This window comes from Crotalus tigris, unplaced genomic scaffold (genome assembly GCF_016545835.1).
Source record: "Crotalus tigris isolate CLP2741 ecotype Arizona unplaced genomic scaffold, ASM1654583v1 scf7180000017623.1712378, whole genome shotgun sequence".
NCBI lineage: Eukaryota > Metazoa > Chordata > Lepidosauria > Squamata > Viperidae > Crotalus > Crotalus tigris.
Window position 1 is genome coordinate 883,476 of NW_024096518.1, and position 144,179 is coordinate 1,027,654.

Here is a 144,179-nt window from a genome sequence, read left to right on the forward strand (position 1 = left end):
TGAATCCCACCACTGAAGATGTCCTATACCAGCTCTTCCTCTGGGGGTGAGACAATTTCTCTGCTGTTGCGTATTAGGCATAATAGATTGATGCTATAAATCTTTAAACCCAACAAGAGCAAGGCCAGGGTTTTTTTTTCCTTATGATCCTCACTGTCGCCCAGCCTTTCTCAGATTCCTGCTGACTTCTCCCTCCCCTCCCTCCCGCAGAAGCATGTTTCTCAGGCTTACTTTGTAGGGAGAAGCTGCAGACAAAGGATCAGCTATTTCATGGAGCTCTCTGGCTGATATCCCAAACAGTCACCCTAGAATGGTAGCAGCAGGGCCACAATCTGGACATGGATGGAGGCTTGTTGTGGCATGCAGTCTGTGTTCGCCAGACTGTGCTTCTCATCTTGGGAGGCAAGAAGGCATCTGCCAGGACAGGCCAGACCTAATTATCAGCTCCGCTGCTCCACTGTGCCTTGGGCCCAGAACGGGACAATGTTTCTTCTGGTGGAGGAAAGTGCCTCTTCTGTCCCCACTTGATCCAAATTGTCTCATGATGGGGATTCCCCTCATCACAATTTGTCCCCATCCCTGCATCCCTTTGGCCGGCACATTAGGGGTTATAGGCTGGGGTCACTTGTTCCATGCCAAAGCAGCCATGCCCACCCAGTTGTGCCAATCTAGCTGCACTGAGTCATCCTTGCCAAGTTATCCATGCTGACTTGGCCATGCCCAGCCAGCCATATCCACCTGGCCATAGTGAGTCATCCCATTCCAATTTTTTAAATTGATTACTTTTGGGGATTCCTCAATATTATTTCAACATATCAAATGTGCATAACTGATACCTGTGAAATCACAGTTCAATTAAATTCAAATTTAGAAATTCAATTCCTTACTAAACTTTGTGGAAGTAAATATTTGTCTCTGTTGACTGACAGTGAACAAAGTAGTTCAATACAGTACACTGAATTTAATGTAGAAATCACTTGTTCCTTAATCTTGAGTGGGAACCTTATGCAGGTTATATGTGTGTCCGATTATTGCATATGCATCAAATAAAAAGGAATTTTAAAGTACTTATAAGGTTAATCTGATAAATAAATTAAAAGTGTTGGGTGGATGGCCAGATTTTTATCACCAATTTATATTCAGTATATAGAGACAACGAACTATGAGTTGAATAATATCACAGCAAATTCTGTATTCAAATACTGATCAAATGATGAAAATCTGAGCAGCAGCATCTTAAATTGCTTGCAGAAAAATAAACAAAAAGATTGTTATAACCATCAAAGATGGAAACAAGCTATAGACCAGGGCTTTTCAACCTTTTCACCCATTATATCACTTTTAGCTTATGGCAACATCTGAGTACCACCAGTTGCCTAGCAAGGTGTCAAAAACTTGATGATCAAAAAAAAAAAAAAAAGGAAAAAAGTGATAAAGTACAGGTAGTCCTCGACTTACAACAGTTTGCTTAATGACTGTTCAAAGTTACAATGGCACTGAAAAAAGTGCCCCCCCCCAAGCCTGCCCGCCTGGTGCCGCTCTTCCCCCTTTCCGAGGTTTTCATCATTGTGAGCATTTCTGTTGAGGACTGGCCGTGGGGGTAGGATGGGGGTGTTTGTTTTTTATTCTCTCCATCTGCTGGGTGGTTGCAGCAGGTTTTGGTCACTTACATGACCCTGGGACACTGTGACCGTCATAAATATGAATCAGTTGTCAAGCATCTGAATGTAAATCACAAGACCCTGGAGATGCTGCAACATTCCAGCTGATTGGTGCTTCTTCTGGGCTCAGCAGAAATGCCAGGATCAGTGCCGAGCTCCAGCTGGAGCCTGGCACTGATCCTGGTGCTTCCACTGAGCCCTGACAGCTCCGAAGAAGTGCTGAACAGCTGGAAAGCGGCACTGATCCTGGTGCTTCCGCTCAGCCCTGACAGCCCTGCAGCTGCAGCCATCTCTTGCACAGGCTTGTGCGGTGCTGCCACCGGTTCAGCTCATTCCCCTCCCCTGCTACCACTTTTCTAGGATGGTCGCGTACTATCTGCCAGGTGCCAATGTACCACAGGTGGTACCCGTATCTCTGGTTGGAAAACCCTGCTATAGACTTCTAAAAGTTCTGTATTTAAAAAAGAAATTACTCAAACTGTTAGTAAATCTAACATTTATTTGATGGAGATATTGTCATTTTTAAGCTAAAATTACCTTTCCAATGACAATTCACTATGGAAGAGATAAAAAAGTGGAGTATGAGTAATGAAAAAGCATCAAGAAGTCTGGATGGATTTCCTGTAGAATGGCATAAAAGATATACTTTGTAAGTTTTATCAACTACATAGTTGACATTTCTGAAAATGGTATTTAATCATCTTAATTTAATGAAGTATATATTACAGTTATACCAAAACTTGGTAAGGTTGTGTGCTCTCTTCCCTATTTCATTTATTAATGTGAAAATTAAATTAAAACCTTTAAGCTTTATTTTTTCTATACAGGTAGCAAGTATTATAAATTATTAGTTTTTCACATTCCATTTTAAAATGAAGTTTTATGTGTATAAATTTGCTGTTTCTTAAAGAGGGTTGTAGAAAGAATCCCATGTACTATGTGACAAAATGAATGAATGTGATGAAAATGAAACAAGTGAGATTTAGACATTTTAGGTTAACGGACCCCATTATCAAATTGTCTCTGAAACTAATTTATTCATTAAATATTCATTTACTGCCAGTTTAATCCAGCTAAGCCCCAAACCTTCATTCCTACTATTGGGTCAATATAATTTAGAGATGTTTATAAAAAGCATTAAGTCTCATCCTTTCTTACTGAGCATCACCCAATAATCTTTAGGAGTGTGCTCATGACATCATGCAGGAGGAAAGAAGGAAGATATTCATTGTGTAAAAAGAACACATTTACTTAGAAAACTCATGATGTTGAATTTAATGGGGCATCTTTTCCCAGGATTATACATTGGTAGGCATTCACTGATATTTGCTAATGAATGTCTGCATCAAATAAACAGTTATTAAATGCAAGGCTACAAAATGCACAACTTCAGTAAACTTCAGTGGGTTTGAAAACTCTGATTTCTGTGAGGCAATAGATTTAGATTTACAACAGATGTCTAAGCTAATAGCTAATTTATGAATCTAAGGAAACTAAAGTTAATGTAAGTTTCCAATATAGTATGCAGGTCACAATTGTGGCATATGTTAGGTGCAGGAAATAAAAGTAAATAGGTTTCTATTTAAGACTACAAAATAGTTCTAACTGGTAAACATTGTTTTTAATGTTGATCTGCCTTTAGAAAAAAAAGAGCATACTTCAATGCATATTAAAAAGCTACTGCTGGCACAGTACTGGCTCAAATAAAAAATTTTTTTGTTTCCATAAGAGCTATAATAGATTTTATAAAAATATTTTTACAACAGATGGTTTTAACATCCACAAGACTTCATACATGTACATACATATGTATGAAAAATGTTAGTATGTGATAAAAGAACAATATAATAATTAGAAAATTAATTCCTCTTCTCAGGCACTTACAATATTGTTCCTTTTGCTCTCCAGTCTTGAGACAGCAAGTCCTGCAATTCACCTTCATCATTACTACCAATATCATCCTCTTCTTTAGTCTGTGTGACTCTTCGAGTCATGGCTTCCTTTAATTTATCTTTCCTTATTTCCTGGCGGTCACGCAGTTGTTCAACCCGACGGAAACATTCTCTAAGATAAAATAAAATAAACAGTTTGTCCTCTTTTTCTGATTAAATGAAAATCTAAAAACATAAACCTTATACATTCATGCAATGCAATTTCATGTAAAGAACATTTTGTTAAAACCCTGATATAGTTACAATGGACCCAGTTAATAACTATATTTTCTGGCTTAGATTTGGAAACCTGTAACTACATTTTCATTACAGAACTACAGATTGGCTAAGAACATTAGCTTTTTTCACAGCAGATAAAAAGCATCAATCTTGCACAAGCATGCTGAAAATGTAAAAAAAACAACAACCGCCCTTATTCTACATGTTCTGTTTCCAAAATATAATTTTTCAGAAAATTAGTTGTCCAGCAGCTGCATAGTCACGGGGTAAAAAGCATTCATGCAGTCTGTGACTGCTTTTTCTCTCTTCTAATTTGAATAAAAGACAGGAAATCCTATAATTCCTTTAATTATTTTTAAAACAATTAAAATTAGTTCAGAATTTTCTCTTGAACTGTAGCCAAAAAACTCAAAATACATTATTACAATATGTTGCTCACTATTTCTATGTGATCTATCTGAATTTCTTTCCAATTCTTTCCAGTAGAAGATATCTGATTAATAGCTGGTGATAAATAGATTTCAATATCTGGCTTTAAGTCTTAAGTCAACCCAATACGGAATGTAAAAGAAAAGGGTCAGGCAATAGGGGATTTGGCCATATTAATCAAGGAAGTACTCAAAATGAATAGGGCATAAAAATAATTGTAGGTGCCTCTTCACCATTTTTCTTAGCTGTTATATTCCAGTTTAAGGATGTTAAATGTTTATATATCTCCACAAATGTCTATGTATTATTTCCCTGATATATGGGACAATTTAGAACAAACCTTGATAGTGAATTTAGAACAATATACATGTTTAAAATTAAAAGCAAAGATGTAAACATTTTGCTTTATGCATATGACATGGTACCAATGTCATATACCCAGATAGAATTAAAAAACTGCTGCACAGGTTTAATTCACATTGTGAACTCAATTACTGAACATCAATATCAAAGAAGTTGAGAAAAGGTGGACTATGTATAGTTGAAGACTGGATAGGGAACATATGAATTAGTTAAGTCCTATCTATACTTAAAATTTGTTTTTACAGAAACAGATTCCTGGTTCCCACGTTTTAAAAAGAGTACTTTAAAGACTTTAGTCAGTGTCAATACTATAAAGAAGCACATCAACCATAGCATATATTTCTGAAATGTATCTTGGAGGTGGATAGGTTTACATCAGACCCAGCCGTAAGGGCAGAGTTGGGCATACTAGTAAAGTATTTAATTACTGACTGCAGATCCTATCCATACCCTCAGACAGACTACCCAAATTATACTTCAAAGACCAATTACACAACAAGAAACCTTGTGGTTGGGTCATCCAACTTTCAAATGTCATCTCACAATATGGACTCTCTATCCCATTCCCAATCCAATCATATCTAAAAGGTAAGGTAGCTTTCAAATGAAGTTTTTGATGTTGCTGCCCAAGACGATAATTGCCACACTTAAATTTTAAGTCTTTGAAGTGGGTAGTTTAACACAAATCAGCTTCCCAGTTAGAAAAATATTTAATAAAGTATATGCCTCCATATCTTTGAAGTTTTTTTTTAACAACTAGACTAAATGGTAACATATGGGAGATTTCATGGAGTTCCATTTAAAGGAAGAATTGTGTATTTGTATGGTACTAGTCCTTGAAGACATACACCTTGACTGCAAACTGCACACTGTAGAATGGGCTGTTATTTAGATTCTTATTTTTTAAATAAGAATCTAAATAACAGCCCATTCTACAGTGTGCAGTTTGCAGTCAAGAAATTAAAAATACCAGAGCATTGGGTTTTTTTCAGGGAACAAGCCTGCATATTATTAATTAGACTGGACTCTATATCAAAGGCCATTTTCAAAGAGCTTGGAACCTCAGATGAAGGTTAACTGTAGGGTTAATGACTTAGAAAGAAAACAATAGGGCATGTTTTTAGTAGCTATTTGTATATGTTTTATATATGATCAAATGATAAATCAATAAAGTTTCTATTCTATTTCTATTTTATTTCTCACTACTAGCAACTATGGAACAACTTTCTATCCAAAGCCCAGATAATTCAATCATTCTTGACCTTTAGAAAAATCTTTAAATATTGTTCAGAAAAAAACATAAATAAGATATTTTATCTTGTTATTATTAATGTAATTCCAATAATTTGTGAAAAGTTTTGAGAGCGCTAAAATTATTATTTATATACTACTATTATTTAGTTTATATTCTACATTTTCATGAGTCTAGCATGGAATATGATAGTACATAAAACAAAAAAGCTACCAGAATCTTTCTCCTCAAAATATAAGATATATGTTACAAGAATAGAATAGAATAGAATAGAATAGAATAGAATAGAATAGAATAGAATAGAATATGGAAGGGACCTTGGAGGTCTTCTAGTCCAGCCCCCTATTCAACCAGGAGAACCTATACCATCTCAGACAAGTAACTGTCTAGCCTCTTTTTAAAAATCTCCAGTGATGGAGTGCCCACGATTTCTGGGGGCAAACTAGTCCACTGGTTAATTGTCCCCACTGTCAGGAAGTTTCTCCTTAATTCCAGGTTGCTTCTTTCTTTGATCAGTTTCCAACCACTGTTTCTTGTCCTGCCCTCTGGTGCTTTGGTGAATAATGTGACCCCCTCTTCTGCAGTAAGTTCAAAATATGCATATGTGAAACTGCATACAGGTAGTCTATGACTTATGACAGTAATGGAGCCTGCCTATTAGTCGAAAATCATGGACAGTAAGTAAGGCACCCATATAATCACAAGGCTTAATGACTCCCACTCCTGATCATTAACTGGAACACCAGATGCCTCAGTGGTGGGGGAGGCCTACCACAAACCCAGGCCTGTCTGCCCCAGGCCTCCACTACCCTGAGACATCCCATACTCTATTTCTCACCTCTTGAGTTCCTTGCAAGACTTGGGCCTGCTTTCCTCTCCCATAGGGTCGCACAGCCTCCTCTCCAATCCCTGTCCCCTATCTTCTGTAGATTTCCTTCTGGAAGCTCCAGAGATGGTTTTGGAGAGCAGGCCGTTTCACCCCTCAGCCTCCCTGCATCCCAGCCTCCCTCCATCCCAGAAGTAGGCACCATTTTGAATTGTGGCTGCTTCCAAAATGCAGCCTACAGGTAGGGGTGGAGTAGTGGTCTGATCTCCTTCCCTATACAATCTCTGGAGCTTCCAGAAGGAAATCTCCAGTAAAAGGTAAGTGATCAATTGGTGACGGGATTGGGAGGAGGATATGGAATCTATTCAGATGGGAAAGCAGGCCAAACGTCAGCAGGGATCTGGCAGCACAGAATGGGGAAGATCAGTAGGAGGGTCCTTCAGTGGCCATAACTTCAAACCTGGGTTGTAAGTTGCTTGGGGAGGTGTCTGTCTTAACTTTGAATGGTCACTAATGGACTAGTCATAGGTCAAGGACTACCTGTAATAGGGGTATACACAAAATAGAGAAGCTGAAATCTGAAAAACTGTTTCAGAGCTCTGCTGAACCAGTGTGGTTTGATAGAAACAAAACTTAAAATTCTTAACTTAAAAATCTAGGGAAAATGCTAATGCTAATCTGATGATATATGTGCCAGAAATGTTATCTATAAACTTATTTTATGCTGTGTCTATTTGATGAATGTGTTAGATATAAAAAGAACCAAAAATTGCAAAGCATTAATAGTAACAATCTACATAACAATTAAATATGATTTAGAGCAGGGGTTCCCAACCAGGGAACGAGGCAATATTCCAGGGAGTGCAAAAACGTGGGTTTTCAAAATTACAATATATATGCATAATTTGTTGCTGTGTGAGAATATATCAGAAGTGTTCTAGGAGTGCGGGGTATAGAAAAGTTCGGAAGCCGCTGATTTAGAGAAATGAGTCAACAAAATTGTCAGCAAACTGTTACTCTGGTTTGTTCTAATTTAAAATTCCAGTCTAGGAATTGTATTGAATTGTTTCATGTAACAAATACTAATATTTAAAAAAATACATTTTTCATACATCATTCAGTAACATTGCCTTGAACTATTATTCCAAATCTGTAAATACTAATGGAATTGGATAAAGGAAAGATATCACATCAGACTACATCACTTTTAATAATAACAGAGTTGCAAGGGACCATGGAGGTCTTCTAGTCTAACCCTCTGCTCAAGCCTATACCATTCCAAACAAATGGCTGTCCAATCTTCTTGAAAACCTCCAGTGATGGAACACCCACAATTCTAGAGATAAATGGGAGGGAACCTCAGTACTAGATTCGGCCGAACAACCATTTAATAAATAAATAAAAACCTCCAGTAATCGAGCACCTACAGTTTCTGAATGCAAACTGCACCACTGATTGTTTTTCCTTTTAGGAAATTTTTCCTTAGTTCTAGGTTGGATCTCTTCTTGATAAGTTTTCATCTGTTTCTCCTTGTCTTGCTCTCAGTTCTTTGGAGAATAGGTTGATCCTTCCCTTCTCTGTGGTAGCTCCTCAAATATTGAAAGACCACTATTTTGTCTCCCCTAATCCTTCTTTTCTTAGACCAGACATACCAAGTTCCTGAAATCATTCATCATAAACCTTTGTTGTTCTTCTCTGCACGCTAAAATCTCAACATTTTTTTATTTTGTTGACCAAAACTGGCTGCAGTATTTCAAGTATAGTCTTATTAAAGCAATATAAAAAAATTACTTAAATGGTTTTTGAGAAACACTGTTCATAAATAGCATTTGAAGACAATATTTGAACTACGTACATCTGTTCATCAATTTCTCCAATTTGACGGTCAAGTCGCCCTTCTTCATCTTCTTCAGCCACTATAGCTTCTGAAATCTAACTCAGAAATTAAAAAAATATATATATAGCAGTTTTAGGCTCAATTTTCTGGGGGTGTTTCTTTGACTTTCATGGAACATGGAGAAATACAACAATGTAGTTTCCTTTCTTTTTACTGTAATTAAAACTCTGGAATTGCCAGTCCATATACATTTCCCCTGGCAGCCAAACCTTCCTTCCTAAGCCTTAACTCTTAAAAGAGATATGGCAAAAAGAAAAAAGGGACTGCACCCTCCTTCTCCCCTAAAAAGAGAAGAGCAATGTCTCAAGTGCCAGTGGGAAAATACTTTAAAAAATCAATATGTTTCAGAATTTCCTTTGACACAGGCCTATAAAAGAAAGAGATAAAAACAATTTATCAATTGAAAACCATTTGTGTAACATGTATATTATTATTAATCTCAAAGGATTGATCTAATTTAGCAACTTCATAAAGGAATGACTTAGAGCCATCAGAAAAGAAAATCATGTATGCTGGATATTGTATATGGGACAACCCATCTAATTCCTGCCTTGTCAAGGACTGTGGTGGCGCAGTGGTTAGAATGCAGTACTGCAGGCTACTTCTGCCGACTGCTGGCTGCCTGCAGTTTGGAAGTTCGATTCTCACCGGCTCAAGGTTGACTTAGCCTTTCATCCTTCTGAGGTCAGTAAAATAAAGACCCAGATACTGTAAACAATATCTAAGCGCTATTGCTCTTGTCCACTCATCTACTATGTAAATGGCATTGATACTAGCAGATAAGATCACTTCTGCCAAGTTTCATTTCTGTATAAGCATTAATTTCAAAACAGGGAACAGTAACTTACTGTATTGATTTGTCTCATAGCTTTCTGGAATTCCTCCCATTCTTTGTCCATCTGGTCCTTTGGAGTGTCAACCTTGCGTACCTAGAACATATATACACATACAAAGCAAATTTAAAACTGAAGAAGCATTATTATCCTTGCCACATACTTTTTTCAGTGGTAGACTGCCCTTAAATGTGGAGTCTCCTTACCTCAATTTTGCCCAATAATCATTATCATAACTGTTTTCCTCCATGAATTAAGTTTCACTGGGAATACTTTTTTTTCACTTCAGTGGCAGATTTATTTTTTTGTATGCACGAAGTCCAAAGGTCAATTCTACAATTTGCTATATGGCCAGCAAATGATGGGAGAGGTAGGAATGAGCACCAGAGAAAGATTTATTTCCAGAAAAGACTCCTGCACCAACCGTTTTTTAACATGCAAAAATTTAATAGGCAGAATATAGGGGAATTAGGCAGAATTGAAAGGGCAAATATTGCTGACAATTTGATTACAGCTGAAGATACACTCAATACACACACACATCACTGCACTATATATCATGTATACACATACACAAATACGCACATTGTACTATATATCGTGTACACAAACACACACCTTATTTTTCCTTATTTTCCTAATTCTTATCAAAAATTAAAGAACTTAGATTGTTTCAAATCTATCACATCACAGGCAAAGGAGAGTCTGCTTATAGAGCTCAATTCAATAATTCACAGCTAGTGGGGATAATCTCACTCAAGAACATGTATAGCAAATCTCACTCAAGATCATGTATAACAAATCCGCTTGATAATAAACGAAAGTATGTTTAATAAGGGAAATATTAGAATAAACAGCTAGATGTTCAAAATGCTAACACAGAACCTAATCTCCAGCAGGTTTCTTGCTTGCTTACTTTAAATATCAAGCAATATAAATTACATGATTCATCAGCATTCTGGCATCACAAAAATCTGATGGGTCAATTCTGTCAAATACTTGGCTTTATCTTGTGTATTATTTTTGCCTTTATTATGCATCCATTTAAAGTATTAGTAAATTGTATATTTGCAAGATCTGATTAAATCTTGTATATACTGATTAATTCCTTTCAAAGAATAGCATGTAAATAGCACATTAAGAATAATAAATAAGAAGTAATGAAATTAGGTTTTGTATGTTAGGCAGAAGTAAAAAACTTATTTTTATTCGCATTGTAAATATTGTAATTTATTTTTATATAATAAAATAAAATATGTGGATAATTTATTGCATTTATCTATCATTTCTGCAACATAGTTTAAGGTATCATCTATTCAGCTTTAACTGTCTTAACATTTTCAGGAGAATGAAGATGCTAATTTTGGACTTTGGCTTCTATGTGGAATGTCTCCTTTCTCTTCTTTACAGTTACTTTTCATTAGAAGGATGAACTGATCTTTTAAGGAGAAGTTTTTGACACCTTGCTAGGTGACTGGTGGTACTTGGTTATTGCTATATCCCAAAAGTGGTACTCCCCACCCGGAGCCGGAGCTGCGCGGGGGAAGAGGAGATAGGCCTCGGAGCCAGCTCGCCTGCCAGTAGCATTAGCAGCCGCCGCCGCTGCCCCAGTCTGCTGCCGCCGCCCCAGCCCACCGCCCCGCCCTGGCCTCCTCCTTGGCCTCCTCGACTTCTTCGTTCGCCGCCTCGGCCGCTTCGTTGTGCCTGGAGGCTGCTGCCGCCTCGTCCCCGCTGCCCGGCATGTCCCGTGTCCCGGCGACCCACAGCCCGACTTTCTGCCACTGGAGAGTGCCGGCCTGCCCCACCAGCAGCCACAGCCTCCCCCGCGGCGGCAGGCCTCACCGCAGCCACCAGCCTGGGCAATCCAGCCCGGCGCTCAGCCAACCCTCGCTGCCCCGTATGTGGCTTCCTTTTTCTTCTTCTCCGCTATCATCGCCGCCGCTGCCTCGTCGTTTTCCTCGGGCTCCGTGGCGGGGCCTTCTCCAGTGACCTGGGCTCCCCGCGTGACTTCGCCCGCTGCCTTGGCGGCAACCACCGCCGCTGCGGTGAAGGCCAGCAACAAGAGGAAGCGCGACAACAAGGCCAGCACCTTCAGCTTCAATTGTACGCTGTTGCTGGGTCCCGCCGCATTGGGGAACGGGCCCTTGGGGAGGCTGTCGAGCAGGCCGGAGGAGCCGGCCTACACTGCCACCCCGTGGAAGAAGACAAATTACAGTCCCGCCATGGCTGGGTTGACTTTACACAATTTTTGGATATCCGGAGAAGCCATTGATGAGCTGTACGAGAGGTACTTGGAGAAGTTGACCCAGCTCTTTGAGGAGCATAAGGCCAAGTATGGGCTGCTCCAAGACAAGTACCTAATGATCACCTAGCCGGCCACATTGGACCAGCCTGGGACACAGAGGGGCAATATTTTTTAGAGAATGTTTGTTGTGAGTATGCGTATGTATGTAGATGAATGGTGGCAGTTATGTATAAATTTTATTATTGTATTTAGGGTGTATGAATGTGAATATTTTTATTTTTATGTATATAAATTGAGTGTGAATGTGTATTGAGTGTTTGGGGTATGAGAATGGTGGAATCGGGGGCGGAGCCTGGTACCCCCTCTGCTGAGTGCAATAGCAAAAGTGGGGGGGGCAGGACTTACCCTTGGGCTTGGTCTGTATGGAAAGCTAGTCCGGTCAGGAAGGGAGAAGGCTGGTGAGGGTGGGGGTACTCCGGGGAGGGGAGAAGGTCGGAGCATCCCGGTTATGACTGGGATGGGCAGATATGGCAGGAGCCGAGGGGCAGGCCATCTTTGGGGAATGAGGACTCGCTATATTAGAACGATTCCTTGTTCCGGCCCCTCAAAAGGCTCATCCTGTAGTACTGGTGACAGGGGATTACAGGGCCCTAGTTGTAGGCTGCTGTTGCTTAATGCCAGGTCCGTTGTCAACAAAGCCCCCCTTGTCCGTGATTTAATATTGGACAGCGGGGCGGACCTGGCATGTATAACCGAAACCTGGCTGGGCCCTGAGGGGGGTGTTTCCCTCTCGGAGATGTGCCCGGACGGGTTTGTGGTGCTTCATCAGCCTCGACATCAGGGCAGGGGTGGGGGAGTGGCAGTCATCGCTCGGAAGTCCTTGAGTCCTCGTGGGATTCCTGCCCCAGAGGTTGTTGGGTGTGAGTCCCTCCTATTGAAGTTGGGTTCACGGGTTCAGTTGGGCTTGCTGCTGACGTACCTACCTCCCAGCTCTGTTGCAACAGCCCTGCCTGCGTTGCTGGAGTCAGTAGCCAGGTTGGCGGTGGAATTCCCCAGACTTATGGTACTGGGGGACTTTAACCTACCATCACTCGGCGATCGCTCAGAGGCGGCGCAGGAGTTCATGGCTTCCATGGCAACCATGGACCTGACCCAGGTAATCCAGGATCCGACTCATAGGGGTGGTCACACACTCGACCTTGTGTTTCTCTCGGGGCAATGGAGACATGATCTGGAATTAAGGGGAATAGAGATCTCTCCCTTGTCATAGACAGATCATTTCCTATTGAGGCTGGACTTCAGAGCATCACTCCCCCATCGCAGGGAGAGGGAGCCGACTAGGTGGTTCCGCCCCAGGCGCCTAATGGACCCAGATCGGTTCCAGGAGGAGCTTGGGGAAATACCTGACTCCCTTGTCCACAACTCGTCCGGGTCCCTGGTTGCGGCCTGGAATGAGGCGGCGTCCGGGGCCCTGGATCGAATTGCGCCTTTGCGACCTCTCTGTGGTGGTGGTCCCCGGAGGGCGCCTTGGTTTACTGAGGAGCTCCGGGAGATGAAGCGCCACAAGAGACGTCTAGAGCGACGTTGAAGGGCCAGTAACTCTGAATCTGACCGATCACTATTAAGAGCCTATCTTAGGACTTATTTAGTGGCGAGAAGGGCGGCAAAGCGTGTTCACTTTTCCGCACTTATTGCGTCCACAGAATCTCGCCCGGCCGCCTTGTTTAGGGTGACCCGCTCCCTTCTTAAAGTGGAGGAGGCGGAGGAACCCTTGCAGGGGAGAGCTGAGGAGTTTGTTCAGTTTCTTTCGGACAAAATCGCTCAGATTCAGAGAGACCTGGACTCCGACTGGGCAGTGCCAGCCGAGTTGCCGGGGGCTGGTCTTAGTCATGTTATCTGGAGCGAGTTTGAGCCTGTGACCCCTGATGAAGTGGACAAGGCCGTGAGGGCAATGAATGCCGCCACCTGTTTATTGGACCCGTGCCCCTCCTGGCTGGTTTCTGCCAGTAGGGAGGTGACACGAGGCTGGCTCCAGGCAATAATCAATGCCTCCTTGATGGAGGGGTCTTTCCCGCAACCTTTAAAGGAAGCGGTGGTGAGGCTCCTCCTCAAGAAGCCTTCCCTGGACCCAGTTGTTTTGAAGAACTTTCGTCCTGTCTCCAACCTCCCCTTTGTGGAGAAGGTTGTAGAGAAGGTGGTGGCGTCCCAACTCTTGCGATCCTTGGATGAAACTAATTATCTGGACCCTTTTCAATCTGGTTTCAGGCCCGGCTACAGCACTGAGACTGCTTTGGTCGCACTGACCGATGACCTCTGGCGAGCCCGAGATAGGGGTCATTCCTCTATCCTGGTGTTTCTTCACCTCTCAGCAGCATTCGATACCATCGACCATGGTATCCTTCTGCGTCGTCTCGGAGAGGTGGGGGTGGGCGGCACCGTATTGCGGTGGTTCTCCTCCTACCTCTTTGACAGGTCGCAGTCAGTTTTGGCGGGCCGACAGAGATCGACCCCTAGGCGCCTCGATCATGGAGTGCCTCAGGGCTCGGTCTTGTCCCCCCTCCTTTTTAACATCTACATGAAACCGCTGGGTGAGATCATTCGGCGACATGGGGTGAGGTATCATCAGTACGCGGATGATACCCAATTATATATCTCCACCCCGTGTCCTTTCAGTGAAGCAGTCGACGTGATGTGCCGGTGCCTGGAAGATGTGAGGGTCTGGATTGGGGTGAACAGGCTTAGACTCAACTCTGACAAGACCGAGTGGCTCTGGGTCTTGCCTCCCAAAGGTCAACTGGATGGTCCATCATTAGTCCCGGGGGAGGCAAATTTACTTCCCTCAGTGCAGGCACGCAACTTGGGTGTCCTCCTGGACTCACAGCTAAATTTGGAACAACATCTATCGGCTGTGGCCAGGGGGACCTTTGCCCAGGTTCGCCTGGTGCACCAGTTGCGGCCTTATTTGGACCGAGAGGCTTTACTCACAGTCACTCATGCCCTTGTCACCTCAAGACTGGATTACTGTAACGCGCTCTACATGGGGCTACCCTTGAAGAGCGTTCGGAGGCTGCAGTTGGTTCAGAATGCAGCTGCGAGAGCGATTGTGGGCGCGCCAAGGTACGCCCATGTGTCACCTATCCTCCACGAGCTGCACTGGCTTCCTGTGGGTCTCCGGACGCAATTCAAGGTGTTGGTTATCACCTTTAAAGCCCTTCATGGCATAGGGCCAGGTTACTTACAGGACCGCATACTGCCGCACAGTTCCCAGAGACTGGTGTGGTCCCATAGATTGGGCCTCCTTCAGGTCCCGTCGGCCAGACAATGTCGGCTGGTGGGCCCTCGGAGAAGGGCCTTTTCTGTGGTGGCTCCGACCTGGTGGAATCAATTTCCCCCCGAGGTTCGAACTACTCCCACCCTGCCGACCTTTAAGAAAGCCGTTAAAACTCTCCTGTTCCGGCAGGCCTGGGGCTGATGTCCCCGGGGGGGGGGGGATATGATCGGACTCGCGGTATGATTGTATTATTTTATTGTTTTATTGTTAGATGATTGTTTTAATTTTGTACGCCGCCCTGAGTCCTTTGGGATTGGGCGGCATATAAATATAAATAAATAAATAAATAAATAAATAAATTTGCAAACTCAACTCTTACTCTTTATCCTTTTTTATCTAGAGCAGGGGTGTCAAACTGGCAGCCCATGGGCCAGTTTCATCATACCAAAACCGCGCCCACCCCATTGCCGGCAATGCAAAAAGAGTTGTGATACATTATGACATGTCACATGACGTGGCAAGTTTGACACCTGTGATCTAGAGGGATCGTTACTTGAGTCTCCCATGTTTTTATTAGTCCTCTCCACCAGTCCTCTCCAATATATTTACACTCATGCATAGTTCAAGAAAGAGAAAAGGCTTCATCCATTTCTTGATTCTTATACATTGCTGAGCACTAGAGGAAGCTTTCTGATAATATTTCAAAAACGGATGCTTTGTTTTTCTCATTATGAGCCCATACACATCAGCTATGACATTGGTTTGAATAAATTCCTCACATTCATTCTTGTAGTATGATAACAATTACTAGCAAATTTCAACTCTTGTCTTCACCTCTCATTAGCATGTGGAGAGCCCACTTTTCACAATCTTCCTATACAGAAGAATATCAATAATATGACCACATATTCCTGAAATCGAAATTGGGAAATTTCAGCTTGAGGGGCACCAACAAGAGAGGAACGGGCAGAGGATAACTTGTACAACTTACAACTGTGAAGATCAACACAAGGAGGAATTCACTGAGGAAGTTTTACAGGTATCGGTCCCTGAGACTTGTGCAACATATAAATGTAAAGAAAAAGTAACATATAAATGTAAAGAGAAAGACCAACAGAAGAAGGAGGTTGAGGAAGTTTCACAGGTACTGATTCCTGAGCTGGTGGGTCAACCAGGACTTACAAACTCTTTGGAGCGATCTTCAAGGGCAGAATTCCACGCATTTTTTTCGATGTTTGCGGGCAAGAGAGACCAATATGGATTGTGCTTATAGTAGATACAACTGGCTATTAGACAGAAGATTATTTCAGTGAGGGGATTCTAATAAATTTGTGTTTCGAAGGGAGTATAATTTGTTTAAGTTTCAAGTAATGCTTAAATTTGGTTTTTAAATATTATTATTAATATTTCTAAGAGAAAATAATTTGCTTAATTAAATGTCTAGATTTGTTTAGGAAAGAAAGTAATGCTTAAATCTGTGTTTTTGGAGAAAGTTTATATAGAATGATGATTGTATTTAGATTTGTTTAGGATTTAAAAGTGTTTCAAGCTTTTAAATATTATTATTAATATTTTTAAGAGAAAATAATTTGTTTAACTAAATGTGTCTAGATTTGTTTAGGATTTTTAAGTTTTTTTTTTTTTTTTTTGGATAGGTGAGAAGATGATGAAGATTGAAGGAAATATGTATTTACTTTAAGTTTTCTAAGAGTATTTAGTTTTAATGGTACAACAAAGGTTTATATGTTTATCTTTTTGTATTAGGATAAAGAAAGAGGGAGAAATTAGATTTTATATTATAGCTATAGATATTCAAAGAAAGTAATGTTTAAATTTGCGTTTTTGGAGGGAGTTTATATAGAATGATGATTGTATTTAAATTTGTTTAGGTTTTAAAAGTGTTTTAAGTTTTTTTCTTAATTAAGCCTGTACTCAGCTCTGGGAAGTCTAGGGGAGGGTTTGGGAGGTTGGGGAGGAGGGGGGTGAGGTAGGGTTGGGGGGGGGGGTATGGGAAGGGGATTTGTTTTTGTAAAAATTTAAAAATTTTCAATAAAAAAAAAAAAAATATGACCACATATTCCTGTAAAATTGCCACCTTGACAGCAATTTCTCTTTGAGTGAGCCATCAAAGTGTCTTTAACTGGTTTATCAAAGTTTGTCATATGAACTTGTCAATTACTGTGACAGATGGTCCATTTTCTTCTTGAGCATAGAGATCAGTACTTTTTGGTTCACTATTTTACATTTTTGGTCCAGTGATGCAGAGTACTCACATCTACACAGTGTATCATCATAATCAATCTGCATACAGTGGTGAATTTTAATTGAAGGCATTCATTTGGCAGTGAAAAATGTATCATAGTGTATTGCTTAGAAAGCATTGACAAGTACTAACTGCAACGTCCCTATTTTTCATCCAACTGCCATTCAACTGGAGTGAAAAACCAAGTATTAAAGAGCATATGAAAAACTTTTAGCATGCCAGTACTTCCATACTATGAAAATGTATACATAATACTGGAGGCATAAATTTTCATTTGACCATAATTTTTTTAAACAGTGATTTTTTATTTATTAAAATAGGATATGGCAAGGAGTTCACCCCAGGGGTCATGGCAACATGGATGAAAGAAATCAGAACTCCAGTTTCCTAGTCTGATTTCACTTTATTTGGAGATCCAGAGAGGTCAGAAAGTTGCCCTGGAGAGGCAACGAGGAGGAAGGGAAAACTTGGGAGTTTGGAGACAATGGTAGTTAGCCCAAACGGACTGAGTAAACTCTTTAAACAGGCGGGAGAAAGGCTGCCAGCAAATACGCAGACAGCCCAAGCCATAGATAGCTGGGGAAGAGGGGAAGAAGCGAAGAGTCGTGGCAGCACCACCGAACAGCTGACTATCAACAACGTGTTTGATTTGGGTGAGATTGTTCTTTATTTCTCTTCCCTATGGACTTTTAAAATATAAATCCCTGAACTGGATAATTTTTAAAAGTAAAAACCCCAGGAAGACTTGGGAAGAAGAGAGTTAAAAGCGGCAAGAAATCTGAAATGGGGGAACAAAATTAAGGAATATAAAATACACAGAAAAGATCTGAGATTGATTGAAAAAAGTGATAATCTTTTGTTGGCTAATTTTTTTGATTTGGGAAGATATTTTTACTTTGTTGTGAAAGAGGATTTTAAATAAAAGTTTTATTACTGGATAGAGACACTACAATTAATGAGGACATCTAGTGGTGAAGGAAGATACTACAATAATATAGAAAGAATCAGAAGAGTGATGACCTTGAAACAACACCTGTGCTAAACAAAGGACATTCTGTGACTCTAGAAAAGAAAATACAAATATTTTAACTACATCTTTTAACTCTAGATATAACTATTATAGAAACTATTTAGAGAGAAGGATTTTTTAAAATATCTTTGAACTGACAGAAATATCTGGATTAGATTTATGCAGTTGGCTTGGTTTTTTTGTTGGATTAGTTTAAAGCAGTTGGCTCTTTTTAAAACTTGGATTACAGTCTAAAGCAGTTGGCTCCCTTTTAAGCTTGGATTATAGCCTAAAGCAATTGGCTCCTTTTAAAATTTGGATTATAGCCTAAAACAGTTGGCTATTTTTAAAGTTGGATTGTAGCCTAAAGTACTGAGATTTTCTTTTTCTAAAGTTGGATTATAGCCTAAAGCAGTTGGCTTGTTTCTTTTCTTTTTTTCTTCTTCTTTTTCTCTTCTCCCTGTGGATTTATAAAATATGCCTGATTGAACAATGAGTGCACCAAACCTCATTAAAATTACAAAAAAAACCTGCTTCTGCATCCTCTTCTGGAACATCTAGTCCAGCAAGTCAGGGATCTATTGAAGCAATGTTACAACGAGAGAAGGCAAACAATCTCCAAAAAGAGATGCACACGACTTTGCAACTAATGCAAGAAATGATGCAGAAGTACCACCAAGAAACAAAAAGCAATCTTGATAAGCTAAACGAACAAATGCTTGACATAAAGACACAATTTGAGGTTCACTAACAAATGATTCTTTAAAATGAATAAAGAATTCAGAAGGTGGAAGATCAATCAGAAAATACTGAGGTGGGGGAAATTGAAGCACTAATGACAGAGAATGAAACATTAGAACAAGCAAATCAAAACTTAAAAGGAGCGGTTGCTGCTTTGGAAATGGAGAAATCTGTACACTATCTGAGATTCCAGAATATACCTGAAGATAAAGAGGAAGATATAGCATAAGTGATTATTAATCTACTAGCAAAGGCCCTAAAAACTGAAAGATCAGAGATGCAGCAAGAAGTGGATGAAATATTTAGAATGAATTCAAGTTACGCAAGGAAACACAAATTGTCCAGAGAAGTCCATGTAAGATTTATGAAGAAAACAAGGGATGAGGTATTAAGAAGAGTTAGAGATGACCCATTATAATATAAAGAAATAGTAGTGTTGAAATAGATTCCCAAGAGAATAAGGGATACTCGAAAGCAATATCATTTCTTGACTACAAAGCTGATTGCAAAAGGAGTAAATTTTAGATGCCAGAAGGAATTTTAATCAATTGGAATAATACAAGATATCAATTGGATTCAGTGTGGAAGGCAGAAGATTTTGATGAAAGATATACAGCAATTCTGGGAGAAAGAACACAATATCAACAAGAGGATGGGAAAAGCCAGAAACAGACAGAACAAACAATAGAGGAAACAATTACACTGGTGGAAGAAAAAAAAAAGAAGATGAATCAAGAAGATGAGGGGACAGTAAGAGAGCAGAGGATTACGAGATCAACAAGACCAAAATATAAGTAAATCAAAATGGAGAAGGAAAATGGATTTCTTAGTGAATATAAATGGATTGAATTCCCCATCAAAAAGAAAAAGAATTTTTAAACAACTACAGAAATTAAACATTGATATAATTTGTTTGCAAAAGACACACATAAATAAATAACATCATAAATTTTTGGAAAATCCAAAACTTGGAAAATTTTATTACACACCAGCTCAATAAAAAAGAGTAGTTGTCAATGCTGCAAATACTGTATATTCTTGCTTTGACAATATGCAAAACTGTCTGGTATTTACTGGGTTAATACATAGCTTAGAGTGGGGGGGGGGGAAAGCCCGGGAAAGAAAGAGGAAGTAAACTTTTGACCTTCACACTAATTGGATAATGTGACTTGTGACTGCAAGATAAGGGAGGGGTTTAGCAAGAAAAGTTTGATGCCAGCAAGAGGAAGTCAGATTCTGGCATCAAAACATCCATGATGGTGACCGGCAATTTGTAGCTCTATAATAAAGACTTTAGGAAACATGCCTGAAAGTTCTTTGAAGTGCTTCATTAGTCGGAACCCTGACATCATGCCAGAATCCAACATTCTTTTCAAACGACCTGCGGTCCCGAACTCCATCAGCTGCCTCTATGCTTGAGAGGAGCTGGCAAAGATTCGGGGAAGATCTCATTATGGAGAAAGAAAGATTGCCTGAGCCCAGCCCCGTGGCTGCAACAGTTTCCCCGGTGGGGGAAGCGACAGCCAACAAGCCGGGGGAGGGAGGAATTTGGCAGATTTCCCAGCTGAAAGCAAAGACTTCAAAAGCAGAATGGACAGATAACACAGTTATGGGTGAGTCGTTGGAAAGATTTCAAAACTTACAAATGAAAACCAGAAATCAGTTCCTACAATGTGAAACCTACAGCCCTTCTATGGCAAATGTTCCTGCCATGGACTCCAGCCCTGAGAGAGAGAATCCCAGTCTGAATCCTCTGCAGCAAGGGGGAAATTGGGTTTCCCAGCAGGTGGCTGATCCATGTCCTCTGAACATACCACAGCTAATAGGGGCCTTGCAATGCCTTGGGGTGGTACAGAAGCCAGGAGATCAGCAGCTGTTGGGAGAACAGCCACAGCAAGGAGGTTGGCCACAGCCCCCAAATGTGCAACCCCTGGGCATAAATCTGCAGCCAGGTTGGGGCCTACAGCAACTGGGGGGGGGGGGGCACAAGAGCAGTGGGGAGCCCAGCAGGCAGTCTGTCAGACCCTGCCTTCACCGGCCAGAGACCCCAACCCCGAAGAGAGGGTGAGTTCCAGTATGAGGCATCTGCAGCAATGGGTAGATGGGTTTCCCCAGCTGATGAATGATCATCAGCAGCAGAGGGCGTCACCACCCTCTGAAGTCCAACAACAGAGAAGACTACTACAACCCCCACTTGCGCAGCCACCATTGGGAGGCCTACAGCAGCAGGGGGCACCATCCAACCCCGCCGGCCAGCAGCAGAGGGCCCAGAAGCCATGGAACCAGCCCCAGTGGGGGCCACAGCAGCTTGTGTTCGCACCACCTTTCAATGCAACCTTTGATGGGGACCCAGAGAAGCTGATTTTTTTCCTCAACCAAGTGCGTTCTCACTTGAAACGCTGGGCCTAACTGTACCCGGAACCAGGGGCCATGGTCGATGTTATTGCGTCCAACCTAGAGGGAGAAGCATCTGAATGGCCGAACAATTTATATAGCGAGCAAGCCCCCGAATGGGAAGATCCCCACTGCTTTCTTTTATGTCTGAGAGAACAATTTGAGGACTCATCCATTGGCCTCAAAGCAGCAGGACAAATTCACAAAATAAAACAAGCTGGGAGGCCTGCCCTGGAGTACGTGCAAGAATTCCGCAAGATAGCAGGTCTAATAGAGGGGTGGCCTGAGCAGTCCCTCATCCATTACTTCATCGAGGGATTAGACGATCACCTCTCTCAGACCTGTATCTATCGAGAAATACCTGACCGGCTGCAGGAGTGGTACCAGACAGCCGTGAAGCTAGATGTTAAGTTCTCTCGCTATAAGAAGCCCCCCCCCACATGAACCCGAGCAGCAACCAGAGCTACCTGGACAGCAATCACCCCCACGAAAGCCTTCAACTACTGCAAGGGCTGAGAGACCCAGGCCACCTACCCGCCCTTCCTTCGAGTGTTTCTGGTGTGTACAAGGAGGACACCGAGCGGCCACCTGTCCAGTCCCCTACCCTCGACTGCAGAGCAAGCCAGGACCGGCAATGCAAAAGAAACCTGCTCAGCGGCTAACGAGAGAAAAATCCAATCGACTCACGCAAGAACCGGTTGCCCAGATTACATCCCCCACACAGGAAGATGCCGGGACTCTGAGTGGACCTGCTCCTGCTCTACCCTCCTTTGACAGCGACGATGAAGGAGAAAACGACCCAATGGTGAGTCGACAAATCCTGCCTTTTTCACTGGCCACCAAACTTATAATCCCTAAGTCTGGGGCACAAATAGACTTGAACATACTAATTGATTCAGGATGCACCCGCTGCATTATTAGTCTGGCGTTTGCCATGAAAATGGGTATAATAGCAAAACAGTTTTCCAAACCCGTGAGATTTGAGCAAGCCAATGGCTCCCTGATGGGAGGGACTCTTATCACACAATTAACCGAGCCTTTACACCTAGAAATAGGTGCCCACTGGGAGTTTATTCGTTTCTTGGTGGCTCCAAAAATGACTGAGGCAGTGATCCTAGGACTAGCCTGGTTAGACAAATGGAAGCCATTTATCTGGTGGGAGAAAGGAATGAGAATTGTGAGACTACCTATAGGGCCTGATCCTATCCTTTATTCAACAGATGTTACTGGGCAATGTAGGCCACCCAATGAGCGAGCGCACATGGCCGCCTCACTGCCTCCAGGCGAACCAGTCATCCCCATGGAATACTTGGACCTGGCGGAGGTGTTCAGTGAAAAAGAATGTGATGCCCTACCCCCTCACAGACCCAATGACTCCTCCATCAAACTGGTGCCCGGAGCCAAACTCCCACATCCGAGGATGTATGCTATGTCCCCCCTCGAAATGGAGGAGATGCAGCGATATGTGAACAAAAACCTAGCGAGGGGGTTTATCGAACAGGCCAAATCTTCCGTGGGAGCCCCTGTGTTGTTCAAAGAGAAAAAAGATGGGTCTCTTCGTCTCTGCATAGACTATAAGGGACTCAATGCTGTAAGTGTGGAAAATAAATACCCCCTCCCCCTCCTAAAGGATTTATTGACCCACCTGGCTAAGGGGAGTGTCTTCACTAAGTTAGACCTAAGAGAGGCATACTACCGGGTGAGAATAAAAGAGGGAGATTAGTGGAAAACTGCCTTCAACTGTCCTATGGGGAGCTATCAGTTCAAAGTCATGCCATTTGGACTACAGGGGGCCCTAGCTGTATTTATGAGGTTCTACATGATCACTTGTACAAAGGGGTTTTGCTGTATCTTGATGATATCCTGATATACAGCACAAATATGACTGATCACATAAAGCTAGTGAGAGAAGTGTTAAAGAAACTATTGAATGCCAAGCTTTATGTCAAATTGTCAAAATGTGAATTTCACCAAACCTGATTAGACTATCTTGGCTACCGAATTTCCAATGAGGGTATTGAAATGGATCCAGCCAAGGTGAAAACTATAATCGAATGGCAGCCCCCAAGGACTCGCAAACAGCTCCAGAGCTTTCTGGGTTTTGCCAACTTTTATCATCAATTCATCCCTTCTTTTGCCGAGATTGCCCTACCTCTTACAGAACTACTCAAAACAGGCAAAGGAGGAGGGAAGCCACGACCGGGCCAACCACTAGCATAGACAATGAGCTGTCAAACAGCTTTTGAGAATTTAAAGAGACTATTTGCCGCTGAACTGGTTCTAAAATACCCTTGCCCAGGGGAACCCTTTGTGATTCAAGCCGATGCCAGTGATATGGCGGTTGGAGCGGTGTTACTACAAAAGAACAAAAATGGGATCCTGCAACCCTGCGCCTACACCTCTAAGAAATTCACTGAGAGCGAGCAAAGATGGGCAATCTGGGAGAAAGAGGCCTTCGCAATTAGGTGGGCGCTATTGAACTGGCGACATTATCTAGAAGGGAGCAAGGTACCATTTGAGGTATGGACAGATCACAAAAACCTAGAGGCACTGAAAACTCCTTGCAAATTGTCACCAAAGCAAGTATGGTGGGCACAGTACTTTAACCGTTTCAACTTCACTCTAAAGTACATACCAGGAGGAAAGAACTTTCTAACTGATGAGCTATCCCGATTACCCCAGTACAAAAGCAAACGAGAGCAGGTTAACGAGGCAATTATTCCCAATCCACAAACTGTTGCTCAACTTACACCTCGCAGGGTCCCCAATCCTGATGACCCTGGAGTGAAAAAAATAAAACAAGAGCTCCTCACTGACCAATGGTTCAAAGATAACCAAGCGTCCCTAACATGCAGGGATGGCTTGGCTTACAAAGGGGGGAAGTTATATTTGCCAGAAGTGCTCCGTCTTAATGCTCTCAAATACAGCCATGATGTAAAACAGGCTGGACACTTTGGATATTTGAAAACCCTAACCTCACCCGCCGGCAAGTCTGGTGGCCGTGGCTGAAAAAGGATGTGGAAAACTATGTAAAAAGTTGTACTGTATGTGCCACAATGAAAAGAATCCTGGGGGAAACTCCTGGGTTACTGCAACCCGTGGCAGACCCTTCTCAAGCCTGGGAAGAAATAGCTATGGACTTTACAGTGGACCTACCTGAAAGTAGGGGAAATACTGTCATCTGGACTGTAATAGACCTGTTCTCGAAACAGGCTCATTTCATCGCCTGCAAAGGACTCCCATCTGCCCAACGACTGGCCAAATTGTTCCTGAAACATATCTACCGGCTGCATGGTGCCCCTAAGCGAATAATTTCAGACAGGGGGTGCAATTCACAGCAAAGTTTTGGAGAAATTTCCTTACATTGATTGGATCATCTCAAGGGTTATCATCTGCTTTTCATCCAGCCACCAATGGGGCCGCCGAAGCCGCTAACAAAATGGTGGAGCAATATCTTAGATGTTACGTTTCTTACCAACAGACGAACTGGACTGATCTCCTCTCTTTTGCAGAGGTGGCGTACAATAATTCTGTGCACAGCAGCACCAGCTACATGTCTTTCAAAATAGCCACAGGGAAAGAATTTAACCCAATACCCGAATATCCTCAGTTGCCCTCCGCTTCACAGACACTTGATCAGTGGGTGAGAGGGTGGGAAGAAGTTTGGAAAAACACAAAAACTGCTTTAAAAAAGACTTTTGAAACCTATAAAAAGCAGGCTGTTATAAAGAGGGCTCCCCAAAGAACATTCCAAGTTGGGAAAAAGGTCTATCTGTCAACTAAATATCTACGCCTCAAATTGCCCAGCAAGAAAATGGGACCAAAATTCTTGGGGCCTTTCCCCATAGTAAAGATCATCAACCCGGTCACAGTAAAACTAAAATTCCCTAAACTGTTAGGGAAAATTCACCCAGTTTTCCATTGTAGTTTGTTGAAGCCTTATCGGGGCTCCACTTTAAGACATCCTCCAAAGAAGGCACCTGGGCCCCTCGTAGTGGCAGGGCAGACCCACTATGAAGTGAAACGTATTCTTGACTCCAGAATCTTTAGAGGGAAATTACAGTACTTAGTACAATGGAAGGGATACCCGTTATCTGAAGCCACCTGGGTGAAATCTAGTGAAGTGAAAGCTGACAGATTGATCAAAAGGTTTCATGTGAAACACCCCAGCAAACCGAAAGATAACCCTTAACACATGCTTTTGTTTACTTTACAGGATCTGTCCTTCTTGTAAGGGGGGGCCGGATGTCAATGCTGCAAATACTGTATATTCTTGCTTTGACAATATGCAAAGCTGTCTAGTATTTACTGAGTTAATACATAGCTTAGAGTGGGGGGGGGGGGGTAAAAAGCCCGGGAAAGAAAGAGGAAGTAAACTTTTGACCTTCACACTAATTGGATAATGTGACTTGTGACTGCAAGATAAAGGAGGGGTTTAGCAAGAAAAGTTTGATGCCAGCAAGAGGAAGTCAGATTCTGGCATCAAAACGTCCATGATGGTGACCGGCAATTTGTAGCTCTGTAATAAAGACTTTAGGAAACATGCCTGAAAGTTCTTTGAAGTGCTTCATTAGTCGGAACCCTGACAGTAGTTATATATGTTAAAGAGACATAGATTCCAAAATGATTTATGCAGATGAAGAAGGAAGAATACTAATGGTAGAAATATTTTTAAATCAAAAACAGATACTTTTGATAGCAATATATGCACCAAATAACAAAAAAGAATTTTATCAAAACCTCACAGAAAAATAGTAGAAATGGAATATCAAAATATATGTTTAATTGGGGATTTCAATTCAATAGTAGAATGGACATTATAAAAGATTATAAAAGCAGTAAATCAGGGAAACAAGGAAGAAAAAGATTACCTAAGACTTTTTTCAACATGATATAGAGGAAATTGGTGTACAAGATATTTGGAGAGAAACTAGCCCAGGAAAATCACAATGTACATTTATTCCAATAGTCATAAATCTTGGTCCAGAATTGATACGATTTGGATGATGCCTGAATTAAGGATTAATATGCAGGAAATTGAAATAGAATTAGGTACTTGGACAGATCATAATCCTTTAAAAATGGTGTGGAAAGGAATGCAGAAAAAATTAAGATAGACTTTGAATCAATCTATATTAAAAGAGAAAGAATTTATAGACTTAGCAACAAAAAAATGGAATTTTTCTTCAAAGAAAATAAAAAAGATACAACATCACAAAATGTATGGGATACAGACAAAGCATATTTTCGAAGTGTAGCGATAACATATATGGTGAAAAAAATAAAGAAAAGAGACAATAATGTCAGTTGTTAAGAGAAGAATTAAAAAAATTAGAACTTGAGGAACTTCCAGTTTGCCATCGCTGTGCGTGGACGCTGGAAGATGAACTCCGTCTTTTGCATCCAGTTTTGTCCCACTGGGGCATCCTGGAAAGAGTTGAAAGTCGCCCTGTAGGGGTGACGAACAAGGAGGGGACCCCCGCTTGATCGTGGGAGGGCAGGGGTCCTTCTGTTGGATCCGGGGAAGCCCTCCAAACTGGCGGGGGAAAGACCGGCCATAGCAATATGGCTTTTCTCTAAGCTGCTGACAGCCAAAGTCAAAATCACCACCAAGCACCTTTAAAGCAATACGGATGAAACTGGGTGAGATCTGATCTTCTCTTTAAGATTTTAAGTATTTTTTCCTGTAACAGCTGCCCAAAGTATTTTTCCCCGTGAGAGAGGGAAGAGAATTTCTATCCCACCCTCCAAGAACAGCGGTGACTAACTACCCAGGGGAAACAGAGCAACTATAAGAACAATTTTAATCTAACTGGATTATATACTTTTGAAATCTGGGGACTAAAAGTCTTCCTATTCTTACTGGAGACATTTGTTTTTATCTTTAAAAAGAAATGAGACTTGAAAAACTATCATAAAAACTTTGGACTTAAAAAACCTTAAATGGCATTGGTGACATCTTTTGGTGAAATATGGTATTACAACTTGTTATTGCTTAAGAGAGACTTGACTTGAAGCCCAGACTCCAGAAAAAAACTTCTCTGACCTTGACAACTACCACCTGTGAAAAACTCAGCTGCAAAGAAGGAATTTTTGGGTGGCATATCTGACCTGTTTGAACTATGAATGTAAACTATTACTGGCTTTCAGAGCTATACATGGGGAATTGCTTTCCTATTTCTTTACATGAGAAGCGTATATTATCACATGAGATGATGGAATACCTTGGACTATAAACTCTTATTTGACAAACGATTTCTGCTATAAAGACCACCTAAAGCATGTGAAATAGATGTCCCAAACCTAGCTATAAAAAACAAAAAACTATTCTTAATGTTTGATTCTAAAGTCTTCAACTTAATATACCATCAAGAGAATATGGATGAAGATCAGGAAAAATTCTTTTCCATGTTGAAATCAATACATGAAACCATTTTTTCATCTTGTGACAAAATAAGATGCAACATAAAGGAACAAGATGCCAGCTTAAATATACAAACCCAGATTTTGATTACAACCAAAGAACTAACAATGCAAAAAATAACAGGAGAAGTGGAATAACTAAATACTAAGACAGAGGAATCAATTGACCAACAGATCCAGCCAATGGAAAAATCAGAAAAAGGAGTGACAACACTGAAAATGGAAAAGACTTTTTATAAAAATCAGAAGAAATTTGAGGAAAAGGAAGAAGAACAACTTGAATGGAAGATAAACCTCTCAGGACAATTGTGGCAAATTGGAGTAATAGGGAGGCAATCTAATGAATACAAATGGGCTAGTTCTTCCCAAAAAACCCTGCAACCAACTGGTCTTTCTTATTCCAAATAATATATATAATAATAAAGGGAGAACTATTTGATGACTCAAAAGCATTGACATAGAAGGTTAGTTGGCAAAGAAAGAAAGCCAGAGCAAGGCTGAAGAAAATAAGGGTTTTGATTTATTAGAGGGGATTTCATATTACTAATTAAAGGGTTGAATATAGTGGAAAATAGATATTTTTTAGAAAATAAAGTAATATTATAATTGAATAGATAAGATGTGTAACAAGACTAATAGACTTTAGCATGAAAAGGGAAAAAGGGAGAAGTTGAGATAAGGGCAATTTTGGTCACCTAATATAAAATATTTGGAAATCAGTTGAAAATAAGAATTCTGTTTGCCCAATATGAGATAATAGATATTACCAGAAAAAGAGAGGGAGTATTTGAGCTTTTAAAAATTAGACCTAAACAGAAAAAATTATGTATATTACTGATTTATTGGTTAACCCAGACAATACATATAATGGTTTTGATCTATTAGAGAGCATACTGTATTATTAATTAGATAGTTTAATATGGTGGAAAATAGATAACTTTTAGAAAACAGAATAAGACTATATTCAAATAGATAAGATGGGTATTTAGAATATTAAATTTTGTTACGAAAAGGGAAAAAGGAAGAAGTTGAGATAAGGGAAACTTTGGTTACCTAAAGCTTGGAAATTATAAATACCAAATGTTAATTTGAATATTGACGGGAAATTAATGCTTGGGAAGAAAGCAATAACAGGACATTGATTGTATATAAGGATTGAATACAAACACAATTAAGATATGTATAAGGTAAAAATTAACAAAGATGTTTTACTTAGTTGATAACAATAAGAGAGGAAATATCTGATGTTGTAACTTGAGATTTATACTAAAGATTTATGTATGTTATTGAACTATTAACCCAGTCACCATATTGCTTTTTAAATACTTAATTGTAAAATTAGAAAACTAATAAAATATTATAAAATAAATAAAAAATTAGAACTTGAACTATAAATAAACCCACAAAAGAAAACATTGAAAAGACAAATTGAAATAATAAAACATAAATTAAATTTAATAGAATCAGAAAAATTGCAACAGCAAATTAAAAGGGCAAAGCAAAACTTTTTTGAAAATGCAAACAAACCAGGAACACAGTTAGCTTATAAACTTAAAAAACAGAAGGAGAAAAAATTGATAAACAACTTGGTAGATGAAAAAGGCTGCTTACAAATTAAAAATGAAGCAATAAAAAAAGATAATTAAAGAATACTATGAGAAATTGTATGTTAAGGAAGAAACTACATGGACAAAAGATTCAATATATGGAAGAAAATAATTTACCAAAAATTCCAGAAAACTTCAAGACTATGTTAAAGGAAAAAATAACGATGGAATTGACAGAGGCAATAAAAAGAAAAAAAAATGAAAAAACACCGGGATCAGATGGACTCCCGGCAGAGTTTTATAAATGTTTACAAGATACATTAAGTTTACCATTGAAAGATGTATGTAATGAACTTTTATTGAAGGCAAAACTCCCAAATACAGGGACAGAAGCAAATGTTACTTTGATACCAAAAGAGGACTCAGATGTGACCCAGATCAAAAACTATAGACCGATATCACTACTGAATATGGACTACAAAATCTTCACTTCAATTATAGCTCAAAATCCAGCTCAAAATGGATTTTTGCCAAAGAGACAAATAAAAAATAATTTGAGGGTAATATATTAGATTTAGAATACTAGATATATTGGAATATTATGAACTTCATCCAGGGAAACAACTGGCATTAGTATTTTTAGACACCCAAAAAGAATTCGATAATGTTTCTTGGCAATTTATGATTCAACAACTAAAAACAATGGACTTTGGTCAAAACTTTATAAATTTGATTCAGACAATATATCAGAAACAATCAGCAAAAGTGATTGTAAATGGGGATTATCAGGGCTTTTTTTCCTCATAGAACACCCAGAATGGAGTTCCGGCACCTTTTTGGGATGGAACCTTGTAGGGTAGGCAAGGCGGGTTGTATGACGTGTGTGAGTTCCGGCACCTTTTTTTTTTTTTTCAAAAAATGCACTGGGGATTATACAGAGAATTTTGATATACAAAAAGGCACAAGACAAGAATGTCCATTATCCCCACTGCTACTTATCTTAACTTTGGAAGTTTAAACAGAAACATTAGAAAAGAACCAGAAATTAAAGAATTGAAAATAAAAGGTGAAACCTACAAACTGGAAGCATTTGCAGATGATTTGGTATTCATTCTAGAGGAACCTTTAGAGTTGATTCCTAAACTGTTGGAAAAGATAGAACAATTTGGAGAGATAGCAGGATTAAAGATAAATAGAGAAAAAACTAAAGTGATAGTTAAAAATCTTACAGATAAACAAAAAAAGCAATTATCAGAAAAAATAGAATTGCAAATAGTCAAAAAGGTCAAATACTTGGGAATATATTTGACAGCAAGATGTTCAACAATAAAAGAAAATAACTACATTAAATTGTTAAATCAAATAAAACTTGATTTGGAAAAATGGGAGAATCTTCAAATGTCAATGTTAGGAAGAATTGCTACAGTGAAAATGAATATATTACCCAAAATACTATTTTTATTTCAAACTGGAAAAAAAATTCTTTGAAGATTTAAATTCTCTAATTCAAAAATGTATCTGGCAAGGAAAGAAAGCTAGAATTAAATTGAAAATGTTACAAGAAGCCAAGGGAAATAGAGGTTTTGGCTTGCCAGATTGGGTTTTATATTATCAAGCATTAGTGTTAACATGGATAAAAGAATGGATAATTCTTAGAAATAAAAGACTGCTGTATTTGGAGGGACATGATCTGTAACTTAGTTGGCATGTTTTTTTATGGTATGGAAAAAATAAAATACATAAATACTTCCAAAATCACTACATTAGAAATGTACTATTATTAACTTGAAAAAAATTAAATGTAAATTTATTTGAAAATCCCAGGATGGCTTTCAACAATGGAAGCTTTTGTACATCCAAATCTAGTCAGTCTCAATAAAATATGGACATACAAAGATATTCTAATTTCTGAAGGGAACTTAAAATCCAGGCAAGAGATGGAAAATCAGGGTGCTGATTTAACATCCTGGTCACATTTACAAATGCAAGACAGATATGACAAAGATATTAAACAGTATGGATTTTGTAAAGAACAGAGTATGTTTGATCAGACATTACTAATTTCTGATGAAAAGTTAATTTAAAAAATGTACAATTTCTTATTAAACTTCAAGATGGAAAATGAACAAGTAAAAGAGAATGATAGCATGGGCAAAGAATTTTGGATATAATATAGACTTAGAGAAGTGGCAAAGTTTGTGGGAAAGAAACTATAAATTGACAATGTCAGCTTCATATAAAGAAAACTTATATAAAATGTTCTATATTTAAAACTATGTCAGGGAAATGTTGGAAATGTAAACAGAAACCAGGTACTTATTATCATATGTGATGGACATACCGTATATTCTGGCGTATAAGACGACTGGGCGTATAAGATGACCCCCAACTTTTCCAGTTAAAATATAGAGTTTGGGCTATACTCACCGTATAAGACTACCCCTCTTCCAACGCACACCAAATAAAAATTAAAAAACATCAGATTTGATTTCAATATGGTAATTTTAATTCAAATGCTTATGACATACAGGTACTTAGCAGGAAAACTGTCATTTATAAACATATAAACATGTTTATATGTTTATAAATAAATATTTTATATTTATATAAATAAACATTTATATAAACATATCTGGCTCAGGAATTCTGGGAGTTGAAGTCCATGAGTCATAAAAGAGCCAAGTTTGCCTACCCCTGTATAGGCCCTAGGGAAAAAATGGACAAGCTAATTCCATGAGGGAGGAGGGAAAGGGAGCGCAGTTTCTGAGTTCTCATTGGCCACCTGTAAGCCCAAATGAGTAGCTCAGGGTGTGTGCGTGCGTGTGTAGGCATGCGTGTGACTCCCCGGGTCCCTTCCATTGCCCCCCCCCCAGTAGCAAGCTTTGGCTTGGAGCAAGCAGGCTGCACACAGGGATCTCCTCCTCTCAGTCTTCCACCCTGTGAATCCTCCACAGCCTCCCCGAGCCGAGTGAGCAGAAAGCCTGCCTGTTTGTCAAAGGCTCTGCCTTGTCAATCACATACACACCTTGATGAAAATTGCCCTGCCTGCAAAAGGACTTCTCAGCAGTTTTTTAAAGCAACACTACCAAGAATGAAATTGGCGACAGCCAGAATGTTTAGGGAAGAAGGAAAGGAAGCAGTTAATAAACCGAGTAAGAAAGGCATTCGCCCTTCGAAAACTTGCATTTCCACAAATGTGATAAGTTGCCCCTTTTCAGATAATGGGGGGGAGTAAATGCTTTCCTTTTAATTTGTTATTAAAACTCAGTGCACTACAGTACTTATAGATGGGAGCCAGATTGACCAACCAGGATCTGTCATAAATAACACTACAAATTTAGGCTGGGGGAGAACTGCTTGCATAAGCTCGGTGGAAGTCGACATGCGAAAGGATTGTGTAGCTGTTTTCTGTCCCCACTCCATTCCTGCTTCGTAAATCTGAGAGGAATTTAGCTGACACCCCTCCCCTTCCAGACCCATAAGCTCCGCCTCCCCCAAGCTACTCTCACTGGCAGTGAGAAGTAAATGCTGAAAAGCCTGCACGAAGAAGCGCTGAGAAGTGCCTCGAATGGACGCAGATGCTTAGGTTTGTTTTCATTATATATAAAAAAAACACCCTACAACTCTTTCCCCCCCTTCCCCATTACATGGGCCATCCCTTTCTACTTCCTTTGAATGAATTAATCATGGGACGGCCACTACCAATCCGCAGTTCTGGAGGGGTGGGCAAGGAATTGGGATGGCAAAAGGGAGGGAAGAAGAGAGGAGACGGTTTGCAATGTAGCATTATAGAATGGGGAATAAACCTCCAGGAAATCTTACTGTCACGACAGCCAGATAATGCCTATCGTACTCCCAGTATAGAGGCTGGAAAGAGATATCTTTAGTTGATCGGCTGGTTTTAATAATAATAACCCTAGGACTCTTTTTGAGTGAGAGGGGGGGGGGGAGAGAAAAAAAGGAGATATTGGACAATAATCCACACGTGGCTAGAAAAAATGTTAGAGAAACACATAGACTATAAACCTGAACTTTTTTACTAGATATAATGCCATAAAAATTTGATAAGCAAAGTACATATTTGATTCTACATGTGATAACAGCGGCAAGAATTATATTTGCACAATATTGGAAAAACAAAGAAATACCACCAGAATAATAATTAAAAAAAATACTAGACTGCGGAAATGGACATACTTACTTTAAGGTTGAAAGAAAAAGAAGAAACAGAATATTTTCAAACTTGGAACCTATTTTATCAATGGTTAGAGAAAAGATTTAGGGATTAGGAACTGAATTTGTATTAGTGAATAAGATACCCAGACAACACGTTTTTGTTGAATGATTATTATTGAATTCTGTTAAAAACAATAATAAAACTTAAAAAAAATAAAAAATAAAATAGGATATGGCAATTCATTTTTCTAAACTACCTGTAAATTATCCAGGGACTAGTCCAAATAGTTGCCCACATTCAATATTAGCTCAAAGACAATCAGTAACTACATAAATTTTAATTGGAGGCATTCATTTGGCAGTAAAAAATACATCATAGTGTATAGTGAAAAGTACTCACTGCAATAATATTATTATTTATTCAACCCAACAAATCTGGGCAATTCGTAAATAAAACGCAGGGGAAAATCAGTACAACTATACAACAGTAAAAGACAAGATGGCAAAAAAACTAAGCAGCAATAAAATACACTCCTTAAAAATGAGTACATCCTCCTAGCCAAAGGCCTGGACAAAGAGACGTATCTTCCAGACCCTCTAAAACAGGGGTGTCAAACTTGCCACGTCACGTGATGTGTTGTGATGTATTGTGACTATTTTCCATTGCCAGCAATGGGGTGGGTGCTGCTTCCATATGATGAAACCAACCTGTGGGCCGGAAGTTTGACACTCCTGCTCTAAAACATCAGCAGGAAGGAGGTCACCCAGATCTCAAGAACTTATTTCCTGCGACAGAGAAGGCAAGCTTTCAGAATCCCAACAAGTGGCATTGTTTAATTTAATAATAATAAAGTTGGAAGGGACCTTGGAGGTCATCTAGTCCAACCTCCTACTCAGGCAGGAAACCCTATACCATTTCGGACAAATGGCTGTCCAGTCTCTTCTTAAAAATTTCCAGTGTTGAGCATTCACAGCTTCTGGAGGCAGATTGTTCCACTGGTTAATTGTTCTAATTGTCAGGAAGTTTCTCCTTAGTTCTAGGTTGCTTCTCTCCTTGATTAGTTTCCATCCATTAGTTTCCATTTAAACAATTCAGAGATTATTAACCCTGATGGATCAAACTGAACAGGCAGAAACTATGAAAGGTAGGTAGTTCTTTAAGTAACTAAACTCTAAATCATGTAGAAATTTATAGGTACAGATCAGAACTTTAAACCACATCCAAAAGCAAACTGACAGCCATAGCTTGCAAAATAGGAGTGTTACATAAGAAATATATCCTCCACTGCCTATACTGCTGCATTCCAAACCATTCTTGGTGGTTTTCAAAAAAAGTCTCATGTGGAACATGTTGCAGTAGTCAAGCCACCAGCGACCAGGGCTTTAGTGACTGTCTGAATGGACTCCTGATATAGGAAATGAAAATGGAAAACTAGAAAAGCAGATGGAATGGTGCAAACAACTTTCTAGTCATAGCAGCCAGGAAGCCACTTATTTATTGAGAAGGAGCTGTTTTGGAAGACCCCCAAATTGCACACCCCTCTTACATGATGGAATGAATATCCCCAGATTTTGGTGGCCCAACACTCACAATCCCTCCATCTTTGCAGGATTTAGTCAGAAACAGATTCTTCCTATCTAGACCTGCACAGCCTTCAAGCATTGGTGAAGAAAAGGTCAAAAAGTCTCCTCCCTAAAAAGCTAGACTTCGTAGGGAATTATTATTTGCAGACATTTTCCAAATGGTTACCAGTGCATAAGAAGTAGTAGAAACAGATTAGTAAAACCCTCAGAATATGCTTGCTCTTAATTTAGTCAGGGAACAGGGTGACTGCATGAACAGGGAATCTAGAGGTCACAAATACAGGGAATACATGTCACAAATACAGGGAGCGACGTTTCGACGAAGTCCCATTCGTCATCTTCAGGCTGGTGTTTTCAGCTTCGTGCTTTGAGCAGCAATGCGTGGTCTTAGCTGTTTCTTCCTTTTAACTGCCAATGGGGGTATGAACTGATTGGGTGGGAGCTTGGCTGTGTTCTGATTGGGTGGAGGTGTGTTCTGAATGGTTAGGGGCTTGGCTGTGCTCTGATTGGCTGGGGGAGTGTTCTGTTGGGTTGTGCTCAGGTTAGTCTGAGTTGCAGAGGGGTTTAAGATTTTGGGCTGCCTTGCTATTTTCTGGCTTCGCGTTCGTGGTCGTGCCTCCTCTTCATGGAGGGTGTCAGTTTGCTTCATGTATGGATTGGAGGGGTTTAAAGTGGCTAATGATGCAGCTGTGGTCTGGCTTCTGGTTTGTGGTCGTGCCTCGTCATCGGTGTGGGCTTTGGGTTTGTTTTTTGCGTGGATGTGTGGTGGTGACCTAATCAGAAATGAACTTCACACAAAAAGATTCCTCCTAGACCGAATTAACAAAGATCTCCTCACACTCCACCTCAAACTCAGCAACAAGATCCACCCCGCACTTTGGGACAAATCCAAACAACTCGCCGTCTGGAGAGCCGAAACACAGACCACCCTCAAGACAGATACACACACCAACAAACTCCAAAGACTACAAGAACGCCAGAAACAAACCCCTCCTCCCTCACAGCCACACATGAAACAAACAGTGCATAACATCTCAGATAGGATCCTCACCAAAGCCGAAACCAATGTCCTTTCCAAAGGATTCAACTTTGCAGTCGCTCCCAAACACATCCCCACTGAAACTATTATATTATATGAAACCAGCCTGACCAAAATCAACCCTGACAACGCTAACAGAATCAGACTCGAAATCACCAACATCCTCTGCACCAGCAAGCCACCCAAAAGCAACTTACCCAAAGAGGAACATACAGCACTACGTAACCTGAAAGAAGACACCAGCATAATAATCCTACCAGCAGACAAGGGCAACGCCACGGTGGTTATGAACACATCTGACTACCAAACCAAATTAACCAACCTACTCCAAGACTCCACATACAAACCCCTAAATACAGATCCCACCACCTACCTGGAAAAAACCACCAGATCCAAAATAAAAGCCTCCCCCATTAGCGAAGAGATCCAGCAAAGAATCATTCCCAGAGAGAAATCATCCAGATGCCCCAAACTCTATGGTCTCCCCAAGATACACAAAGAAGGAACCCCACTCAGACCTATAGTCAGCTCCATAGGCTCACCTCTACAAAACCTAGCCAAATTTCTCGCCAAACAACTACAGCCCTATGCAGAATCCATCACCTCACACGTAAAAAACTCATTCCAGTTTATAGAGATCATAAAGAAACAAAACTTACAGCCCAGCGACCTACTAGTGAGCTTCGATGTCATATCCCTCTTCACCCAAGTGCCTATCAAAGAAGCCTTGACAGCTATTCAAAACAAATATAAACCCCCCCAAACACATCTTAGATCTGACCAACCACTGCCTATCCAACACATACTTCATCTATAATGGACAAAAATACAAACAAACAGAAGGAGCACCCATGGGATCACCCCTCTCACCTGTCATTGCCAACCTCTACATGGAACACTTTGAAACCCAAGCTCTAGAAAAATCGGATCACAAACCCAAACTCTGGCTCAGATACGTAGACGACACCTTCATAATCTGGCCACATGGGAAAGAAAAACTGGACAACTTCCTCACACACCTCAACAGCCTACACCCCAAAATACAGTTCACCATGGAAACAGAAGCTAACAACCAACTTCCCTTCCTGGATGTCTTAGTCTACAAGAAATCCAATGGCTCCCTAGGACACACCATCTACCAGAAGAAAACACACACAAACCGCTATCTGCACGCTCTCTCACACCACCACCCAGCACAGATCAACTCTGTAGCCAAGACACTCATCTCCAGAACAAAACGCTTAGCTGATGAACAACACCTAAAACCCGAACTACACACTCTCACCAATGTACTAACATCCAATGGATTATCCATAGAAATAAGATTACAAACCTAATCCAAAAAGAAACCCCCACTAAAATCCAAGACAAAGAACAAGAAAACGGCAAAGCCCTCCTCCCATACATAAAAGGCACCACAGACAGAATCAGTAAGATCCTCCATAAACACAACATCAAAACAGCATTCTGCATAAACAGAAAAATATCCACCATCCTTAGAAACCCCAAAGATAAAATTGAATTAGAAAATCAAGGAGTTTACAAAATCCCATGCACCACTTGTCCCACCACATACATCGGACAAACCAACAGAAGAATAAGTGCACGCATTGAAGAACATAAGAACTCAGTCAAAAAAGAGGAACCAACATCTTCCCTGGTCCAACACCTTAAAGCCACAGGACATGAAATTGACTTTAAAAATACCAGAACCATTGCCAAAAGTGAACATTTTAATAACAGAATAATCAGAGAAGCCATCGAGATAGAAAAACGCCCACACAGCATGAACAAGCGAGATGATACCTCCCGCCTACCAGCCATTTGGAAACCCGCCCTTATTGACAAACGACTCCCTAACACAAAAAATGATACCAGACCCACACTCACAAAAACCACACAGGATGTCACCACCACACATCCACGCAAAAAACAAACCCAAAGCCACACCGATGACGAGGCACGACCACAAACCAGAAGCCAGACCACAGCTGCATCATTAGCCACTTTAAACCCCTCCAATCCATACATGAAGCAAACTGACACCCTCCATGAAGAGGAGGCACGACCACGAACGCGAAGCCAAAAAATAGCAAGGCAGCCCAAAATCTTAAACCCCTCTGCAACTCAGACTAACCTGAGCACAACCAAACAGAACACTCCCCCAGCCAATCAGAGCACAGCCAACCCCCCAGCCAATCAGAGCACAGCCACGCCCCTAACCAATCAGAACACACCTCCACCCAATCAGAACACAGCCAAGCTCCCACCCAATCAGTTCATACCCCCACTGGCAGTTAAAAGGAAGAAACAGCTAAGACCACACATTGCTGCTCAAAGCACGAAGCTGAAAACACCAGCCTGAAGATGACGAATGGGACTTTGTCGAAACGTCGCCAAGACACTTCCAATTTTACGCGGGAGAAAACCTGAACAACCAAAGACCTACATACAAACACCCGCGAAAACCTCAGAAAACAAATATATATATATATGTTTTCTGAGGTTTTCGCGGGTATTTGTATGTAGATATGACAAAGGCAATAGCTTGGAAAAAGAGGAACTGGGGAGGCAATGTACTAATTATGGCATAGTGTATTACGTTACTGGAAATTAGGGGCAAATGTTCTGATTGCTATTATGCAATGCAAATGTAAGCTAAACAATATTAATAAATATTGATAAGGTCATAAGATGACTTAATAGGGGTTAGTTTAAAATGGTTGGCTTAAGATGGGCTTATGGAAAAGTATATATAAAAACTGTATTAGTGAAGGTGTGGCCTTTGCAGAGGCCTATTGGGAATAATCCCCCCTTGTCCTTTTTTCTGCATAGAATAAAGCTTTTGCAAATCTCCACCTTGGTGTGTTGGTTTCATTGGGCATTACACACCAGGCAAAACCAGTTTGGGACAAAACTTCAACACTTGGCTGGCTTAGGATGAAAAAGATATAACTTGGTACTATCAGGAAAATGATGTTGTACTTAAGATAACACAACTTTAGAATTGTACACAAAAAATAACTTTAGGTTTGGGAATCTCAACCTCCTTCTATAATATTAATAGTTTAAGAACATCACAATTAATTATCAATATTGTCCATACTATTTTTGCAAAACAGCATGAAAAATTCACTAGCAATAGGAAATAAATTAAGCTAATAATGTTCTTTTGTGTTCATGAAGTTCAAAAGAATGATTTGCCAGCAATCTTAAGGATTGTAAGAGTTTGTATATATATATATATTTTTGGCAGCACGTTCCAAATGTGGGAAAAGCAACAAATTGTATTAAAAACAGGAGTCATGGGATATTCAGTACGCTAAATAGCTCTCTGCTTTTCAATATCTACTTTAAACCAATGGAAGAGATCATCAAGAAATTTGGAGTTTTTTTTAGATAGATAACCTTTATTGTCATTTTTTACTATGGGCACAATGGCACACATTAAAAATGAAATTTAGTTGCTTCTCAAAGTGTACACATACGTAACAAACATTTAAAGATACTATATACAACATATGTATAGACCTACACCCTTACATATAAGTAACATATAAATATTAATCACTGAGTTGAGTATTATTAGTATGAGATTGGTACTGGATTGGCCTTGTCTATTCAGATATTGTTGGTTTGGGTTAATTTTGAACAGCAGACTGGCTTTTGTGCTTTCTTCTAAATTTAACATTGGAAGTCTCTCTTACTTCTGGCAATCATGATACCATCAGTATATCTGAGGTTACTTTCAATAATTTTCAATTTCTGTTCTATTCTACTCTATTTCTTTTCCAGCACTTCTCATTACAGGCAGTTGTCAACTTATGACAGGTCACTTACTGAGTGTTTGAACTCACAATGGATCTCACTGTGGCTATATAATAATAATAACAACAACAACAACAACAACAACAAATCCAGTCTGAACATCTGGCTGACTGTGCGATGATCCATAATAATAATAATAATAATAATAATAATAATAATAATAATAATAATAATAGGTGGATGCAAATAAAACAGAAGTTGAAATGAAAGAACTAGTAATAACAAAAATGGTAGAAAAAAGAGCAAGGAAAATCAAAAATTGGTCAGCACCAGGTGAAGATGAACTGCATAGGTTTTGGTTGAAACATCTAACTGTTATACACCCACTCATTGCCAAGCAGTTCAACAATATACTACAAGGAGGAGAAATTGAAAAATGGCTAACAACTAGGAAAACCTACCTAATAATGAAAAATCCAGCAAAAGGGGCAACACCAGACAACTACAGGCCAATTACTTGCTTACCAATAACTTTCAAATTACTAACTGGTGTAGTAGCTGATGCAGTACAACAGCATCTAGTTGAAAACAATCTCTTTCCACCTGAGCAGAAAGGAAACCGCCCCAATAGCAGAGGAACAAAAGATCAACTCCTAATAGACAAAATGATCTTGGAAAACTGCAAGAGAAGGAAGACCAACCTGAATGTGGCATGGATTGACTACAAAAAGGCATTTGACTCTCTGCCACATGATTGGATAATAAAGTGCCTAGAAATAACAGGAGTCAGTAGAAACATCAGAAAATTTGTGCAAAGATCGATGGCACAATGGAAGACACAGTTGCAGATCAATGGTGAGAGACTGGGAGAGGTTAATATCAAGAGAGGAATATTTCAAGGAGATTCATTATCACCATTACTATTTGTTATTGCACTGTTTCCTCTGTCAACAATACTGAATAACTCAGGACATGGCTATCAAACATCAAAAACATCTGCCAGACTATCCCACCTCCTTTACATGGATGATCTGAAGCTGTATGGAAAAACATCATCTGAAATAGAATCGCTGCTCAACACTGTCCGTATATATAGCCAAGATATTGTTATGGAGTTTGGCTTGGACAAATGTGCCACACTTACTATCAAACAAGGAAAAGTAGTGAAAACTGAAGGAATCAAGATGCCCCACGAAAATAACATTAAGAGTCTGGATGAGGAAGATTACTACAAATATTTGGGTATTGTTGGAATATTCATGAACAGGAAGAGTCATGTGGTAACTCAATCAGCCAATGAGAAGAAAGGGCTACTGAGTCTGTGAAAAAAGAGTATTGAGTTAGGAGCTGGATTTCCAGTCTCAAGGTTTGTCTCTGGTCTGTCTCTGTAAGAAGTCTTCAATTAAGCTATGTTGCTGTAAAGAAGAATGGTATTGTAAATATTTTTATATAAATATACAGTTATTTTGAATCAGCTAAATGCAGTCAACTGTGAGAGCTTCTGATTTATTTTTTTATCAATAGAGAAATTAAAATTCTCTAACAGGTTATGGGCCCAGAGCTTACTAAGGACTGCGTTGTAATTTAAAGCTGGAAGAAATTGCCTGTGTTTAGAAAGTTTAAGAACAAGGCAGAATTAGCAAAATGGCTGCAATGGAATTTAAAGTGTGCCTCGTTTGGGCCAGAAGAATTACATTGTGTGGGCTGCAAAAATGGAATGTTTGCTGAAAGCTAAAAGAGCTGTGGTATATTGTAGAAAATCCACCACAAGTGTTTGCAGCAGTTGATCATAAAAATCATGATAGAGCACTGGCTTATCTCATCTTCAATTTAGATGAAGCACAATTTCTAAATGTTGCAAATTTAAAGACTGCAAAGGAGATATGGTTGAAGTTGAGAGCTGTGCACGTGAATGTTTCTGCATGCAATATAGTGCAATTGTCAAGAAAACTTTACAGAGCCTGTTTGCAACCAGGTGAATCTGTGGAACAGCATTTAAATAAAATGCAATGTTTATTTTTGGACTTAGAACAACGTGGGATTAAATTCCCTGAGTCCCAGAAGGTTTTATTGGTGTTGAATAGTTTAGATAAAACCTAGGACACAGTTTCAACGATATTTAAGGGTAAAGAAGAGCAAGACTTAAAGTTTGAGGCTTTAAAGGCATGTTTGCTTAATGAAGAAGAAAAACGCCATTTTAGAAGCAGCCACGAGGAGGAGAAATTCCTGAGGAGGGGGTCCAGACTGCAAGTCTCCAGAGGAGAAGAAACAAGCAGATCGGACCCGGACCAAATTGCAACAAAGGAGAGATTTTGCAAGCAGAGAGCAAGCAGAGAGTGGGAAAAGACTTGCTACATTTGTGGAAAAGACACATTTGCAAAGGAACTGTTTGCAAAGGAACTGTTTGCAGCAAAGGACATTTGTGCATGCAAAGAAGACTAATTTGCAAAAGGAACATTTTGGTGTTGCAAAAGTTTGCTATAACAACAACAGAGACAAGTGGCTAATAGATAGTGGGGCAAGTCAAACAATTGTTAATGACTCTGAATTATTTTGCAGGTTTGTTCCAGTAGTACAAGAAGCTGTGGCTTTGCCAAATGGCCAGAAAGCAAAAGTCATTGGAAAAGGCGATGTAAAAATTCCATATTTGGAATCAAAGTTTACCAATATGCTTTGTGTACCTGAGATGGAACATAATTTGTTAAGTGTGTCTAATTTAGACAAACAAAGGTTTGAGGTCATTTTTGTAAATGGGAAATGTCTCATCAAAAGGAATGGGAATATTTGTGCAGAAGGCATAAAGGAAGATAATCTATATGTATTGCAGGGACAAAAGGTTCAATGTTCCCATATATTTAAGAATGTTGCAGAGCATGATTCATGTGTTCATCTTCTGCATAGAAGACTTGGCCATGCAAGCTTTAAAGTTTTGCAGCAAATGCAAGATTTTGCAGAAGGGCTAAATTTGAAGGGATGCAAAACATATTTGGACTGTGCAGTATGCAAAGCATCGAAGTCAAAGGCATTCCCAGTTAGTAAATGTAGCACAAGACAAACAAAAAGAATTCTAGAGCTGGTCCATGCAGATCTGGTGGGACCTATGCAAGCCAGTTTGGGAGGAGCAAAATATGCACTGGTAATTGTTGATGATTATAGCAGGTATTCGTTTTGCTATTTGCTTAGAGCAAAGACAGAGGTGCTACAACAATTCAAACAGTGGGTAAGTTTTGTAGAGAGAAGGTACAGACAACAAGTGTGTCAGTTGCAAACTGACAGAAGTACTGAATTTATGTCAACTAAATTCCAACAATGGTTGGGGCAGTTGGGGATAAGACACAGACGTACAAATCCTTAGTCAGCAGCAGAGAATGGTGTAGCTGAAAGAAAGAATGGTGTTTTCCAAACAATGAAAGATTCATTATTGGAGGATTCTGGTTTGAGCTGGTCATATTGGGGAGAAGCCATATTGACTGCTAATTATATAGTTAACAGGCTGTGGAGTTCCTCCATTAATAATACTCCATATGCCATTCTATATGGGAGAAAGCCATCACTGGCACATTTGAGAATTTTTGGAAGTACTGCATGGGTACATATTCCAAAAGCAATCAGAAGAAAGGGACAGCAAAAGGCAAGAAAGCTCAGGTTTGTGGGCTATGAGCCAGAGTCAAAAGGATATCGCTTTAGCGATGGAAGTAAAAGAATTATAATTTCAAGGTCTGCTAATTTTGCAGAACAAAATTCGGACAGAATTAATGCAAATTCTGGGTATGTCTCACTTAATGACGGCGATCTGTTTAGTGACAATAAGTCATTTAATGATGAAAAAATGATTATAGAAGATGTCCATGTTCAGGGAGGAGAGGCTGAACAAGACATGAAGCCAGAAGGACTTGAGACACAGGAGCAGTTAATACCATGTAGGTCAGAGCGATGTAATAAAGGAATTCCGCCTGACAGGTATTCTGCCAGCAAGGTAAAGGTTTACAATGTGTGGTATGAGCCAAGAAGTTATAAAGAGGTGTTGGCATTACCAAAAGCTGAACAAGAAAAATGGAGGGGGGCCATGGATAAAGAGATGAAATCCATGGGAGACCATGAAGTATTTAAATCAGTGACTTTGCCACAGGGAACCAAAGCTGTGGGTTGTAAGTGGGTATATAAGAAAAAGGTATTGCCAAATAATGATGTACAGTATAAGGCCAGGTTAGTGGCACAAGGTTTTTCACAATTAAAGAATGTGCACTATGATGAAGTATTTGTGCCAACTGTGAAAAGTGAGAGTATAAGATTAGCACTGGCGTTGGCAGCGGCATATAAGCATAAAATCTGGCACTTTGATATCACAACTGCATTCCTCAATGCTGAGTTAGAGGAAGAAATTTATATGATCCAAGCACCAGAATATGAAATTGCAAAACCTAACATGGTATATAAATTAAACAAGGCTATTTATGGGCTGAAGCAGTCAGTCAGAAACTGGAATATCTGTTTAGATACTGCTTTAAAGGATCTTGGATTTAAAAGTTGCAAAGCTGATAATTGTATATATACTGGACAGTTACAAGGAGAGAATTGTCTACTGTTATCATTTGTGGATGATCTTTGCTTCATCGCAAAGGATGCATCACAAGTCAAAGAATTTGCTGATAAATTAGGAAAGAAAGTCGAATTAATAAAAAATTATCTCAGTGTAGAGATACAGAAAAATGAAAAAGGTGGTTATATTCTCAGTCAAAAGAGAAAAATTGAGCAGTTATTGGAAAAATATAGTGTGAAAGATAGCAATACTGCTCCCACACCCATGAGTACAGATTTTTATAATAGTTTAAGTGCGGACAAAGGTGAAACCTGTGATCAAGAGATATATCACTCAGCAATAGGGAGTTTGTTATATCTATCACAGTGGTCCAGACCAGACATAGCTTGCGCAGTAAGCATTTTGAATCGTTTTACTGCTGCACCTACAAAGTTACATTGGATGGGTGTAAAAAGGGTTCTCAGATATTTAAAGGGAACTATAAATTTGGGTCTTCAAGTACAGATTACTGAGGAATTGAAATTAAAGTGTTATGTCGATAGTGACTATGCAAATGACATAAACACAAGGAAATCAAATTCTGGGATTATAATATTGTTTGGAGGGACTCTGATTGGATGGAAGTCCAGAAAACAAACAACTGTTGCTATTTCAACAGCGGAAGCAGAGTTTATTGCTTTATCTGAATTGTGTTCTGAAGTAACATGGTATGTACAGTTGTTGCAAGATTTAAATATTAATGTAAAAGAATCTGTAAAGGTATTTGAAGACAATGCTGCCTGTATAAAAATGGCAACTGGTGACAGGGTGAAGAACAGAAGTAAACATGTAGACATTAAGTATTGTAATGTCAGGGAAGCTGTAAAAGGAAAATTGATTAGTTTACATCATTGTTCTTCTGAGGATAATTTGGCAGACATGATGACTAAACCACTGGGTAATGTTCACTATGGAAAATGTGTAAAGTCAATAGGTCTGATGTCTCTTCCTGTCATGAAGGGAGGAGTATTGGAATATTCATGAACAGGAAGAGTCATGTGGTAACTCAGTCAGCCAATGAGAAGAAAGGGCTACTGAGTCTGTGCAAAAAGAGTAATGAGTTAGGAGCTGGATTTCCAGTCTCAAGGTTTGTCTCTGGTCTGTCTCTGTAAGAAGTCTTCAATTAAGCTATGTTGCTGTAAAGAAGAATGGTATTGTAAATATTTTTATATAAATATAAAGTTATTTTGAATCAGCTAAATGCAGTCAATTGTGACAGCTTCTGATTTATTTTTTTACCAATAGAGAAATTAAAATTCTCTAACAGGTATCCTTCAAGCTGACAACATCAAGCACACTGAAGTCAAGAAAAAGATTAAAGGTGAATACATCAAGAGAGTGAAGAAGATCTTAAAGTCCAAACTCAATGGAGGAAATACCATAAAGGCAATCAACACCTGGGCAATTCCAGTCATTAGGTACACAGCTGGAATAGTGGACTGGACTCAAGCAGAACTAAAAGCAATGGATAGGAAGACCAGAAAAATAATGACAATGAATCATGCCCTTCATCCACGCAGTGACATTGATAGACTTTATCTACCAAGGCAAATAGGTGGGCGTGGAATGCTACAAGTACATCAGATGGTTGAAGAAGAAAAAATGGCTTTGGAAGAATATCTGAAGAACAATGATGAAGATGCACTGAAATTAGTATATCAGGAAGGCTTACTAACTACTGGAGAGACCAAACTGGCCTACAAGAAAGACCAAATGAAGAACAGAATAGAGGCATGGGAAGACAAAGCACTACATGGCCAATACATGAAAAAAATAGCTGGGAGAGCAGATAATAATAAAACCTGGCAATGGCTAAGAGCAGGAAAATTGAAGAAAGAGACCGAGGGACTAATTCTGGCTGCACAAGACCAAGCCTTAAGGACAAATGCATATAAAGTCAAAATTGAGAAGACAGCAACAGACAGTAAGTGCCGCCTATGCAAAGAAGCTGAAGAAACAGTGGACCACTTGGTAAGCTGTTGCAAGAAGATTGCACAGACTGACTACAAGCAGCGGCATGACAAAGTAGCAACAATGGTGCGTTGGAAGATCTGCAAAAAATATTATTTGCCTGTAAGCCAAAACTGATGGGATCATAAAATAGAGAAAGTCATAGAAAATGATAAAATTAAACTGCTCTGGGACTTAAGAATTCAAACAGACAAGCACCTGCAACATAACACCCCAGACTTAACAATTGTCGATAAGAAAGACAAAAAAGTCTGGATAGTGGACGTGGCAGTGCCTGGAGACAGCAGAATAGACGAGAAAGAACTGGAGAAGATAACAAAATACAAAGACCTACAAATAGAAATAGAAAGACTGTGGCAAAAGCAAGCAAGGGTAGTACCAATAATAATAGGCTCCTTGGATGCAATCCCAAAACAACTGGAGCACCACTTGAACACCATTGGCATTGACAAATTCGCTATTAGTCAATTGCAAAAGGCAGCCTTACTAGGAACTGCTTCCATCCTGCGACGATATCTGTAATACCATCAAACATCCACATCTGCCTATCCCAGGTCCTGGGTAAGGACTCATAGGTAGACAAAATGCCAAATCCAGTCTGAACATCTGGCTGACTGTGCGATGATCCATAATAATAATAATAATAATAATAATAATAATAACAACAACAACAACAACAACAATAATAAAGTTGGAAGGGACCTTGGAGGTCATCTAGTCCAACCCCCTACTCAGGCAGGAAACCCTATACCATTTCAGACAAATGGCTATCCAGTCTCTTCTTAAAAACTTCCAGTGTTGGAGCATTCATCGCTTCTGGAGGCAGGTTGTTCCACTGGTCAACTGGTTAATTGTTTTAACTGTCAGGAAGTTTCTCCTTAGTACTACCAGCCAGGTGCTTGCGTACCACCGGTGGTACTGAAAAGCTCTATTCTAGTCCAAGCCCATGGAAGGAGATCCTATATTATTCTGGACAAATATCTCTACAGTCTCTTCTTGAAAACCTCCAGTGATGGAGCTCTCACAACTTCGTTCCACTGACTGTTCTCATTGTCAGGAAATTTCTCATTATGTTCTCGATTGGATCTTTCTTTAATGAACTTACACCCATTATTTTGTATCTTGCCTTCAGGTGCTTTGGAGAACAGACTAAACCCCTTCTATATGACAGCACCTCAAATACTAGAAGATTGCTATCATATTACCCCTAGTTCTTCTCCTCATTAAACTAGACATATGTAGTTCCAGCAGCCATTCATCATAGGGTTTAGCCTCCAGACCCCTTATCTTCTTTGTTCTTCTCTGCATTGTTTCTTAGGGTCTCAGTCAAGTTTCTTCTATTGTGGACATAATATGGCAAATATGGTCCCCCACCAGTGCAGAATAAAGCAATACTATTACTTCATACAATCTTGCAACTGTCTGTTAATGCAACCTAAGACTGCATTAACTTTTTTGGCAGCTGCAACTCACTGCTGGCTCATACTTAGTGGTGATCTACTAGAACAGTGTTTCTCAACCTTAACAATTTTAAGGCATGTAGATTTCAACTCCCAGAATTCCACAGCCAGCATTGCTAGCTGTGGAATTTTGGGAGTTGAAGTCCACATGCCTTAAAATTGTCAAAGTTGAGAAACACTGTACTAGAACAATAGATCCATTTCAGAGTTGCCACTGTTAAGTCAGGTACCACCAATTCTATATCTGTGTATTTGTTTTTCTTGCCTATGTGTAGGAACTTACTTTTCTCAACACCGAATAGCATTTTGTTGGCTAGGGCCAGTGTCAAGGTCCTTCTGAATCTTGAGTCTATCATCTAAAATACTGGCTATTCTCCCCAGTTTGGTCTGCAAATTTGATGAGTTCCTGAGCAATATCCCCTTATTTAGATCATTTATGAAAACGGTGGTAAGTACTGAGTTAGAATTTTAGAGGAACTCCACTGTTTACTTCTTTCCATATAGATGTAGTTCCATTGAAGACTGCCTGCTGAGTGCAATTGGTCAACCAATTACAAACCCATCTGGTGGTGGTATACTCTATCCCACATTGTTCTAATTTACCAAGGTTGGCTGTAGTTTGTCAAATATCTTACTGAAATCTAAATGAGTTATGTCCACAGAATATATAGTTTCCACTAATATATAGTTGCTCATTCCATTCCAATTGTTGAGATTTCAATGAATACATCATAAAAGGCACTCAAATCACCTTATAGAAGATTAGATCTAGAAAGAACTATTCAGGCTTTACAGTATCAATAATTAAAATATCAGTTACATTTTATAATATCAGTCAAGTCTGAGAAGCATATCAACAATTGTAAGGACTTAATATTTCATTACAGCAACTACTTAGAGCTGTTGGACTGTTCATTTATTTGTTTGCTTGATATATATTCTGCCTTTGCTCTAAGATCTCAAGAGGTTTCCATGGTATTCTTATTCCAATAAATAAGATGGTGATCTTATTTATTGCCACAATAATAATACAAGCTACGAAGTAGGTAAAACACAAAAAGTGTCACAAGCCAAAAAATTCATATGAGCTGAAATAATTGAATGCTTGCCTTTGCATCTACTTCTGGATCATCAAAAAATCCCTCTGGTAAGGCCTCTGCAGTGTTTTCTCTTCTGAAATATTAAGGCAATAATTAATACTTATCTCAAAGTACTGTAACAAATGAACTATTTAAACTGAAAATAAGAGTAAGTAAATCTAATAATACTTAAGATATTTAATGACAGTTGAATAAGAACCAGAAAAGTCATCTTAAAATACAATACAAGTAGTCTTTGCTTAATGACCAGTCATTTAATGACCATTTAAAATTAGAAATTAGACCCCTATAAGTTATTTATGATCTGTCCTTGAAGTTTCGGCTGCAATCATATGATCTCATTCAGATGTCTAGCAACCAGCTGGCTGCATTGTCCCACAGTAACATGACTGCAATATGCAATGTTTTTTGCTGGTTTCTGATGTTTTTTGCTGGTTTCCAACAAAAAATGCCCATTGAAAAAATGATTTGCTTAATGACCATATGATTTGCTTAACAACGATGATGACTCCCTTTATGATTGTTATAAAAATGGTATTAAAATCCTTAATGACTGCAACAACTTACAACCAAAATTCCTGGCTCAGATGTGATTCTTAAGTGACAAGTACCTGAAATATTAACGTTCGTTTTATAATTATTCATATATTATAAAGTTTAATTATTCAAAGCCTTAATATCAATTTAAGAAAATTCTCTTAGTCAGAATCCTGAAATCTGCATGTTCCCAAATCTTAAGTATCTAAAGTATTTTAATATTTTAATCCTTTTAAAACATTTTAATGCTTTTAATATTTTAAAGTACTTAAGTTCTATGCCTTCAATCCTGAGAAACTGGAAATTTTTCCAGATGTTAAGGAATGGAAATATGTGATCCATTTTGGCAAAGGCAATTTTTTCATACCACCCAAGGAGGCAGCAATATGTATTAATTATGGCACAAAATCTGTGATATCTTAAAATATCTTGCATTGTTCATATTACATTAATAAATTCATTGTAAGCAAGTGATTATTCATAAGTATATATTTTTCTTTTCTCTAGTTTGTATTTTTAGCTTGTACTTTCCATTTTTTGAAATTCCTTTTTTTAAGATTAAGAAATATTTTATCACAAAAAGTAAAAATATTAATCAGGATCAAAATGTTTTGTACCATGTTTTCTTATGAAATGAAAATTACTAACATTTTATATTATTTTGTGCTTCAAAGCCTAAATTATATACATTTATTGCATAATACTGCATAATGATATTTTTATTCAAGTTTCTATTTCAATTCCCAAAATACAATCATGGAAATCTTATCATTATTCAGGATTCTTTTATACCTGTCTTTCTGAAAAAAAAAAAAAAACCATGTGAACTAATCAGAAATTTCTAAAACTTTAGGAGTTGATAACAAGAGTTACCCAAGAGAAATAAATGCTTGGAAAAATAGTTGTACCATGGTTGTAAGATCAAAACCACAATTCTGAATATAAGCTGATATGATAGAAACCTGGTTTAGTTTCTTTAAATGAAAAGTATGGAACTCAATGAGAGAAATAAAAATACAAAGCAATCAGAAATCTCTCCAACAAAAATAACTCATATTCTGTATGTTGATTTCCACATGTAGACATTACTGTATACTTACAAAGCCAACTCACTGAAATATTTCATCTACTGACTGGAAACACAGTCTCATTTTTGACAAATTTTAAAAATAATATTCAATTATGGAGGACTGAGGATCCTAAGTTTTCTAACAATGATAATAGCAATGACAAATGTATTGATATTGATATCTATTATATGAATTGTTTTGGTTATATTAAAACACAGAATACAAAAACAGAAAATCAAAGGAATCTGATGTAAAGAGCTGGTCTTAAGATTGAAAAAAAGTAAAATACTTGGGTATTACTGTAGCTAATATGAATTGTATAATTAATATTATGCATTATACATTTAGATAAATTATGTTAAGGTATGAAATTAAATTAATTAAATATGTTAAAATGGTTGAAATTACAATTGTCATAGTTGGGGAAGAATCTCTGTCATAGAATTGGTCTTTTTATTTCAAACAATTCTATTTTGGCAACTAATGCACCATTTAACAATGGCAGAAAGATATATTTAGGTTTGTATGGCAAGGAAAAAATCCAAGAGTTAAATACAAAGTCCTTCAAGATGCAGGAGGATTGGCATTGCCTGATTTGAAGTTGTATTTTGCAACCTACTATTTAGTTTGGATGAAAATAGGTACTGCTGAGAAATAAAAGAATTTTAGAACTGGAAAAACATGATCTGAGATTTTGATGGCATGGTATTTTATGGTATGATAAAGGTTAATATGGATTTTAAAAATTACTTTTAAAAAAGAATGCCATCTTGCTTGAAAATGTCTTCATGGTTCTCATGAAGAATTTTATAGGAAAAAAACAGCAGGTAAACAGAAATGATTAACTTAGAACATGAGCATGGAGAATATAAGATGAAACAAAGAGCAAATGGTTGCAGAGGAATTTAGTTTTCAATATTATTGAAATGTAACAATGTTATTGTTATTGTTAACGTATTAACAATAAATTAATAAATTAACTTTATTATTAACTTGTTAATAACAAATTAACCTATTTTAATAAATTAACAATAAATAAAATAATTATGTATTAATAAATAATAAATTAACTTAGTAGTATTATTAACAATTGTTAATAATGTCAAATTAACAATACTGTTAAAATATGCAGTTAAGAGAAATATACAAAATAGGCAATAGGACATTTGGAATGAAGCAGCAGAAAGTTGAAGTTGAATCTTGTACAAATGATAAACGTAATTGCTAAAATGTATAAACTTTTGCTGAAATATGAAATGGAGAAAGAACAAGAACGATCGTATGGCTAATAAGCTAAGAATTTTGGTTATAACATTGTTGGAACAGTGGGAAAATATGTGGCTGAAAGAATTGAAATTCATACTGTTAAAACAAAAGAGCTCAGGATTGAACTTTGAAATTTTGGGGGCTTTCTGTATTGGGTTATTTGCTTGCAGATGTTTCATTACCCCACTAGGTAACATCATGAGTGTAAGTGAGTTTGGGGTTTATTCCTGTTTATATATAGGAGTGGCAGTGTTGGTAGAAGTGCAATTTTCTGTTAGTAGTTCCTTGATTATGGAATTTTCTGCTTGCTTGTTTGTCTGTCTGGTATTAATTTCTGATTATCTAGGTATTTCAGAAGATGATGTGTTCTAGTCTTTTTTATTTCCTTTCCTTAGCCTTCTTGAATGATGGGTAAAATAACCAGGTGTAAGAATTTGAAACAACTATAACTCAAATCATTGCATATATGAGTCCATTACGAAATGAATGACATTTGTATGGACTTAGACCAGCACAAAGGCTAACAAAAACAAGCAATATATGAAATAAATATTGTCATATCCTCAGCCACAAATCTGATATGTCTACATCAGGGATCCCGAATCCCCAATTTGTGGCCCACTACCAGGCCATGGCCTATTTACAACTGGGCTATGGGCTGAAACTGCATTATTTGGTTTTATTATAATTGTTGTTGTTGTTATTAATCATCACACAGTCAGCTGGATGCTCAGACTGGATTTGGAATTTTGGTAAGGACCTGGGATAGGCAGATCTGGATGTCTGATGGTGTTACAGATATCATCGTAGGATAGAAACTGTCCCTAGCAAAGCCACCTTTTGCACCTGACTGATGGAAAATTTGTCAATGCCAATCGTGTTCAAGTGGTGCTCCAGTTGTTTTGGGATTGCACCCAAGGCACCTATTACTATTGGTACTGCCCTTGCTTGCCTTTGACACAGTCGTTTGTAGGTCTTTGTATTTGTAGATCTTTGTATTTTGTTATTTTCTCCAGTTCTTTCTCTTCTATTCTGCTGTCTATTATTGTTGTTGTTGTTGCTGACATTTGTTGCAAGCAAGTTCATTCTGAACCTTAATTTTCCTGACTTCATATCTGCAGGTTCTGGCTATTTGCTGACATTAGGCTTTAATTATTCTTTTCACTTCTTACACTTGTCTTTTTAATCATAGAATTCTTTGTGCAACTATGCTATTTTTTTTAGGGATTTCTTATTTTTCTTCTTCAGTAGTAATGTGCTAGACTGGGCTTTTATAATCTTATTTTTCAAAGTTTTCCAGGGTTTTTGGCTTGCTTTCTCCTTGAGGATTTCCATCCATGAAATCTTTCCCAAACATTAAGTTTGCTCAACAAACTAAGTTTGTTAAAATCCAAGATACTACTTTGATTTGTTCTATTGATTGTGCTTGCATTATGTTGCATTCCACTAATGCCTGGTCATGCTCCCCAAAATTCCTGTAGTTTCAACCCCTTCTTTTCTTTATTAGTGAGAATTAAGTCCAATATGGCTGATCTTCTAGTTCCCTTTTCTACCTTTCGGAGACAAAGTTGTCTGCCAATTTTGTCACAAATCTGTTTGATCTTCCACTAGGTACAGAGTTTGTCTCCCAGTTGATGTCAGGATAGTTAAAGTTCCCTGTTACTATTGTGATTTGCTTCCTACATACTTTAATTAACTGATTAGCAAAAAGTTCATGTATTTCCTGTTTGGTTGGCAATATTTTTCTTGTTTCCTTTTATATTGACTTACACATATTCAAGATAGTTATCTCTAGTGTTCTGCTATTATTTCTTTAGAGATTTGTAATATGTAACACAACTCCATCTCCTATTTGGTTTATTTCTTTTAAACAATTTAAATCCTTCTAACTACATATCCCATTCATGTGCTTTATCCACCAAGTTTTGGTAATGGCAACAATGCTATCTGCCTTTGTGTATTTGCATTTCAAGTTCACCCTGTTTGTTCCTCATACTTTGTGTGTTAATATATAGGCATTTCAGTACTTTTTTGGCTACATTACCTATTTTGTTTTCTTCTGTTTCACTTCTTTCTTAGCACTTGATTGAACTGATGTTTGTGATTGGAATTATCTACTAATACATCATCTCCTTCTCCCTCCAGCTTTAGTTTAAAGCCCTTCAAATAAGGTGAGTCAGTTGGTTTCTTCCCAGTTCTTGTGAGGTGTAACCCTTCCCTGTTGAAGATCATGGTCTAAGAATCCTAAATTCTTTCAACAGCACCATCCCTTAAGTCAATGGTTTACTTCAATGGTTCTTCATTCTCTCACTGAATACCTACCTTTCGTGGGGAGTATAGAAAAGTACCTGTGCCACCATCTATTTGACTTTCATGCCTACCTATAATATCTTGATATTGTTGCCACAGATTTTGTCTTATCATTTCTCTGCCTATTAGAAAGAGGAGGGATAATAATCTGTGGGATTAATTATTTAAATAAATTCCTCAATCATGTCTTTGATAGTTGCTCCTGAGAGATAACTAATAATTTTGCAAATTGATAGTTCAATTCCCTTGAGCCTGAATCACCTATCAACTTCCTTTCTTAAGAAAGTCTGTTTTGATTTTTTTTTTCTAGACTTGATATGCTAGGTTTATCTCTTCTCCGGATGCTTGCACATTGTCTTCCAATGGGAGGTTATGAAATTGATTGTTTAGCTCCAGGGGGTTAAATTTAGTCGACTGGATTTGTTTTCTTTTTCCTTCTATGGATGACATGCCATCATCAGTCTATCTCTAAAGGTTCATTTTCTGTGTTGGTTAAAGGTACATTTTCTGCCTTAGTTAATAGTTCCATACTGCTCAGTTTGGTTACAGTTTTCTTCTTTTAATTGCAGTTTCTCATTTTGCTGTTTGAATCTCAGAGTAACTATCGTCTCTAGACCTTTTGATTTTTCCTCTAGACTTTTAATTTTTAAAACCTAGATGCAATCTTCTAGGCATAGCTTTTCATCAAATAAACATATGCTACATATCCAGAAATAATTCAGTTAATTTTAAAAGGGCTACATGCAAAGCTTTCTCTATTTGAAGATTGTGCGAATGTAAGGAAAACAATGAAAAACATTTTCTGTCAAAACTACATGTTTGGATGTGCAGAGGTAAGAAACTTTGCTTTGTGGCATAAAACAATAAAACTATTCTAGATTTTGGCATCAGTTTTTAACATATTCAGTGAGAAACCCGTCCCAAATCTCAGGAAATATGTGGAGCCTATCTATAGATAAGAACACAATATTGAGGACAGAAATTAATATAAAACTTTGTCATAAATTCTGAGGAGATACAATTGCAGAGTTTGTAATAACTACAGGTAGACCCTGTTTAACAACTAGTTACAGTTATGACTTTACAACCAGTTCTTTCATTTACAACCATTATAGCATCCTCATAGTCACATGATCAGTTTGTGGGCACTTTGCAACTGGTGGGCATTTATTGGTCACATAATCAACATATATGCACTTCAAAATCAACTTCTTGCTCGAGAAACTAGAGGTGGACTTAAAGCACCAAATTTGAAATTATATTATGATGCGGCCACTTTAACTTTAGTAAGTGACTAGCTCAATTTAACAAATAGAGATATTCTTGTTCTTGAAGGGTGGGATTTATTATATGGTTGGCATGCATATTTAATTTTTGATAAGAAAGTAGATTTTGGTCTTTAAGTCACATATTTTAAGATATGCTTTACTTCGAGTTTGGAAAAAATATTATTATAAGTTAAATTATAAAATACCTGTTTGGGGGATCCCTGGACAAGCAATCCAGGGGGTTTCTAAGGGGGTGAATTTTGACAACATTTCGTATAAAGAGTTACTTATTTGGTCGGGTACTGATTGGCAATTAAAGTCTTCTGATGTGTTAAGGCAAGAAAACATTTTACAATCGTGGTTTCAATACTTGCAAATTGTGCAGAGATGGACTTTGGATAAGAAAGTGGGAATTACTTTAGTAGATGAAAATTTGGTAATTCAGATCAAGGTCAGAAACGTGCCCATATTAAAAGAATTTATAATGAGTTAATAAAATTGGATTCAGAAACAGAGTTAGTTAAAGATTGTATGATTAAATGGGCCCAGAATATTCAAGAACCGATCTCGTTGGACTTATGGGAGGAAATTTGGACTAGAAATGTTAAATTTACGCAGGCCCAGAATTTGAGGGAAAATTTTTACAAAATGTTTATAGATGGCATTTGGATCCTAAAAAGTTGTCTTGTATGTACCCGAACCTGCAACCTAAATGTTGGAGATGTGGTTGCTTGGATGCAACCTATTTTCATGTTTGGTGGACCTGTAAAGTTATTAAAGCCTTCTGGATTATGACTGGTGGAACATTCAAAAGGTTTTTAAAAGGAAGATTAAGTTTATTCCCCAACTGTTTCTTTTGGGAATTTTCGTGGACTTTAATGTTAAAGAAACTATCTTAATGTTGAATTTAATAACAGCAGCAAGATTACTGGTGGGTCAATATTGGAAGAAGGATATTCTGCCTTCTTTAGAAGAATGGGTATTTAAGGTTTCTAATTTAGCAGAAATGGCTAAAATTTCTGCTTATTTAAAGGACCATTCACAAGAGAGATATTTTAATGTATGGAGAAGATGGATAGAATATTTATTTATTTATTTATGAGACTTATATACCGCTTTAAGTGCAAGCACTCTCTAAGCGGTGTACACCAGTAAGCAATGTATATATATATATTTACATTGCCCCCAACAATCTGGGTCCTCATTTTACCTACCCCGGAAGGATGGAAGGCTGAGTCAACCTTGAGATTGGAACCGCTGACCTGCTGAACACAGTCAGCTAAAGTGGCCTGCAGTACTGCACTCTAACCGCTGCGCCACCTCGGCTAGAAGAAGAAATATGGAACTACAAAGTTTCACTTATTCTATGAGTAATAATTTTGTTTATAAACTTATGATGTCAAAGTTTGAAGAGAGTTAAGGGTTTTTATGATTTTGTTCATTGTATAATTAGTAAACTTAAATAGATTATGTTTAATATGTTTGCATAATCCTGTATTTTGCTCTGGGAAGTTGGGGGGGAGGGGGTGGGGGGAGGGGGGTGGATGGGCTGAAGTTTAAGTAGTTCAGATAAAGTAGAAATAGTCTTATTGTATATAATATTAATGTTTTAATTTTGAGAGAGGAACTGCTCGGGCATTTCCCCTGGACTGCATCAAGAGGGAGGAGAAGAAGGTGAGAAGTAAGTAGGAAGGTGGAGGTGAAGGAGGAGAGGGGGTGAGTGAAGAAAAAGAGGGAAAGAAGTAAGTTGGTTTGAGGTGGGATGCGGTTTGGGGGAAAATGGGTGGGCAAGACCGAATGTGGCGTGTATCAATTTGTTTTATTTTTTATCTGAAGTATTTGTAAGATTGTTATGTATTGTAAAGTTGAAAATAAAAATTTTTACAAGAAAAAAAAATCAACTTCTGAAAAGCAAAATCAGTGGAGAAGCCAGCAGTAAAATCACAAGTCACAGTCATATGGTGTCTTGCTTAACAACTTGCCATTTCACTTAACAACTGAATAGAAAGTGACATTATAAGTCTGTCACAATCACATAATGTTTCACTTAGCAATCACATTGCTTAGTGACAGTTGCCAGTCCCAATTGTAGTCATTAAGCAAAAACTACATATAATGCTATAATAAGTAATTTAATTTTCTGATAATATTAATGAAATGTACTGGTCCATAGTTAATTCTAATTAAGGGAGCAAAATAATTCAAATTAAAATATTACTTAATTTTTGTTCTAGATACTTGACCTTTGATGAATTTTTTCTTGTGGTTCTGCCTTCTGTACAGATTTTGAATGGAATAACTGAGGAGTAGCTAAAGCACTGTTCTCCAAGTAGTCTACAAAACACAAGGTTATACTTAAGCACAGCCTGCAAAATATGTAATTTGCTACTAAAATAGATATATTAATTGTGAATAGTACAGGGAATAAACTGAAAAAGGTTGGCTAACAATTTTTTCCATGTAAATCAACACCAGTAGATCAAATTTAGAATGAACTGAGCAGGAAATTCTGGTCTGAGATTGAGATTAAATTAAGGCACCTTAAACAGATATAAGGGGAAAGAATAGCATCCATTGCAAACTGTGATGATACCAAAATGACAATAAATATAGTGTCATATTTGCACAAATGACATTATTTCTATACAGAACCGTTCTTTCTTACAATACAGCATTTTCATTATTTACTTCCTTTGTCCCAGGTATGGATGCCCATTTGTGGAGACATTTCAAGAGATCCAATGTTGAAGCAGGTTGAGCTTAATCTGCAGGCTTAACCTTCTCCTGTTCTACTTTATATTCAGTGTTAACAGTCAGTTAACTATAGCAGGTGTCTGTGAAAGCACTGGTGCCAAAGTTAACATTGGCTGGGATGCTAATAGCTCCAGATTGACCTTCATGTGCTGGGTCTACTGTGTTCATACCCATGCACACCTCATCTGTCATATCAGTCATGTTCAGGCTTTTGGCATGGAAAGTGCTGGGTCTATACCAAGGCACAAACACCAGGGCATGATGCAGGAGAAATAAGACATTTAACCACCATGCGGAACACCTATCTCTTTCTCTCTGCATCCTGCAACCATAATACTGCTGAAAATACTTTGTGAAAGAACCTGGAGTCAAGGCCAATCAAAGAGAGAAGGCAGCAAAATCTGTCACCTTCCATCTCAATGAGTGATGCTCGTGGAATACCATTAACTGATGACATTGGACTATGCTGTTGCTGCCACTTGAGAACTGCTTCAAGCATTGATTCAGGGGAAGAGGCAGGCTTTTAAACTCAAATAAGGGTTGATCTGAAAAACAGTGAAAAGGAAGGATAAGGAAATCCTTCTCACTATTATTTAGTTAAACCATAACCTGTTCTATGATACTGAATAAAACTAAAACTAAATAAAATGTGAGTGAGATATAGAAATTGCCTTAGAGACAAATAGACCAGGCAATTTCATATTTATCACCAGTCACTACAATACCAGAAAAATACTAGATCAGCACCAAATTGAAAGGTTCCAAAGCAGCAATTATTTGTTTCATATCTTACACTCTAGCCAGTTCTTGATTGGTTATGTACAGAATGACTTCTTTACTGTGCCATGCGCTACTTAAACACTTGCTTCTTTATTTCAAAATTTCCTCCAGAAACCTCGTATTAGGGACATGACTGCCCATTCCCATGTTGGCCCAGACAGAACAGCCCTCCTCAAAGCAATTGCAAAAGTCAAGGATTTTGTATTAAAGTGCTTTGTATATATCTAGAAACCAAACCATTTCTTCAAGATAAATTAAGCTTGCATTATTATTATTCATGTCATCTTTGTTCTAGTGGCCTTGGATGATAGGGTTTGGGATTTTGGGGAGATAGTTATCTGATGGTATCTACAAATGTTAATCTTACCTGCTGATGAACAGGCTACAAGTTCTGCTTTTGGAACAAGATCTGAAGATGTTTCATATTGAGCTGTTGTTGGCAATGGAGCTTTGCTGTTCTTCTCTGTAATTTCTTTTGTCATCTCGTCTGTCCTTCCTTCCTCTGTTTTATAGTTTCCTAATAAGACACCACTTGAATCTTTTGAAGATATTGTTTCTACTTCTGTTTGCTCAATTTTGTCAAAAAAATCTTTTGGCAGCCTAAAAAAGAAAGGCAAAAATGTTAAATGCAGTCAGAATACAAATCAAAATTCAGACAATCAACTTAACTGTTTTTCCTACTTCTATTTTAAAATGCATTACTGTAATCACAAAGCTGCTGCAAAAGAGATTTGTCCTATAGCAATACATGTTGAATCAGTCATTCAGTTTTTTCATGCAATTCATAATGTTGAAAAAGCCAATTATTTGAGATATAGTGTCTCAGTTCTCATGCCAATCTATTCATATAGGAATAATATTACTTAGAGCATAGGAAAAACAACCTGAACATTTTTTAAAAAATATACTCATTCTTATAGAACAGAGGTGTTAAATTCGCAACATCACATGACGTGTTGCGATGTATTGCGACTTTTTTGCCATTGCCGGCAATGGGGTGGGCGCGGTTTTGCTACAATGCATCTGGCCCGCGGGCTGGCAGTTTGACACCCGTTATAGAATACTATGCAAAATCTTATTGTAACAGAGATTATAGATTACTATTCTAGAGTCTTTACGTCCAAGCAGCAAACTCATCATCATCTTCATTCTAGCCATTGTCTATCCACTACAGAATGAAGGCCTCTTCCACATGTTTCTAAACAATATGGTCTTGAGCTTTCTTTTGCCAGTTGGTTACGCAATACTTTTTGATGTCATTGATCTATCTTGTTTTAGGTCTCTTTTGTGGATGCTTTTTATCAAGTGGAATCCATTCTATGACTGCCTTAGTCCAGCTATCATCAGTTCTTGCTATGTGACCAGCCCATTTCCATTTCCATTCTTTTATTCTCTTGAAGATATCATAAACCTTTGTTGGTTCTCTAATCCATGTGCAGGTCTTTCTATCTTGTCTTGTGATGCTGAGCATATATCTTTTCATAGATCTTTGTGCCACTCATAGTTTTTGTATCAAGGTTAGTGTCCAATTTTTGTATCAATTGAGGTTAGTGTTTCACTGGCATATAAAATAGGTAACACATACTGATCAAAAACATTTCTCTTCAGGAATAGGGGAGGTTGTTCTTGAAAATTATGCTTAGCTTGCCAAATGCCTGTCAACTACATTTAACATGCTGTTTCATTTCCTTTATTATATTACCTTCCCTTAAGATCTGTGGGCCTATATATAATAATCTACTATATCTAGTTCTTTTCCAGATACAACATTTTTCCACTTTGGTTAATTTAGTAAACATAACTTGGCTCTTTTTCAGATTTATTTTTAAGGCAAGTGGTTCTCCTGCTTTGTGCAGCTCTTGTATGTATCTTTGTAACTCTTCTGGGTCTTGTGAGAAGAGAACAACGTCATCTGCAAATCTTAAGTGATTTAAATAGGCGTCATTGATTTTTATTCCATTTTTTGCCCAGTCCAGTTTACGAAATACTTCTTCGAGGCAGGCTGAGAAAAGGATAAGTAATATTGTATTGTCTTGTTGTACACATCGTTCTGTTGAATTCCACTTTAAGATCATTGAGGCAAATTGTTATCACTGTTTTTTCAAATATTGATTGTAGTAAAGCAGGGGTGTTAAACTGCCGGCCCATGGACTGGGTTGCATCATATAGAGACCGGGACACCCCAGCTCCGGCAATGTAAAAAAAAATTACAACACTTCACGTGACATGGTGAGTTTGACACCCGTGTAGTAAAGCTTATGTAAGCAGCGTCTATGCCTTAATTGAGCACTGCATTAATTATTGCTTGCTGGAATACTAAGCAAATGCCTTTTCGTAGTCAATGAAAACTGTGCACAGAAGCATGGTGTATTCATTGTGTCTTTCATTGACTTGTTGAACAATTTGGATATGATCCATTGTGCTGTAACCAGTACTGGACCCTACCTGTTCAGTTGGTTGTACATTATTTAATGTTCTCAATATTCTTTTTGCTATTATCTTGGTGAAAACCTTGTAGATGACTGAAAGAAGGCTTATTGGGCAATAGTTCTTTAAATCATCTTGAGCCCTTTCTTATATATAAGAATCACTTCAGCATTTTTTCATGCATCGGGTATTTTTCCGAGGTATCTCGAGGCATTTGCTAATCTTGTGTAAAATGTCACAACCAGCTTTTAGCATTTCAACTGTAATACTCAGAACTTTATAAGCTTTGCCATTTTTCATTGATTTTATAGCACAAAGCAGCAAACTATTTAGAATTAAACTCCTTAATATAATGGCACTATATTTTAGACATCTGCAGAAAAGTGAAAATAGCAATAAAATAAACCTACTAGTTTGTCACACCAAAAGTTAAGTTAGAGCAATTTCCTCCGCATAGTAATTTTGTACAAAAAAATAGAAAACAAATTCTATTTTATATCTTTACTTATGAAGAGAAGAGAGAAATGCAAAAAAGAGGTAACAACTTACCTAGAAGAAACTGCTTGTGGGTGGTCACTAAAATCTGAAAAAAAAAAGATATTTAATCAGATTTATATCAATAGTAGCTTTGTATATACTGTATAAGATTTTATCTCATTCTTATTTTTTATCAACTCAGAAATGGTATAGTTAATGCTCCCAACTCCTATTTTTCCCCAAAACAACAAGCCTATGAGTGGGTTGGGATGAGACAGAGTGACTGATTTAAAGTCAACTACCAGGCTGTCTGCTCTCCCTGGTTCGGCTTGGCTCCTCACAGGAATCCTGCAATCAAAGACTGGAAAGGGGAGGAAGATGTAAGGGCAATAAAGCTGTGTGTACGTGATAGGAAATTGGGAGGGGAATGATAGGTGATAAAGACCAAAGCAGCCCAGATCCAATGTGTACCAGTGTCCCAAGGCTAGGCAACCTGAGAAAATATGTGGATTATCCCCAAACATCTCAGCGTTCTGAAAACATTTTGGAAAGTTTTGAATGGCTGGAAATGGACTGGTCATGGGGGGGGGGGAGGGATGGGATGCGGATGAACTTTTATCTATCTTTTGAGCAAGGAAAAATTCAGACCCAGCTTGACTTTACTGAAGCCAACACTTTTAGTAAGAGAACCCTTTGCTTTAACTAAATGGAGTCGGGGGTGTTTCTTTCCTAAGGGATCAGACTGGGGCAGGTCTGTCATTAGGCTAGCTCTGCAGTTGTGATCAACCCAAAGAGAAAATCATCTCTAACATGGGGACCATGCAAACAATGTTGGCTGAAGGGAGGAACCAGGAAGAAATTGAAGCCCGGGAGAAGGCATCTTCAAAAACCCCTCTTGGAGGTCTGGATCTATCTGAGTGGCTGGAAGAGGACAACCCACTAAGACCCCAATGGTCCCTCGGGGCTGGAAAAAAGGAAGAGTGAGAAGAGAAACCCATGTGACTGACATTCATCTCTTGGGGCCAAGGCAGCCACTGGCAAGAAATGCGAGTAAAGCTGGAGGAACTAGAGGAAAAATTGACTGCATGCGAGCTGGAGAAAGAGGACTGAATGCTGAAGTATGCCATTAAGATCCTGAGGACAGCTTTTGGTAACCTCAAAACACAAGAAGCCCTAGTTGGGCAGCACATCCCACTTACCAGCCAACTCCAGCCACAGTGAGTGATGGGGCAACCACCTTGGCTACTGTGATGGCAGCAACACAGAGTTGCCCAACAGCAGCAATTGTCCCAGCACATGGCTCCGCAGCCTAGCACACACCAGTTGCAGGGGCAGTGCCTGCACGGGAGAGACACCAGCCCTGGGAGTAAAGTTCAACAGAGACTCCAAGCGATTGAAATTCTTCCTGGTGCAAGTTCAGACATACATGCAAGAGTATGGTCCAGAAATAGCCACTGAAATTGGCTAAAGTGCAGTGCCTGACCATGGCAGTGGAGGGGACCGCAGCTGAATGGATGATCACCCTCCAAAATGATGACGCCTCGGAGTTGAGAAACTTCAACCACTTCATGGTTGCACTTCAGAAGCACTTCAAAAAACCCTTAATCGAAGTCAGACAAAGTCAGAGACCGCATAAAGACCGTCAGTCAAGGGCACAGGGGAATGGTACATCCAGGAGTTTCATGACCTGGCCTGCAGATTGACCAACTGGCCAGAAGACATCTTGATCAGATGTTTCTGAGATGGGCTATAACATCTATATCTCCAGGGATGCCCTCACCACCCTCTATAGCAGAAAAAGTGGAAACTGACTGACCGAGCCATGGGTGGTGAAGATTCCCCCCCCCCCGAAAAGAAAGAGGCTCCAAAACAGCCTCTACGTGAGTAGAGCCCCCAATGATCCACTGGCTGCTTTAGGTGTGGGAAAGAGGGGCACCGAGTTGCCAACTGCCAAGTGCACCCCCAACCCAGAAGGTGACTCAGATAACCAGTGAGACCACACTGAAGGGAATAGAAAACGTAGAGTTCACCCCATTCCTCAAGAAGGCAGGAGAATTCCAACCAGCCCGGTGGAAAGCGAAGTGGACTGTGATGATGATCCCTTGGTAAGTCACCCAGCCAACCCAGTAATTATCCCCTTAGAACTGGCAGTTTGATCCTAGGGGTGCAAGGGAACCTCCAGGACTTGGGGTGCATCAGATACCTGGTCAACCCTGCCTTGGTTGAGAAACTGGCCATGAAACTCAAACTACCTAAAATGCCCATTGCTTTTTGCCAGCTGGATGGCTCAGTGGCAGGGGGAAATCACAGCAACATATGTCACCGAGTCAATAGAGTTGAGAATGGGTGCACACATAGAGATCCTGAGCTTCATCGTTGGCTCTGGCATGGAGAGACCCCTTGTGTTAGGACTGTCTTGGCTTCTGAAATGAAACCCCTATGTGAACTGCAGGAGATTGCTAAAAAAATCCAGTGGGCTGGCTGTCAGAAGCCTATTCTAAGCGGCAGCAGACAAAACCAAAACAGAAGGTGGGAGCAGCTGCCAAAGACCAACCCCAAGTTGATCCTTGGATCTCTAAAGAGTACTGGGACTTATGGGATATCTTCAGTGAGAGAAAGTCAGATGCGCTCCCACCCCACCAGCCAACTGACTGTTCCATAGAAATTCTACTGGGGACCAAACTACCCATGACCCCTAGGGAACTGGAGGAATTGCGGACTTTTATGAACAAAAACCTGAAGTGGAGATTCAGCCAACCTGTCAGACTTTTATGGAAAAAAGGAGACCCCTCATCTATGAGTGGACTATCTGAGCTTAATGCTTTGCATGTGGAAAGTGTTAACCCACTTCCCCTCATTAAGGACACGCTAGCCTGTTTGGCCAAGGGGAAGATCTTCACCAAGCTGGATTTGCAGGAGCGAGAAACAAAACAGGGGATAAGTAGAAACTGGCTTTCAATTATCCCTTAGGATTTCTAATTACGGGTTCTCCGTTTTGGACTACAAGGGGTCCCTGCTGTGTTTCTGCAGCTAATAAACAAAAGTCCTGTATGAACACCTGTTCAAAGGACTGTTAGTTTACCTGGCTGATATTTTAATCTATACTGAGACTATGGCAGAAACTAATCAGAGCTGTGCTCAAGAAGCTTTGAGGTTGGCACTAGAAGAGAATATCTAAGTAGACATTAAACATCCTGCAGTTTTTCTAAATAAATAAATGCTCCTGATAATTCTGCACTTACTGCATCTGATACATAGAGCTGAAGATGAAACAGTTTTCAATCTGGCCTAAAAACTTGTAAACATTGAAAAGAATGTAAACATTGATCAGATGATTCCAACCTCACTGCTGAGAAGTGAATGACAAATTTTCTACTGATTCAAAACAGAGGGAGAAAACAGCATAGAATTGCAGATACTATGATAGATACTTCATCGAGTAGCTGATATTTGAGTAAGATGTACAAAAGCCAAGACATAGTATTGTTTGTCTTAGTTAAACTGTCATTAAGCTGCAGTAAATCATTATCAATGGAAGAGAATATTTGTAGCTCAGGGTTGAATTCTGGGATCCTTGGTGCTCTCTGAGCTTGGTTGTTTTCTTCCAATATTTCATTACCAAACTAGGTAACATCAGCAGTGCTAGAGCAGAGTGATAATATAAAATGAGAGATTTGCTTATTTTATATATCAGTGACTTGCCCTTTCAGTGTGGTGGGAGTGATCTTGGTGGTTCCATTGTTGTTTATTGTTAGCTTGTTTATCTGAATTGGTGGTTCCTTGATAGGTATTGTTTACTTCTTCATTGTTATCTAGAGTTAATCTCTGCTCATCTGGGTGTTGATTGCTGGTAAGGAGGTGTTTTGGTACTTTTGTTTTCTTTTTGGCTTTTTGATTGTCTCTCTTAAAAGGTATATAGATGTTATTAATCTCTATGTGCCTGTTGATGGCTGATTCAAGTGCCAGCTTCCAGGAATTTTCTATTGTCTTTGGACTGTGCTTTGTCTAGGATGCTCAGTTTTCCAGTTGAAATTATGTTTTAAGTCTGTGCATGTGTTGTGAAATTAAGGAGTTTTCAATACGTCTTCTGACAACTAATTGGTGTTCATAGATGTTATCTGCTATTCTTCTGCCTGTTTGTCCTACACATGTTGTAGATGACTGCTTTTCTTCTGGGGCTGCTTGGTCTTTTTGGTATACTTAGGATATCTTGGAGGGCTCTGGTTGGTTTATATGCCTGTAGAACAAAAAGCTAGAGGACTAGCAGAGCACATCCATGAACACCAGTTAGCAGTCAGAAGGCATAGTTTCAACTGGGAAACTGTGAGCATCTGAGACCATCTATGTGCCATTCAAAGAGACAATCAAAAAGTCAAAAAGGGAACAAAAAGACCAAAATACCTCCTCACCATCAATCATTACCCAGATGAACAGAAATTAACAGTAAGATTAACCTAGACCAAGAAAAAAAGTAAACAATTCCCCAAGCTTCTAGTTCTAGTTCATGGTGATAGTAATCACCTACAAAGTCCTCCATAGCATATTGGCTGGTTATATGAGGAAGTACTTCTCTGCCCTAATTTCTGTCCACTATGTAAAATCCAATAGAACAGGTAAGCTTTGGATATCACTTATTATCTAATGTCATCTGATGGGATCTAGGAAGTATGCTTTCTCCGTTGAGGTACCTACTCTTTAGAACAACGTCCTATAGCATATGTAGGTTCAGATTGACATGGTCCTGCAAGCTTTGAACACTCTTTGAAAATCTGAGTTTTTCCTAAAACTCTGAGATAGGAATGTGCCAGTGCCTGCTTCTATTATTTCTCTCCCCTATTTAATTGCTATTTACTTTTTAAAAAAATATTGTACTTGGACTGCCTTAAAAAATAATTAAATAGATAAATAGGCGCAAATCTTAGAAGGGGCGTTGTCTTACCTGAACGTCTTTTCTCAGCATGATGATGTAGAATCCACTGGATGGGTTATTTCAGCCTTCCTGCTCGGATAGACTAGGTCAGAACTTTGGCCACGCCTCCCTCACGGTGTGTCTTCCCAGTTTTGACGTGGCGAAGCATCTCTGATGAAGTCTGGCGCATTGGCTCCAAATATCAAGTCACCTGCCTAGACTACCTCAAGGGAGGGTGTGGATTCTACATCATTATGCTGAGAAAAGGCGTTCAGGTAAGACAACGCCCCTTCTCCAGCATGATGAGTGTAGAATCCACTGGTTGGGACATACCAAAGCTGCTCATGTCTCTACTGGGGGGGAAGTCTAGGCTTGTGACCCCTGAGAAGAAACTACCTGTTGTATGACCCGCCTCCCAAATGCAGCATCCGCTGCTGCAAAACTATCTATCTTGTAATGTCTAACAAATGCGGACGGGGAAGCCCACGTCGCAGCCCTACAAATCTCCTCGACCGAGGCTTGTGGGGACCAAGGCGCAGACACGGTAGCACTGCGCGTCGAGTGAACTGTGATGTGCGTGGGAACTGGAAGTGACTGGGAAATATAAGCCCGAGAAATGCATGCCCTAATCCACCTGCCTATGGTAGAAGATGAAACCTTCCAACCCATGGCAGAGGGTTGAAATGACACGAATAAGGCCTCCGACTTGCGAAAAGCCGAGGTTCATTTGACACAGTGACGCAGAACCCTGTGTACATCCAATTTATGCCACTGCCATTCCAGCCTATGTGAGAAATGCGGGTAAAAATTGGGAAGGAAAATAAAAAAAATTTCTAAAAAAAAAATAAAAAAAAATTTGGGAAGGACTAATTCCTGGGACCCGTGGAAAGATGTATTAATCTTCAGAATGAAGGAAGGGTCCAATCTGAGGACCACCCTGTCCTCAAAAAAGGTACACAGATCAGCCCTAACTGAAAGTGCGGCCAATTCCGATATCCGCCAAGCTGACATGATAGCTACCAGGAAAGCCACCTTTAAGGATAGAAAATGAAGAGAACAAGAACTGAGAGGTTTAAACGGAGGAGAAGTCAAAGCCTGCAACACCTTGGGTAAATCCCAAGACGGATAGCGATGTACCATGGGCGGTCTGGAGTTAACCACCCCTTTTAGAAAGGCACTGACTGCCGGATGTTGTGACAAAGGACCCCCATTATTGCAGGAAAGGACCGTTGAAAGGGCCGTGATCTGCCTGCGGATGGTACTTGTTCAGACCTTTCAACAGATAATCCAAGATGTTTGGAATCGATACCGACAGCGGGTTAAGATTGTGCTTGGAGCAGAAGTTTCTCCACGTGCCATCATAAATTCTGTTTGTCGAAGGTCGTCTCGATGCTTGAATCATCAAGATCACCCCCGACGAATAGGATTGCCCAGCTAAATTTTCCCGCTCAAGTGCCATGTAGCCAACTGGAGCCATTGTGGATCTGGATGTTGAAGGTTCCTCTGGCTGAGAGCCACTCACTCCGGTGGAATCTTCCACGGTGGCAAAAGCGAGAGGTCCACAAGGTCAGCAAACCACGGATACCTTGGCCAATGTGGAGCTTTCAAGATTACCTCCGCCCTTTCCTGGATCAGCTTGCGGATGGTTGCCTGTAACAATGGAAGGGGAGGAAAGGCATAATGTAGACCCCCCCCAGCCACTGACACCGAAGAGCATCCGTTCCCTCTGCTCCCCGTGTCGGGAACCTGGAGAAGAATCTGGGGAGTTGGGTGTTCGACGGGGAGGCAAAGAGATCCACGAGAGGAAGACCAAACTTCCATGAGATGTCCCTGAACAGATCCGGGTCCAGTCGCCACTCCGAGTGGTCCATCGTGGCCCTGCTCAGGGAGTCTGCTTGTTGATTCACCTCCCCCAAAATGTGTTCTGCCCTGATGGATGCTAAGTGGGACTCCACCCACAGACCCAGATCCAAGGCCTCCTGCATGAGTGACCAGGATCGGGTCCCTCCCTGCTTGTTGACATGAGCCTTGGCTGCCACGTTGTCTGTCAGAATCAGGACATGTTTCCCTTCCATTAGGGATGAGAACTATTGGAGTGCTAAATGTATGGCCCTGAGTTCGAGCCAGTTTATATTGTGAACTAGGTCCGACCGGGACCATTGACCCTGTGCCAGATGAGTCTGGAGATGTGCACCCCAACCGAATAGACTGGCATCTGTGGCCAGGGTGAGCCTGAGAGGTTCTTTGAAGATGGTCCCCTTGGTCATGGCGGACAACATCCACCACTGGAGAGATAACAAAGTGTGGTGTGGAACCCTGACCCTTCTGGTGGAAGAACTGAGGTTCTGTTTCTGGAAGGGAAGAAGGAACCATTGGAGGCGTGAAGCCTGGCCCATGGAACGATCTCCATGCAAGACACCATCTTTCCCAGGAGCTGGGACAGCTGCACCAGGGGCACCATTTTGTCCTTCCGAACTTGAAGTACTAACTTCCAGATGCTGACCCAATGATCCTGGGAGAGATAAACCTTGCAAATCTCCGAATCTATGATCACCCCTAGATGGAGAAGGCGCTTTGTGGGGATCATGTGGCTCTTCTTGAAGTTCACAGAGAACCCATGAGCTTGAAGAGTTTGTATCGTGATCTGCAGGTCGGACTGTGCCGCCTGAACAAGAATGTCGTCCAGGTAACACTGCACGCGCACCGGCATCAACCTGAGGTGAGCTGCCAAGACTGCCAAGATCTTTGTAAAAACCCTTGGAGCTGAAGATAGACTGAAGGGAAGGGCTCTGTATTGGTAATGTCGGTGCGTGTGACAAAACCGAAGGAACCTGCGGTGTTCTGGGAGTATGGGAATGTGTAGGTACGCCTCTGTGAGGTCTATTGAGGAGAGGAAATCCCCTTTTCTGATGCTGATGAGAATAGACTTTAGGGTCTGCATCTTGAACCTTCTGTAGGTCAAAAAGTGGTTTAGATCCTTCAAGTCCAATATCACCCTCCATCCTCCTGAGGTTTTTGGGACCACAAACAGAATGGAATAAAATCCCTTCCCTTCTTGGGCCTTTGGAACCTGTTCTATGGCCTGGATTTCTAACAGATGGGAGATAGCTATGGCTACTAATTATGATTTGTTTACGTTTCGTGACACTGGGCACCGTATGAATCTGTCTGGATGGGAGGAGTAGAACTCCAGGGCCAGACTGTACTTGACTGTCTCCCTTTCCCAAGAGTCGGTGGTGGTCGCTTCCCAAATGTCGCTGAACAGTGCCAGCTGACCCCCGATGGGAGAGTCCTCCCTGGCGTCACTTGGAACGCCTGTACGGGCGGCCCCCTGATCCCCGAAAGGGACGCTTGGCCTGGAACTGTCCCCTGGCTCCCGTGCTTTGGCGGTCCTGCGAGCGATCCTGCCTGGGGGGGTAAGGATCTCGAGCCTCTTGACCAATCCCAGGACTGCCCCGCCCAAAAGGGCTGTCTCCACTCCCAGGGGTTACTGGGACGGAAGGGCTGTCTACGAAATTCTTGTTGCGGTCTCCTATCAGACCTTTTGGAGGGATGAGCCAGGATCTTGCGCTTATACTTGCCCTCAATTATTTGAGGTTCCAAGATTGGACCAAACAACAGAGTATCACTGTATTTAGATGTGGACAAACACCACTTTGACTTTAAGTCTGCTCTCCATTGTTTCAGCCATAGCAGTCTACGAGAGGCCACCATGGTGCAATAGATCTGGCGGAGTACCTGGTCGAATAAAGAGAAGCATCGGCCACATATTCTGCAGCAGTCACAAGTTTTCCTACTGTCTAGTGTGTTCGAACCTGGTCAGGAGGAACAATTGCCTGAAGCTCACGAAGCCACATGATCGAAGCCCTGGCGAAGAAAGAAGACAAAGTAGCGGCCTTTATCACCCATGCCGAAGCCAGGTGTGCGCTACGGAGGGAGAGTTCAAACTTCTTGTCCTCCACTTTCAGTGCCTCAGCCATATCCCTGGAATAGCTGCTGCAGAAAACAGAGAAGTCAGGGGGGTGTCAACAGAAGGGACTTCCAAAAGGGAAGCAAATGAAACATTGAACAGTTTCTTCTCTGAACTGTTGGGAGAGGGAGGAGTGGCCAGGGAAGACCACTGTTTCTCCACTGTGGTACGGAAAACCTGCAGACAAGGAATCTGCTTGTCTTTCACCACCTGTTCCGCAAACAGCGGATTAGCCTCCTGACTGGTGGAGATAGAAGGTTTCTCCTTCTGTACCGAGGTGAGGTTAACTGTAGTAATGGCCTTTAACAGTAAAGACCGGAAGAGAGAAGTCCCGAAGTTGGCGCCTGCTCAGGCGCTGCCTCCTCATCCTCTGACATGGGCGTGTCATCTAACTCCAGGTCAACAGACTCCTCCTCTTCCAATTGGGAAGAGGTCTCCGAAACACCCAAAGCGGGGACTGTGGTACACCCTGTCTGAGATGGAGCGACAGACGGAGGTGGTTGAAAAGGTCGTTGTCCCCTGGAAGACATGAATTGTGTAAATGCATTTTGCATGAAAGACTAGAACTGAGCTGACCATATGTCACCCTGCTCCATGCAATTGGCACCAGCCTCAGCTGGTATGTAAATGCCCTCAGATCCTTGGTGAGCCAAAGACGATGAGGAGCTTTGGGGCCCAACCTGCTCAATTTCCCCCTGAAGAGACCAAGCCCGTGATTCATCATAATAAGAAACAACAGGAGGTTCAGGTGTAGGAATGTCCAGTGGAGCGGGGAAAACCATTTCCACTTCACTGGACCTGAGCCTTTGGGCTTTGGAGAATTCCCTCTCCAGTGCCAAATGTCTCCTCGAAGCCTCTCGCTCAGCCGATTTAGAGGGTTCCTTGGGAGAAATATGTTTAATTTTGGCCTTCTTTCCCCCCGCCCCCCCGATTCCAAATCAGTAGATCTGCACTTTGATTGAGAGGGGGGAATCCCTAAACTCTGTGATGCCTGAGGCGAGGAACTGTCTACCATTGCAATCCAGATATACCGAGTAGGAAATATCCAGATGGTGGGGGGAGACCAAGACGCAGATCTGGTTGACAGAGATGGAAAACCCATCCTCGCTCTGCACAACAGCAATGGCAAGGGGCAGTCAGATAGTTCTCTAGAACTGTCTGTCTAGGCCAGTGACTAATGCCACACACTAATATCAACAAGTGGATTAACAACGCCCCTTCGCTCAACTCACCCCAAAGCTCGTGGAAATTCAGTAGATCTGCGGTTTGTGCAGAATCAAAGTACGAATCTATCATCCAAATGATCCACAATAAGTATCTGAGATCAGTTGTATAACTTTCCCCCAAGATAGGACTGACAAGTCAGGCCTGTAAATGAGGATCAGGCCTCTATGCTGTGAAACACACCGAGGCAATCCAAAATGGCTTCCTAGTACAAAAGGTCCCACTCAAGATGGCGACTGTTCAGGCCACACCCAAATTGGCGGCCGTTGTTTCTGCTGGCTTCAAAATGGCGGCCGCCTGCTTCCCACGCAGTTAGAATGGCGACTGCACCTCCCTTATAGCCTCCCAAGGAGGGCAATTACGCAAGGAAAGGAATTGAGGGAAAATAATCCCCAGCCAGAAACCGATTCCAGAGCTGGTTAGAATTAAAACAATAATTCCCTGAAAACAGGCGGTTAATCGAACGTTCTCTGCTGCCGCGATCTCGGGATCCAAGCAGAAACCTCGTGCATCCGAAGTCGAAGGGAAGCCTGAATCATTTGAGACCCTAGGGACTCCGATTTGCCGAAAGGCAGCCGAACCGCTGGCCCGCGGCTCCGCTCTTCGCTGCCTGAGAGCTGAGTCCTCAGCCGGAAAAAAGGGATTTTGCTGCTCCCCACAGAGAAGCCTGTGGCTAGAAGCCAGAAGGCCCCAAATGAATTTTAGCGTGAAAACTAGCCAAATCACGAAATTTAGATCCAATTTAAATCAACTGCCAATTGAAAAGCTAATTACAATTTAAGAAAGAGATATCAATTATAAAACAATGCCAAAAATTGAATTAACCTAGCCTAAGAGAGCCAATTTTCTTGCGCCCAACCGAGCTCAAGACTAAGTCAAAACTGGGGAAGACACACCCTGAGGGAGGCGTGGCCAAAGTTCTGACCTAGTCTATCCGAACAGGAAGGCTGAAATAACCCATCCAGTGGATTCTACACTCATCATGCTGGAGAACAGATGAGTTCTAAACTTCATAGAAGATAAAAACAGAGAAAAATGAAGGGTGATGAAGTGGTGCTAAAAGCCAGTCCTGCTGCATTCACATACAGTTTAACAGTTCATAATGTATTCTTATTCCATTAAATGATTATCTGAAATAAAAATTATTAATCTGAAACATTTTTAATGGTTCTTCACACACACATACATACACATACACACACACAAACTTGATCTTAGCCAAAAGGATAAGGTTCTAGCTCTCAGAGTTAATCAACTTTCCATTTAATTTTAATGGGTCATACAGTGAGGGAAAAAAGTATTTGAACCCCTGCTAATTTTGTACGTTTGCCCACTGACAAAGACATGATCAGTCTACAATTTTAATGGTAGGTTTATTTGAACAGTGAAAAACAGAATAACAACAAAAAAAAAATCCAGAAAAACGCATTTCAAAAAAGTTAATCATTGATTTGCATTTTATTGATTTATTTGATCCCCTATCAATCAGCAAGATTTCTGGCTCCCAGGTGTCTTTTATACTTTGTTATACAGATAATGAGCTGAGATTAAAGGGAGAGCTCCTAATCACAGATTGTTACTTGTATAAAAGACACTTGTCCACAGAAGCAATCAATCAATCAGATTCCAAACTCTCCACCATGGCTAAGACCAAAAAGCTGTCCAATAATGGACATATTGGTATATTATGAAACGCATCCAGGGAAACAACTGGCACTAGTATTTTTAGATGCTCAAAAGGCATTTGATAATGTTTCCTGGCAATTTATGACTCAACAACTAAAAACAATAGACTTTGGACAAAACTTTATAAATATGATTGAAACAATATACCACAAACAAACAGTAAAAGTGATTGTAAATGGAGACTAAACAGAGAACTTTGAGATAAGAAAAAGTACAAGACAAGGACGTCCACTATCTCCATTGTTATTTATCCTAACTTTGGAAGTTCCAAATAGAAATAGGCAAGATATAGAGATTAAAGGACTAGAAATAAAAGGTGAAACTTATAAACTGCAAGCATTTGTAGATGACTTGATATTCATCCTAGACTAGAGGAACCTTTAGAGATGATTCCTAAATTATTGGAAAAGATACAACAGTATGGAGAAATAGCAGGATTGAAAATAAACAGAGAAAAAACTAAAGTGATACTTAAAAATCTCACAGATAGACAAAAAAACCCCCAAATGTCAGAAAAAATAGAACTACAAATAGTCAAAAAGGTTAAATACTTGGGAATATATCTAACAGCAAGATGTTCAATGATAAAAGAAGATAACTATATAAAATTACTGAATCAAATAAAACTGAACCTGGAAAAATGGAAAAACTTGCAATTGTCGATGTTAGGAAGAACTGCTATGGTGAAAATGAATATATTACCAAAAATATTGTTTTTATTCCAAACGATACCTATAAAACTAGAGAATTTTTTTGAAGACTTAAATTCACTAATTTTGAGATTTATTTGGCAAAGGAAAGAAAGCTAGAATCAAACTGAAAATGTTACTAGAAGCTAAGGAAAATGGAAGTTTGCGCTTGCCAAAGTGGGTTTTATATTATCAAGCATCTGTACTAACATGGGTAAAAGAACGGATAATTCTTAGAAATAAAAGGTTGTTATATTTGGAGCGACATGATTTACAACTTGGTTGGCACGCTTTCTTATGGTATGGGAAAAATAAAATTCATAAGTATTTTCAAAACCACTATATAAGAAACGCATTATTACTAACATGGGAAAAAATAAAATGTAAAATATACTTGAAAATTCCAGGATCACTTTCGACAATGGAAGCATTTGTACATCCAAACTTAGTCAGTTTCAAGAAAACATGGACATGTAAAAATATAAATTTTGAAGGGAATTTAAAATCTAAACAAGAGATGGAAAATCAGGGTATTGATCTATCATGGTGGGCATATTTACAAATGCAACTTAGATACAATAAAGATGTTAAACTATATGGATTTTATAAAGAGCAGACATTTGATCAGACATTATTAACCTCTGATGAGACATTAATTAAGAAAATCTATAACTTTTTATTGAATTTGAAAATAGAAAATGAAAGAAAGAAACAATAATAATATGGGCAAAGAATTTTGGATATAATATAGATTTAGAAAAATGGCAAAACTTGTGGGAAAGAAATTATAAATTGACAATGTCAACTTTGTAAAAAAATCTATATAAAATGTTTTATAGATGGCACTTGCCACCAGCAAGATTAGCAAAAATGTTTAAAAATATGTCAGATAGACATTGGAAATGTCGGGTACTTATTATCATGTATGGTGGACATATGTTAAAACAAAAAGGTATTGGACAAAAATACATACTTGGTTAGAAAAGATGTTGGGAAAACATGTAGATTTTAAACCTGAACTTTTTTTATTAGATATAATGCCAGAAAAGATTGATAAACAAAGTATATACTTGGTTCTACATGTAATAATAGCAGCAAGAATCATATTCGCACAACACTGGAAAAATGAAGAAATACCACCAAATGAAGAAATAATTTAAAAAATACTAGAATGTGTGGAAATGGACAGACTTAATTTGAGATTGAAAGAAAAAGAAGAAACAGAATACTTTCAAACTTGGGACTTATTTTATCAATGGCTGGAGAAAAGGGGCGTTGTCTTACCTGAACGCCTTTTCTCAGCAGAATGATGTAGAGTCCAATGGATGGGTTCTATGACAGTCTTCCCGCCCGACAGACTAGGTCAAAACTTTGGCCACACCCTTCCTTTGGGCGTGACTCCAGTTTTGACTGAGACGAGTTGTTTGTTGAATTTTATATATATAGCAGCTCCTTGTTCGATGCCTGCCTAGACCTAATACCTGGGGGGGTTTGGACTCTACATCATCCTGCTGAGAAAAGGCGTTCAGATAAGACAATGCCCCTTCTCCAGCAGGATGGCTGTAGAGTCCAATGGATGGGACATACCAAAGCCCTCATGTCCCCCTGGGAGGGAGTGTCTAGGCCACTGGATCCTGAGCAAACTTGCTGTAGCACTCTTCTACCAAAGGCAGCATCCGCTGTGGCAAAGGAGTCTAAACGGTAATGTTTAACGAATACGGAGGGAGAAGACCAAGTTGCGGCCTTACAAATCTCTTCCACCGAGGCTTGTGTGGACCAAGCTGCTGATGTGGCCGCGCTGCGTGTTGAATGAGCCGTCACGTGTGGGGGCACTGGAATTGCCTGAGAGACATAGGCTTGGGCTATACAAGCCCTGATCCACCTACCGATGGTAGAAGATGAGACCTTCTTCCCCATAGTGGATGGTTGGAAGGAAACAAATAGAGCTTCCGTCTTACGAAAGGACGAAGTGCGCTTTACGTAGTAACACAGCGCTCTACACACGTCCAGTTTGTGCCATCTATGTTCTAGCCTATGTTTGGGATTTGGACAGAAATCAGGAAGAGTCAGTTCCTGAGATCTGTGGAAGATGCTGTTTACCTTTGGAATGAATGCAGGGATCCTTCCTGACTGATAATGCTGCTAGTTCCGAGATTCTTCTCGCTGAAGTGATAGCAACTAGAAAGGCTACCTTCAAGGATAGATGATGGAGAGAACATGAGTCGAGAGGCTCAAATGGGGCTGAAGTCAAGGCTTGAAGAACTTTAGGCAAGTTCCAAGACGGATACCTGTGTGTAACAGGAGGTTTAGTATTGACTGCTCCCTTTAAAAAGGCGCTAATCGCCGGATGTTGCGACAGAGAAGTTAAGTTGTCACAGGAAAGTACAGTTGAGAGGGCCGATACCTGTCTACGAATGGTGTTGACTGATAGGCCCTTATTAAGTCCTTCTAATAGGTAGTCTAAGATATTGGGAATAGACACTGAAATTGGATCTAGGTGATGTAGAGAGCACCACCTGCAGAACCCCTTCCATGTAGCGTCGTAGATCCTGTTTGTCGAAGGCCGTCTTGATGCTAGAATGATCGATATCACCCCTGAGGAATACGATTGCATGGCTAAACTTTGCCATTCAAATGCCAAGCGGCTAGTTGCAGCCACTGAGGGTCTGGATGTAAAAGCTTGCCCTGACTGAGTATTACTCGGTCCGGGGGAATCTTCCACGGGGGTGATATTGAGAGATCCACAAGGTCTGCAAACCACGGACGCCGTGGCCAGTGTGGAGCAATCAAGAGTACTTCTGCACCTTCTAGGATCAACTTGCTTATGGTCGCCGGTATTAATGGGAGTGGTGGAAAGGCGTACAGGAATTGCGCCGGCCACCGACACCTGAGAGCGTCTGTTCCTTCCGACCCCGGAGTCGGGAATCTGGAGAAGAACCTGGGTAGTTGCGTGTTCTTCGGAGTGGTAAATAGGTCCAGGTGCGGTTGCCCGAACCTCCGGGAGATCTCCTCGAACAGAGCCGGATCCAGACGCCATTCCGATTGGTCCACCTTGGCTCTGCTCAGGGAGTCTGCCTGGAGATTTGCCTCCCCTGAGATGTGTTCCGCTCTGATGGAACTCAAATTTGCTTCCGCCCACTGAGCTAGAGCTGATGCTTCCTGCATCAGTTCCATGGATCGTGTTCCTCCCTCCTTGTTGACATGGGCTTTTGCTGCCACGTTGTCGGTTAGAACGAGAACGTGTCTTCCCGTTACTAGGTGGGAGAATTGGCGTAGAGCCAGGTGTATGGCCCGAAGTTCCAGCCAATTGATGCTGTGAGTGAGGTCCGACTGTTTCCACTGGCCCTGCGCTATCTGAGTTCCCAGATGGGCTGCCCATCCAAATAGACTCGCATCTGTCGTGAGCGTGACTCGGTTCGGCTCCCTGAATATGCTCCCCCTGAGCATCATGGGAGATATCCACCAATTCAGTGATTTCAGCACATAACTTGGTACCAAGACCCTCCTGCTGGAGGTACCGAGGTTCCTCCTCTGATAGGGGAGGAGGAACCACTGCAACTCCCTTGAGTGGAGCCTTGCCCATGGAACAATGCCCATACAAGAGATCATCTTCCCCAGGAGCCTCGAGAGCTGTATCACAGGTACTCTCTTGTCTCTCTGAAGCTGATGAACCAGCTTCAAGATGCTGCTTCGGCACTCCTGGGAAAGATATACCCTGCACTGCTCCCAGATGCTGGAGCTTCCTTGTAGGAGTGAGATAGCTCTTTTCTACATTGACTGAGAATCCATGATCCTGTAGAATGCAAATTGTGGTCTGGAGGTCTAATTTTGCTTGCTCATGTGAGCTGGACTGAATCAATATGTCGTCCAGATAAAACTGTACACGCACCGGCATCAGCCTGAGATGGGCTGCTATTACTGCTAGAATTTTGGTAAATACCCTTGGGGCTGAGGATAGACCGAAGGGTAGAGCCCTGTACTGGTAATGCCGGTGTGCGTAGGTAAATCTGAGGAATTTGCGGTATTTGGGATGGATGGGAATATGCAAGTACGCCTCCGTGAGATCTATTGAGGATAGGAGGTCGCCCTTCCTGACACTGGCTAGGATGGATTTTAGGGACTGCATTTTGAACCACCTGTAAGTTACATAATAATTCAGGCCTTTCAGGTCCAGAATCGCTCTCCACCCTCCTGATGTCTTTGGGATCACAAAGAGGATGGAGTAAAATCCTCTTCCTTCCTCTTCCTTTGGTACCCTTTCTATGGCCTGAATTGCCAAGAGGTGTGCAATGGCCGAGGTTACCAACCTTGCCTTGTGTGCCTTTCTGGAGATGGGACATCTGATGAATCGGTTTGGTGGGGGAGAGCAAAAGTCTAAGGTCAGGCCATGCCTGATTGTTTCCAGTACCCAGGCATCGGTGGTGGTCTGCTCCCAGACCTCGATGAAGTTCCCTAACTGACCCCCTATGGGAATGTCTTGCCTGGCGTCACTTGGAATGTTTAAAGGGTCGGGCTCCCGATCCTCTGAAGGGACGCCTGGATTGGGATTGGCCTCTGGCTCCCATGTTTGGGCGATCCTGGGAACGATCCTGTCTCGAATAGAAGGATCGTGAGCCTCTAGACCAGTCCCAGGATTGCCCTGATCGAAAGGGCTGTCTCCAGTCCCAGGAGGTTCCTGGGCGGAAACCCTGTCTCCGGAATTCTTGAGTGCCTCTCCTATCCAGCTTCTTTGATGGGTGGACTAGAATCTTTCTCTTGTCCCTGCTCTCACTTACATGTGGATCCAAAATGGATCAAAACAAGAGTGATCCACTGTACTTGGACGTTGATAGCTGCTACTTGGCCTTTAGGTCTGTTTTCCAATTTTTAAGCCACAGTAGCCTGCGGGAGGCTACTGTGGCAGCAATTGACCTTGCTGCATACTTGGTGCGTGAAGTGAGGCGTCAGCCATAAATTGTGAGGCAGCCAGTATTTTGGCCAAAGTTTGGTGAGTTCTGACCTGATCAGGAGGTACAGTGGTTTGCAGCTCGCGAAGCACATAATACAGGCCCTGGCAAAGAATGACGAGGAAGTTGCCGCCTTGGCCGCCCAGGCTGTGGCCATGTGGGAGCGACGGAGGGAGCGTTCAAATTTCTTGTCCTCTGGTTTCAAGGCCTCCGCCATGTCTCCTGGAATCGCAGAAGTGGAGAATAATGAAATCAAGGGACTATCTACTGTGGGAACCTCTAGCATGTCTGGAAAGGAAGGAGACACATTAAATAGTTTCCTCTCCATGCTGTTAGGTGTAGGTGGAGTTACTAGGGAAAACCATTGCTCCTCTACAGAGGAGCGGAAAACCTCTGGACAAGGAATGTACTTATCCTGTGTTACTTTTTTGGCAAAAAGGGGGTTTGCCTCCTTACTTGTGGAAGGATTTTCCTCCTGAACTGAGGTTAGATTGACCGTTGAGACTGCCTTTATTAAGAGTGATTTGAGTAGAGCTGGATCAAAGAGGCTAGAGTTTGTTGCCTGCTCAGGAGCGGTCCCTTCGTCCTCCGAAAGGGGCATGTCATTCATGTCCAGATCTATTGATTCTCCCTCTCCTATTTGAGAGGAGGTCTCAGAGATATCTGTAGCCGGAGCCTTATTTCGTCCCTTAAGGGATGGTTGAAAGTTTATCTGACCTTTAGAGGCCATAAACTGGGAAAAGGCATCCTGCATGAATGCCTGAAATTGGGCGGACCACATGTCCTCTTGAGCTTTGTCATTGGACGCAGCTATAGTGGGAGTATGGTCCGGTGATGATGCTGGTGAGGAAGAGTGAGAGGAATCCATCTGTTCAGTTTCCCCCAGAGGAGACCAAGATCTAAGGACTTCCTGGGAAGTAGGTTCTGGTATAGGGGCCGCTAATGGGGCAGGGGAAACCATGTTTGCCTCATTGGATCTGGTCCTCTGGGCCCTGGAGAATTGTCTTTCTAGAGCCAAATGTCTCCTCGAGGCCTCTCGCTCAGCTGTTTTGGAGGGTCCCTTTTGGGTAAGGTGTTTGTTTTTGGCCTTCTTCTTCCCCCCCACATCAGATTCTGCGTTTTTGTTGTTGTTGTGGGGGGGTAGCTGGGGACCCTGTGTAGCTGAATGCGAGACACTGTCTGCCATTGTGTCCAGGTACCCCGAGTAGGCAATACCTGGGATGGGGGAAAACACTGACACGCAGATCAACTACAGAGTATGAAGGCTGCAAGCCTGACTCTGAAAACAGACAATGGGAAAAGCCCTGTAAGGCCAGTGACAAAAAGTCACCTTAAAGAACAGCTGGGATAAATTGAGAATTTTCTCACACTCCTTCACCAGGTTAATTATTAGAAATAACACAGATTAATTAAGAAGTGATTGGATGGAAATATTGTATTGTCCCCCGTTTTCTGGGCTGTTAAAAAACAGTCCCGAGGAAGTGAAAAACTTCGCTCTCCCTCACTCTCTGTGTCAGCCTGCTCCCAAGGAAGGAATGGAGGTGCCTGAGAGAAAAAAAACTCCGGGTGGTGGAACCACCTAAAATGGAGGACAGTGATGAGCACAATCAAAATGGCGATGAGGGAGAAGGCCACGCCCCCTAACTGCCAACTGCCAAAGTCACGAGGCTAAAATGGCAATTTCAGGCCCTAGGGTAACCCCCATCAGGTAAGTTGAAGGGTGGGGGGGGGGGTTTTCAAAAATCCCCTTTTTGAGCCGATAACGCTGTAACTTATCCAATGGAGCGATCCGCGATTCTGCCTGGCGTTCCGGAGATCGCGGGCCCTTCGCGCTGCTGCTGAGGGGAAAGGGCTCTTTCCTAACGAGGAGGTCTGTAAGGATCCCTGTCCGGTAGAAAAAAACGGCAATCTGCGGACCTGCCGGTCGCTCTGGGGGGGCGCGGGAGCCGCGCGTCTCAGCTGTTTTTGGTTTTTTTTGACAAAAAACGGAGCGAGGCTAAACTTTACAGGGCCGTCTCTCTGTGCGATCTTCACAGATATGCTCACCACGCGGTTCAAACGGACCGGCTCGGTGCTCCAATTTAATCACCGGATCGTCTCCTGTGCTCACTGAGAAATTCAGATGACTACTAAATTAAGGTAAAATTAGAGTTTTCTGACTATCTGCGGAGCTAATTTTTTCTGCTGTTAACAGGCTACGAGACTAAGTCAAAACTGGGGTCACGCCCAAAGGAAGGGTGTGGCCAAAGTTTTGACCTAGTCTGTCGGGCGGGAAGACTGTCATAGAACCCATCCATTGGACTCTACAGCCATCCTGCTGGAGAAGAATAAAGGATTAGGAATTAAATTTGTATTAGTGAATGATAAACTCAGACAACATGTTTGTTGAATAAGTACTACTGAATGTATAAAAAAATTAATAAAAACTTTTATTTAAAAAAATGAAATGCGTTTTTCTGGATTTTTTGTTGTTATTCTGTTTCTCACTGTTAAAATAAACCTACCATTAAAATTATAGATTGATCATGTCTTTGTCAGTGGGCAAACGTACAAAATCAGCAGGGGATCAAATAATTTTTCCCTCACTGTATCTGGTTTCTTTCATTCTGCAAACTGCCTCCATACCTATTCTTAGAAACACAAAGAACATCTAAAAAATGGATCTTTTTTAAGCCCTTGTGTTTATACTCTTACGGTATTTCTAAAAACAAAAATATTGTTTTGCTGAAATGCTTTTTTTGACATAAAATTCCAGCACTGTCATTCTGTGGTATTAAAGGTACCAAACAAGGATTGTAAGAGGTTAACTGTCTGGTCTGCCACCTTCAGCTTGGTGCCATCCTGCTATCAAAAGTGGAGGGGAGAAGGCATGGGGGCAACAAATGGGCAATAAGTATGTATGGTTTAGTGACGGAGAATAGGGAGGGGGAATGATAGCTTGACGAAGAACAGGGAAGCATGGAACCTGCTTGCATCAGCATTCAAGGCCATGCACCCTGAGAAAGAATGTGGATTACCCCAAATCTCAGCATTTTCAAAACACCTAGGCAAATCTTCATTGGCTAAAGACAGACTGGTCATCGGGGGAGGACTGAGATGAGAGGAAACATTTTGTATCTATTTCACGGAGGAATCTCAGTTCTAGCCTGACTCTATTGCAACCAACATCCTTTAGTAAAAGAACCTATCACTTCAACTAAATGGAGTTGAGGGTCTTTCTTTCCTAAGGGATTGGATTTGGGCTTAAGCTGGATGGAAGATAGAAAAATGAAAGGGGATGAAGAGGTGCTAAAAGCCAGTTCTGCTGCATTCACATATAGTTTAACAGTTAATTTATTATTATTGCACTAAATGATGATCTATAATAAAATTTATTAATTTGAAACACTTTTAACAGTTCTAATATTGAGAATTAATCACCTCTCCATTTAATTCTAATGGGTCATATTTGAATTCTTTCATTCTGCAAACTGTCTCCATACCTTATTCTTAGAAACACAAAGAAATCTGAAAAATGCATTTTTTAAGTGCTTGCATTTATACTCTTTTTTTAAAAAAACAAAAATATTATTTTGCTGAAATTATATTTTGACATCAAATTCCAGCACTGTCATCTTGTGGTACTAGGGTACTATATAAGGATTGTAAGGAGACAACCCTCTTTAATAGAAGAAATTTGCATTTTGAATTGCAAAAGCCAGGTTGTGGTTGAAAGCTAGAAAAAAAACCTAACAGTAAAAACAATTCAACAATGGAACCAGGTATAAAAGTTCTTTTTTATTAGATATATTAATAAAGCATAAGTTGGACAGCCATGTGTTCTGAATATTTTAATCTGGATTCCTGCATAGGGAGAGTATGGGTAACTTTGGCTTTAAATGACCCCTTTGAACTGTCTTTATTCTATGATTCATTGATTTTAAAAACCATTGATGGAAGAGATAAGCATCATAATCCTCTTCATCTGGCAAAACACCAATGTTATTAGTGCCATAGCTTCTCCCGTTTCCATGCTGAGAGAAGCAAAGAAAAAGGTGAAATTATATACACTGCTTAGATCATCCAGAGATTATTAAAAAAAAAAAAAAGCCCTGACTTCCTGAGGAAGGAGGGGAAGGTGTCCTAGGAGAAATACAAACCTGCCATATTATCTATGAAAAAGTACACAGGGCTTGTCAAAAACAGATCATGCCAAACAAATCTTATTTCATTCTTTGACAAAATGATTAAATTAGTAGACCAGTGAAATGCTGTGAACATAGTATACTTAGACTTCACCAAGGCATTCCTGATAATCTAGAAAAATGTGGGATAGATAGACAGTATCACCACCAGATGGATTTGTAACTGGCTGACAAACCGTACTCAACAAGTAGTCTTAATGGTACTACATTTACATGGAGGGAAGTAAGCAGTGGGTATTATAAGGTTCCATTTTAGGCCCAATACTCTTCAATATCTTCATAAATGATTTACTCAGCAAATTTGAAGACAACAAACTGACAGAAACGGCCAACACCCCAGAAGATAGGCTCAAGATCCAGATAGATATTGACAGGCTTGAATACTGGGTCCTAGCTAACAAAATGAAATTCAATGGTGAGAAAAGTAAGGTTTTAAACTTAGGCAAGAAAAATCAAATGTACAGATATAGAATAGGTGGTATCTTACTCAATAGTAGTAATCCCTGCAAGAGGGATATTGGAATTCTAGTGGCAATCTCTTAAATATGAGCCAGCATTGTGATGCAGCCACTAAAAAAGCCAAAGCAATCTTAGGCTGCATTAACAAAGAGACAGAATCAAGATCACATAAAGTGTTAGTATCCCTTTATAAGAATACACTTGGAATATTACACTCCGTTTGGGCCACCACAATATAAAAAGATGTTGAGACTCTGGAAAAAATGCAGAAAAGAACAACAAAAATGATTAGAGGGCTGGAAACTAAAACATATGAAGAATGGTTGCAGGAATTTAGTATATTTAGTCCAGTGGAAAAGAAAGACTAGGTGTGACATAAAAACAGTGTTCCAATATTGGAGGGGCTGCCACAAAGAAAAGGGGATCAACCTATTTATCAAAGCACCAGAGGAGAATGAGAATTTTCCTGACAGTGAAAACAATTAACCAGTGGAATGGCTTGCCTTCAGAAGTTGTGGTGCTCCATATCTGGAAGTTTTTAAAAACAGATTGGACAGCCATTTGCTCAGAATGGTATAGGGTCTCCTGTTTGTGCAGGAAGTTGGATTAGAAGACCTCCAAGGTCCCTTCAACTCTGTTATTCTGTTATTCTGCAAAGAAACTCACAAAACCTGTCAGATGCTTATTGTGTCTTCACTACAAGGATTTTGTTTCCCTCCCTAGTCAGGAATTCTGCAAGGCCTTTGGTGGATTGCTAACTTTTCTTAAATAAAAGAGTAATAAATTTTGCCAGACAGAAGCAGCTGACAAACACATTCAATGCAGCACATGATATTCTTTTACAACTGTTCACTCTCTTTTTAAGTATTTAAAAGACCAACAGCAATCAATGTCTTTTCTCAACTTCAATACAGTCAATAGAAAATATACCCTTTTTCACAAAGTTAACTCTGCTTTCCAACTGGAATTGATAGAATTAACTCTTTCCTGGGCTTCCGGTGGATCTGCGTGCGCGATGGCGGCTACTTTGTAGCCGTCCTTCTGGGTAAGTGTTTGAATCGCTATGAACAGCGGACATCAGCTGTTCAGCGGTTCAAAAACCCCCTCCCGGGCAAAGGGGGGGAAGAGGGTTGTGGTAGAGCCTCTTATGCACCCCCAAAGTTTTTTGGGGGGGCTGAAAAGAGTGCTCCCACGGAGTTCAGATTGTCTCCGCTTCCCAGCTGCTTTTGTCCCTAGGGACAAAACAAGCCGCTGCAACCACCTCCGCGATTAAAGTGAAGTGGTGAGTTTTTCTTAGAAGCGGACAGAGCTAAGTAGAGGATTTAGTTTTTGCTTTCTTTGATTTTATTTGGATTTTAAGTTTAAAGATTTATTTTCACTTTTATATTCCCTCTTTTTATTTTTTTTTCCTTTGTTGAAAGGGAATGTAAAATGGCGATCGGCAAGCCTTTCGGTGTTTTTTTGGGGGGGGAGATAGAATGGCGATCGGCAGGCTTTTTGGTGTTTCTTTTTTCCCTTTCCCTTTTCCTTTTTTGTTTTTGTTTTAATGATTGGAATGGAGTGTCAGTATTATTATTTTTGTTTAACTTTTTTGTTTTGTTTTTTGTACTTTTTGTACTTTTAAAAAAATGGAATGGATTTTTTCTATTTAATTATTTTTTTTCTTTTTCTCTTCTCTTTTTTTGAACTCCTTTTTTATTATAATGATCTCCTCTTGAAGGATTTTTTTTTTTTTTTGATTTTATGGAGTTAATTTCTTTTTTTCCTTTGCTTAATTTTTGTAATTTCTAAGAAGGAACAAAGATTTTTTTTAAGATGGCTCCAAAGCATCCAGTAATCCCTACAGCTCCTAAGGTGGCTTCTTCTTCGGTGTCATCATCAGCGCAACAATCTAAATCAATAGCTTTACCTTCTTCTTTGGTACAGTCAACAATGGTGAAGGATTTGCAAGATATGATGGGAGATGTTATACTTCAAATTAGGGGAGAAATGAAAGAGATTTTAGAGGAAAACAATAAGATTTTGAGGCAAGAGATAGTTCTGGCTCTAAAAGGAGTTGCCTCTGTTCTTGAAAAGCTGAATTCTCGCGTAGAAGAAGTAGTAGAAAAAGTGGAATTGATGGAGGGAAAATTTGAAAGCATGGAAAAAGAGATGAAAAATTTTCAAGATGAGATTCTTATGCTTCAATATAAACAAATGGAATATGCCTTAAGAATCAGAGGTTTGGGTGAGTCTGTGCAAGGAGATCTGAGAGAGATGGTTGCAAAGGACTTTGCTGTGATTTTGAATAGAGAAAAAGAGAAAATACTTAGTGAAATTGAACAGACATTTAGAGTTAACTCTGTGGTGGCAGAGCAAAAGAATTTGCCAAGAGATGTGGTAATTTATTTTGGGAAAAGATCCCTACGCAATGAAATTATACAAGCCCTTTATAAGAAGAGGTTTCAAATTGCTTCACAAGATGTTATAATTTTAAAAGAGATCCCATCTAAAATTTTAAGAAGAAGAAAGGAGTTTGCTTTTTTAGCAGACGAACTTAAAAAGAGACAAATTTTGTTTAGATGGGATGTTCCGACTGGAATGGTGGTGAGTTACCTGGGGATACGTTATAGTCTTAATACTGTTTCTAAAGCAAAAGACTTTTATACTTCGGTCCTGGGGGTATGTTCATCGCCACCTACCACATTTAAAGCTTTGAAAGAAAAAAAGGCAGAATTGCAGTCTGAAGTGCTTACACTTATGAAAATTGGGAAATCTCAGTTTGAGGGGCCTCAACAAATAGAGATGGAGGAGAAGAGGACAACCTGTGTAACATCCAATGTAAAGAAAAGGATCAACAGAAGAAGCTCAAGGAAGTTTTACAAGTATTGGTTTCTGAATCTGCGGGAGAAGTAGGATTTATAAACTTTTTGGAGCAACCTTTAAGGGCAGAATTGCAGTGTGAAGAGCCTATATTAATGAAAAATGTGAAATCTCAGTTTGAAGGGCCTCAACAAGTCGAGATGAAGGAGCAGAGGACAACTTGTGCAACATATAAACGTAAAGAAAAAGACCAACAGAAGAAGGAGGTTAAGGAAGCTTCACAAGTATTGGTTCCTGAGTTTGTGGGAGAACCAGGATTTACAAATTTTTTGGAGCTACCTTTAAGGGCAGATTTTAAAGCACTTCTTTCGAGGTTTATGGACAAGAGAGACTGATAAGGATTGTGTTTATAGTGGATGGAACTGGTTATTGGAGAGAAGATTATGGAGATCGAATGAAAATTTTAAATAAGAAGTTTAAGTTTAAGTACTTAGTTTAAGTACTCAGAAGACTATTGAGACTGCGGGAGAAGTAAGATTCATAAATTTTTTGGAGCTACCTTTAAGAGGTTTATGGATAAGAGAAGGAATGTGTTTACTGTGGAGGAATTTGTTATTGGTAAAGATTTAAATAGGTATAAGGGAATTTTAATGTTTTAAGTAATGTTTAAATATGTGTTTTGGGATAACAATATAAGTATGATATGAAAAGGTTTAGAGTATATTATAAAATGATGGATAATAATATAAGTATGATATGAAAAGGTTTAGAGTATATTATAATTTGTTTAAAGATTGGTTTTTTTCTCTCTCTCTTCTTTTCTTTTTCTCTTTCTATTATTATTATTATTTTTAAGAGAAGGTAATTTGTTTAATTAAACGTATTTAGACTTGTTTAGGATTTACATGTTTTTTAAGTTCTTTTTTATTTGATAGGAGAGAAGATTATGGAGATTGAATGAAAATTTTAGATAAGAAGTTTAAATTTAAGCATTTAGTTCAACTATTCAAAAGAGTATTCAGTTTTAACGGTATAATGAATGTTTATATGCTTATTTTTGTGTTTTAGAGTAAAGAAAGAGGGAGATTAGATCTTATATTGTAGGTATAGATATTTAAAGAAAGTAATGTTTAAATTTGTGTTTTGGGGATTCTATATAGAATGATGGATAATAATATAAGTATAATACTAGAAAATGTTTAGAGTATATTATAATGTGTGTTTAATGTTTGCAATTATTATCTTTTAGAGAAGATAATCTGTTTAATTTAATGTATTTAGATTTGTTTAGGATTTATATGTGTTTTAAGTTTTTTTTATTATTTTTTATTTTTTGAAAAATTTTAATTAAGCCTGTACTCAGCTCTGGGAAGGTTGAGGGAGGGTATGGGAGGTTTGGAGATGGGGGAGGGTATGGGAGGGCGGGGGGGTTTGGGGAAGGGATTTGTTTTGTAAAATTCAAAAATTTTTAATAAAAAAAAAAGAATTAACTCTTTCCTGTCAGCTCATCTTCAGGAACAATATACAGGCCATTGCACAGTATAACATAAAAGTATATGAGTGAATCTCATATACAAAGCAAAATAAACTCATCTAAGGTGCTATGATGACTAACATCAGTGACTATATGATGCCCACTGGATCTGGATAATCAAACACTGACCATTTATCATTAAAGAATGGATTAACACAGAGAAGCAAATTAATTATCCAATTTAGGATTATTTGCTGCAATAACAACCAAACCTTAAATTATAGAATATTTATGATATAATCATAGGAAGGTTCATCAAAGCCCACCTAGCCCATCCTCTTAGTCAGCATGTTCAAGGATTTCAGATTGATCATTAACTGGTTTTTCTTTGACGATCTTCAATGAAAGAGTACATACCAAGTCCCTGGCTCACAGTTTTTTACTGACAGGAAATTTCTTCTAATATTCAATCTGAAGCTGCTTCTCCATAGTGTTAGTCCATCAAGTTTGCTCCTGTCCTTCAGGGCAAGAGACCATATGTACTTCCCCCCTATATGCAAGAGCTCTTTAGATATTCACATCTTGGCCCATTTGGAGGCTGTGCAGGAGATCATGGCCACCAATACAGTCATGGACCTGGCCCAACTCATTCATAGCCCTTCCTACATAGGGAGCTACACATTAGATCTGGTATTTGCCTCCAAGCAATGATGTCGTGATTTAGATTTATCAGTCCCCTGCCACAGACAGACTATTCTTTCTTGCCTTAGGAGTTTTTCACAAACTATCCCCCACCACATGGGTACAGGTAATCCTCACTTAATGACTGGTCATTGTACAACCATCCAAAGTTATGACAGATCCCCAAAACTATTTACAACCCACTTTCAGAGTTCCAACTGCTGCATATCCTGCCACAGTCACATTATCGCTTTTGGGGCACTTAGCAGCAAGCTTAACTTTATGGCTAAACTGCAGTGTTCTGCAGCATGAAAACATATTTCACACAATGTTTTTTGTCAGTTTCCAGTCTTTTTGGTTGGCTTCAGCAAAAAAACATCCATAAGAATACATTAATTTGCTTAATGACTACCACATTCACTTAATGACTGTCACAAAAAAGTTGAAAAATCTTTGATTTGGTCAATGAGTGCCTTGGCTTATCATGCCATGAGATTTACAATGGAAATTCTAGGCTCTACTACAGTTGTTAAATTGGAGACTAGCTGAAGAGCCTATTCAATCAGCCCTCTCCAGACATTTGATGGACCCAATGGGTCTTTGCAGTGTCACTGTGAGGAATATACCCAATATTTTAGGCAGTATTGCTCAATTTTGCTTAGAGCTAGACTCTGGCTGGCCAGATTCTTCAGAGGTGAGAGTCACATCTGAGGCTTGTTTACCTAGAAGAAGTCCAAACTAGTTGCTCTTGAGGAAGTGGACAGGGTCCTTAGGGCTGTGAACTCAGGAACCTGGGTTCCAGGCCCATGCCTGATTGGTCAAAGTTTCCTAAGAATTAATATGTGATTAATGCTTCTTTGCAGGAGGGGCAGTACTGCTTATCCTGAAAGAGGCAGTGGGGTACACCTTTCTCAAGTGGCCATCCTTGGACCTCACAATATTAGACAATTTTCATTTGGTCTCCAAATTTCCCTTTTTAGAGAGGGTTGCTGAGAGGTTGGTTGACTCAGATTATCTGGATTATTTTCCAACTGGGTTCAAAAATGGCACAACATTGAAATAGCATTGGTTACACTTGTCAATGACCTTTGGAGGGCTCAAGATGGGAATCATGCAACTATTCTGGCCCTCTCAGTGGTTTTCAATATCATCAACCATGTATCTTTCAAGACCAGCTTTAGGGATTGGGAATGAGAGACATTATGTTACAGTGGTTCTGCTCCTTTCTTGACTATTTCCAGTTAGTGTTGGTAGGGGAAGAGAGTCAAGCCCTAGGTCCTGCAGTGTGGGATGCCTCAGGGCTCAAGCCTTTTGTCTTTCCTTTTTAACATCTACATGAAACCGTTGGGGAAGGTTATCTGTTGGCATGGGGCCTGGTTTCTAATATATATCAGTATGCTAATGAAACCCAATTATACATCTCTACCCCTATCTGAGCAGGTGGCAGGTTTAAGGGAAATGCAGCTAGACCTTTCCCTTAAACTTTGCCACCATATAGGAATTAGGAAGTATACCTCTTCTATGACAGCCTCTGCTTTATGGAACACTCTTCTTTCTTAAGTTCAACAAGCCTCTACCCTCCTAGCCTTCTGAAAAGCACTGAAGGCCTGGCTTTTCCCTCAAGTGTTAGAGCAGAATGAGATGATTACATGTCAAAAGCTTGATCTGGTGCCAAGTTTATAGTTTTTAATGTTTATTGTTTTAATAGCTTTTAATATGAATATTATGTTATTTTAATTCTTAATTAGGAGCTGGCCAGAGTTTGATATAAGATAGGAAGCAATATACATTTAAAAATAAATTTTTGAATAAATCAATAAAATCTGAAAATTTGATCTTCAGGCAAAGAGTCAGTCTTAAATACAAACAAATGACATTATTTTCCTTCTAAGTAGCTTCATACATAATAAGGAAAATGAGAATGAACATATTCTCTCTCATCATTATAGTGGCTTGTCCTGGCAGCCAAAATGGCAGCCAGAGCAATTTGGTCTGAAAAAGATGGTGGCCGCTCGATCTGGTGGGAAAGGGGACCGTCTAAGGCCTCCGCGATCCCGCAGCGGCTGCTGATGGAAGGTGTCCCTTGATCCGTTATGAATGGCAAGGCGTGAAAGCAGAGGCCGATTGAAGCCTCCGAGGCCAGAATCCCGCCCCTGGGAGGCCCAAAAGATGGTGGCCGCTCGATGCAGCGGGAAAGGGGGCCGTCTAAGGCCTCCGCAATCCCTCAGCGGCTGCTACAAAGAAAAATTCTTTGATCCTGTCTCAAGCGGTGAGACGAGAGGGGAAGTCAATTGAGGCTTCCGTAGTCTATAAATCCACCCCCCGAGAGATCGGAGCGGTTTCGGGCTGCAGCGCTGATTCCAGTGCTGCAGGATGTAAGAAAGGGCTCAATGAGAACAGAAGCCTCCATTCTTGCCAAGAGCCCTGGGGAAAAATCCTACGTTCCCACAGTCATGTGGAGCAGTGCTGATCCCAGCGCTGTTAAAAATGACTGAGGATTTCAGGAGAATTCATCAATGAGAAAAGCTATACAACCTGCTGGGAGCCAAATGTGTCACGTCTTGTAGGGCTGGAGACCAAGTCTAGACTTGGTGTATCCTAGCCCAGAACAGGCGTGGCAAGTTTGGCTGACTTGGTCTAATGGGCAGGAAGACAGAGCTAACCCATTGGTGGATTCTCCATCTCCTGTGCTGGAGAATACTAAGAACAAGAATTAGTGCAATCATCCCTATTTTCCCTCCTCTAGTATAAACATTATATGCAAGAAGAACTATTTTTGTTACCTTAGTTAGGTCCCATCAAAAGCAATATGAAAAATAAAATTTCAAATGATTTAAAAGTATTCTGTGCAACAAACTCAATTCATAACTTGGGAGGTTCAAAAACACTAATTTTCCAATGAGTTCAACATCAAATTCAGATGACAATTATTCCTGTCAGTCAAAATATTTTTTTCTGACAAAAGTTGGATCAATTTATTTACAGGCAGAACTTAATAAGCAAAAATACAAGCAGTCAGAGTCCAACTTGTAACATCAGTTGGCATAATACCACATATAGTCACAAACTGAATATTTACTATTACCTATTACAAATATAGCAAGCACAAAAGAGTTTTCCATACCTTGTCTTTTCTTTTGATCTATAGTTCTTGTTTCTGATATTTTTCTTTGGAGAGAAGATGAAGTGTCAGAAAATGATTTGGATGTAGAATACTTAATATCTTTTAATGATTCAAGTCTCTAGAAAAAAAATTAAACCAGCAGATAAAATATCGAAGGATTATTTCTAGGGCTCAAAATCATAGCAGAAATATCAATGGAAAGATAATGGGAAAAGTGCAATTAAAAGAATTATACAGTCATGTGAAAAAGTAAATGCACCATCTTTGAGTTCTATGTTTTATGTATTAGGACATAGTAAAAATCATCTGGTCCTTAGGTCTTAAAAATAGAAAAATACAACTTCAGATAAATAACAACACTTGCCATATTACACCATGACATCAATTAATTTAAAAAAGAAAGCCAAAATGGAAAAAAACTAAGTACACTGTTACTGTTTCCATTAGTATGAAGAGGCTAAATAACAGGCAGATGATGCTAATCAAATGCCCTTGATCAACTGATCATCAGCAAGGATGACTACCTCTTTAAAAACTGAAGCTTTACGACAGGGGTATCAAACTGCCGGCCCACAGGCCAGATGCATCATAGCGAAACCGCACCCACCCCATTGTCAGCAATGGCAAAAAAGTCGCGACACATCACGTGACATTGCAAGTTTGATATCCCTGCTTTAGGAGTTTCCTAACTCCTTAAATTTCAGTTTTTAAAGAGGTAGTCACACTTGCTAATGATCAATTGATCAAGGGCATTTGATTAGCAGCATCTAGCTATTATTTAGCTTCTTCATACCAATGGAAGCAGTAACAGTGTACTTAGTTATTCACATGTGGCTTCTCCATTTTGGCTTTCTTTTTGTAAAAGTTGTATTTTCCTATTTTTAAGAAGTGCTAAGTACCAATATTTTTTAGCATTTCCTAAAGGGTTAAAGTGTATTCAAATGAGTGTTAAAACAATGACAAAGAGGAAAGACAACAGAAATGATTTTAGAGAAGCAATTGTTGCTACCCATCAATCTGGGAAGGATTATAAGGCCATTTCCAAACAGTTTATTCTGCAGTCCATCATTCTACAGTGAGGAAGATTTATTACAAGTGGAAAACATTCAGGACAATAGCCAAAGTTCCCAGGAGTGAACATCCCAGCAAATTCACACCAAAGTCAGACCATGAAATGCTCAGAGAAATTGCAAAAAAACCCAAGAGTTACATCTCAGTTAGCATGTTAAATGCTATAGGTCTCAGTTAGCGTGTTAAATGCTAAGCTTCATGACAGTACAGTTAGAAAAGGACTGAACAAGTATGGATTTTTTTAGAAGGGTTGCCAGGAGAAAGCCTTACTAAAAAGAATATGGCTTAGGATTGCAAAGTTGCATCTGAACAAATCATAGGACCTCTGGAACACTGACCTTTGGACGGATGAGACCAAAGTGGGGATATTTGGCCATAATGTACAGTGCCACATTTGGCGAAAAACAAACACAGAATATCAGCACAAACATATCATACCATCCATCAAGCATGGTGGTGGACGGATGATGATTTGGGTTTGTTTTGCAGCCACAGGCCTGGGTACCTTGCAGTCAATGAGTCAACCATGAACTACTCTGTATATCAAAATATTCTAGAATCAAATGAGAGGCTATTTGTCTGAGAGCTAAAGCTTGGTCAACACTGGGTCACGCAACAGGACAATGATTCCAAGCACACCAGCAAATCTATAACAGAATGGCTGAAAAAGAAAAGAATCAAGGTGTTGCAATGGCACAGCCAAAGTCCAGATTTCAATCCAATTGAAATGCTGGCAGGACCTCAAGAGAGCTGACAATAAACAAATGCTCACAAACCTCAATGAACTGAACAATGTTGTAAAGAAGAATAAGCTAAAATTCCTCCACAATAATGTGAGAGACTGATAAAGTCATACAGAAAAAAATACTTCATGTTATTGCTGCTAAAGGTGGTTCTATAGGCTATTGAATCATAAGATAGTCTTAGATTTTCACACATGGTGTCTCCATTTTGCCTTTCTTTTTGTTAAATAAACGATAACATGGTATAATATATCATGTGTTGTTGTTCATCTGAGATTGTATTTACCCAGCGACCCACCCCAGCAGCTGACAGAAGCAGTGCAAACTGAGGTGCAAACAGAGACCATTGAGCAGAGGTGAAACAGACCTAGGTGGCAGCAGACCAGTGGCTGAGAGCAGCATGGAAGATCCTGAGCAGCAGCTGTTCAGAGCAAAGTAGCAGAGGAGCGGAGTACCCAGAACAGTGACTGAGAGCAGTGCGGCAGACCAGCAGTGGCTGAGAGCAGCATGGCGGAACAGTTGAGCAGCGGCTAAATACTCAGATCAGGACTGGATACCTGAAAAGCCTGGCACTGGCCAGGCAACTGAAGGGCAAGAAGATAGGGAAGAAAAGATAATTACATAACACTTGTGGACAGGGAAGAAAGGGATAAACTTTCAAAAAAAGGTGTAGAGGATTAAGAGCTAACCATCTCCTAGAAAATATCTGAGATTTCTAACATAAAGAAGTGCATAATGCTTCATAAAAGGCCAAGAACATTTGTAAATTCTTAATTTTTTAAAATTAAAGTTTTTTTAAAAAAACTTTTTTTCAAATTTTTTAATTTTTATTTTTTTCCATTTTTAAATTCTTTTTTCAATTTTTTAATCTTTCTCCAACTTTTAAATTTCTTTTTAATTTTAAACTCCACTTTCAATTCTTAAATCTTTCAATTTTAAAATTCTTTTACAATTTTTTTATAAAATCCTTTTTTAAATTTTTAAATTTTGATTTTCAACTAAACAATTGAAAAAACTTTATTTTTTAAGGAATTTTTAAATTCTTAACGAACTAACAGGAAAAAAAATCATGGAAAAAAAAGACAAAAACTTAAAACAGAGAAGGTAGTGATGAATTTTTCAAAAGAAAGAACAAAGGGTCAAGAACTTTTATAAACTACTGTTTCCCAAAAAATAAGCTCAGGTCTTATATTTATTTTTGGTCCAAAAATCCATTCGGACTTATTTTAGGGGGAGGATGTCTTATTTTTTTATCACTAGGCCCAGCCTCTCCAGGTGACTCAGATGTCCCACAATGGGGGAGGAAGGCTTTGGAAACTGCCTTTTTGTTTACATTCATCATCAATATTATAATCTGTCCCTTTGTTTTTCAAAAAAATGATTTGTATTTACCACGATTAGCCTCCTTGAACACCAATGGAAAGGCGTGGAGTTAATTCTGTGCATGAGCTGTGGAAATACAGACACTTCCTTGCTCAGGGTGCACCACTACTTTATGTGTGCATTCAGCTTTGCAGCTCAGCTAAACTCTTCAGCTGTGGCAGACTGCAGTTCCCATCACCTTCAGGAAGCCTAGCCGATGGAAACCTTAGGCCAGGCTCCTCGCATCCAGCTCACACAGGCTCAGATTGGCTGTCATGGGAGGCGTGGCCCATCCCCATCCTTCAGCCTTGCTGCATATGCAGGATGAGCTCCCATGATGGCAAACCTGACCCTGGGTGATCTGGATTGCATGCACGGAGAGGCTGCACATTGCAGGAGGACGACTGCAAAGGGTGCGTGTGGATCCCTGCAGCTCCTGGAGACTCCAAGCGCTGTTTTTGGCGCCGCTTAGTTTCCCACCCCACTTCACCCATGGTAGGCTCATCTAGTGGGTGGGATTGCCTTCTGCCTTCCCCACTGCTGCATTGGCAGATGATGCTGCCCTCCTGAGAGGCAGCACAACAATTGGACGGCAGCCACACTACGAATGGGGATAGACAGTGAGGCAGATGCGCTGTTTTCGGTGGCGCTTTGGTGCCTGGCTGTGGCAGGGAAGGCAGATCCTGCCCACCAGCCTCTCTCTGTAAGCAATCCGGCTCGCCCAGGGTCTACATCAAAATTAAACACAATAGGCAGCAAACAGCTTCCCCAAAAATGACCTATTTATATGAACCTAAAGAGGAAGAACAGTGGAAACACAGCACTTTTAGAACAAAGCAGCAACCAAGAACAAAACCCCTACTATGTATCCTATCCCACTCTAGGGAAGCCCCTCTGGAACTGAATAATTGCTTTCATATCCTTCCCCTGGAAGAAAATATGCAGACACCTATAAAAGAGCAGTCATCAATAGTTTCTAAAAAGGAGACACAACTCGGCATTCTTGTGACAGGAAGAATATCCCAGACTTCCCTAGGAAAAAAAAGACAAACAGTAGTGATAGGAGATTCAATTCTTTGGGGATCAGAAATTATATTCTGCAGACCAAACAATCAATCTAGGGAGGTATGTTGTCTACCTGGAGCAAAAATCAAAGATATAACTGAGAACCTTACTAAAATAATCAATCCCATGGATTATTTTACTGTCCCTTTCTTCTCCTACACATGGGGACCAATGACAACAATGAATCTAAAAATAATAACAAGTGATTACAAATAGCTAAGGAAGAAAGTTAAAGAATTATGACCACAAGTAGTGCTTTCACCTATACTTCCAACAAAAGGCTAACATCCAATGAGGAAGCAAAGGATTTTAGAAATGAACCACTGGCTTAAACATTGGTGTTGTCAAGAGAATTTCAGTTTCTTAGACCATGGTCTGCATTACCTATGTGAAGAGCTACTGGCAAGGGATGGAGTGAATTACACAAGAACTGGAAAGAATATATTTAGAAAACAACTGGCTCATCTTATCAGAAGGGCTTTAAACTAAAATTGAAGGAGAAGGAGACCAATCTTCAAGACCCTTAGAACCTAATTCAAAGCAAAAAACACTAGATAACCATCATATAAGGAGATAGGGAATAAAGAGAAAGAAGGGGGGGGAGGAAAAACACAGTGAAGTAGAGAGTGATGGAAAGGATGGAAAACCAAGTTACAAAGGAGATATAAGAAACATATCCAAGACCCATAAAGGATTCAAATACCTATACAGAAATGTTCAAAGGTTAGGGAACAAACAGGATGAACTTGAAGTACTAGTACATGAAGGTAAATAAGATACAGTTGCCATTACTGAAATATCGTGGGACGAAACTCATAATTGGACTGGACTGATGGAAGGTTACAAACTATTCAAAACAAACAGACCTAACAAAAGAGGAGGCATTATATATAAAAGATCACTACATCTCTACAGAAATGCATAAAGCAAAGAATGAAATCCTCCTAGAATGAATACGGTCAATATAAATGGAAAAAAGAATGATGTTGCTGTAGACGTACATTATAGGCCATCCAACCAAGCAGAAAAAAAATCAATGAACTTTTTGCTAAACAACTAACAAAGGTATATTGGAAATATACCATGGTAACAACGAGAGACTTTAAATACCCTGATATCAACTGGGAGACAAACTCTGCAGCATGTGGGAGATTAAACAGATGCCTAACCAATCTTTGCCATCCAAAATGTAAACAAGGGAACTAGAGGAAAAACTATACTGGACCTAATTCTTACTGACAGAGAAGAAGTGATAGAGGGAATTAAAGTTGCCAGAACTTTGGGCAAGAATGACCACATTGTATTGGAATTCAATATAATGCAAACACAAGCCACCGAACATTTTCTAGTCTATGTCTTAAACTTTAAAAGATTTGATTTTAACAAACTGAGAGAGAGCCTTAAAAAAAAAATCCATGGATGAAAATCCTAAAGAGGAAAACAACTCAAAAAGCTTGGGAAACTCTGAAAAATATGATCATTAGCCCAGTCTAGCACAATACTACAGAAAAAGAAAAACAAGGAATCCAAAAAGAAACCAGTATGTTTGCACAAAGATCTCTCTGACAAACTGAAAGTACAAAAATAGAAAGAGGGACAGATAATTAAGGCAGAGTATCAGCAAATAGCCCAAATCTGCAAAGATGAAGTCAGGAAAGCAAAGGCTCAGAATGAACAAAGACTTGCAACTAAAATCAAAGATAATTAGAAAAGTTTTTTTCCATATATAAATAACAAGAAAAAGTAGCTTCACTTAAGAGAGAAGATGGCAAGGAAGTAACAGGCAGCAGAGAGAAAACAGAACTGCTTAACTCATTCTCTGTATCAGTCTTCACACAAAAAGAAACTGTGGCCCAACCTACCAAAAATAAAACTGTAAAAGACAGATTAGAAATAAAAATTAAAATAAGCAAGAAAATGGTTATCTGATATTGACAAATATAAATCACTGGCACCTGACGGATTACATCCAGAGTTCTGAAGGCAGATATTATCTCAGGACCATTATACCATATCTTTCAAAAATCCTGGAACACAGGGGAATTACCTGAGTATTGGAAAAAAGCTGATGTTGTTCCCATCTTCAAAACAGGAAAAATAATAGGCGCAGGAAACTACAGACCAATCAACCAAACATCAATACCTGGAAAGATACTGAAAAAATAATAAAAAAAACAGATCTGTGGACATCTAGCAACAAATAAATCTATAACTAAAAGCCAGCATGGGGTTGTTAAAAACAGACCATGCCAACCAATTTTATTTCATTTTTTGACAAAGTGACTAAATTAGTAGACCAATAAAATGCTGTGGATACAGTATACTTAGACTTCAGCAAGACAAAGTAGATCACAACCTACTTCCTGGTAAGCTAGAAAAATTTCTGATAGACAGCATCACCACCAGATGGATTTGTAACTGGCTGACAAACCACACTCAATGAGTTGTCCTTAATGGTACTATATCTACATGGAGGGAAGTAAGAAGTGGGGTACCACAAGTTCCATCTTAGGCCCAGTACTTTTCAATATATTCATAAATGACTTAGATCAGGGGACCCCAACCCCTGGTCCATAGATCAGTACCAAGCCGCGGGATGCCAGCAACTGGTCCACACAAACAAGCCCCATCCGTGGAATGCAAACAGCACACAAAGCCACGCCCCCTCCGGTCTGCAGAAAAACCTCTCTCCACCGAACCAGTCCCTGGTGCCCAAAAGGTTGGGGACCTCTGACATAGATGAGCAAATAGAAGGGGAACTCATCAAATTTGCAGGTGGCACCAAGCTGGCAGGAATAGCCAAGACCCCAGAAGACACATTCAGGATCCAAAAAGATCTTGACAGACTTGAACAATGGGCCTTAACCAACAAAATGAAATTTAATGTGGAGAAAAGCAAGTTTTACAATTAGGCAGGAAAACCCAAAGTTACAAGTATAGATTAAGCAAAACCTGGCTAAAAAGCAAAACCTGACTAAAAAGCAGTAACTGTGAGAAGAATCTTGGAGTCCTAGCAGACGATCACTTAAATATGATATAAAAGCTAATACTGTTGTATAAACAGAAGCATAGAATCAAAATCATGTGAAATATTAGTACCACTTTATAAATTTTTAGTAAAATCACACCTGGAATACTGCATCCAGTTTTGGTCACCATATTACAACAAAAAGTGCAAAGAAGAGCAACTAAGATGATTAAAGGCCTGGAACATATGAAGAATGGTTGCAAGATTTGGGAATGGCCAATCTAGAGAAAAGGACTGTGGGGGGGGGGATATGATAGCAGTATTCCAGGTACTTGACAGATTGCCACAAAGAGGAGTCAATTTATTTTCCAAGGCTCCAGAGGGCAGGACAAAAAACAATGGATCGAAACTAATCAAGGTCAGAAGCAACCTGGAATCAAAGAGAAACTTCCTAATAGTGAAGATAATTAACCAGTGGAACAGCTTGCTATCAGAGGTTGTGGGTGCTTTGTCACTGAATGTCACTGGACAGTCACTTGTCTCAAATGATATAGGGTCTCCTGCTTGAGCAGGAGGTTGGATTAGAAGACTTCCAAGGTTCCTTCCATCTCTATTGTGATTGATTGATTCTTTTAAGTAAGTGCTAAGAACCAGTTTTACTATCTCCTGATATGTAAAGCCATAGAACACAAAGAAGGTGTGCTTACTTTTTCACATAACTATATTTATATAAAATAGTTAGGAAAACAGGTTATCACTTTTCCATTTCACACTTGTTTACAAGAACAAATTTATACACAATATATAGCAGCATTATATCTTATTTTTAAAATACAGGTAGTCCTCAAATTACAATCACAATTGAGCCCAAAATTTCCATTACTAAATGAGACAGTTATTAAGCAAGTTTTGCTCCATTTTATGCTTCATCTACAGGGAGCTGAATGACTTCAGACCGGTTGGTCTGACATCTGCAGTTATGAAGACCTTTGAGAGGTCAGTGCTGCCCCACCTGAAAATCATCACAGATCTGCTGTTAGACTTGCAGTTTGCCTATCAAGCAAATAGACTGGCAGATGCTGCTGTCAATATGGCACTACAATCTTGCAACATCTTGAATACCCAGGCATCTATGCGCAGGTCTTTTTGTAGACATTTGTACACTTCAGTTCAGCATTCAATATCATCATTCCAGAAATTCCTCATCTAAACTGATTCAGCTAGTTGTACCTGTACATATCTGTAGGTGAATTACTAGCTTTTCGACAAATAGGAAGCAACAGGTAAAACTAGGGAAAATCACATCGAGCACCTGGACAATTAGTACAGGTGCCTCTCAGTCCTGTTTGCTTCCTCTATTGCTCTTCTCTCTATATACCAATGACTGCATCTCTAAGGATTCTTCTGTCAAAATATTGAAATTTGCAGATGATACAACAATCATTCAACATGGTGATGAATCTGTGTATAGAAAGGAGGTTGATACAGCTGGAACAATTTGGAGGTGAACATGCTTAAAACTGTAGAGATGAGATGGATTTTAGAAAGAGCCCTCTTATTCTACCATCTCTTACCATATTTGATAGTACAATATCAGCAATAGGATTCTTTAAGTTTTTGGATTCTATAATTTCCCAGGATTTGAAATGGACACCTAACATTAGAACCATCATTAGAAAGGCACATTAAAAATGCTGGATGGGGTTGTTGATGCTGCCACCGCACAAAAAATATAAGACACTCTCTGAAAATAAGTCCTAATGCCTTTTTTGAGACAAAAATAATATAAGATCGGGTCTTATTTTGGGGGGGAAATGGCATTGCTCTCCTACAAGTTTCCTGCATGTGCTGGACTATTGAAATAACCAAGGAAGCTTGGTCCATGTGGATGCACTATACATTTTCACTATTTTAACGATATATTGACTAAATGACAGTATAGCTAGAGCAGACATGTCAAACTCGCGATGTCACGTGATGTCTTGCAACGTACTGGAGCTTTTCCGCCATTACCGGCAATGGGGTAGGTGTGGTTTTCCACAGGCTGGCGGTTTAACATCCCTGAGCTAGAGGAGCCAAATCAGATATATTAAAAGTAAAAAATTGTAATTCTTACAGTATGATACACATTAAATTTCTCTTACCTCCTTGTGCTGCTTTCCAAGAACATGTGTTTGCCAAAGCAGTTCACTCTTCACAGTCATATTGCACAGAGAGCAACTTAAATTCCCCAAATTGTTATATGTAGCTCTTGCAATTAAGAAAATAAATTCAAAAATAATCTCTCAAAATTACAGCACTATTTTAAGCATTATTCTGAGAAATTACCACTGCAATGCAGCTACACTTCTTTCTGTGACTAAAGTTGGAAGTACAGTACCTGAATTGCTATTTTTTTCACTGAACTTCTGGAAGAACCAAATGTAGATAACTAAAGCAATCTGGTCACAATTTATATATATATATATTTTAAAAAAAAACGGTTTAGTTAGGGTGTATAAGCACTGTTAAGTGCAGGCTTTAAATTCCCTCATGAGCCTAAATGTTATTACTTTAATTATGTTTTACTGAAACAAAGCATATTAATACTGCTTCTTCTCTTTACCAATAGAAATGCAGCAAATCAATAAAAATAGAACAGGACTTGCCATTTGAATAATACTGGTAGTCCTTGACTTACGACAGTTCATTTAGTAACCATTCAAAGTTACAATACCATTGAAAACAGTGACTTATGACCACTTTTCACACTTATGACTGTTGCAGTATACCCATGGTCACGATCAAAATATAGATGCTTGGCAATGGCCTCATAGTTATGACAGTTGCAGTGTCCCGCGCTCAAATGATCACTTTTTGCAACCTTCTAATAAGCAAAGACAATGGTTGCTAACTTAACTGCAGTAATTCACTTAACAACTGTGACAAGAAAGATCGTAAAATGGGGGAAACTCACTTAACAAATGTTTCCCTTAGCAATATAAATTTGGGCTCAATTGTAGTCATAAGTCAAGGATTAACTTGTAGAGAATGGAGGAAACTGACTGCGGATCTGCTGTTCACTTGAATTTAAACTGGCCACTAGGTTACAATTAGGTATTTTACCAAATCCTTTTATTCTCAATATGGCATACTACACATCCAGCCAGATTTGTTGTAGCAGAAAAGAAAACATATATAAGTCTAGGAACTAAGAGGAGTTTAAAGGAAATGCAAATTCTTCCATCCAGTTAACCCACTCCTTTAGGAAAAGACATTTTGATTAGATTGCAAACTCTGATGTACAGAGTCTTTGTGTTTTTCTTTCAAATGTGCATAACACACTATTGGTTGCTATACTTCAAAAAACCCAATATGCAGAATAACGGTAATATCCCAAAATGCCTATCCTACAGAAAAAGAAGCGAGGAACAAGATTTAGTTCACTTTCAGTGAGCAACCGAGACAAAACTCAAAAAAGGTGCAAAAGGGGGGCACCTCGCCCGAAAAGATAGGATATCTAACGTAGGGAGAGTCAATTTTCCTTTTCCCCGCAGCCGACTCGCGCTGTTTGGCCCGCATTAATCTCCGCAGCTCCTCTTGTCCCGCCGTACCAACAGATCGCCGCTGCCCCCGGCCCGAACTCGAAGCAGCCATCACTGCAAAACAAAACCCCTCCCCTTTGCCGATTTCTCTGCTACAGAGAAAATATACGCTCTCACAATTGCGCCATGGTCGCAGAGATTGTACGTCACGTGGAGTCTTTTTTTTTAAAAAAAAATTCTCTGTAATTGCTGCTTCAATTTTAAACAAACTTGGTTTTAAACTAATTCACCAAGGAAAATGCAAATCTCTGAGATTGGAGATAGCCATAAATATTTTTCTTAATATGAAGGGATGAAGCTGAAATATTTAGGTGATTTAAACGTATTTTCGTATTTCCCCGCGTAAGATTATAACTGACTAAAGAAATGAGATTTGATATAGCTATAAGATTCGGCTATAATTCAGGTTCTATAGAGATGGAAAATTACTATTTTAAAAAGTTTAATAGATAGTTCTATAAATAATATAGAGCTATATTACTATTGCATTATCCAATTAAATAAAAAAGCACTGATATTGTTCTATCAGTGTATGTGTTATGAAACAGAATAAAGAATAACATTGAAAGGGATATTGGAAGTCTTCTAATTCAATCTCCTGACACAAGTAAACAATTGTATGATAAACAGGCAAATTTTTAAAGAAACAATTACAACAAAACATTGGGAGAAATTTTGGAAAAAAATAAAGTTTATTCCATGTTTTTACTGTAAAAAATAAAGTACAAAATATTTTTTATGTAACAAATTAACAGTTGGAAGGGATCCTAGAAGTCTTCTATCCAGCTCCATACCCATGCCATTCCAGACAAATGGCTGATCTCTTCTTAAAAATCTCCAGTGATGGAGCAGCCATCATTTTAAAGGCAAGCTGTTCCACTGATTGTTCTCACTGACAGGAAATTTCTCCTTAGTTCTGGGTTGAATCTCTCTGTGTTAAGCTGTCATACGTTACTTCTTGTCCTGCTATCAGTACTTTAGAGCATAGATCGACCCCTTCCTCTCTATGATAGTCCCCCAAACATTGGAAGACTACTATCATATCACCCATACTGCTCTGTTACACTAGAGTCTCTCAACTATTCATCATACACTCTCTCTATTCACTCAGTCATTCCCTACTTCACTCTCCCTATTCATCTTTGTTGCTCTTCTGTCTGTGAACACTTTCTTATTGTTCAGTTGCTAAGTCTTGCTCTATTTTCTGCAAACTCATAAACCACAGCATACCAGCCCCCCTCAAATCCTTCATTATCTCCCAGAGTTTGCCCAAACTCAGGCTCACCACATCATTGACACTATTTAACTATCTTATGGTCTGGTGTCTCCTCCTTTGCCTTCTATTTTTTCAACATTACAATCTTTTCCAATGAGTCCTGTGTTCTTATTTAGTGGCCAAAATATTTGAGTTCAGCTTCAGTATCTATTCTTCAGAAAGTCAGGATTTTCTTTAGAATTGATTGATTTGATCTCCCTGGAATCCAATGGACTCTCAATCTTCTCCAAAACCACAGTCCAAAAGCATAAATTCTTTGACACTTAGCCTTCTTTAGGGTCCAACTCTCATAGCCATACATTACTCCTGGGAAAACCATAGTTTTGACTATACAGACCTTTGTTGGTAAAGAAATTGCTTTTTTTTAATTTTTATTTTTAACCAACAAGACAAAACAGAACAAAACAAAACATAACACACATACACACAATATATATATACTCCTCCTTTTTTACAGCAATTACATAACAGTAATCTAATATTTACATTTCTGCCTTATTCTTCTTTAGAATATTTGTCCTTATAGCCCCGTTATTTCTTATTTATATTTTTCTTCCTTCAGGTTCTACTTCTTACTAAAAATAATTCATATTATTATTATTATACATTATTATACACATATTTTCACTTTTGACCTATCCATATTTATTCTCCTCTATTAATTCTAGTCTCCAACCAGACATACAACTTGTTCCATACTATATAATATTCTGTGTTTTCTTTTTCTTTTATCTCGTTTGTTAATTTGTCCATCTCAGCACAGTCCAGGATTTTTCTTATCACTTCTTCCTCTGATGGTATATTCTCATTTTTCCAGCACTGTGCATATGCTATTCTTGCCACCGTTATTATATGTAAAATTAAGTACCATATTTCTTTACTATATTTTCTATTTAAAATATCCAACAAAAAGTTCTCTGGTTTCCAGTCTACGGGTTGGTCTATTATTTCTTGGATCCATTTTCTTATTGTAGACCAGTATTTTTTTGCAACTGGGCATGTCCACCATAGATGGTTCCATATACTTTTTTACATTTCCAACATGTTGGCAAATTATTCTGGAACATCTTGGCAAGCTTTGCTGGTGGAAGATGCCATCTGTAAAACATCTTCAACTGGTTTTCCTTGAATGCCGCCGACACAGTCAATTTTATGTTTATTTCCCATATTTTTTCCCATTTCTCCAATTCTATATTATATCCAAAATTTTTTGCCCATCTAATCATTGTGTCTTTGACAACCTCGTCTTCCATTTTATATCTCAATAGGTATTTGTATAAATTGCTAATTAATTTTATTTCTGTTCCATGTATAATTTTATCCAATTCTTGCGGCTCTTTTTGGATTTCATATAATTTTTTTGTCCTCTTTATATTTAGATTGAATTTGTGTAAATGTCCACCAATCAATCTCTCTGCCAATGTCTTGTTCCAATTCTTGTTTTGTTTTCAAATTTCCCTGTTCATTTACTAATTCCTTGTATCTAATTATTTATATCCAATAGGTTTGAGTATTTCAGAGCTTCTGTTGGGGATAACCACATTGGAATTTTTATATAATGTTTTTGTTTTATTTTTTTCCCAAGTCTGTAGCAATGCATTCCTAATTATATATCTTTGAAAATATCTGTGTATTTTATGTTTTTCATCCCATAGGAATGCATGCCACCCTGCTTGCAAGTCATGTCCTTCTATTGTTAAAACTCTAGTATTTTTCAAATCCATCCAATCTTTTAGCCGTTAAGCTCAATGCTTGGTAGTAAGTTTCCTACTCTGGTAACACCAATCCCCCTTTATCTTTCGTATCTTGCAAGAGTTTTAATTTAATCCTGGGTTTTTTCCTTTGCCATATAAATTTAGTGATCAATTTATTTAAATCTTGAAAGAATGTTTTCCTTAATTTTATTGGAATAACCTGGAACAGAAATAATATTTTTGGCAATACATTCATTTTGACCGTAGCGATCCTCCCTAAAAATGAAATTTGCAAATTTTCCCAATTTTCTCAATCTTTTTTTATCTGGTGTAGTATTTTATCATAATTGTCCTCCTTAATCGAGGAACATTTCGCTGTAAGCCAGATCCCTAAATATTTTATTTTCTTGGTTATACTTATATTTGTTGTAAGGACCCACCCCACATTGCATCTTAAGAAGACAGAACTCTTGGAATAATTCTTCCAACAGGAATCCTTTATTAAGAAAAAGTGGTTGCAGGTGTGCTAGACAGGACTTGGGGTTCAAGCTCTCCCATTCGAGGTTTTAAGGGGTTCCCCAGTAGTCCCACCCAATCACCCCCCCCTTCCAGTGATAGTTTCAGGCATCACAATCCCACCCCTTTTTTCCTTTCTTCCGTCTGGATGGAGACTTCAGATAAACTACATGAAAGGTAAATAGCCTCCTTTGTTATGATAAGGTCTTTTGGTGCTAACCACATTCAAACTCTTTGAGGTTGCAATAAACACATTCAGTTCCTTAGAAGTATACTGAAGGAAGTGAGGGCCATAAAGCCCCTTTGTTCTCCCCCTTCTCTCCCTCTTATGGCAGAATCCAGAGAAGGCAGAATTGGGGTTTTCTATATTTGATAACTAAAGATGAAATATAATTGGATTCTGATATCCGGCCCCCTCAAAATAAGAGAGATCCACCTGGAAGAAACAAAACAGGTATAAAAGTTAGTCAGGCTTGTTAGGATACTCTGTGTGAAACTTCTTCAATAGCTTCGGAGCTCTGACATGACGTTTATGGACCCACTCGTTTTGTGAGGGAGGGAGGTGTTTCCAGGGAACTAGGTACTGAGTTGCTCCATGATATCTCCTAGAGTCAAGGATTTCCTTTATTTCGAAGTGTTGTTCGCCCTCCACCATGATTGGAGGTGGTGGGGGGGGATTTTTGGCCATAGAGGTGACAGATGCACTCTTTTCAGCAAGCTGCAATGAAAAATTGGGTATATTTGCCTGAGATTTTTTGGTAATTCTAATTCTACTGTTACTGGGTTTATGATTCTTTTAATTGGAAAAGGTCCTATATATTTTGGTCCAAGTTTTTTACAGGGTTGTAGAGACTTTAGGTATTTTGTAGATAGGTACACCATTTCACCTATAATGAATGGTGTAGGCTCAACCCTTTTTTTATCGGCTTGTGCTTTGTATGCCTGCCTAGCTTCATCTAGTGCTTTTCTAACTATTGGCCAGGTGTTTTGTAGTTTTTCCATCCATTCTTTCAGTGAAGGAATCGTTGGTTCGTTTGGGGTTAATTCTGGCATGGGGCTGAAACTTGGCTACTTGAAAAGGAGTGTAGCCTGTGCTGGAGTGGACTGCATTATTGTAGGCAACTTCTGCAAACGGAAGTAAGTCTGTCCAATCACTCTGTTGGAAATTTAAAAAACATCTCAAATATTGCTCAAGTACTGAATGACAACGTTCCGTTTGTCCATCTGTCTGAGGGTGATGGCTAGATGTCAGTCCCTGAGTGGTCCCTAAGAGGGATAAAAATTCCTTCCAAAATGCAGACGTAAATTGCACTCCCCTATCAGAGATGATGCGTTGGGGTGACCCGTGCAATCTGTAAATGTGCTGGATGAAAAGTTTTGCTAAGGCAGTGGTTCTCAACCTTTTTAATGCCGCAACCCCATAATACAGTTCCCCATGTTGTGGTGACCCCCAAGTGGGTGTGGCCACCAATAAGAGGGAGTAGGACAGCTAGGGAAAAGGGAACAAAATGGTGGACAGCATGATTTGGCGACCCCCATGAAATGGTCGTTCGACCCCAAATGGGGTCCCGACCCACAGGTTGAGAACCACTGTGCTAAGGCCTTTGTAGTGGGAATCTTTTGGCAAGGGATAAAGTGCACCTGTTTGGAAAACAAGTCCGTGACTGTCCAGATAATAGTATTCCCATTGCTTTCTGGCAATTCCACTATAAAATCCATGGCTATTTCCCTCCAGGGGCTGAGGGATTTGCCACTGGTTGTAATAGCCCTGGCGATTTCCCTTGCAACCTCTTTGCAGATGCACATGTTGGGCAGCTGGCAATATAACTTTCTATGTCTTTTTTCATGGATGGCCACCAAAATTGCCGTTTAATTAAATGTAAAGTTTTTACAAATCCAAAATGCCCTGATGATTTTGTGTCATGGCAAAGGTGCATGAAAGTGACTCTTTGAGTTGTTGGTATATATAACTTTTCCCCTACCCAAGACAACCCGTCTCTCATTGTGCACACATTTTTGTTTTTCTGGAACCATTCATCTGTTTCCAAACTTTTTCTGAATTCAATTCCAGTTTGGCTGTCCAGTTGTGGTTTTAATTTGGCTTGGGTTCTTGTGGTTACTGGTGCTGCCAGTTGTGACTCTGCCATTATTGGTCTAGAGTCTGTGGTTCGTGCACTGTTATATTGAGGCATGTGAGATAGTGCATCTGCCAGGAAGTTCTTTCTTCCTGGTAAATGTTTGAGCTTAAATTGGAACTGGTGAAAATGCTGGGACCAGCGGGCTTGTTTGGGATTGAGTTTCCTGGAAGTTTTCAGGGCTTCTAAATTTTTGTGATCAGTCCACACCTGGAAGGGGATTTTGTTGCCTTCCAGGAACTGTCGCCACGTGAGTAATGCCCAACGTATCCCATAAGCCTCCTTCTCCCATACGGGCCAGCGCTGTTCTGTTTCCGTGAGTTTCTTGGATGTATATGCACAGGGTTGCAATACCCCTTCATTGTTTTCTTGTAATAGAACAGTCCCCACTGCCACATCACTTGCATCTGCCTGTATTACGAAGGGCTTGTCCATGTCTGGGTGCCTTAGTACTGGTTCGGCAGAAAAAAGTCTCTTTAGTCTCTCAAACGCTGCTTGGCACTCCATTGTCCATGTTAGTGGCTGTCTAGGTTTTACTGAGGATGCTCCCTTCGTTTTTAGTAAGTTAGTGAGGGGCAAGGCTATCTGGGCAAATGAGGGGATGAATTGGCAGTAAAAGTTTGCAAAGCCCAGGAAACTTTGTAGTTGCTTTCTTGTGCGGGGTGGTGCCCAATATAATACTGCTTTGACCTTCTCTGGGTCCATTTCAATGCCCTGGGGGGATATGCGATAACCTAGGTAGTCTATCCTTTCCTGGTGGAACTCGCATTTTGAGAGTTTGGCATATAGGTGGGCGGCTCGCAGCTTGTTTAAAACCACTCTGACAAGGTTGACATGTTCCTCTTTTGTTTCGGTGAAGATAAGAATGTCGTCCAAGTAAACCAGGACCCCCTTAAACAGGTGCTCCCTTAGAACGTCATTGATTAATTGCATAAAGACTGCAGGGCCCCCTTGTAATCCCAATGGCAAGCCTTTGAATTGATAGCACTCCATGGGGCAGTTAAATGCAGTCTTCCATTCGTCCCCTTCCTTAATTCTCACACGATAGTAAGCTTCCCTTAGGTCTAGTTTAGAAAAAAAATTCCCTTTCGATAGGTGTGACAGCATGTCTTTCATGAGGGGTAGAGGGTATAGGTTGCTTTCACTGATTGTATTCAGGGCCCTATAATCCATGCATAATCGTAAAGAGCCGTCCTTCTTCTCTCTAAAGAGGACCGGGGCAGCCACTTTAGGCTTGGCTGGCTCAATGAAACCTCTCTCTAGATTTTTTTTAATAAATCTTTCCATTTCCTCCTTCTCCTTTGGGCTCATGGAGTATAATCTGGGCTTCAGGAGTTTTGCCCCAGGCTTGAATTCAATGGTACAGTCTGTGGGTCGGTGGGGGGGGGAGCTCATTTGTCCTTTCTTCACTGAAAACTTCAACAAGGTCTCTATATTCCTCTTGTATTTCTGTTAATCTTTTTTCCTCTCCTATGGATGCTTTTTCTATTCTTGATTCTGGTGGCCTCCCTTGGGGTTTTAAGTCCATAGAGTCCCCCTTCAGGAATTTGATTTCTGTCATCCTCCAATTTACCCAGGGGTTCCATTTTTTCAACCATTCCATCCCTAGAATCATTGGGCATTCCATGCCTGGGGTCACCACAAACGTTATGTCCTCTTCATGTTTGCCCAGGGAGAGGTGTATTGGTAGAGTGGCTAGGGGAGCTGGCACCCCCCTGCTATGGATCCATCTAACTGGCCAAAGAGATTGGTTGTTCCAGTCTGCTCGATGGGATGCCCAGATTCCCCACTAGTGTTGGGCTAATGAGGCAGCGGGTGCAGCCAGAGTCTATTAAGGCTTTCACCTTCACAGCTTCAGGCATGGGGGGGGGGATTAATATAGTCACTGTCTGGAGGATGGGTGTGATGTGTCCACTTACCAGGGGTTCGCCCTCCGAGCTGTCATCTGAGGCATCCACTGGCCCTGTGGTGTAGGTTGGAGTTTTTTCCCCTTGGTGAGTAGAAGTGGGGGGTTCCGCAATTTCCATCATTCTCATGGCAGTTTCTTTTGGCTTAGCTGAAGACTTTCTGGATTTGCTGATTGGGGATCTGTCTGGGTTGTGCTGGGGGGCTTTGGAGCAGCATTCTACAGCTCGATGCCCTTCTCTTCCGCACTTGAAACACCCCATTTGCTTCTTGGCTGTAGCCGATGATTTCACCGGTTCGTGTGTCAGCTCAGGCGGGGGGCGGCTCCATTGTTTTCCTCGGTGGTGTCTCTTCAATATGTCGATCTCTGCTTCCTCTGCCAAGATGTACCATTCCTCAATTTGGTGTGGGTCCCCTCGGGGCAGGCAAGTATCATATAGATCATAATTTAGTCCATCTTTGAAATGGCTAAGGAGGATGTCTTCTGGCCAATTCAGTTTGCTGGCAATGGCCTGGAATTCTTGTGTATATTCAGCCACCGGGCGTTTGCCTTGCTTCATCGTCTTTATCCTTTCATGGGCTTTGCGATCAGTCAGGGGGTCTTCAAATCGTCTTCTCAGAGAGGACATGAAACGGTTGAAGTTACTGAGTTCTGGGGCATTGGAGTCATGCAAGTTCACCACCCAATCTGTCCATCCAGGGCAGATTGCACAATCCAGATGCGGGCTTTGTCGCTGGGGATGTCCTGCCTGTATTCCTCCATGTAGCTGAGGACTTGGGTTAGGAAAAACCCCAAGCGTGTTGGCTCCCCTTTGAATTTCACCTCCAAAGGCAGACGTCTTGGAATGGATCGGTGCCTCCGTTGTTGGTGGTAGTGTCTTCCGTCCAGATTGCCATCTGTGGTCCGGTAGGGGTTGGGGACTACTGGATCAGCAGATGTCCCCGGGGTTGCAGGTTCCACGTCCCCCTCGGTGTCTCTCCCTTTGCGGCTCCAGGAGCTGGGGCGGCCGTAGGGCTCAGGATTCTCCTCTCCTAGGGAGCTGAGAGTTCTCTTCATCAGGTCAATAGCTTTCTCTAGGATCCAGTCTGAGTACGGTGCCCAGCTTCTCCCTCTTCACTTGCGTGCAGGGATTTCTCCATCTCCTGCTTCCATTCTGGTTGCTTGGTCCCCCGTCTCAGGGTCACCTTTCTTGATTCCTTTCCCCACTCACTTTTCTTTCCAACGCCCATTGACCAGCGAGGCTTGTGGTCCCGTGTCTCCACCACTTCTTCTCCCGAGGAATCTGACCTCTCGGATCCCAACATCTGGCAAGGTTCCAATTGGGTCAGCGGCTCTCTTTCCAGGGAGTTTTCCCCCTTTCTTGCTCCATTGTCTGACATGGTAATTTTTTGCAAAATCCCCCGGCAAGGGTCTCCCTTCCAGGACTTTTGCAAGTCCTGTCTAATGTAAGGACCCACCCCACTTTGCATCTTAAGAAGACAGAACTCTTGGAATAATTCTTCCAACAGGAATCCTTTATTAAGAAAAAGTGGTTGCAGGTGTGCTAGACAGGACTTGGGGTTCAAGCTCTCCCATTCGAGGTTTTAAGGGGTTCCCCAGTAGTCCTACCCAATCACCCCCCCTTCCAGTGATAGTTTCAAGCATCACAATCCCACCCCTTTTTTCCTTCCTTCCGTCTGGATGAAGACTTCAGATAAACTACATGAAAGGTAAATAGCCTCCTTTGTTATGATCTTTTGGTGCTAACCACATTCAAACTCTTTGAGGTTGCAATAAACACATTCAGTTCCTTAGAAGTATACTGAAGGAAGTGAGGGCCATAAAGCCCCTTTGTTCTCCCCCTTCTCTCCCTCTTATGGCAGAATCCAGAGAAGGCAGAATTGGGGTTTTCTATATTTGATAACTAAAGATGAAATATAATTGGATTCTGACATTTGTTTTATCTTCCAATTCTCTTTTTTGTGCCTTTGTAAGATTTTTTGTTATTAATTTGGATTTATTCTTTTTTTATTGAAATTTTTATAAACTTTTTACAATGAAATCCCTCCCCACCTCCCTCCCTCCACCCCCCCTTACCCCTCCCCCTTCCCAGAGCTGAATACAGAGCTAAAAACAGCAAAAGAAAAAACATAAAAATTAAATAAACATCAATCAACTATACATAAATCCTAAAAAATTTAAAAAAAACCTTTAACTCCATTACATTAAAATCCATAACAACTTTACACTATAAGTTATTCAAAAGCTAAATAATACTTTCTAATCCCATATTTATTCTGAACAAAATTTACCCATCTTTTCCATACAGAATTATATCTCTCTTGTGAATGGTTTTTCAGATAAGCTGAAATTTTAGCCATTTCTGATAAATAAGAAACTTTAAAAAACCATTCCTCTAAGGTAGGCAAGGAATCTTTTTTCCAATATTGCCCAATCAATAACCTTGCCGCCGTAATAAAATTCAGCATTAAAATAATCTCTTTACTATCACAATCTTCAATAATACCTAACAAAAATAATTGTGGTGTAAATTTTATCCTTCTATTAAAAATTTTTTGAATATTCCACCAAATCTTAATCCAAAAAGCCTTTATGTTTTTACATGATCACCAAATATGATAATACGTTGCATCCATACAACCACATCTCCAACATTTGGGCTGTAAATTGGGATACATACGAGACATCTTTTGTGGATTAAGGTGCCATCTATAAAACATTTTATAAAAATTTTCTCGTAAATTTTGAGCTTGGGTAAACTTAACATTCCTCACCCAAATTATCTCCCATGTATCTAATGAAATCGGCTCTTCAAAATTTTGAGCCCACTTAACCAGACAATCCTTAACTAATTCTGTTTCTGAATCCAATTCCACCAAAACATTATAAACTCTTTTTATATGGGCTCGATTTTGATCTCTAATTTGTTTCACCAAATTCACATCTTCCGCAATAAAACCCACTTTTTGATCTATACTCCATCTTTCTAATAATTGCCTATACTGAAACCATGAATAAATAATATTTTCTTGCATTAAGTCCTCCATCGATTTTAATTGCCACTTATTCCCTTCCCACATAGTCAATTGCTTGTAAGAAATCCTATCCATTATCACTCCTTTCCTTATCCCTTCTATAGCGTGCCCAGGAATTCCCCACAGTGGTATTCTAGAATTTAACCTATAATATTTCTTCCAGACACGCAGTAAGGCAATTCTTAAAACATGGGATTTAAAAACCCTATCCACCTTTTTATTATAAATTAAATAGGCATGCCATCCAAATAATAAATCCCATCCTTCCAAAAAAGTATATCTAAGTTTGTTAAGTTAACCCAATCACTAATCAAAGTCAAAACCACCGCATCATAATACAATTTTAAATTCGGCACCTTGAGTCCACCTCTCTCTCGAACATCTTGAATAATTTTAAGCTTAACTCTTGGTTTTTTCCCAGCCCAAATGAATCTGTTAATACCCTTCTGCCATTCTTCTAGATTTGCCTCTTTCTTTAAAATAGGTATCATTTGAAACAGAAAAAGAAATTTTGGCAGAAGATTAATTTTAACTGCAGCAATTCTCCCTAACAAAGATAGTTGCAATTTTTTCCAGTCATTCAAATCCTTCTGCATTTTAAGCCATAACATTTCATAATTATTTTTATAAAGTTTTGCATTAGAAACAGTTATATAAACCCCTAAGTATTTTACCTTTTTTACAATTTCAAAATCTGTCAAATTAACTAACATTTTCTTATCCGAATTAGACATATTTTTTGTTAAAATTTTAGTCTTATTTTTATTAGCTTTAAAACCAGAAACTTGCCCATACTGATTTATAATCTGCAACAACTCTACTACTGAATCAGTTGGTTGAGACAAAGTAACAACCAAATTGTCTGCAAAAGCTCTTAATTTATATTCTCCCTTATTAATCATTATTCCCTTTATTTTAGATGATTCACGAATCTTAATCAACAAAATCTCTAATGTTAAAACAAACAACAATGGAGACAGAGGACACCCCTGTCTTGTACCCTTTTCAATTTGAAAAACTTCTGATAAACCTCCATTAATTATAAGTTGCGCTGATTGTTTTTGATAAATACTTCTAAAAGCTTGCAAAATTTTTTCCCCAAAATTCATTTCTTCAACCAACCTCACATAAATTGCCAATTTAACTGATCAAAAGCTTTTTCCGCATCTAAAAAGATCAGACCCGCAGGGATTTGATTATTTTTATCCAAATATTCTATTAAGTTAATAATTTGTCTAACATTATTCTTCATATACCTCCCAGTTATAAAACCTGTTTGATCAGTATGTATCACTTGGTTCAAAACAATCATAAGTCTATTCGCCAAGATTTTTGAAAAAAAATTATAATCTGTGTTCAAAAGAGATATAGGTCTATAATTTTTAGGTAAAGTAAGATCTTAATCCTCTTTTGGAATTAAAGATATGAAAGCCTTTCTCCAAGATAGAGGTGTCTCCAAACCCAATAAAATACTATTAAAAAGTTCCTTTAAGGGCTCAATCATCTCCTCACTTAGAGTTTTATAATAAATTAATGTCAATCCATCCGTATCAGGTGCTTTACCAACTTTTAATTGTTTAATTGCCTTAATAATTTCCTGTGAAGTAATTAACCCATTAATCTCATCTCTTTGATCATTTGTTAATCTAGGAAAATGAGCATCTTGTAAATATTTATCTATATCCAAACTCTGAACCTTCTGGCCCATATATAATTTTGAATAAAAATCTAAAAAAGATTTTTTTATCAATTCTTTCTGAAAGACCACCTTACCATTATAATTTATTTATCTATGATTCTCGACCTCTGTTTCTTCCTTAATTGATAAGCTAACCACCTGCCCGGTTTATTTGCATTGCAAAATATATTATGTCTCATAAAACATAAGTTAGTTGCAACCTGGTCAGCCATTAACATATTAAATTGTGATTTAAGCAAATTTATAGAAGCCTTTACATTCTTATCCAAAGGATTCATAATTAATATTTTTTCTTTTATTTTAATCTCCTCCTCCAAATCTTTACGTTTTTGTATTTGTTTTTGCCTATAAGAATTATTCATTTGAATCAAACCCCCCGCATATAAGCCTTGCTTGCATCCCACACCATTGCCATTGAAGTTCCCTTACCCATATTTAAAGTAAAAAATTCCTTTAAATGTTCTCTAAGTTTCAATACATTCACTTCATACCTAAATAAATTTTCATTCAACCTCCATGATCTTCTTTCCTCCTTTTCAGGAATTAATTCCAACCATATAGGACTATGATCAGTAAGTGTCCTTGGAAAAATTTTTACATTTTTAACACCGAAATATAAATCCATAGTAATAAAAAAAAGTCAATTCTTGAAAACGATTGGTGCCTATCAGAAAAAAAAGTAAAGTCCCTCTCCTCCATATTGCGCTCCCACCAGATGTCTCTCAATTCCAAATCTTCTTTCAGTTCAAAAAAAGCCTTTGGTAATTTAGCTTGCTTGAAAAAAGTAGAAGATCCTTTCTTATCTTTATATGTATCCAAAACACCATTCCAATCTCCCATGAAAATCACGGATTTATAATCCAATGAGATCAATTTTTGATGTAAAAGCTTATAAAACTGTTTTTGTTGTTGATTAGGAGCGTACAAGCCCACTATAAGCAATTTCTTTCCATATAACACCACTTCAATCATGACATATCTTCCTTGAAAGTCTGAGTCTATTAATTTAGCTGACAAATTTTTCTTAACATAAATAACAACACCTCCTTTTTTCTCTGGAGCAGAAGATACAAAATGAGAGCCCAATCAAGTATTTATCAAATATTTTTGATCCTTTGGAATTATATGAGTTTCCTGCAAACAAACAATATCATTATTATATTGCTTCAAATAATGAAATATTTTCTTTCGTTTCTGAGGAGAATTTAAGCCATTAACATTCCAAGTCAGGAGCTTTGCCATCTCCTCCAGCTGCAAGCCTGGAGAAGACTGCTTGAAGATCTAACATCGAGGATCGAATCGAAGATCTCTTGGATCTTGCTCCTCCCACAGGCTCAGAAACAGATTCTTGAGTAGACTCTTTTATACCCATCTCATGTTGCTCTTTTTCTCTTCGTCTATGAGCTGCTCGGGTCATTCTCTGTTCTTTCACCTCACCAAACTGCTGCACAGCCTGTAATTTTCCAGCTTTCATTGATGCAGCATCTCCAGCCAGTTGCTCTCCCTCTTTCACATCAGGAACTTTAAAGCATAAAGGTGGTGGTGAGCGAGCTCCCAGGACAGACATATAAAACTCTTTTACCTTTGCAATTGTATTAAGTCTATAACGTGTCTCCGCATGGCTCACCACAATTCCAATTGGGATATCCCATCTGAATGGCATCTGCCGTTTTTTAAGTTCCTCTGATACAAAAGCAAAATCTTTCCTTCTTCTTAAAATTTTTGATGGAATCTCCTTTAAAATTATCACATCCTGAGCAGCGATCTGAAATCGTACAAGTTGTAAAATGCTTGTATTACTTCATTACGTAAAGATCTTTTTCCGAAATAAACCACCACATCTCTTCGTAAATTTCTCTGCTTTGCAATCCACGAATTAACTCTAAATATTTTCTCTATTTCCCTCAATATCTCCTCTGGTTCCCTCTCAAGTATCACAGCAATATCATTTGCCACCACCTCCCTCAAATTTTCTTGCATGTTTTCCTTCAAGCCTCTGATTTTCAAAGCGAACTCCATTTCTCTGTATTGAGACATGAGAATTTCATCCTGTGAAGTCTCCACCGTTTTTTCCACATTTTCAACACGTTCTTCTAATATATCCACTTTATCAACAACATCCTCAATGCAGTTGTCCAGCTTTTCAACAACAGAGGCAAGTCCTTGCAAAGCCATTACTATGTCCTCCCTCATAACTCTATTTCTCTCATTCAAAAGTTCCTTCATTTCTTGTCTAATTTGACATACAACATTACCCATAACATCTTGAATATCTTTTACTGTGAGTGATGGTACCGGCGGTGAGGGTGGTGGTGATCTAGCTTTAGGTTGTTGAACTGTAAGTATTGCCGGAGAGGAAACCACCTTAGGCACAGCAGAAGTTGCTTGACGCTTCAAAGCCATTTTAAGAAAAACTTTTCTCCAAAGAAAAAATCCAAAAGACCAGAAAAAAAAAACAAAAAGAAGAGGGAACAAAAACTCTCTTGTAATTATATATACAAAAAGGGAAATAATCGTATATTTACCCTTCTCATGCAGCCATTAAAAGTCCAAAATTACTACTTTGTAACAATCAAAAAAAAAAAGAATTGCATGAGAAGGAAAAACCTCTCATCACCATTTTACTTTCCCCTTATAACGAAAACAAAAGAAAAAACTCTTCTTCCAGGAGTTAAAGTTCAAATTAAACTTGTAAATCCGTTCCCCTGATCAGCTCTGTCCGCTTTCAAAATTAACTCACCAGTTAACATAAGTTGCGGAGGTGGGAGCTGCGTCTTGCTTCGTCCCCAAACAAAAAGGGACAAAGGCGTCTGAGTCGTGGAGTTTGCCTAGGACTCCGTGGGAGCTCACCCTTCGATCCCGAAGGGTGGCTCTACTGCTATCCGCAAGGCAAAAAAACTCACCTCTCTCCCTTTGTCTGGGAGAGAAGCTTCAAGCCATGGGACCGCTGATGTTCGCTTTCACTGCGGTTTTCACACGATCTCAGGCGGACGGCTACAAAGTAGCCGCCATCAGCACAGAACAACGCCACCGGAATAATTTGGATTTATTCTTATTAATCTTATGTCCAGCTACCTCACCAAATTCTTCTATTTTTTAAATCAAATTAAAGCCAGTTTCTAATGGATCTAATGGAAATTGCTTTTTAATATGCTTTCTCGGTTTGCCATAGCTTTCCTCCCAAGGAGCAAGTGTCTTTTAATTTCATGGCTGCAGTTGCCATCTGCAGTGATCTTGGAGCCCAAGTAAATAAAATCTGACACTGCTTCCATTTCTTCCCCTTCTGCTTGCTAGGAAATGATGAGATTAGATGCCATGATCTTAGTTTTTTAATGCTGAGTTTTGAGCTAACTTTTGCACTCTCTTCTTTCACCTTCATCAAGAGATTGTTTAGTTCCTTGTCACTTTCTGCCATTAGAGTTGTTATCATTTGCCTATCTTAGGTTGCTGATATTTCTCCTGGCAATCTTCACACTTGTAATTCATCCAGCCTGGCATTTTGCAAAATACTCTGCATATAAGTTAAATAAGCAGGGTGATAATATACAGTACAACCTTGTTGTAGTCTTTTCCCTATTTAAACCAATCTGTTATTACATGTCTGGTTCTAACTGTTTCTTCTTGATCTATATACAGGTCTGTTAAGAGACAGTTAAGGTGGTCTGAAACTTCCCTCTCTTTAAGAACTTGCCAAAGTTTATTGTGATCTACACAAGCAAAAGTTTAGAATAGTCAATGAAGCAATAGATGTTTTCCTGGGACACCCTTGCTTTCTTCATAATCCAATAAATGATGGCAATTTAATCTCTAGTTCCTCTGCCTCTTTGAAACCCAGTGTCAGGTCCCCAAATCCTTATTGTCTCTTATATATATATATATATATATATATATATATATATATATATATATATTCTTGTACTTTGCTTTGGGGTCTGACATTACACTGGGGAGGAGGGGGGAATATTTGCTTTCACTTAGGCTAACTTTCGCTTTCTGCTTTCCTTATTTATTTATTTATTTATGAGACTTATATACCGCTTTAAGTGCAAGCACTCTCTAAGCAGTGTACACCAGTAAGCAATGTATGTATGTATGTATGTATGTATATATATATATATATATATATATATATATATATATATATATATAGTAAGAAATAAAATGAACACCAGGGTAATAATAAAAACTATAAAAGTTTAATTAAAAAGTGCCAAGTGGTTATCAAGAGGCGGCACAAGACTGACTTTATGGGCATCTTGAATTCGGTATACCCAGACATCCAGTTCACCATGGAAGAGGAGAACCAGGGCAGTCTAGCGTTTTTAGATGTATTGGTACAGCGCCAGCTGAACGGATGTCTGACCACTAAGGTATACCGAAAACCAACATGCACAGACAGGATTCTCACTTTGAGAGTAATCATCCGATGACCCATAAAGCCAGCTGTGTCAGAACCCTGTTTAAACGTGTGGAATCACACTGCAGCACTGCCAAAGCCAGGAGGGAAGAGAGGAATCACCTCTTCCAAGTGTATAAACATAATGAGTACCCGATCAAGTTTGTTACTCGGGTCAACAAACCATCTAGGCCCCAAAGGAATCTCACACCCCAAGAACTCACACCCCAGACAACCACACGTGTTGCTCTCCCCTATATCCATAATGTTTCAGAGGCTACAGCAAGGATCTTGGCCCCATATAATATACAAGTGGCCCATAGACCGAATCAAACACTGCAAGTGGCTGTAATGCGCCCTAAGGACCCACTCCCCAGCATTGAAAAATCGGCAGCCATCTATAGGATTGATTGCATGGACTGCCAATGTAATTATGTTGGGGAGACAGCTAAACGAATTAAGACTAGGGTCCATGAACATAGGTTAGCAGTGAAAAGGGGAGACCAATACTCCCAGATATGGGCACACATGGCTGAATGGGACCACAGATTCAACTTCAATGAGGTTAGCGTACTGGCGAGTGACAACACTAAGGGAGACCGCCTACTTAAAGAGGCGTGGCTCTCAGATGATAATTCTATTAATAGACATGTTGACCTATGCCCAGCGTATACAGCTTTAAGATCGTGGAGTATAGCTAACCAGCAGCAACACCCCCGACGAACTAGTAACAACCTTAGTGACATCAGGGAAGAAGAGACAATGTTGCCACAATCCCAAAAGATCAAGGGGATAGTAAAAACCAAGAGCCAGAACCTTGATACCATGAATACCCGAGATACTGAGATGAATACAAAGGAGGACATAATTGGTGAAAGTGGGGAGGAACTCCCGAATATGACAGGTTACTTACATATAGAAAGAAATGTACTAATTGATTCTGAGAGGAAAGTAAAATCCCCCCCCCTCGACTAAGACAACCGAAGTGAGAGAGGAGGACTTACAAAATGTAACCAACGACAGACCCGTGAACATCATTGGGGAGGAAGAAAAAGAAAAGAACAAATCGAAATGGAGGGGGAACCGGGGGGGAGACGTATCAGAAGGATGAGATCCGCGGGATTGACGAGATGCAAGGGATCAGACCATCGCGCCTTGCAGCTGTGAATCCCGAAGATCCCCGTGACGCACACACAGGCATCGAGATGAACGCAAAGGAGGATACGATCAGTGAAAATGGGGAGGAATTCCCGAATAGGACAAGTTACTCGTACATAGAAGGAAATGTAGTAACCGATCCCGAGAGGAAGGTAAGACCTCCCCGTTCGACTAGAACAACCGAAGTAAGAGGGGAGGATTTACAAAATGTAATTAACGATAGACCCGTGAGCGCCATTGGGGAAAAGGAAAGAAAAAAGAGCAAATTGAAATGAAGGGGGAGGCAGGGGAAGGAGACCAGCGAGAAGGACGGGATCTGTGAGACTGATGAGGGGCAAGGGAGCAGACCATCGCGCCCCACAGCTGTGAACCCCGAAGTCCTCCGTGACGTACATACAGACATTAACAACATAGAGAAGAAAAGGGAAGCAGAGAATAAGCATTGCGATAACCGGAGCGACCACGATCTCACTAACAACCCCTCCGGACCAATCACCCGCAGTAGGATGCGCGCAAAACAGCTGGACACAATGACAACCAAGAAACTGCTCCCCCCTATAACAAAACAGCCTATTGCCCGACCCCAGACTGTTACTAGATCACATCCAACTCGGAATAGTTCACAGGACCACCCAGATGAGAGTGGTGTAAAAAGTAAAAGCAGTAAAATCAAACGGGAAAGCCACCAAAAGGATAATTGGGCAAAGGACAATTGTGAAAAGAATATGAAACACATATTACCACCCAACTCCAAGGAAGAGTTACAATATAGGGAGCATCGAAGTAATAGAGACCTTTACTCAATTACCCCAGAGTTGAAAGAAAGTAAAAAAATGGATGAGGAGAGACACGTAATTGAAAGGAACAGGAAAGAACAAACCAATCCTATGCAATTGAACCAACTAGCCCCGATGACGAGGTCGAGGAGCCGCGTGCAGGCTCTGACATACCTATAAAAAGACTCTCACTTCCTGGCGTACCAGCCCTGAGGATGCCGGCAGGTGACGGCGAAAGCTTGGCACTTTTTAATTAAACTTTTATAGTTTTTATTATTACCCTGATGTTCATTTTATTTCTTACCATGAATACTCCCAGGGTTCATGTTTTTAAATCTCTTAAGCACATATATATATATATATATATATATATATATATATATATATATATATATATATATATATATATTCAATAATGATGGTGAAAATGCGACTCCCGGGCATAATTATAAATGGAATGAATAAAGCGCGTTCACCAGGAGAGTTTAAAGTTAAAATACTTTAATTAAAGTATTTTACTATATTAAAAGGTTGCCAAGGTTTCGTTGGGTGATTCTATGGAACCCGTTTGAATCACCTTGTTAGAAACGGTCTCTCAGCCCTGAAGATGTTGGGGAGTTTTCCCAACGAAAGCTTGGCAACCTTTTAATATAGTAAAATACTTTAATTAAAGTATTTTAACTTTAAACTCTCCTGGTGAACGCGCTTTATTCATTCCATTTATATATATATATATATATATATATATATATATATATATATATATATATGAAGAAAACTAAAAACATGGAAATAAAATGATCACCAGGGTGATAAAAACTATAAAATTTATTAAAAAGCGCCTAGCTTTCGCCGTCACCTGCCGGCATCCTCAGGGCTAGTGCGCCAGGGAGTGAGAGAGTCATTTTTATAGGTGTAGTGAAGTCTGCGCACGACTCCTCGACCTCGTCATCGGGCCTGAATAGAGTGATTGCGCACGGCTGGTCTGTTCCTTTCTATTCATTTCAACCGCACGTTCATCTTCCTCCATCCTTCTTTCCCTCAGTCTTGGGGTGGATGGGCAAATGTCTTTATGGTTGCAGCAGTCTCTATGCTTTAACTTTTTTCCCTCGGGGGTAGATGGTAATACACATTTCATGTTTATTTTACAGTCCTCCTTCGTTCCGTTGTTCTTCCTATGGCAAGTTTTTTGTTGAATTTTGGTATTTTTACTTCTTATACGGGTGTCATTTAAATGATTTTGTGGGTCCTTTCGGGGTGATTGTGATTCATTAGCGGTTTGGAGCTGGAGGGGGGAGGTCGTTCGAATGTGGAGGGGGGGCAGCGGTTCTTCGATCGTCCCTACGTGTGGCCGCTTTGCGCGCGCCGTACCATATTCGGGCAATCCGGAGAGGGCGGCGGCGGGGCCATGCTTTCTCTCTTCCCCCTGGGGTAGATGCCATCCAGGTGATCCCACATGCCCCTCCCAGGTAGATGTGGTTCGTCGGCGATCCGGAGCTAGGGGGTAAGTCGTTCGGTCGTGGGCAGAGGGGGGCGGTAGCTCTCCGATCGTCGTTACACTCAGTCGTCCGGCACGTCTCCTGCTGCGGGTGATTGGACCTGTGGACCTGTGCCCGGCATATATGGCTTTAAGGTTGTGGAGCACAAATAATCAAGGACAGCACCCCCGACGTCCCAATAACAACTTTAATGGCACCAAGGAGGATACAGATACCCGAGGTGTGGTGACTAATGTTAAGGAGGACATCGCGGTTGGAAGAGGGGGGAGACCTTTGGGTATGGCAATCCACCCGCATATGGAAGGAAATGTGTTAGCCATCCCGGAAAGAAAAGAGAGATCCCCCCGTCGGATTAGGAGGACCGATCTAGGGGAGAGGGAACTGCAGGAAGGAGAAAGAACTCAGGAGATCAAGCCGTCTTCCCCCCTGCTTGCGCATCTCGGAGAGCTCCGGAGGATCCGTGCAGCCACCGACGACGCAGGAGGGAGGAGACAAGCCGAGGAAGGACGCTGCAAGGACCGAACGGATCGTGATTTCATCGCTACCCTCCCCCCCGGACCAATCACCCGCAGCAGGAGACGTGCCGGACGACTGAGTGTAACGACGATCGGGGAGCTACCGCCCCCCTCTGCCCACGACCGAACGGCTTACCCCCTAGCTCCGGATCGCCGACGAACCACATCTACCTGGGAGGGGCATGTGGGATCACCTGGATGGCATCTACCCCAGGGGGAAGAGAGAAAGCATGGCCCCGCCGCCGCCCTCTCCGGATTGCCCGAATATGGTGCGGCGCGCGCAAAGCGGCCACACGTAGGGACGATCGAAGAACCGCTGCCCCCCCTCCACATTCGAACGACCTCCCCCCTCCAGCTCCAAACCGCTAATGAATCACAATCACCCCGAAAGGACCCACAAAATCATTTAAATGACACCCGTATAAGAAGTAAAAATACCAAAATTCAACAAAAAACTTGCCATAGGAAGAACAACGGAACGAAGGAGGACTGTAAAATAAACATGAAATGTGTATTACCATCTACCCCCGAGGGAAAAGAGTTAAAGCATAGAGACTGCTGCAACCATAAAGACATTTGCCCATCCACCCCAAGACTGAGGGAAAGAAGGATGGAGGAAGATGAACGTGCGGTTGAAATGAATAGAAAGGAACAGACCAGCCGTGCGCAGTCACTCTATTCAGGCCCGATGACGAGGTCGAGGAGTCGTGCGCAGACTTCACTACACCTATAAAAATGACTCTCTCACTCCCTGGCGCACTAGCCCTGAGGATGCCGGCAGGTGACGGCGAAAGCTAGGCGCTTTTTAATAAATTTTATAGTTTTTATCACCCTGGTGATCATTTTATTTCCTATCATGAACATTCCCAGGGTTCATGTTTTTAGTTTTCTTAAACGCATATATATATATATATATATATATATATATATATATATATATATATATTTATATTGCCCCCAACAATCTGGGTCCTCATTTTACCTTCCTCGGAAGGATGGAAGGCTGAGTCAACCTTGAGCCGGTGAGATTTGAACCACTGACCTGCTGAACACAGTCAGCTAAAGTGGCCTGCAGTACTGCACTATAACTGCTGCGCCACCTCAGCTCTTTCCACCTCTACTCACTTGAGAAAGGAATGTGTCTCCCTTATCAGGGAAATGGTTACAGAGAAATGAAAGCTGGAGAAGACCTTGAGATACGGGCCAACTGTACCAGTTACCCACTCATTTTGCCTCTGTGGATTGGCTGGATTTCAAATGGACATTATGACTTTGGTGGGAGGAGGAATATTGCTGGTTTAATTATACTGTTCAAGCGGGATTTTCTCCAGATCTCACCTTGACTTCCCTATTGTCACTAGCTTCTAATAAACAGACAATGTCTGTTTCAAAAGTTCTGCTTTCTTGAGTGGTTAGCTGAGGTGGGTCCTTACATAAGGTGAGATCTGCATAGTACTCAACCCAGAGAAGCTGCTGCCTTACCCTGATTTCTACATGGAGGAATTCCAGACAGAGAAACGGTCTGAAGATCTCCTCTACCTAAAAGCCAATGAAAGCCTCCCCAGGGACCTGGAAGAAGCTGGACCTTCTGATGAAGAAGATTGAGCCAGATGGTCACTCAGGGTCAGTAAGAAGGAAGGATTGGAGGAAAAAGCACCAAAAGTCACTGTTACCCGAGGTGGAAGGAAGAAAAAAACAAAGAAGAAAAATCCAGAACCTGCACTCCTGATAAAGAAGGAGAAAAGGAGGAACCAAAGTCAGGGATGATGGAAGCTGTGATGGACTATGTGAAAAAAGCCCTTGACGAATTTAAAGTGCAACTGAAAGAAAGCCTTGAATTGGAGGAAGAGTTGGAAGGTGAATCAGAGGGAGAGGAATCCGAGGTCCAAGAGGCGGCTGTGGCTGGAGCCCAGGAGGCAACACCACGGTGAGGCCATCCATCTCAAGGAACCAGAGCCAGACCACCCCAACCAGCTGAGGTGAAACCAATCCCAATCGGAATGAAGTTCAATGGAGACCCAAAGTCCTTGGGATATTTCTTGGCACAAGTGTTCACCTAAATGCAAATCTATGGGAGAACACTGCCTACTGATGTAGACAAGGTTTAGGTCGTTCACCCTAGCCTTGGAAGGTGGAGCAGCTGACTGGATGGTGACCCTGTATAATTGCAACGCATCCAAATTGAGGAATTACAACTGTTTTTTGGCTGTGCTCTGCAGACAGTTTGAGGACTGGCTAGCAGACAAGAAAGCCCAAAAGCGCATAAAGACCACGAAGCAAGGAAAGAGACTAGTTGCTGAATACACCGAAGAATTCAGAGAGTTGAGCAGTCGCCTTCGCTGGCCAGAAGATATCCTGGTAAGCTGTTTCCAGGATGGGCTCAATGAAGAACTGTAGAATGCCTGCGTGGTTCGTGGAGTACCGGGGCGGCTGTATGACTGGTACCTGCTAGCCGAGGAAGTGGAAATCGACCAAAGCAAACACCTACATTGCCCAGTGAGACCAAGTTTTAAGCCTCAGTCAGAGAAGCGGGGGGAGACTGCACAAAGTTCACTTTCTCCAGCTCATAGCACCACCTGCTACAAACATGGCAAAGAGGGGCATCGGCCATGGATGGCCGCAGCAAGGCACTGGCCAAGATAGGGGATCATTTACCAGCTGGAAGACCTCACCGCATCCCAGGGAGACTGTGATGAGTTCCAGATAAGTTGTAGAACTTCCCTGGGACCACAATCGAGATGGTCAAACTCCGACTCCATACCACAATGATCTAAGAGCAGCAGAAGACAACTACAAGGACAACCCATTGGTCAGTGGGCCAATTGACTCCATAACAGTGCCCTTAGAACTCTCTATATCTGGCACTGGAAAGACAGTAAAGTTAGCCACCCTACTGGACTCAGGGTGAACCTGCTGCATGATTAGCCCAGAACTAGTGGGGAAAATGGGTATATCCCTCAGGAGACTAAAAACCCCAATCACTTTCTGCCAGCCGGATGGTTCTATGGCAGGGGGGTTCCCCTGGGTTTGCCACTAGACAGATATGTATTGACCTAGGACACTGGTCAGCAACCTGTGGCTCCGGAGCCGCATGCAGCTCTTTCAGCTATCTCCTGCAGCTCCCAGCCATGTACAGTGCCCAAAAAAATGGGACTAAAAAAGTTGAACCAATCGATTCAAACTTCTCACCAAAAAAACCCTCTGAAGTTTGAATCGATTGGTTCAACTTCTTTGGTTTGTGGGACACCATCTGCCTGTCAAGCCCTGTGGGGGGCTTAACATAGACAGGAGGGGGGAAACCTCCTATTGGAACCCCATAGTCAACTGGAAGGAAGGACAGTTAAAAACCCCATAAGGGGGAACCCTACCTGCTTCTGGAGGAAATGGCGAGAGATGTGGATTATGGCATGATTTTGCCTCCGCCCTCAGTGAGTCAGACTTGGAAGGATTTTTTTTTCCAAACTGGACTTGAGAGAAGCTTATTATAGGATACGGATAAAGAAAGGGGATGAGTGGAAAACTGCTTTTAATTGCTCCCTGGCCTGCTCCCAATTTAAAGTCCTCTTGTTTGGGCTACAAGGGACTCCTACAATTTTCATGCAACTAATTAACGAGGTCCTACATGATATCCTTATTTACACCTAAATCAAAGATGAACACATTAAACTGGTCAGAGCGGTACTAAAAAAGTTGCTAAACTGTATGCCAAAATGTCAAAGTGTGAGTTCCACACAGATTGCATTGATTAGTTGGGCTACTATATATCCAGTGAGGGAATAGAGATGGATCCAGAGAAAGTGAGAGCAGTCTTGGACTGGGCCCCTCCAAAAACCCGGAAACAACTCCAAAGTTTCCTAAGATTTGTGAACTTTTACAGACAATTCATTCCATCTTTCACACAGATTGTCCTCACAATCACAAACCTATTAAAAACCAGAGGGGAGGGGACAAGCCAAAGCCCAGCCAGCCATTAAAATGGACAGGAGAGTGTCAAGCAGCCTTTGAAAAACTTAAGAGACTTTTCTCTATAGAGCCGGTTTTGAAATATCCGGACCCAGAACAGCCATTTATAATTCAAGCAGATGCTAGTGATGTGGCTGTGGGAATGGTTTTATTGCAGAGAAATAAGGAAGGACAATTACAACCCTGTGCTTATACCTCTAGGAAATTATCAGAGACTGAGCAGAGGTGGGCAGTTTGGGAGAAGAAGGCCTGTGCTGTATGATGGGCATTCCTAACATGGAGGCATTTCCTGGAGGGGAATAAAATCCCATTTCAAGTATGGACTGATCATAAGAACCTTGAGACTATGAAAAACCAGGAAACTCTCCCCTAAACAAGCAAGATGGTCTCAGCACTTCCATCATTTTGATTTTACTATTCATTATCTCCCTGGGGGGGGGGGATTTCCTACCTGACACATTGTCCAGATTACCCCAATATAACAGCAAGAAAGCAGAAGTGACTAAACCATTCCTGCAGCCTTGTCAGTTAGCAGCACCTGTAACCACCAGAGCCCAGTCAGGGCCTGTGGCTCCTCTTGAAAAGACTCTGTTTTAGGAGTTTAAGACTACATTAGAGACTGATGAGTGATTTAGAAACCATAATAACCTGTGTGTGTTAAAAGATGGACTTGCATGGATTGGGGAGAAACTTTATGTCCCAGCAGCTTTAAGGCTTAAAGTAATGCAAGCAAGACATGACTGAAAAACCGCTGGACATTTTGGATTTGTAAAAACCTTACATCTCATTAAAAGACAGCTTTGGTGGCCTGCTTTTAAAAAGGACATAGAGAGCTATGTAGTCAGCTGCCCCATGTGTGCAGTGGCTAAATGGTGACAAGGAAAATCCCCAGTAGCAAGTCCCTCAGCACCCTGGAGAGAGATCTCTATGGATTTTATCATAGAACTGCCTGAAAGTGCTGGAAACACTGTAATTTGGGTCATAATAGATTGGTTTTCTAGACACGTACATTTCATCTCATGCCCCAAGATCCCAACTGCAAATACTCTTGCTAAACTCTTTATGCAGAATATATACCATTTTCATGGGGCTCCACAATGTATAATTTCTGACAGAGGGGTTTAATTCACATCTAAGTTCTGGAAACCTTTTCTAGACTTGATGGGTTCTAGTCAAAGGCTGTCATCTTCGCACCATCCACAAATAAATGGGGAGACAGAGAGACTGAACTTAGTTCTAGAACAGACATGTCAAACCAGGCCCACGGGCCAGGGTCAGCCTGGGGAGGGCCCAGATTTCCCTCCCCCGGGGCTGACCCAGAAATGGCAAGGGACCGGGCCACACTGCCCAGCCGTGGCCCAACACAACCGGGCTGGGTGCCCTCCTGGTGCATGCACAGGAAACAGTGAGTGCTCAGATTGATAGTGTACAGCAGCAGCTGCAGCTCATTTGCCTCAGCCTGCCCTGCCCTTCCCAGCTAACCCCATCATGCCCAGCCAAGCCACACTTTGTCATCTGGCTCTGCTTTGCCATGCCATGCCTTTCCTCACTTGGGCATGGCGTTCTGTAAGCCTAGCGCCCCAGAGCACACCTGGCCTATGGGATAAAGGTGTGAAGATGAGAGTGCGCAATGGCACAAGCCGAAAATTGGCCGGTTCCCAATCACCCTCTCCGCCATGTGGTAGGGCCGGCAAGGGGAACACAGCACTTATGCAGAGCCACAGCCTGGAATTCTGGTGGCCAGCAATGTGTGACTCTCTGTGGTGGCTGGAGAGAAAAGGTGAGAAGGAGGAGAAACCAGGAAAGGGGTGTGTGTGTGTGTGTGAGAGAGAGAGAGAGAGAGAGAGAGAGAGAGAGAGAGAGAGAGAGAGAGAGCCAGGAGGGGAAGAGGAGGAGGAGGAAGCCAAGGTGTTACAAAAAAGGGGAGCTTCCCCCTTTCTCTCCCCCTTCTCTCTTTTTTAACCTCCTCCCACTCCGTTTAGGTGCAGCTGGAGGAAAAGGGTTAGAAAGGGGAGAAAGCAGGGAGAGTTTTTGTCTGTGAGTGTGAGTGAGTGTGTGTGTGTGTGTGTGTGTAGCGAAAGTGTAGGGAACAGGGAGCATTGCAGAGTAAGCAAACTTACAAAAAGGGAATCTCTTTCTCTCTATCTCTTTCACATACACACACGTGCTGCATTGGGGATGTTGTGTGCAGGCAGGCGAGAGACCAAACTTTGTGGTCTATTCTTACCACCTCCCCTCCCTAAAATCCAGACAATAATAGAACTCTTTGGACTGAATGGGAAGTTAAGAGGAATTGGCATGAATTGAAAGTAAAAGGCCGAGTCAATTCCCACACACACACAATTATTTTGTCGGAAATATGGAAAGTGTTTCTTGCTTCTACTTTCTGTCATCTGCTCTTTTATAATTTAATCCAGCCTTACCCAAACTAATGTCTTTTGGGTGTCATGGACCACAGTTCCCATCATCCTGTGGCTATATTGGCTAGAAATGCAATGCCTTATTTTCTCTGCAGTATGTGCCTAGGAGGCAGTAGGTTTGTGGGATTTAGATGTATTTAAACATTTCTTTCTTCTACCTAATTTATTAAATCAACATCTAATTTGAAATTACATGTTTCTGAGAAATCCAGGATGGTTAACAACAAAACTCTCAAAGACAGCTATTGTAAAGTAAAGCATCACCAGCACTGCTTAAAACAATATTAAAAGTGTGTATTTTAAGAAAGAAAAATATTAGTAGTAATTTATTTAGTGCTTAGTGCTTAGACCATAAAATGTGGTGTTATTCTACATATGCCTGGCTGAACAGTGTGTTTAGAGTTGCCTCTAGATAGGTGAAGGATACATTGTTCATATTTTCCTTGGGAGAAAATTTTATAATTGGGGTGCTGTCTCTGAGAAGGCTCTGCTCGTGGCCACTATTCTATAAACCAAACCAGGGGGACTATCTGGTCTAAATGGATGGTAAATAAAGATGATTAGGGGGCTGGGGCTAAAACATATGACAAATGTTTGTGGGAATTGGGTATGTCTAGCTTAGTGAAAAGGACTAGGGGTGGTGACATGATAGCAATGTTCCAATATTTGATGGGCTGCCACAGAGAAGAAGGAGTCAACCTATTTTCCAAAGCATCAGAAGGCAATAATAGATGGAAACTAATCAAGAAGAAAATCAGCCTAAAATTAACTAACCAGTGAAAAGGCTTGCCTTAGAAGTTGTGGATGCTCCATCACTGAAGGCTTTTAAGAAGAAATTGGATATTCCATTGTCTGGAATGGTCTAGGTCCCCTGCTTGAGCAGGGGGCTGGACTAAAGACCTCAAAAGTCTCTTCAAACTCTCTTATTCTTTGAGACAAGAGCTGCCAACCTCTTCCCCCTCCCCTCTTCCCTTCCTGGAGACTGAGAGAGGGAGGGGGAAGGAAAGAAGGAGGGGAGGAAAACAGGAAGAAAGAAAAGGTAGGAAGGAAGGAGATGGGAATGAAAAGGAGGGAGGCAGGGAAGGACGGGAGGAAGGAAAGAAGGAAGGAAAGGAGAGAAGGCAGGAAGGCAGGAAGGCAGGAAGGCAGGAAGGAAGGAAGGAAGGAAGGAAGGAAGGAAGGAAGGAAGGAAGGAAGGAAGGAAGGAAGGAAGGAGATTGGAATGAGAGGGAGTGAGGGAAGTCCTGCTTTAGCACTTGGCCACCAGCAGACTTGTTGACCTTTTGCCATCCCCGGGTGGTTTTCCATCCTATTGCTGAGGATGTTTTGGTTACAAAGCCAGATCTCCTCAGATGGAGAGGGAGTGGGCCTCCCTCTGACCCACACACTTTGCCCTCCTGCACCCATCATGAGCAACCTGGCCAAGGAGAGCAAGCACAGCAACAGCAGCGTCAAGAAAGAGGTAAGTGCAGCTGGGCATCCCCTCGGAGAAGTGCGGATAGGCTAGGCAGGGTTGTGAGATCCTGGTGCTGCGGGAGCTCAAGGGCCGGGCTGGGCACTTCACCTCTGCTGCCCAGGGCTCCAGGCAGTCAATGCCACCGTCCAGAGGCCCCCTGCATAGCCTGAGGCTCAGTGAAGCTCCTCCAGTGGACCATGCCCTGGCGCTCGCCCTGGTCCTACCCCCGCTCCGCTGGAAACCCTCGAATCTGCCCCAGTCCTTCCAAGGCCCGCACAGGTGCCCCTGACATGAGTGATGTTGAGCTGGCCACACCCACCCAGTAGGCCATACCCATTCCATCCATGCCCACCCAGTAGGCTGCACCCACCCCAGCCACACACACCCGACCCCCCGAAGGCAACCACAATCTTGATGCAGCCCTCAATGAAATTGAGTTTCACACCCTGTTCTAGAACAATACCTGAGATGTTTTATTAACTATCAGCAAGACAATTGGTCTGACCTATTATCTTTTGCTGAGATGGCTTATAATAATGCTGTGCACTCCAGTACAGGGTTTATTCCATTTCAAGTAGCTAATGGTCAAACATTTGTGGCCATGCCTGAACTTCCTGTCAAGGAGCCTGAAATCCCCTCCTTGCAAGAATGGTTTAAGCAGTTACAAAATACCTGGCCAGTAGTCAGGAAAGCTCTGGATGAAGCAAAAGAAGCCCATAAGGCTCAGGCCAATAAACGAAGGGTGGAGCAAAAACCATATAAAGTTGGAGACCAGGTATACCTCTCAACGAAGTATTTGCAGTCTTTAAAGCCTTCTAAGAAATTAGGTCTTAAATTTGTAGGACCTTTCTCTTTCAAACGCATCATCAATCCTGTGACAGTCGAATTGGACTTGCCAAACAGCCTTCAGAAAATCCACCCTGTTTTCCACTGCAGTTTGTTCAAGCCAGAGGTCACCTCTCCCGTTAGGCCTCCTGCATCTCAGGCCCCCACACCTATCATGGCTGAGGGTGAACAACACTTCAAGATTAAAGACATTTTGGAATCTCATATACATCATGGGATGATACAATAGTAGCTTGAAGAATCTCCCATCTGCCCAGAATGAGTGGGTGTACAAGAGATGTTAGAGCCCCTAAACTTCTTAGACATTTCCATTCTCAATATCCTGACAAGCCAAAATAATGTGTATGTATTGTTGTTCCTCTCCCTTTTGTGTCTTTTAGGTGGATTTCCCATTCTTTTAGGGGGGGCATATGTCAGATCAGCAAATCCTTATTATCTCCTTTCCATATATATATTCTTGTACTTTGCTTTGGGGCCTGCCATTACGATGGGAGGAGGGGGGATATTTGCTTTTGTTTGGGATAACTTTTGCTTTCTGCTTTCCTTCTTCCACTTCTATCCACTTGAGAAAGGAATGTGTCTCCCTGATACACATTACAGTTACAGAGAAATGAAAGCTGGAGAAGACCTTGAGATGTACACCAACTGTACCAGTTACCCACTCATTTTGCCACCTGTGGATTGGCTGGATTTCAAATGGACATTATGACTTTGGTGGGAGGAGGAATATTGTTGGTTTAATTATACTGTTCAAGTGAGATTTTCTCCAAATCTCGCCTAGATTTCCCTACTGTCACTAGCCCCTAATAAACGTTTTCTTTTGAGACAATGCCTGTTTCAAGAATTCTGCTTTCTTGAGTGGTTAGCTGAGGTGGGTCCTTACAACCAGCTTGTACTTCTGGTATTCTCAGTTCATATATTGCTGAAGCCTAGCTTGTATGATTTTGAGCATGACCTTGCATGTGAAATGAGTGCAGTTGTATAGTAGTTTGAACATTCTTTGGTATTGGAATGTAAGCTGACCTTTTCTAATCCTGTGGCCCTTGTTGAATTTTCCAAATTTGTAGGAAAGTATAGCATTTTAACAGCATCATCTTGTAGGATTTTAAATAGCACAGCTGGAATACCATCACCTCCACTAGATTTGTTGTTGGTAAAGCATATTCATCCCCACTTTATGTTACCAATGCCAAACACAGATACTCGCAGTAAAGCATAAACAAACATTAGCTATTATGGGAATGAAATGTTTGAGAAAAGCTGCTGAAATGACTAGAAGGGATAAAATCAGGAATGAGATTATAAGGGAAAGAATTGGAATAAAACTAACATTAAACTATATACAAAGACAGGAAATAAAATGATTTGCCCATATTGGAGAAAATGTCTAGGAATTCCATATCATATAAGGTATACATAAAAACAGGAGAAGATCAAAGAGCCTGAGGCAGACCCAAATGAAGATGGGAAAACAGCATCAAAAACACACTATAACAGTATCAAATAATAATGATTGAGGGCAAGAAGTGCAAAAAATAATATTTTATATCTTTCTCAACAACTAAAGTAATAAAAGAGAAAGTAAAAGAAGTAGTAGTAGAAGAATACTTCCTAAGGCCCACTTGACTTTGCACTACAATTTGTCTGGCTCGAAGTCAGCGATCACAACACTATCATGGTTGTCAGGGACATTAAGATCTTTCTTATATAGTTCTTCTGTGTATTCTTGCCACCTTTTCTTTATATTTTCTGCTTCTATTAGGTCTTTGCCATTTTATCCTTTATTGTGCCCATCTTTGCAAAAAATATTCCTTAAAAAGATCTCTAGTCTTTCCCATTCTATCACTTTCCTCTATTTCTTTGCATTGTTCATTTTAGAAGGCTTTCTTATCTCTCCTTGCTGTTCTCTGGAAATCTGCATTCAGTTGGTTATATTTTTCTCTTTCTTCTTTGCCTTTCACTTTCTTTCTTTCCTCAGTTATTTATAAGGCCTCATCAGACATCTATTTCACTCTCTTGTGTTTCTTCTTTCTTTTCTTTTGGTATTAGTTGTAAATGATGTTATAGGTCTTTATAGATAGAACCAGCCAACTTCAGCCTCTTCAGCATCAGTGGTTGGGTAGTTGGGGCATAGACTTGGAATACTGTAATGTTGAATGGTTTGCCTTGTCGGAACTTGGTATGTCAAATCTAATAAAAAGAAAGACTAGGGATGACATGATAGCACTGTTCCAATATCTGAGGGGCTGTCACAAAGAAGAGGCAAAGCAGGTGGGACAAGAAGCAATGAAAGAAAACTAATGAAGGAGATAACCAATCTAGAACTAAGGAGAAATTTCTTGACAGTTAAAACAATTAATCAGTAGAATGACTTGGCTCCAAAAATTGTGGGTGCTCCATCACTGGAGGTTTTTAAATACAGACTGGTCAGCCATTTGTTGGAAATGGTATAGGGCAGGACTTTTCAACCAGTGGTACATGAGCACCTGGCTGGTGGTATGTGTAGGACAGGTTGAAAAAAAATGTAAAAAAAATGTTTAAAAAAATTATAAAAGTGGATGAGGTGAAGTGGCAGCAGTGCGACACAGGTTTGTGGCAAAGTCAGCTGGAACTGCACGTTGCCTGGGTCCTACTGAGAGCCCAGGATTAAAGCATGCACCTCCAGCTGATTGGCGGTAGCCTTGTGGGTACCAGGCAGTCTCAAGCAATCTTCAGTGAAGATTCCGCTGGAGCTGCGTGACACATTGCCTGGGTCCCCCCCACCGCCATCCAGATGCCCTCACCTCCCCCAAGTGTTTTTTTACTCACCTGCTCTCAGCAACATTCCCTTTCTCCTGTCCTTCTCAGCTTTCATGTGTTTCTGAGACAAAAAAAAGTTCCATGAGACTTTCCAACTTCTCGCGAGAAGTTAGAAAGTCTCATGAAACTTTTTTTTTCTTTTTTACCCACAAACACATGGTGAAGGCAGAGAAGCAAACGAAGGTAGAGAAGCAAAAGGAGAAAGGGAGTGCAGCTGAAAGCAGGTGAGTAAAAAAATACTTGGGGGAGGCAAGGGCATCTGGGAGAGGGCACCAACCTTACCTTGCATAATGGCGAGAGGGTTAACAGTGGGTGCGGGGGGCCCAGGAGGAGCTGCGCAAAGCAGGCAGAGGGGAGCCCAGGCAGATTGTGGGCGCTGGCAAGCAAGCGAGATGGGCAGGGCCGCGAATCGGCATGTGCTCAGAAACACCGATCTCATGCTCCTGCTCATCTCGCTTGCAGAAAGCTGTAAAGTTTACAGCACTGCCTTTTGGGAGGGTGAATAAGAATGGGCAAGCTGAGCAGGGCAGGATTGGCAGCTGCACATCATTATTCCAACCACCGTTAGAGAGTGTGGGGCAGCCCTCCCCGGCACGGCCCCGCCTGCTCTTCCCGCCACTTTCATCGCTGCCCTCCGGTCACTTGGCTCAGCTCTCATCTGGAGAGTAAGGCCCATTTTCGCCCACAAGTCAGTGCAGCGATGGGGCTGGAGTCTGAAAAATGCCCCTTTGCACCCAGGGAGGGGCTGGAGCTGCTACAGCTGTAGCTGCATTTCAGCTCGGTGCTGAGGAGATTCCCAGGGTCCAACCTGGTGCTGAGGCTCCGCCGTGTCTGTAAAAGAAATGCCCAGGGCTGCGTGTGGCTCCAGGCTGCGGCTGCAGCAATGAATGAGCCGCTTTCCCACTCACTGCTTTTCTCTGGCTGCAGCTATGTGCAACGCACCAGAGGGAGTCCGGCAGTTGTGGCTCTTTCCCCACCCCCGTGCACTCCTCTGCTGCCTGTGCTCTCTCCCCCTGTGGAAGAACAGTGGCTGTGCTGGGCTCCCGGCTGCACCAGGCATGACCGCTGCTCCTTTTCAGAGGAAGCAGCCAAGGAGAAGCAGCAGGCAGGAACTGCAACAACTGCCATCATGCAGTTGTCTGGCTCAGCAACAGCGGAGGTGGCAGTGGTGACCAAATTCCAATTGCCTCTTCCAGGCTCTTTTATGCCCTCCCTGCTCCCATAGCGCTGGACAATGGGAGAGAGGGAGGGAAGAAAGGGACAAAGAAGGAAGGAAAGGAAGGAAGGGAAGGAGGGGCAATAGAATAGAGGGAGGGAAGGAGGAAGGGACAAAGAGGGAGGGAAGAAAGAAAGAAAGGAAGGAAGGAAAAAAGGAAGGAAGGAAGGGACAATGGGAAAGAGAGAGGGAGGAAAGGAAAGTGCCCATGCCTATCCCACCCCCCTCCACCAGAGACTCACAGATCTCCCCACATCCCCGCCCGCACTCCCCACAGGCATCCCGCCACCTGACTGATGAGCTTGCCACACACCCCTGGCTATTGACTTCACTTGTCAAAAAGTTGAAAAGATGATCACATGACCCTGGAACACTGTGACTGTCATAAGTATTAATCGGTTGCCAAGCATCCAAATGTAAATCACATGATCCTGACGATGCTGCAACAGCATTAAGTTTGAAAATTGGTCATAATTTGCTTTTTTCAGTGCTGTTGTAACTTTGAACAGTCACTAAGTGAATTTGTAAGTCAAGGACTACCTGTACTTTATCATTTTTTTCCTTTTGGGGGGGGTCAAGTTTTTGACACCTTGCTGGGCGACTGGTGGTACTCGGATATTGCCTTATCCTAAAAGTGGTACAATGGGTCAAAAGGTTGAAAAGCCCTGCCATAGGATACACTCTTTTCAAACTATTGTTGCACAGGATAGAAAATGATTGGAGGTCTGTATGTGAAACACAGGAGTTAAGTTTTAGATCCCTGTATATAATCTTTTATGCTCCTCAGCAGATTCTAAATATGCTTGCGATTTGATATGGCCAGTTGCTCTGAGAAAAAGAAAGGAACTGAGAACAGTTAAAACTCTTTAGCAGGAAGCATTCAATAAAAAGAAAAAATGCTAAATATTTTGTTTCAAATTTTAAATTACAAATCTCATCTAACCACCAGATCATCTTTATTAACAGTGGTGGGATTCAGCCAGTTCACACCAGTTCGGCAGAACCGATACCTGACTTTTTGTCAAGTTCAGTGAACCAGTTACAATAAATCTGCGAGGCATGTTGTGTAGTGATGCCGCCGCTGCAAGGCACATCATACTGGTGATGTCAATGCGACATGCATCGCACCAGTGATAATGTCAATGCATAATAGAGGACCAACTGTGGTGCTCTCTGAACTTGGTTGTTTCCTTGCAGACATTTCATTACCCAAAAGTGTAATATCAACATAGATGAATTGCTGGAAGCAGGATAGTAGTTTGATCTCCCAGGCATTGTAGATCCTCTGGCTAGAAGAAATAGTTTTGTTCTTTTACCCATGTTAACGTTGATGCTGGATAGAATAAAACCCAATCTGGCAAGCCAAAACCTCCATTTCCATTAGCTTCTTGTAACATTTTCAGTTTAATTCTAGTTTTCTTTCCTTGCCAGATAAATTTTTGAATGAGTTTAAATCTTCAAAGAATTTTTTTCCAGTTTTATAGGTATCGTTTGGAACAAAAATAGTATTTTTGGTAGTATATTTCATTTTCACCGTAGCAATTCTTCTCAATATCGACAGTTGCAGATTTTTCCATTTTTCCAAATCAAGCTTTATTTGATTTAACAATTTAATATAGTTATTTTCTTTTATTGTTGAACATCTTGCTGTCAGATATATTCCCAAGTATTTGATCTTTTTGACTATTTGCAATTCTATTTTTTCTGATAGTTGCTTTTTTTTTGTTTAACTGTAAAATTTTTAACTATCACTTTGGTTTTTTTCTCTATTTATTTTTAGTCCTGTGTCTCTCCAAATTGTTCTATCTTTTCCAACAGTTTAGGAATAATTTCTAACGGTTCCTCTAAAATGAATACCAAATTATCTGCAAATGCTTGCAGTTTATAGGTTTCACCCTTTATTTTCAATCCTTTAATTTCTGGATCTTGCCTAATGTTTCTATTTAAAACTTCCAAAGTTAAGATAAATAGCAGTTGGGATAATGGACATCCTTCTCTTGTGCCTTTTTGTATATCAAAATTCTCTGTATAATCCCCATTTAAATCACTTTTGCTGTTTGTTTCTGATATATTGTCTTAATCGTATTTTTGAAATTTTGTCCAAAGTCCATTGTTTTTAGTTGTTGAATCATAAAAGTAACATTTGCTTCTGTCCAAGTATTTGGGAGATTTGCTTCCAATAAAAGTTCGTTACATACACCTTTCGGTGGTAAACTTAATGTATCTTGTAAACATTTTTAAAACTCTGCCGGGAGTCCATCTGGTCCCAGTGTTTTTTCACTATTTTGTCTTTTTATTGCCTCTGTCAGTTCCGTCATTGTTATTTTTTCATTTAACATAGTCTTGAAATTTTCTAGAATTTTTGGTAAATTATTTTCTTCCATATATTGAGTCATTTTCTCCCATGGAGTTTGTTCCTTAACATAAAGTTTTTCATAGTATTCTTTAATTACCTTTTTATTGCTTCGTTTTTAAATTGTAAACAGCCTTTTTCATCTACTAAGTTGTTTATCAATTTTTTCTCCTTCTGTTTTTTAAGTTTATAAGTTAACCATCTTCCTGGTTTATTTGCATTTTCAAAAAAAGTTTTGCTTTGCCCTTTTGATTTGCTGTGCCAATTTTTCTGATTCTATTAAATTTAATTTATGTTTTACTATTTCCATTTGTTTTTTCAATATTTTCTTTTGTGGGTTTATTTGTAGTTCAAATTCTAATTTTTTAAATTCTTCTCTTGACATTCTTCCTTGTTTTTTTTCACCGTGTATGTTATTGCTACACCTCAAAAATATATTTTTGCTGTATCCCATACATTTTGTAATGTTGTATCTTCTTTTTTATTTGCTTTGAAGAAAAAGTCCATTTCTTTTGTTGCTAATTCTATAAATACTTTCTCTTTTAATATAGATTGATTCATCTATATCAGGGCTTTTCAACCTTTTCACCCATTGTACCATTTTTAGAATAAGGCAATATCCAAGTATCACCAGTCAAGATGTCAAAAACTTGACCATAAAAAAGAGTAAAAATGATAAAGTACAGGTAGTCCTCGACTTACAACAATTCACTTAGTAACTGTTCAAAGTTACAATGGCACTGAAAAAAAACAAATTATGTGTCACAATCCAATTATATTTCATTTCTAGCTACCTATTCTGATAAAAACCCATTTCCTACTCTCTCTGGATTCTGTCATACTACAAAAGGGAGGAGGATAAGCAAGGGGGTTCTATGACTCTCACTTCCTTCATTAAACTACAAAGTAACTGGATATTGATTCTCATCAAGAGGACTGACCATAACAGTATGGTCATCGTCTTTCATCTACTCTCTCTGAAGTGTTCCTTTTGCCGGCAGTGAGGGAAAAGGGGGGAACAATGCAACGCATGGGATCTGGGAAAAGAGAAGATGAGTGATCATCGCCCGAAAGAACTGTTGGATGGGGGCTGCTTGGGAACACTTTAAAATATTGAAGAATGGGAGAGAATTCCCCAGATCATGTCTAGCATGCCTACAATCATTTTCTCTTAATAAAGATGCCTGTTGGAAGAGACATTCCAAGAATTCTGTCTCCTTAAGATATAAAGTGTGGTGGGTCCTTACATTAGACAGGATCAGCAAAAATAGCCCACCTGGAAGGGAGAACCTTGCCAGGGGACTTTGCAAAAAATACCATGTCAGTCAATGGAGCAGGGAAAGGAGAAAGCCCCCCCCCGGAGAGGGAGCTGCTGCCCCAACTGAAAACCTGCCAGATGTCGGGATCTGAGAGGTCGGATTCCTCAGGAGAAGAGGTGGTGAAAACACAGGACCACAAATCTCAGTAGTCAATGGGCATTGGAAAGAAAGGCAAGTGGGAAAAAAATCAAGAAAGGTGACCCTGAGACAGGGGGCCAACCAACCAGAATGGAAGCAGGAGATGGGGAAATCCCTGTATGCAAGCAAAGAGGAAGGAAGCTGGGCACCGCACTCGAGCTGGATCCTACAGAAAGCTATCGACTTGATGAAGAGAACCCTCAGCCCTATGACTGCACCAGCTCCTGGAGCCGCAACTGGAGAGACACCAAGGGGGAAGTGGAACAGGCAGCCCTGGGGGCATCCGCTGATCCAGTAGTCCTCACTCCCTGCCGACCCGCAGATGGCAATCTGGATGGAAGACAATACCATTGACAACGAAGGCACCGATCCATTCAAAGACTCCCGCCACTGGACGTGAGATTCAAGGGGGAGTCAACACGCTTAGGGTTTTTCCTAACCCAAGTCCTCAGCTATATGGAGGAATATGGGCGGCACATCCCCAGCGCCAATTCCCGTATCCGGATCGTGTAATCTGCTCTGGATGGGCCAGCTGCAGATTGGGTGGTGAATTTGCACGACTCCAATGCCCCACAGCTCAATGACTTCAATCGTTTCAAGTCCTCTCTGAGAAGATGATTTGAGGATCCCCTGGCTGATCACAAAGCCCGCAAAAGGATAAAAACGATGAGGCAAGGCAAAAGCCCGGTAGCCGAATATACGCAAGAATTCCGGGCCATTGCCAGCAAACTAAACTGGCCGGAAGACATCCTCCTTAGCCATTTCAAAGACGGACTAAACTACGACTTATATGACATTTACCTGCCCTGAGGGGACCCACACCAACTCGACAAATGGTACATCCTGGCAAAGGAAGCAGAGATCAACCTACTGAAGAGGCACCGCTGAGGAAAACAATGGAGCCACTCACCACCTGAGTCGACGTGCAAACCAGTGAACCATCGGCTCTGGCCAAGAAGAAAATGAGGTGTTTCAAGTGCGGGAGACAGGGGCATCAGGCTGTAAAATGCCGCTTGAAAGCCCAACAGCACAACCCAGACAGATCACCGGCCAGCAAAACTGGGAAGTTTCCAGCTAAGCAAAAGAACCTGCCATGAGAGTGATGGAGGCTGTGAAATCCCCTACCTCTGCTCATTGGGGGGAAAAAATTCCAGCCTATGCCACAGGGCTGGTGGACATCTCAGACGACAGCTGGTAGGGCGAACCCTGGTAAGTGGACCCATCGCACCCATCCTCAAGACAGTGACTATATTAATTCCCTCCATGCCCGAAGCTGTCAAGGTGAAAGGCTTAATAGACTCTGGCTGCACCCATTGCCTCATTAGCCCAACGCTAGTGGGAAACCTGGGCATTCCATTGAGGAGACTGGAACAATCAAACTCATTTGGCCAGTTAGATGGGTTCATAGCAGGGGGGGTGCCAGCTACCCTAGAAACTTTATCAATCCACCTCTCCCTGGGCAAACATGAGGAGGACATAACATTTGTAGTGACCCCAGGCATGGAATGCCCGATGATCCTAGGGATGGAATGGTGAAAGAAATGGAACCCCTGGGTGAATTGGAGGATGGCAGAAATCAATTTCCTGAAAGAGAATCCTATGGACTTAAAACCCCAAGGGGATCTACCAAAATTAAGAATGGAAAAAGCATCCATGGGAGAGGAAAAGGGGTTACCAGAAATACCAGAGGAATACAGAGATCTTGCTGAAGTTTTCAGCGAGAAGAGGGTGGGTGAGCTACCCCCCCCCCACCGACCCATGGACTGTGCCATAGAATTCAAGCCCAGAGCAAAACTCCCAAAGTCCAGATTATACTCCATGAGCCCAAAGGAAAAGGAGAAAATAGAAAGATTCATAAAGTAAAACCTAGAAAGGGGGTTCATTGAACCAGCCAAGCCTAAAGTGGCTGCTCCGGTCCTCTTTAGAGAGAAGATGAAGTGCAGCTGCCAATCCCACTCTGCTCAGCTTGCCCATTCTTATTCCCCCCCCAAAAGGCGGTCCTGTAAACTTTATAGCTTTCTGCAAGCATCTGAGATGAGCAGGAGCACGAGATCGGCATTACTGAGCACACACCAATTCGTGCCCCTGCCCATCTTGCTCACTTGCCAGTGCCTACAATCTGCCTGGCCTCCCCTCTGCCTGCTTTGCGCAGCTCCTCCTAGACTCCCACGCCCGCTGTTAACCCTCCCGCCACCATGCAGGGTAAGGTTGACGCCCCCACCCAGATGCCCTCGCCTCTCCTAAGCATTTTTTTACTTACCTGCTTTCACCTGCACTCACTTTCTCCTTTTGCTTCTCTGCCTTCATTTGCTTCTCTGCCTTCACCACGTGTTTGTGGGTAAAAAAGAAAAAAAAGAGAGAGAAGAAGGATGGCTCTTTATGCTTATGCATGGATTATAGGCTGCTAAATACAATCAGTGAAAGTAACCTATACCCCTTACTCCTCATGAAGAACATGTTATCACACCTCTTGAAAGGAAATGTTTTTATTAGACTAGATCTAAGGCAGTAGTTCTCAACCTTTCTAATGCCGCAACCCCATAATACAGTTCCTCATGTTGTGGTGACCCCCAACCATAAAATTATTTTTGTTTTTATTTCATAACTGTAATTTTGCTACTGTTATGAATCACAATGTAAATATCTGATATGCAGGATGTATTTGCATTGAACATAATTAAAGCATAGTGATTAATCACAAAAACAATATGTAATTATATATTGTTAAATATTTATTTTTAATTACAAAAAATTGAAATTTTGTCTTGAAGCATGGTGTAGCATGGGTAACAGTCTTAATATAACAACAGTAAACTACATTGCTACATTTTTCAACAGTATACATAAAAAGCCAACATCAGTGTGAAGGTTGAGGTTGCTTATTTTTCACCAGGTCAGAAATTCTCGGGGCAGTCTTTGCAAGAGCACACCGAAGATCATCTTCCACAACAAGTCTATTTCTGTATTTAGACTTGATAACCAACAAGCTGGAAAACCCTGTTTCACAAAGATATGTTGTTGGAAATGGAAGAAGAAGGTGCAACACACTCTCAGAAAGAACAGGATATGACTGCAAACATTTGATCCAGAATTTCGTAACTGCCATTGTGGAGAAATCAGTTTTCGCTGCATCGCTGTTAATAAGTTCAATGAACTCCTCTTGTGCTGTCTCAGGAACATTTTCAACGTTGATTGTGAATGAGCTTCTGGCAAGTGCAAATGGGGTGTCAGGTAGATTTGGAAAGTACGATGAGGTTTCATCTGCAAGCATGTGCAGGTGTTCTTTAACAGAATTTATCAACGTAATCCTGTTGTCTGGTTCAATGTCATGTTCCTCAAAGAAAGCAGATAAGGTAGGCAACATGTAAATTTTATTTTCATCTAATTTTTTTTGCCAAAGCTGCAGTTTAATTTGGAATTATCGGATCTTTTCAGACAAATCAAGGCACGTTGCATTTGGTCCTTGCAGTGATAAATTTAACTCATTCAAGATGGCAAAGATATCAACCAAGTAAGCTATTTTCTGCAGTTCACTATTATTGCTGAAAAGAGCTTCAAACTGTGATCTTGCTTTCTGAATAAAAAATGTTTTGAGTTGATCACGAAGCTCAAAAACACGTTTTAAAACTTTTCCTTTCGACAACCATCTCACTTCAGTGTGAAATAGCAGAGCATTGTTTGGCGCATCCAACTCGTTGCACAGTTGTGAAAACAGTCGTGTGTTTAAGCTGCTTGCCTTTACAAAGTTGACACAATTTATCATGCTTTTCATTACTTCTTGTAATTCTTGTGGCAGCGTCTTTGTTGCTAATATTTGCCGATGAATCATACAGTGAGTTCCAATGACTTTTGATGACTCATTCAGTACCAAACGTTGAAATCCAGATCTACATCCTAGCATAGCTGGAGCACCATCTGTGCAAAAACCAGAAACCTTTCCCCAAGATATGTTATGCTCTTTCAGAAATGAACCAACTGTGTCAAATACATCACGTGCAGTAGTTGTTGTTTCAAGAGGTTTGCAAAATAGAAACTCGTCTTTAAAGTCGCCATCATTAATATACCTCACGTAAACCAGTAACTGGGAACAGTTTGCAACATCTGTAACTTCATCAAGCTGGATACTAAATATTGGAAGTGGAGCAGATTTAATTTCTTGGATTACCTGATCAAGAATATCAGCAGACATGTCATCTATTCTTCTGCAGACAGTGTCATTGGACAAGGAGAGT

The 144,179-nt window shown here is 40.4% G+C and overlaps 1 protein-coding gene and 1 pseudogene across 1 annotated transcript; both read right to left on the reverse strand.

The window, feature by feature from the left end:
• Positions 1-2,140: 2,140 nt before the first annotated feature.
• ZNF830 (zinc finger protein 830) lies at positions 2,141-102,906 on the reverse strand. The gene is made up of 10 exons (XM_039332129.1): positions 102,748-102,906; positions 101,393-101,492; positions 92,040-92,157; positions 61,964-61,997; positions 59,355-59,587; positions 57,697-57,787; positions 49,012-49,075; positions 9,448-9,528; positions 8,558-8,634; positions 2,141-3,725 (listed from the first exon to the last, which is right to left on the reverse strand). Exons 1-10 carry the CDS (start codon positions 102,882-102,884, stop codon positions 3,542-3,544), a joined length of 1,119 nt encoding a protein of 372 aa, XP_039188063.1. The 5' UTR covers positions 102,885-102,906; the 3' UTR covers positions 2,141-3,541.
• Positions 102,907-142,804: 39,898 nt separating this feature from the next.
• LOC120302919 overlaps positions 142,805-144,179 on the reverse strand; it is a 1,932-nt pseudogene continuing 557 nt past the window's right edge.

What these genes read in the sequence shown, in the direction of transcription:
- ZNF830 (XM_039332129.1), bottom strand. Translation starts at nt 102,884, where the DNA reads ATGGCTGCTTCGAGTTCGGGCCGGGGGCAGCGGCGATCTGTTGGTACG. An exon ending in AGATCAAAAGAAAAGACAAG is followed by an intron (nt 61,998 to 92,039) that starts GTATGGAAAACT and finishes TTTTTTTTTCAG; the next exon opens with ATTTTAGTGACCACCCACAA. An exon ending in CCACAAGCAGTTTCTTCTAG is followed by an intron (nt 59,588 to 61,963) that starts GTAAGTTGTTAC and finishes TTTCTTTTTTAG; the next exon opens with GCTGCCAAAAGATTTTTTTG.